At 34.0% G+C, this 144,179-nt stretch overlaps 8 protein-coding genes and 1 pseudogene across 9 annotated transcripts in view; 5 read left to right on the top strand and 4 right to left on the bottom strand.

Annotated features, from left to right (window-relative positions):
* Positions 1-22,259: 22,259 nt before the first annotated feature.
* Positions 22,260-25,448, top strand: LOC127557337 (olfactory receptor 151-like). The gene is made up of 2 exons (XM_051990690.1): positions 22,260-23,168; positions 25,410-25,448. The coding sequence occupies exons 1-2, from the start codon at positions 22,260-22,262 to the stop codon at positions 25,446-25,448; spliced, it is 948 nt and encodes a 315-aa protein (XP_051846650.1).
* Positions 25,449-31,731: 6,283 nt separating this feature from the next.
* Positions 31,732-32,676, bottom strand: LOC127557336 (olfactory receptor 8D1-like). Its single transcript, XM_051990689.1, has one exon. The coding sequence runs from the start codon at positions 32,674-32,676 to the stop codon at positions 31,732-31,734; it is 945 nt and encodes a 314-aa protein (XP_051846649.1).
* Positions 32,677-53,604: 20,928 nt separating this feature from the next.
* On the bottom strand, positions 53,605-54,537 carry LOC127554876 (olfactory receptor 8D1-like). The gene has a single exon (XM_051986793.1). It carries the CDS (start codon positions 54,535-54,537, stop codon positions 53,605-53,607), a length of 933 nt encoding a protein of 310 aa, XP_051842753.1.
* Positions 54,538-69,846: 15,309 nt separating this feature from the next.
* Positions 69,847-70,785, top strand: LOC127554879 (olfactory receptor 8G1-like). Its single transcript, XM_051986798.1, has one exon. The coding sequence runs from the start codon at positions 69,850-69,852 to the stop codon at positions 70,783-70,785; it is 936 nt and encodes a 311-aa protein (XP_051842758.1). The 5' UTR covers positions 69,847-69,849.
* An 8,844-nt stretch (positions 70,786-79,629) lies between these two features.
* Positions 79,630-80,562, top strand: LOC127554875 (olfactory receptor 8G1-like). The gene has a single exon (XM_051986792.1). The coding sequence runs from the start codon at positions 79,630-79,632 to the stop codon at positions 80,560-80,562; it is 933 nt and encodes a 310-aa protein (XP_051842752.1).
* A 15,159-nt stretch (positions 80,563-95,721) lies between these two features.
* LOC127554874 (olfactory receptor 8G1-like) lies at positions 95,722-96,657 on the top strand. Its single transcript, XM_051986791.1, has one exon. It carries the CDS (start codon positions 95,722-95,724, stop codon positions 96,655-96,657), a length of 936 nt encoding a protein of 311 aa, XP_051842751.1.
* An 8,678-nt stretch (positions 96,658-105,335) lies between these two features.
* On the top strand, positions 105,336-106,271 carry LOC127554873 (olfactory receptor 8G1-like). Its single transcript, XM_051986790.1, has one exon. It carries the CDS (start codon positions 105,336-105,338, stop codon positions 106,269-106,271), a length of 936 nt encoding a protein of 311 aa, XP_051842750.1.
* Positions 106,272-138,173: 31,902 nt separating this feature from the next.
* On the bottom strand, positions 138,174-139,371 carry LOC127557335 (putative olfactory receptor 8G2; annotated as a pseudogene).
* Positions 139,372-143,426: 4,055 nt separating this feature from the next.
* LOC127554877 (olfactory receptor 150-like) overlaps positions 143,427-144,179 on the bottom strand; it is a 5,753-nt gene continuing 5,000 nt past the window's right edge. For both annotated transcript variants that reach the window (XM_051986795.1, XM_051986794.1), the window contains exon 2: positions 143,427-144,179. This exon is cut by the window's right edge and continues 171 nt beyond it. In XM_051986795.1, the coding sequence (XP_051842755.1) occupies positions 143,427-144,179 (753 nt within the window).

Raw genomic sequence — 144,179 nt, 5'->3', positions numbered from 1 at the left:
CCATCCCTCTGTCCATTTAGGTATCATATCCTTACCTATAGATGCTCTTAAATTTTTTTTCTCTTTTGCATCTCTGAACCTTCCCAAGATATCTTGGGGTTTACTGGCTAGATTTCTTTAAGTACCAAGCCTTAAACCCAAACCAATCTGATTTTAATCCTAAATAGGACTAAAAGGTCTTGGGCCAATCCTGTTTGGTCACAGGGTCCTGGTTGACTCAGATTGAATATCAAGAGCAGTCATTTTTGCTTTGGTCAGAAACCCTGACCAAAATTCTGAAGGTCTTTCCCTCCCAGATTCATTCAATCATTCATTTTTGCAACCAAAGGTTGGTGACTGCAGAGCTACTTGGAATACTATATCTTCAGAGACCAGCAGATGGCCCTCCAAGCTTGAGTTTTTCAGTTCACTTCCTCAGTATATGCATAAACAACTAGTTTCCATCTTAAGCAACTAACAGGACATTTTGCTGTTTGCTTGCTTGTCTCAACCCAGGTTTCAAGCTAGCTTAAGGGAAATGAAAATTCCTTTAAAAGTTGTGATTTTTTGGCTCATTATTGCTTCAATTTCTTTAAGATTGTAATCTTTCTCAACTTTATATGAACTAAAAATATTATTCACTATATTGTAGTTCATTTTTGATAGTAAAAAGGCTTCAGAATTAGGCAATGATGATAGCAAAAACCTTTTTATTTGAAATTTTATTTGGTTCTTTCTTTTAAAAGGGAAAAAAAGAAAAGCTGAAAGGAAAAACAATGTGATTTAAATAGAAACACTAAGGAGCAAGAGGGTGAAATAACAAGGGAAGAATACTGGAGGAGTCCAATAATCTCCTTGAATTGGGGCAATAACCAACACAACAAATTAAGGTAATGCTATAGTCTCTCCTATAGTGAAACCAAGATTTATACCTTTAAAGTAGAAAGGGCAAAGCAGTGAAAGTATACATCCAGTAACATTGCTACCAAGTATGATGGTTATTAGATTATAGCAGAAAAAGGGAACCCAAGATGACCTGGGCCATGGGCTTTAATCAGCACAAACAATCTGCTTAACACATGCTAATAGCTAGTTTAATTTGGAAGTTACAGTATCTCTGAAAAGGTTTTGGGATCTCAGGTATTTTTTTGGTCAGAGGTCCTGTTGGTTGGTAATCCATTTCCCTTTCCAAGAATCATGATGTTGAGGAAATTTCATTCTTCTAGAATACTATTGTCTACCCAGCTGAACTCTGGAACTCTTGAAGTTGGGCTTCCTAACAAGGCAAATAGAAAAGTTTATGCTGTATAAGAGATCTTCTTTCTCTGACTACCTTGACTCTATTCTGGGATCAAACTGCTTAGAGAATTCAAAATGTCTTCTCCTTTATACAGAACATTGACTTTTAAAAAGAGAATCTTTAAATATTAAGGCCATATGCAAACATATATCTACCATTGCTATGTACTTCTGCAAAAAGCCAATCACCTATTGGTAGGAAGGAAAAAGAGAGAAGTCTCCTTTCTATATCATAGAAGATATAAGAAAAATGTCAGCAAAAGAATCCTGAAGAGTAAAAAGGCAAGCACCCAGTCATCTGAGATCCTCACTTTTATAGACCACAAAAAAGCAGCCAGTGGGACTGCTGCAATGAGCCTGTCATTAAGAGTCAAAGGAGTTTTTATGTTTTCACAACAAAAAGGCAAGAAGGTAATATACATTCCATTATCCATGGAAGTTGACATTCAGACCTCATATTTCATTACCTTCATATACAACTTGTTCAGCCATTCCCCAATTGATGGGCATCTATTCATTTTCCAATTTTTTGCGACCACAAAAAGAGCTGCTAAAAACATTTTTGCACATACAGGCCCTTTTCCTTCGTTTAGGATTTCATTGGGATGTTGACCCATTTATTGGGTCAAAGAATATACACAGTGTATAGCCCTTTGGGCATAATTCCAAATTGCTCTCCAGAATGGTTAGATCATTTCACAACTCCACCAACCATGCATTAGTATTCCAGTTTTATTGCATCCTCTTCAATATTTATCATTGTCTTTTCCTGTCATTTTAGCCAATCTGAGAGGTGTTGAGATGGTACCTCAAGAGTTGTTCTAATTTGCATTTCTCTAATCAGTAGTGGCAGAATATAAAATTCTCAAAGGAAGGGGATAGTTTCTTCAGAAAATATTGTGAGAATTATGTGAACCAAACAAATTCTATCTTCTAAAACTGACTCCATTTTGACACCTAAGTTTCATTTTTCTGTAAATTCTATTTGCTTGCTAATTAGGGCAAGTAAGGGACATCCTATTTCACAACTGGAAAGGTCCACCTGATTGTTCTTCCTCTACCAACTCTTTAAAGTCACTCATTCCTCTCCCAACTCAGAAAAACTCTAATTGTTCTTCTAATCAGAAATCAGGTGACCTAATCTTGTATTCTGTTTTATTTCCTATTAATTATTTTCTTTTAATGCATAAAAATGTTTTCGCCTACATCCAGGGTTCAGTGCCAAACTGAGGAGGCCCAGTGCAGATTCGTTATACAGTTGGCAAGCATTGCTTAATAGATATGCTTAGAAACTCAAACCTTTCTTTTTTTTTCTTTTCTTCTTCTTCTTTTTTTTTTTTTTTTTTAAACCTTAGTTACTTCAGATTTCACGCATCACAGTTTTTGGCAAAGCCAGTCATTTTGAGATCAGACAGACCTTTGCATGAACTTCCAGAAACTTCACAGAGGACTGCTTCTAGGGGGTCAAATTCCTCTTTTCAGCCTCAAACTCTTCTACACTAAAATAAGCTCCCTCATCATTGGGGCAGATATGTTTTGAACTAGGTGTTTTTCAGGTTGGTTTGCCTTCTACTTTAGAACAATGAGTTCTAGTAATAGTAAAATACCAATGTTTTCTCCTTTGGAAAAAAATTAATTTTGGGATGAAACTAGGGGAAAAAATGCACTGTTAAACTGGCAACCACTTTAAAGAATTTCCTATTGATCTGGAACTTCCTGTATAGCAGTACAGAGGGTGAATTAAAAAAATAGAACTCTCATATTATGCTAAAATATGTAAAAATTCAAATGAGTCCCAAATGGCCTGAAGAAGAGTCTTTTAACTGTAGCAAATTAAACGTTTTAAAATTGGTCTTAGTTTTGTTTTATTTCATGAAATGCCTTCCATAGAGTGCTAAGGTAATGAATTAGCCCTCAAGCCAGAGGGATTGGGTTCAAGTTCTGCCTCTGACACATACTAGTACCTAATAATTGCTGTTTAATGAATTGGCTAGATGAGCCTGGACAATTTTTTTAAAAATAATTTTGTCTGTATTTTTGTTTCTTTGTGAAATGTAGGAAAATCTTTTTCTAATATTGCACTTAGTATTACCTAAAGACTTTGCTACTTTGAAAAATTTCTAAGGGGAAAATGAAGCCAACCAGAAAGAGTGCTGAAAGTTTAATTACTGAAAGGCAGCCAAGAAGTTTAGTATGCTGGGAAAGATTAATGAAGTTTTAGACTTGAAGCAATTCTAGCTTTCTGCAATATGATGCTAAATTCTCTGTCCTGTAAGTGGGACTTATTCCGACTTCATATTTGCTGTTTATTTCTTCCTGTAACTGGTTTAAAATCTTCTCTAGGAATTTGCCTGCTTTACTACTTGGTGCATACACATTTAGTATTGCTACTACTTCATTATTTACAGTCCCCTTTATCAAGATGTACTTTCCTTCCTTATCTTTTTAACAAGATTTATTTTTACTTTTGCTTTATCTGAGATCAGAGTTGTTACGCCTGAAGCATAATTCTGTTCCAGCCTTTTTACTTTTACTCTATATGCATGGCTCTGTGTCAAATGTGTTTCTTGTAAACAACATATTGTATGATTCTGTTTCTTAATGCACTCTGCTGTTTGCTTCCATTTTATGGGAGACACATTAACAGTTATGATTACCAGCTCTGTATTTCCTTCCACCCTATTTTCTCCCTTATATATCCTTTTGTTCTCTCTTTCCATCCTGTTCTTTGTGGTGTATTGGTTTTTTGTTACCCCCCCCAATACCTTATTTCCTATCACCCCTACTCCTTCTCTTAGTAGTGCTTTTTAAATCCACTTCTTCCTTTATTTTATCTTCTATCAAACTGTCCCCCCTTCTCTTATCTTTTCCCCTAGTATTCCTGCTCTTCCTTCTTTCCTATCCCTCCTTTCTCTTTTGCTCTTTTTTTCTACTTTTTTACAAGATTAGATAAATATCTATAGCCAACTAAATAATTGCTATTCTCTCTTAAAGCCAAAATTGATGAGTTCAAGCTTCATACAATGCTCATTCCTCTCCCTTTTCCCTTTTTTAATTAATTGTAATAAGTCTTTTGAGTCTCTTGGTGTGAACTAATTGTCCTATTATACCTTCCTTTTCCTCTTTTTTCCAGTATGGATCTTTAACTTTTTCCCACTTCTTAATGTCTTTTCCTTTGATGTCATCACATCAAAGTCCATTTAAGATCTTACCCTCAGTTCATATGATGCTCCTCTCTGTTTGGCTGGGTGTCACATACACTTCTCAAGAGTTACAGATATCAATTTAACTTTAAATATATTTTTCCCCTGTTTACCTTTTTATAGCACTCTTGAATCCTGTGTTTGTAAATTAAATTTTCTGTTTAATTCTGTTTTTTTTTAATAGAAAAGATTGAAAGTCTCTTACTTCACTGAACTCCATCTCCTCCCCTGAAAGATGATAGTCAATTCTTAGTTGTAACTCCAGGTCCTTTACCTTCTGGAATACAGTATCCCTGGCCCTCTGATCCTTTATTGTAGAAGCTGCCAGATTCTGGGTAATCCTGACTGTTGCTGCTTGATATTTAAATTGTTTTTGTCTGGCACCTTGAAGTTTTGTAACAAGGTTCCTTAGGGTTTTCCTTTTTGGATCTCTTTCCAGAGGTAACTGATAGAGTCTTTCAATGAGTATTTCCCTCTCTGTTTCTAGAATATTGGGGCAGTTTTCCTCAATGATCTCTTGTAGAATGATATCCAAGCTCTTTTTTTGGTCATCACCTTCAGACAGGCCAATAACTTTTAAATTGTCTCTTATGGATCTATTTCCCAGGTTGGCCATTTTGCCAATGAGGTATTTCACATTGTCTTCCATTTTTTCATCTTTTTAGTATGTTTGACTGATTCTTGCTGTCTCATAGTCATTATCTTCCATTTGCCCTGTTCTAGTTTTTAATGTGAGATTTTCTTCAATTATCTTTTGTATCTCTTTTTTCATTTGGTTTATTCTACTGTTTAAGTAGTTGTTTTTTTGAGACAATTTTTTTTCTTTCCTTTTCCAAACTGTTGACTCTCTCTTGCATAACTCTCATTTTTTTTCTCATTTTTTCTTCTAAGTCTCTTTGCATTTTGGAGTCTTTTATGAGACTTTGAACTTGAGACCAATTTATCTTACTCTTTGAAATTTCTTCTGTGCATATTCTGTCCTTCTCTGAGTTGGTTCTTTGCTTTGCCCTGTCACCATAGTAGCTTTCAATAGTCAAAGTTCTTTTTTGTTTCTTGCTCATTTTCTTTCCTTTTCTTTTGGTATTTCCTCTTTTTTTTTTTTTTTTTTTTTTTTTGCTTTGAGCACAGTGCCCCCTTGTGTTTGCAGGTTTAGCTTTGCCTACTTTTTCTAGGAAACAATCTGATTTCCCAGAGTTTGTCTTCTGAGCTGGCACTGGAAGCTGCCCCACTGATTTGCTCTTCTACTGAGCCAGAACTGAGGATATTAGGTGCTGATTTGCTGTGGTTAAGACCTTTTCACTGGTTTTCCCAGAATCTATCTGACCTGAGCTGAACACCCTTTTCACCCCAGTGAGATTGACCTTTCTTGAATTTTTTTCTGTCTACCTTGAATTGGAGAGTGGTTTCCATCTGTCAGACTCTGTTCAGAGGCTTGGTTTCATGTGGTTTTCCAAGGTAAACTCCATTCAGGTTCTTAATATAAAGATTTACCCCTGATAGCAACTAATTGTCTCCTGTTTTAATTGTTCACATTTTGGTTTTAAGTCAGCCTCACTTTCAATTTTTTTTTTTTTTGTGCTCTGCCCACAAATACCATTTTCCCATTGATGTCTTTTCCATTCATTTATCCAACTGCCTTACTGGCATCCTTATGTTTTGTAAAATTCACAAAAACAAAGCCTTTGGTATTCCATTAGAGTCAGTCATCACTTTTACCCTCAAGAGTTTTGCTTTATTTGCAGAAAAGTTCTTTTAATCTTTCATCATCAGTGTCATTGTCAAAGTTTTTATTATAAATATTAGTATTGGCATTAAGTTACACTTTGTAGTTGTGGTGAAACAGGCAGCTCATTTCTTAATGGCCCAAATTATAGCAGCCTGGATTTCAAAGTGCACTAATGCATACATAGACTTTAAAACTATTTTCAGCATCCAACTATTGTAGGACAAAGCGCTACCCTATGCTGAAAAGGTGTCATAACTTTCCTTGTTGCCTATAGATTTAGCCAGATTTTTAATGAAAAAATTCACAGGTCCTGATTTCTTAAGAGGTCCATAGAGACTCCATAACATGGATGTGTTTGCATAATATGAATGCCGTTATCTATAATTATATTGAAGTTCATGATATCCAGGGAACATTCAGTATCTTCTGGCTGCTGGAAGTTGACATAGGTATATCCCAGGGAGGACCTGGTAATCATGTCCTTGCAGATCTGGATAGAGAGTACAGATTTCATACATCATGGCTTTGGTGACAGCTGAGTGCAAGTCACCCAGGAAGGTCATAGGGCAACTGTTCACCTCCCCATCCCACAATATTGCAAGACCCCTTAGGAGTAACTCTTTCTGGAATCAAAGTGTGTAGAAAAAACAAAAACAAAAACAAGAGGCCAAAATTTAGTAATCAACAAAGGGCAAGAGAAAGTCTGAATCGAGCATCATAGAAAGGTAAAGACAATGTCCTGGGAATCACAGACACATGTTAAACATGTCAAATCTCTGAACCATCTGATAAGAGTGATCTTGTTGCCCCTAAGGCGACCCTCAGGCTCTTCCCAATTAAATAGCTTTTCAATCTCGAAACTTCCTCCCATTGAAGAAGTCCTGCCAAAAGTTGGGAGATTTCAGATAGGAGGCTCCGGTTTGCTGTAGCTGTAAGTAGCAGGAGTGGGAATCGGATTCGGATTCTATCACGAAAGAGAAGCCACTTGGGAGAGTGTAGAGCCCACAGATGCGGGGGAAAAAATAAAGGGAAGGGGCCAGCAAGTGGTTCAAGTTCATGTTGGGGCTTGAGATGGTGAGCTAGAGCAGCAGGCTGACAGCAGGGGCCACGGCCACCCACATGTGGGCCTGTCAGGAATGGGAAGGAAGAACACATGGGGAACACATACGTGAAGGCCAGACAAGAATCAACTGGAGAGGATCTTCAGCACTGGCTGGGGCTGGGGGGGAGGAGGGGGAGAGAGGAGGGGCAGACACGCAGTCCGCCAGCGCAGGTGGGCAAGAAGATAGCCACTTGGGGGTCTCCTTTCTCCGCGCCAAAGCTCTCAAACTAAGCCTCCAGTGCAGGGTTAGTAGTCTGTACCTTGTTCATTTTCTGCTTTCCCTTAGGGGGAAAAAAATATTTTATTTTATTTTTGGTGGTGGGGAAGGTGGCAGGCCACTGGAATACTGAGCCAAGGGACAGGAATGGAGAGCTAAAAACACTTCTTTCCTCCTTTTCTTCATTCTTCTAGTCTTCTTCCTCTTCTACGTTTTTCTATTCTAGACTTTTAAAAAATGTAGTCCTTTTTATTTTCTGTTCATCATGAAATTAAAACTTTTGAATACATATTTTGGCTTTTTTCTTCTAAACAATTTCTCTTTTTGCCTTGTAGAAGTTGCCACCTGACCTTTATTTATTTGTTGTGCTTTACTCTTATAAAAACCTTCACGTGAGTGTACCAACCCAACAAAAATTGCTTCTAACCTGTCAGGTGATGGGAGTAGAACAAAGCAGGCCAGAGACAGGAGTCAGGAATCAAACAGTTTAATTTCAAAGTGAGGAAACTGGGTTTAAAAGCCAAAATTGCAGCATCCCCCCCAACCTCCTTAAATGGGAGGATTTGACTTGCTGAGACAGGAGTTGGTCTTACATTCCTGAAAAACAAAAAAAGGCAGACACCAACACCCTCATTCTTAGGTCTTAATTAAGTGGTTCCCATGATTGACATTTATTGGCTTGGGTCCTGTAGGGACAATTTTCAAATTGTCTGTTTCAGTTCTTAAGGGTTGTTGAACCTTGTGATTGTTCAGCAGGTGTAAAACAAGCATTAGCATGGAGGAAAAGAATGCAATGTCTTGTTTGGTTCACTTAGCTATTACAAGTTCCAACAAAATTATAAATCCCCCAAAGTACATCTGGTGTTGGTCAAGGCAATGAATTTTGCCAGAGGATGAAGTCATCCAAAGGATGACCACAAAGCACAGCTTGCTTGCTGGGCCTTAAGTCTGGAAAACAGTGTCTCTGGGTATCATGACAACTGAGAATATTGCTCACCATAGGAATCTTACCTGTGCCTATTTTTTGTTTATTAATGATCTTTGCATTCCTCTTAATCATTCCCCTTCATTTTCTTGGAAATCTTTTTTCCTGGGTCTATTCCCCCCTACCCTTCTGACTTCTCAGTGTCAGTGGTACCCCAGGAACTCTGAATCTCTTTCTAAGGCACAGGTGATATTTCTAAATACCAAATCCATGCATATAATACCTATTATAAGGCCCCATCTTCCTTTATAGAATACCTTTCATCTTCCTTGGGAACATTCATCAATGATTCCATCTCCCATCACTAAAACAAATTTATCCCTTTTCCTACTTCAATCCTTCCCTTTGTTTCCTCACCTATTCTTTTTCAGGGTCTATTCTTACTGAGGAATTACAGGATTCATTTTTCCCGTTACTGTTAACCTTTGACTTTTAGGTACATCAGATATTCCCCCTCTTTCATATTCCTCTTCTCCCCTTTTTCCTTTCCTTCACATTCTGTATTTCAGTCTCACCCACATAAAAATGACTCCCTTAAAGGTGGGAGAGTAGTCATGGTTAGATCATGTTCGGGCCTGCTTCTCCATAGTCACATCCATTTGACCTCTATTTACACTCTTATCTTCTTATGTAAATTTAGAAAGAACTCTCTTAATCACCTATTTTTTGTTCTCTTCCTTGGTTGTTTTATTTATTTACTTTTTGTGTATTTTGGTTATCTGGAGTTTGATACCTTCTCTGATACTTATTTAGTCCTGCATTTTCTATATTCTCAATGGAATCAAAACTTTTGATGTACCTATTTTGAAGTTGACAAGCAAATAATTTCTTCAGGTCTAAATTTCTTCCTAGGAATGCTTCAAAATCTTATTTTTCTATTGAATGTTCATCTTTTTTGCATTTAAAGTTAAGCTTAAATTTGCAAGATAAGTAGCACTGGCTACAGCTTTGAAATGTTTTTATCAAGAAAAATGAGATCAGATTTTGACCTGAAAAATTCCTTGCTATAATTTCTGTTCCATTTTAAAGAATTTAAGCCAGTAATTATAGATGTTATCTGACCTTGGACCTTTTCAATTTTTCAGAGAAGCTAGAGTTTTAGTAATTTCCCTTGATGTAACTTTCTTTCATTATATTAATATTACAGCATGTCTGTATTACCACTCAGAGCCAATTCCTTTGAAGCTTCCAGTATCAACATTTCCCAGAAAATCCTATCTTTGTCATCATAGTTTTTTTTTTTTTCCACTGATCATTGCTCTTAATGTCCAAAAAGCAAGTTTTTCTTTATCTTCTTAATAATTAACATCCTGGAGGTGGGAACCACCTCTTTCCTGTGTATAATGATTTCCTGTGTATAATAACAAGACCTTCCATCTGGCAACAGATCAGAATGAGGCTTGAGAAAAGAATCCTAGTTCCTAAGTTTGCTGCCTGAACTGAATCCTCAAATGTGTGGCTTTCAAAGAGAAGCATAAAGAGACACAACAATAAATGGTACATATATAAATGGGAATATTTAGCATAGTGAAAGAGCATGAGTATGCATGTCCTTCAGTTTTACAGTCACATGCCATAAACACATGCCGATAAATTAATACACATTCCCTCTTCTCTGTTGACTTGCTAGGATAATCTGAGCATCCTGGACAATTCCAGTCTTGGGGAGGCAGATAGCTTCATCCCCATCCTACAGTTTTCCCCACTTGTGTTCTGAAATCTTAGGAATGAGTTCTTAGAGAGGGATCTCACTTCATCTGGCCCTTCTTTCCTTTCTAGGGGATGCACTATTAATATCACTGAGCAGGCCCTGGTAGTAGCCACTAGACAGAATCAGGAAATGTTTCAGGTTACTCTCACCAAAGGACAGAATGTTTATCTTGGCAGCTGAAGTCCATCAGTCTCTCACAGTCTAGACTCCTAAGTGCCTAATTGCTTGGAAACCCTGACACTTTTTGGAGACTAAGGTATCCTTCTTTTGTATCACATCTTTTCCTATATCCTTCTTTTGCATCACATCTTTTCCTATTTTCTGTTCCACCAACTATGCACATTCCAGAGGAGACATTGTATATTTTTGAAATCATTCTGGCCTTATTATGTAATTTTAGAGATATTTATTTCTATCAAATTTTTGAATGACATAGGTTTTTAACATGTCAGCTTTCATTTTTTTTTTTTTTTACTTCTGCCTTTAAAGAGTTTATAAGCTAGAAGCAAAGCATTAGCATTTTTAAAACACTTACTATGTGCCAGGTGGTTCAGTGGATAGAGTCCCAGGCCTAGAGTCCAGAAGACCTGAGTTCAAATATGGCCTGAGACACTTACCAGCTGTGTGACCCTGGACAAATCACTTAAGTCTGTTTGACTGAATTTCCTTATCTGTAAAACGAGCTGGAGAAGGAAAGCGCAAACTACTTCAGTATCATTATCAAGAAAGCCATAAAAGGGATTATGAAAACCCAAACACAATTGGGTAACAACATGTGCTAGAAACTCAAAATATAAAAAATGAAGGAGACAAGGAAGTAATTAGGTAGAAAAAAGATATGTACCAGAAAATTGTAGGGAATGCCAAAGAGATTTTACTAACATTAAAGAATCATGAAATACTTGCAGAAGGGGGAATTTAAGTTGAGACTTGAAGGAAAGAAGGAAATATAGGAGGTAAAGGTGAGAAAGGAGAAAATTCCAAGCATGGGGGCAACCAGTGATCAAGACACAATGACAGTAGGAAGGGAAAGACTCTATTTCCCTAATATGTTGTAGCCTAAAACTGCATTATAGAAAGCACTAAGCAAAAGTGGTTGGGAAGTCACACATCTTACTTATTGACTTTTTTCTTTTTTTTTTTTCCTTTTAGTTCCTTTTCTAATTTTCTCCTTCTTTCCCTGCCTTTTTCTCCATCTCAGTTGATAGGTTAATTCAAAATATTTTTCTCTTGCTTTAATCTCTTTTATTTCTTCATTTTCTTTTTATGTGATATTTTCTAACAAGACTCTCTTTATTGCTTTCATTTATTAATGTCTCCTTTGTGTATGCTTTAAACATTTATTCTAAGATTCATGGTGTGTATACTTACCTATTCCTTCTTTACCTTCCTAATATTCCTCAGGAAAATAAAGCTTCTAATGTACTAAGATTTAGTTCTCTCTTCTATCCAATTTCTTTGTTATTGCCTTGTAGATCTTGGCCTTAGCACAGAAAATTTACTCCATGTTAGAAATTTCACTGTCCCAAATCATATAGTCCAATTTTACCCCTTTCAAACCATTAGCATTTTGTTTCTATTTCACATGCACTTTACCACCTGGGTCTATACTCTCCTATAATTTTAGATGCTAGTTGTTCCCAGGAGCTCTGAATTCTATTCTTAGCTTGAATATTATCGTTAGAAGCATGGTAATCTTTCATTTGAAGCAATCTTTCTGTGCACAAACTCTTTGCTGATTAGACCTATTATAAGCTTTGTACCTTCCATTATTGAACATAATTCTCTCATCATAGGAATGGTCTTTTGTGACCTATTTCCCTCACTGCATTGAGATCTCCTCCTTGTTTCAGTTCCTCCCTTTGCCACCTCTGCCATTTCCTGTAGTACTATTTTTTACTGAGCAACTATGATTTATCTTTATTTCCATGTTTTCCCATAAACTTAAATAAAATACATCATAAATTACCTTCTATTCTCCACTTTCTTCTCTCCTTTTATATACTTCCATTCTATAATATAGTGTCACACAATATAATGAATGATTCATCTATAGGGAGATTTAATGAGTTTAGTTCATAAACCTGTCCTTCATTATTACTTCTGAGTTGGATAAGGAAATGGCAAACCACTCCAGTGTCTTTGCAGAAAAAAAAAACAAAGGGTCACAAAGTCAAACACAACTGAAAACTAAACAACAACAATCTTAATCTTTTCAAGATGACTAATATGATTCTTTTGAAGAGATTTCATTTGTTATCCTGCATGAACTAAATGATGTTGGATTATGTTCTCAGTGCTGCTATACTGAAGGTTTGAGATGGCTTGCAATTATGATCATTGTGACAGCTAAAAATAATGTAAAATAGTATCTTTTTCTGTGATTTATTATTGATTTAATTATTAATAATATTATATATGCAGGAACTTTAATATTTATTTAATTATAGAAGGCTTGACTTGAGTGAGATATGAGAAACTGCTCTTGGGGAAAAAGAAATTTTCTTTGTTTATTAAGTGATATTTGATGAATTGGGGTAGAGTTCTAAGCTTAATTGTGATCAACCGAAAAAAAAAAAAAAACCTGGTTGAAATTTTATTAGTAAATAAAGAAATATGTAAGAATTTTCTTAGATTTCCCTGGAGCTTGGCAAGATAATATTAAATATGGAAATTAATTTTGTTGATAGCTGACATATAGTACCAATGGGTGAGGTCAATATTATATCCTCTACTTGTAGCTTTAAAACAAAAAGCAGATTTGCATTTTAAGCACATAAGAATCCTAGAAATAGTTCGGAACCCTTCAGAAATCAGTATATAGAATTTTTATTAGCCCATATACTTGACTCCATCCCAATATGTCTAAGTCAATAACTAGTTTTCTGCAGAGATGTGAATTCTTTTTATCCTTCTGACAATGAATTTCTTTAAGATCAGGAAAAATATTTCAAAATATTTCATTTCAGAACCTTGATTCCTCTTGAGATATTTTTAGATGAGTTCTAAGCTCTCTTCCAAATTCATAGTTCTTAACCAATTTTTGTATTTTGGACAATACTGAAAATGTATTCATGATTGTGGATCTTTTCTCCAAATAATGTTTTTAAATGTTTAAAAAGGAATCACAAAGGTTACAAAAGAGAAAAGTTATATTGAAAAACTTTTAGGAAAACATTTAAAAAAGAAGTCCATGGACTCAAGTTAAGCAGCCCTTTTATGTTGTTAAGTTCATTTCACCAATAGAGCAAAGGGATATATTACTTTTTAATGTCAATTCAAAATAATTGAATACAATTAGAAAAGAAAGCGCGAGATGAAATTGTTAAGAAAGAAGAGAAACTCATTTCCAATGGCATTAATTAATGAGACCATTTGGAAGACATTTTGTGACAGACACCTGGCATTAGGGAACCTTTCCTGGCAGAATGTAGAGTTCTCTTATTGACCTTATTGTAACCTCCTCATAGTTAGGATTGTCCTTTGACTCTTTTTGTTTCCCCAGTACTTAGCACATAGTAGGTACTTAATGTTTAATTGTTTATTGATAGTAGTAGTATTAGTGGTCCTGGTTTCAAAGATTGTAGTGGTAAGTATTTTGCATTCTACAACTAGGCTCACAGTGCCCAATTTTATCAGTGTATATATGGCTGGCAATACATTTAAGTTCTTCCTGGGACACCCAGTTTATGTCTAAAGAAAAGCCCATGGGCCAGCCAGAAACATTGGGATGTGGATATTTAAATTATCCCACCTATAATAAAAGACTGAGGCAGAGATCTGAGCCTCTTATTATTTTACTTATTTATTGAGCATTTTATTAAAGAATTCGTGGTTCCCTCTAATGAAGTGGACCTCAGATTTAATGATCTGAGATACCTCATTCTTCCAGGACCGTATTTTTGTAGGACTAGTGTGGTGATTTTCTCCTTTTTAAATAATAGTTCTCTCTGGGAGCTAGCAGGTTTCTTGGGGAGGTTTTCCCGGAGGCAGCCTTAGTTTCAGTTAAGATCAATAATTACCCCAAAACACAGCCAGGTGATAAAAATTCAGATCTTTTATTGTCTCCAATATAGCCCGGTTAGCTTTTCTTAGAGGCCTCTCTCTCTCCTTGGTTCTAAGAGCTCTTGCAGCTTTGTCTTTTGCTTCTGCCTCTGCCTCCAGCCAGCACCAAGGTAAAAGTTGTAATGAATCTTTCTTGCCTCTGAGAGAGGGCTTGGCTCTCCCAGAGTGCTCTGTGTCTGGCCCAGAGTGCTCCTCTCCAATGTAATTCAGCTGAACTCTCCTTCCTGGGCCTCTGCTTTCTTCTTATATATCAGAGAGAGGGATTATGGGTTTTCTCCCAGAGTGCTCTCTGGCCCTAAGAGTTTCAAAGGAGGTATGAATTCAGATATCTCATATAAACCCTGAAATCTCCCAAATGTGTGAACTCCAATGAGTAAAAGTGTGAACACAAGCATTGTATCAATTACATTGGGTTAACACCAGGATTCCAACAGGCTGGATGTCCAATTATTTTGGAACACTAAGGAACTACAAATTGCATATAGTCCCAGAAAAAATTCAAAGGCATGCTCCTTTTCAATATTTAGGATATGAAGTATATTCTAAGGGGCTTATAGTACAAAAGCTTTCTTTAAGAACAGAGAAGTTGAACACCTTAAATGACATTCAGAAATTAATAGGAGATGTCCAATGGATGCATCCAGTGTTAGGCTTAACTACCTATCAATTACAACCATTATATGACATTTTAAGGGGAGACACTGCTTCAGACTCATCACACCAGCTTACAAAAGAAGCTCAATAGGCTTTGAGAGAGCTTTATCCAATGTGGTTGAAAGAGTCATTCAAAAACCCTTGGGAATATCAGTTTTTGCCACACAAGAGGCACCCACAGCAGTCCTTCATCAAGGACACAGTGTGATAGAGTGGGTGAACCTCCCAGAACAACCAGACCAAAGCCTTACTCCTTACCCAGTGCTTGTGGCTAGAATTTTATTAAAGACCATTAAGTGAGCAATACAATTATCTGGGATAAAACCTGACAAGATATACACCTTTTATACTAATGCACAAATTAATGTATGCTGTGAAACCATCCCGGAATGGCAAATTTTGTTGGCCACAGCTCCAAATTTTTCACACGGGTCTCCCTTAAAGATAATCCAGCTATTACATAATTGGCAATGGATTTTTGAAGAAAGGTTTCTAAGATTCCTCTTAAAGGGCCAATTATTTTTACAGATGCATCCAAACATAACATTTATGCTGTATATTTTCCTTACCTAGCTATAAAAAAAAGTGGTCAGAAATTCCTTTCAGTCCACTCATCAGAATGAATTGTATGCAATTATACTAGCTCTTACTTATTATCCAGGAGATGTAAAAATAATATCTGATTTGGCTTATTCAGTAGGTGTGATACAAAGAATTGCCACAGCCCAAATAAAATTTGTAGCCTCTAATATATATAAGCTCTTTAAGGAACTTCAAGAGCAAGTGAGAAAACATCCATATAAGATTTATATCTTGCATGTTTACTCTCATACAAAACTTCCAGGTCCTATTTTTTATGAAAATTCAAAGGCAAATAGCTTTCTAACCATGTTAGCCAATAACTCCTTTATTTCAGGCAGCCCAAGAATCTCATCCTAAATATCATCAAGCTGCATGAGCTTTACATTTGTAGTTTGGGATAACAAAAGAGGGAACTAGGAGCATAGTAAAAAGCTGTACAGCTTGCCTTCCTTTCCACGCTCCTATGCTCCTCCAAGGAAGCACCCTCATAGTTTGAGACCCAATGAAATTTGGCAAATGGATGTGACTCATTATAAATCTTTTGGTCGCCTGTCTTTTAATCCATGTTGTGGTAAATACCTTTTTAGTATTTACTTTTTCAATACTATCAGCAAAAGAGACAGCCTGAGTGGTCACTGAATTCCTTATACAAGGTTTTGCAATTATGGGTGTGCCACAAGCCATAAAAACAGACAATGGTCCTGCATACACCTCCAAACATTTTATATACTTTTGTGCACAGTATAAGATTTTATACATCACTGGCATACCTTTTAATCCTCAAGGACAGGCAACAGAAGAGAGGAGAAACAGAGACATTAAGATGCTCCTCCGAAAACAAAAGAAAGGGGGAGCCACAGGTAATCCTAGAGAACTTCTAAATCTAGTACTATTAACTTCTTTATTTTTGACAAAGATGCACTGGGTCTGGCAGACAGGTTTTATAACCCACCGGAAGGGCAGTGTCCAGTGCGAGCTGCTCCACTATCTTTAGATAATCGCCAGGTGATGTGGAGAGACCCAGAAAGTGGTGAATGGAAGGGACCAGATAAGTTAACTGGTTGGGGGAGAGGGTTTGTTTGTATCTCTACAGAAAGAGAAGGAATCAGATGGGTGCCAATGAGCCGTATTCACCTTGTCCATCAGAGAGAGAGACAGAAAAAAAGAAGACCCTTGAAATGAAGGAGAAGACTCCAGAAACATCTAATGGTTCCATCTCTGACTGTGCCCACCACTAAAAGAACCTGCCAGTTAACTTTATGTGTATGGCAATTAAATCATGAACATCAAAAATAATTGTCAATGAGACTGATGCAGGACTTCAAAACCTGCAGGAATCATTGGATTCCCTAACACATGAAGTATTGGACAATAGATTGGCTTTGGACTATCTTTTAGCTCCTGAAGGAGATGTATGGGTGATTGTAAATTAATAGTTATTTTCTATATCTACTTTCTGGGACTCATGGAAATCTTTTATAGTATCTTGTTTATATTGTTTGTTGTGTTATTACTTGTTTGTATATTACAACTTGCCTGTGTGAGTCCTTCCATCGTGATAAATTTAAATAAATATATATATCTGCTTCAATTAAAACAAAAAAGAAAGGGAGAGATGTAGAGGGCCATAGACAGTGGGGGAACTCTGGTGAAGTATAAGATCCTTCAACCCTGAAGAAACCTGCTACCAATGTCTGGTTTGGCTCCTCGTCTCCCCTAAGGTCTCTCAGCTTTCCTGAGAAGTCAGGAGGCCATGATAACCTGTTGGGATTGAAGCAAAGTGATACCAAGTGTCAAAGAGTGATACCAGGTGGCAAACTACATAAAATAGCAAGTTGTCCATGTGGTCCCACATGTGCAGTATATACTTAGTGCATATGTATTAGGGTACATAAAGGGGGAAGATCTTGAAATAAATGGACTCCATATTTTAACTATCCTCAGGAGTCTCACTCATTACTCCTCCACTAAGACAGTATGTTTTTTCGCCCTAAAGTGGGGGTTCTAGAAAGCACAGTACATTTTGGCACCCCACTTGGGGTCTCTAGAAAGCAGGACACAACAAATAGGGATCCAAAATGAATTATTTCTCTCAGGGACAAACAAGCTCTTAATGAGTTCAGGCTCTGAGAATAATCTTTAAAACAATGAGAATCATTTAAGAGCAAAACTTTATTGCAAGCAGTAGGGAAAAGGAGAAAGGAGAGATGAAAAGCAAACCCAATAAGCAACTCAAATATACACATTAATGGAGTATAATTCACATAAGTACAGCACTGCATTTGGGAAGCATAGAAATAGGAATATATTCAGCAGGAAAAGGCAAGTGTTCTAGGAGGAGTGTGTTTTCTTTCTGGAGGGGAGAGTGTGCTCCAAATTACTTTTCTGAGAACAAGATTCTTATCCTATGATTTTCTTGACCAGTTGAATATCAGAAGTTGGCCAAGTTCTACATCAGAGGTCAGAGCAAAATGCTAGGGCTATTATTAGGGACAAAAAATAAACTGGTGATATTTGGGGAACACAGCTGTATCAACCTTTGGAAAATGTTATTATAAGTATTTTCCCTGAATATGTTTTATACACTTACAGTCTCCCTTAAAGGGAGATTATCATGGTGGTCTTAAGACCTACAGTTCTGGTCCTATGACAGAGACTCTCCTCATAACAGGGACAAATGAGCAAAAACCATTGTTTGGATCTAATTGTTAGGAAAAAAACAGAAAGCATGGGGATTGGATATACTAAAATTGTTCTGAACTGTTTGGAACCCTTTACCATAACACTCAGAGCCATAATATTTGGGAAACATCTCAATGGTATTTGATTGTGATTCTAATCAATGAGATATCTTAATGATATTTTTCTGGAAGACAAACACTCAATGAGTAAGTATTTGTTTCCAGAGATTCCAACCTTTGGGACATAGAAGTCCTGTAGAATCTTCTGCCTTCTTTATTTCCCTAGGTCCCAAAGAGCAAATAAAAACTCCCTCACTGTAGACTTGATATTTTAGAGTCAGCAGACTTCCTATCCTTTATTCTGGCTGACAACTTCAGTGGTAAGGAGGATACCACTCCTTTATTTCTCTTTCCCTCTGAATGTCTCATGGGTTTTAAAGTAATCCCATAAATAACCTTATCCTTTAAATACCCTTGGCAAGGTATTTCAGTTATGCTATGCCAGGGTAAATAGCAATGTGCTATTTTTCCTTTACAAGAGATTGAAGGTAAAAATCAAGAAATACTAAATGATTTCTCTATTTCTTACACATCTGAGGTCAGTATACAAATTCCACCTATTTTTCATAAGATGTATGAAATGCAAAATGACTCATCGATCTTCAGAGCAGCTATCCTAAAATCACAAATATATGTCTTTTATTTGACAGGTAGTATGATGCAGTGGATTGACAGCTGGTCTTAACAGGGAGGATATACTACCTTTGACATATACTAACTAGGAACTTGGGAAAGACCCTTAATTTCTTATTGCTCTAGACAAAGCTCAAAGTCTACAAATTGAAGAGATATTGCTGAATAGCATTGCCAAAGGGAGTATCTTCATCCTAGAATTCCATAGACTTATTAAATCACAGGTATATTCCTAATCCCCTACTGCTTATATTAATAGTAAGCTGTATTCTGAAAGTTTAAGTAAAATAATGGCACATCTTCTTCCTTTTATGTGTTCTGTGTATCATTGTTGTTCAGTTTTTTTTTCACTTGTCTCCCACTCTTTGTGTTTTGGATTTTTTTTTTTTTGGTACAGATATTGGACTGGTGCACTATTTTTTTTTTCTCTAGCTCATTTTATAGATGAAGAACTGAGGCAGATAAGCTTGTGACTTGCCCAGGGCCACATAGCTAGCAAATGTCTGAGAAGGAATTTGAACCCATGAAAATAAGTCTTCCTGATTTTCCCAGAGCCCAGAGCTCTATCCACTGTACCACTTAGCTACCTCTTTATATCATAGTTTGTTTTTTTTTTCCCTCCTTATTTTAGTTTCTTCCATATGTTGTCTCTATCTCTTACTAGCCATTTGACTTTGGCTATAACATCTTCTCTAAACTTCAGCAGTTTCCTCATCTTTAAATGGGTTGCTATCTATATCTAGAATTTTGAGGTATAATTTTGAGTTAAATGTTGCCTTGAGGGAAAAAAAAAAAAGCCGTTTCTAACTATGAGAAAGTCTTATCTATGATGATGATCAAATGATATATATGATAATAATATATGTGTGTATGTATAATATATATGTAATATACATATACATGTACAAACATATATGAATATTAATATCATTATTATTGCTGTGATTAAGATTATTAATTCAAAATCCAAGTCTTCTTGCGTTACTAGCTTTTCTCCTGTTTACAATTTACCCATGTTAAACTCGCCAGGGTTACCAGAGATGACCTTGTTAGATATGTATCTAAGAATGATATATATATATATATCTAAGAATGAGATAATCCAGGACAATTTCAATGATTTTGTGATGAATAGAACCATTTACACCCAGCGAGAGGATTGTGAGAACTGAGTATACAACATAGCATTTTCACTCTTTTTGTTGTTGTTCGCTTATATTTTATTTTTTCTCATTTTTTCTTTGATTTGATTTTTCTTGTACAGCAAGATAATTGTATAAATATGTATGCACATATTGGATTTAACATATGTTTTTATCATGTTTAACATATATTGGATTACTTGCCATCTAGAGGAGTGGGTGGGAGGGAGAAAAATTGAAACAAAAGATTTTTCAAGGGTTAATGTTAAAAATTATTCATGCATGTGTTTTGAAAATTAAAAAGTTTTAATAAAGAATACCATTAAGAAGAAAAAATAAAGAATTTAGCATCATCTGATCAGAAGAAAGCAGTATTCCAGGTGCTATTCTATGACACTGACACTGATTGTCCTTTCTCAAATATGAGATCAACTTTATATTTGGTGACGCTCAGGTGGGTTTTTTTTTTTAAAAGGGAAACAATAAGAAATTCCACCAGAAATTCAGAATCTTCACATCCTGACATTCAATAAAAATGTTTTTCTTTGACATTACCTCTTGACAGTACCTCTTCTGAGGTACTACAACCATTCCAGGGGTTCACCAGTTTGCTTGCAAGGGATCTCTCACATTAATTGTTAAATAAATATAAGAGCTAATAATTTTGAAATCCAACATTAGTCAATAATTTAAACAGACTTTCCCCCCAAAAGAAACATGTATTATAAAAAATTCAGAGACAAATCTTCTTCAATAATGCCACTTTTCTTATTGCTTTGTATTTGTTTTTAATTGATTTTTCCTTTTGGGATCATATTTAAGTTGTTAATATTTGTAGGAGGATCATAGAGGGAAGGCAAAGTCAATTTGAAATAGGGTCACAGATATAAAGCTAGAATGGGCCTTAGAGGCCATCAAATCTTCCACTATTACTTACAGAAGAGGAAAACAAAGCCTAAGAAAAAAGTCTCTTGCTCAGTGTCACATAGGTAATAAATATTAGGGGTGAGAGTTGTACTTGAATGTTCTAACTTTCAAGAAATTACCTTTTGCTTGTACCAAATTGTGTTTCTTTGTTAGAAGTCACCTATATTCCAAGAATCTACCCACTATATTATAGAGAGCCTGTGATCTATATCCATAGCATTCCCAGGACACATAGATTAACATACTGAAAAAAGAGAAAACCCAGACACAAATAAATTAAAAAGAATTAAGACTGTCAGTAGAAAGGGTACCACACAATATAGCTACTACCAAGGCATTCAAAACAAGTGCTAGGTACTTAAAAGTATTCCTTGGCTAAACTGAAGGCATGTTGGCATAGGAGAAAATTTAGCATCCAGAGAACTTTCCTAACAGCTTATGATAACACCATTGCTTTGAGATTCAGCTACCAGCTTAATCTGGTTAAATCATGGTTTAGGCTCAGTAATACCAAAGAGAACCCCACCAGCCACATTTCCTCACTGCATTTTGGTCAGAGCTAGAAAAAGTGGTCTTGTACTAACATTGTGTATGTGTGGGCTTGTGTGGGTGTGTGTATGTGTGTTTGCATTTACCAGGTCTTCCAGGTTTTGAATAGATAATTTTAAAAGATTCATAATTTCTTTCATGTTCAAACCTTTAAATATTCAGAATTTTATTCTTCCACATTTTGATATGTGATTTGTTGAATTATTGTAGCCAAAGAAATATAGCACCTAGTGACTAACTTTCTGGGGATGAGATTCAGCTAATAAACATACAGATCCATTACTATTATCCCTGTGTGAAGAATTTCTAGTGTGATAGAACATGGGAGGCAGTATGATTGAGAGGAAATAGGGATAGATCATGATCTATCTAAGTTCACCTCTGCCATTGAGTACTTTCTGGCTTTAGGCAAGTCACAGTCTATCTGGGCATTGGTATCTTCAGGTGTCAAATGGAAAGATGGACAGGAGGGCTAGACTCCATGACTGATGTTGATTTCTAATCCCAGGAGCTATGCCAGAGTACACACTATGTTTCATAGCTTTTAAGAATCTAAGGGAATGCACATCTAAAGGTAAGACTTTGGTAATGACAAATATTAATAAAAAAAGATTAAATCATTCTGAAGAAATGACATGTTCCTTTCTGTTCTGTTTAAGAATTACTTGTTAGTATAAAATGACTGTTATTTCTACTATGACTTTTTTTCTTCCCTACAGTTGCCCTTCCCACATCGGCCTAGGAATGGCCTCAGAAAATCAGTCCACAGTGACTGAGTTTTACCTTGAAGGATTAACCAATCAGCCCAGCCTTCAGCTTCCCCTTTTCATTTTGTTCCTGTGGGTGTATGTGTTTACTATGCTGGGAAATCTGGGCATGATCCTCTTGATTGCTGTTAGTTCTCAGCTCAAATCCCCTATGTACTATTTTCTCAGCAACTTGTCCTTCATAGATCTCTGCTACTCCTCTGTTGTTACTCCCAAATTGCTGGTGAATTTTATAGAAGACCAAAACATCATCTCTTATGCTGGGTGCATGACACAGCTGTTCTTTTTTTGCTTTTTTGCTATTGATGAGTGCTACATGCTGACAGCCATGGCTTCTGATCGTTATGTTGCAATCTGTAATCCACTGCTCTATAATGTTGTCATGTCTCCGAAGGTCTGTTCCTCATTGGCAACAGGAGTGTATGCGATGGGGATTGCTGGTGCCCTTGCACACACAACTTGTATGGCAAGACTGTCTTTCTGTGGTCCTAATCTCATTAATCATTACCTCTGTGACATCCTTCCTCTCCTGGAGCTCTCCTGCTCCAGTACTTATATTAATGAACTCTTAGTGGTGTTTCTTCTGGGATTCAATGTATTGGCAACTACTCTGGCCATCTTGATCTCTTATGCTTTTATCCTTTGTAGCATCTTTCGTATCAATTCTGCTAAGGGTAGGTACAAAGCTTTCAGCACCTGTGGCTCTCACCTTGCTGCTGTGGCAATTTTTTATGGCTCCATTATGTTTATGTATTTTAAACCAGCATCCAGCAGTAGCATGACACAGGAAAAGGTAGCATCTGTCTTTTATACCACAGTGATTCCTATGCTGAATCCCCTAATCTACAGTCTAAGGAACAAGGATGTGAAGGAGGCACTGAAGAAAGTCATAGGGAAGAAGGTTTGTTGCACACAAATATAATTTTTAAAAGAAGGCTCTGATAATAGGTTACCTTTTTCTATCCTAAATATTATAATTAAATCTCCTTTTCCATTTGAAAAATGTTTGATCCATAAAAGCATAAATATAGAATATAAGGAATCTTAGAAATCATCTGGCCCAGTCATCTGGGTTTTATAGATGAACAAGCAAGCTTAACAATGTCACAGATCATAGTTTGGTTTTTGTTGTTGTTTTTTGTTTGTTTGTTTGTTTATTATATGAAATCTTTGGTAATCCCAGAAATGTTCCTTGGTCTCACAATGTGGATTTCATCTGTTCCCGATTTTCAGGTAGCTGGAAGGTTTTTCTCTTTCTCTGGCTTCTCACATTTACCCAAAGGACATTAAGGAAGAGAATGGCAGCATGATGATAGTTGGGTGATGTTGTTTGAGTCAGGAACACTTGAGTTCAAATCACTTCTCTCTGAGTCTGTTTTGTTATAGTATAATGAAATTATTGAACTTGATGGCCTTTAAGTTAATTTTTGAATCTAACTATCTAAATCTGTGATAAGAAGAAAGGAGTATATTCTGGGTCCACAAACAGGAATGAATTTAATTGAACTCTTCAACACTAGTCCACCCAAGCAAAAATTTCAAAATGAACCATACTTACCTTTGACACTTTATTTATTCCTCTTTCCAGAATTCTGCTTTTCCTTCTTTATATCCTAACAAACTCTCTAGTCTTCCCTTCCAGAAGTTTTTACATGTTGACAGGAGACTACTGAAATGAGAAAAATAATAAAAGCAAGCAAGCATATAATCTATAATGGTGTCATTTCAAGGAGTGAAGAAATTTGTGGTCAGACCTTAACAATATCTCATATATGGCCATCTGTATAGATAAGCTCTGAAGTACTCCAGCTACTCAGGAATCCAGCTTTATCAGCTAATTCATACCCTTTTTTTCTTCGTTCCCTTGTTAATGGTACTTTTTGCTTTGAGGCTACCTATAATCTACACTGTATGTTTTTATATATATATAAAATGTTATCTCCTTAATTAGAATGTAAAGTTTTTAGATACTTTTTATTTTTATATTTTTATATTTTGATAAAAATGTATTTGAAATGGCCTCAATATTTGCTGGATTTTTTGAGAGGTTTCTATGGCACTATCTGCTTTGAAGCTATCTAGAATTTTCATTGTATATGTTTTGTGTGAATATGTTATCTCTTTAATTAGAATGTAATCTTTTTGAGAGCAAGCCCTTTTATTTTTATCTTTTGATTAAAATGTGTTTGTATAAATATGTATACATATATTGTATTTAACATATACTTTAATATATTTAACATGTATGTGACTACCTGTCATCTAGGGGAGAGGGTGGAGGGAAGGAGGGGAAAAGTTGGAACAGAAGTTTTGCAAGAGTCACTGTTGAAAAATTACTCATGCATATGTTTTGTCAATAAAAAGTTATAATAAAATAAAATAAAATAAAATAAATTGTTTGATTGGCCACAATATTTTTTTTTTTTTGAGGAATGCCTTTTTTGTTTGGCATTTAAGATCTCTCTACAACATGGCTCCAAATTACAAATCCAATTATTTATAAGATGTTTTTGTTCTGTAATTATTCAGTTATATCTGACTCTTTGTGATCCCATTTGGGGTTTTCTTGGCATAATTTTTTGGGATGGTTTGCCATTTCCTCCTCCAGCTCATTTTACAGAAGAGAAACTGAGATACACAGATTTAAGTGATTTGCCCAGAGTCACACAGCTAGCAGTTGTCAGAGGCTAGATTTCAACTTTTGAATATCAGTCTTCAGGTTCCAAGCTCTATCTACTGTATGACCTAGATGTTCCTTATTTATATACCATTCTCTTTAATATAATGTATGCTCTAGTTAATTTGGTCTTCTTACTATTTGTCATATATGAAAATCCATTCCCCAGTTAAAGACTGTACTGCCTCTTCCCAATACATAGCATGTACTTGCACCTAACTTCTTGCCTTTTGAAATTCTTAATTTTCTTCAAGATCCAACTCAAATGCCACTTTGTACATGAAGCCTTTCCAGAGTCTCCTGACTGCTAGATTGTTTCTCCATTCACCCTGTATCTATTGTTTATATTTTGTATTATGCATGTTTTCTCTCTCAGTTAATGGCATCTCTTTCAGGCAAATTTTGTTGTTGTTATTGTTTTTGTCTTTGTATTCCCAGTACTTATTACAGTCCCTGGCACAAAGGAAGTACTTCATAGATATATCTTGATATATTTTGATTGATTGATAACTGAAGTCATGCTTAAAGAACACCTTAGCTGTTCTTAGCCAACTACTGCTGATCCTTTCATTTCTGACTTCAGTGATGATTTCTCTCTTTCCATCTGGTGCTTATACAAAGTTTAGTATAGTAAAAAGAGCACTTGATTTTCATTCAGAGGACCTGAGCATGAATCCTGTTGAGAAAACTAAAAATGGGTAAAATCTTTAAAATGCAAACCAAGGAGACAAGAAAATTCTCAAAAGCTAAATATATCAATTTAAAGAAAGCGAAGTCTGATCCAGTGCCCACCTTTTAATGGGAGTTGGAGATATGAGGAATCAGAATCTTACTGTCTGAAAGGGTCAAATAAAGAACAAAGACAAATTGATGGTCTGGATGTATGTGTTTTCTATTTTGTTTGTTTGAAGAAAGAAAAGGGAGAAAAATAGAAGATCACTACAGAAGAAATAAGAAAGAAGAATTTGATATTTTTTAATAATGGGCATGCCCAGGAATATAAAGATAGGTAGGCAGGGAGGCCAGGGAGAGCAGGAAACTCATAAAGTTCACTCTGATTTAAACATACCTTGCCCACACAGACACAATGAATTTAAGGTGCAAATATATAATAATTAAAAAGGAAATTGGTTTGAGATTGAGGAGAAAGACTGAGATTTAAGAAAGAAAAGCTGAGGAAAGGAAAGTCATACGCCAGTATCCAAGAATATATTCTCTTGCATATACTTCAGATCTCCAGATTTTGCTACCATGCCTTAACAGTGTTCTAGCCTTGAAAAAAAAAATGCCTTCTTCAAAGAGTTTTTCTTTTCCTGGATGATCCCTCTGTTCCTTTGGTCTCTTTTCTAATTGGTAAGCTTTTCCTGCAATCCCCTTTCTAGGATAGTGTCCAGGCTCACCTCAGTTCCTGTTTCCCCAGAATTCTTTCCTAAACCTTTACCTCTCTAGGTTGCTCTTGTGTTTTCTTTCCCCTTAAATAATAAGCTCCTTGAGGGCAAAGACTATTTTTCTTTTTCCTTATATTTTTATCTTTAGGGCTTAACACAGTTCCTGAGATAGAAAAAAGTCCTTAATTTATACTTCATAATTTGATTAGATTGTGAAGGGCTAGTGACAAAAGAAGAGATTGAAGGGAAGGAGGAAAATAATGTCCAGTAACTGGGATCTGAGTTGAGGGAAGAAAGGGAGAGGAAAAAAAGTAGAATCAAATCATTCCAATTATACATTACTACTATTGATCTCATTCCTTTCCCTCCAAGCTCCACCCCAACAATATCTTTTTTTTTTTAATCAAGAAGTGAGTGAATCACAAGCAGAGGGAAAAGCATCATAGGATAGGAGGGACAACCATATCTAAAAATACAACTATAAATGACAGCGTGTTGATGTCATTAATAAAGGGACAGAATGTCTTAGAAAGTAGGACCTAACGATATATTGTTTATAAGAAACATATTAACAATACATATATTCACAAAGTTAAAAAGAGAGACTGAAATAAGATATATTTTATCTCAAGTGAATAATAAAAAGCAAGTGTGGCAATCATGATCTCAGATAAGGAAATAGTAATCATAGTTAAAGAGACAAAGAAATTATACCATGTTTAAATGACCTACTGATATTGAAAAAAAAGTAAAATCAAACTATAGGGAAAAGTAGATAGTGGGGGGAAATAGTGGGAATATTAATGTGCTGCTTTTAGAATTTCAAACTATAGGGGAAAGTAGATAGTGGGGGGAAATAGTGGAAATATTAATGTGCTGCTTTTAGAACTTCAAACTATAGGGAAAAGAAGATACTGTGGGGGGGGGAAATAGTGGGAATATTAATGTGCTGCTTTTAGAACTAGACAAGCTTAACAGAAAGGTAAACAAGAAATTAAGAACCTAAATAGAATTTTAGAAAAGTTAGCTATGATAGAGCTCTGGCAATATTTGAATAGGAATCAGAAAGATTACATATATTTTAAACTTTGCCTGACAATACAGGCTGTGTCAATAGGAAGAATTCAAGTTTTAATGAGAACTGGTATATGGAAGGATTGAGAGAAGAATTAATTTAAGTTGAAGAGAAGTTTGTTGCCTATTGAACAGTAATTCCAGAGTGCAGGAGAAGACCTGGGTAGAATTAGGAAGAGATTTTGATGTGAGATGGTTGAAGAGGTGGAGAGTAGAGAATTTGGTATCAGGGTGTATGGAATGGGGTTTGGATGATGTTCAAAATCAATGGAATGTTATCAGATATGAGAAAGCTCATCACTGAGTGAAGGGCAGCATTCTTCTACCCTCAAAGGACAGGTGCAGTAGGAAAAAGTTGAATTGAGATGCCTAGTTTTCTGCCAAGAAAGAAAGCAGGAGGTCAGGGAAGGCACTGCTACTATTTTCCTCCGAATGAGGGTACAAGATTAGAACTATATCTATCTACTCCCTTAAATATTATTAGACTAGGAGATGTAGTTTTCAGATTTAAGTTAAATCCCTGATTGTTATTTCTTAATAAAGAAAACGAGACTCTGAAGCTTTATACCCAATGCTTGACTCCCTTCCCTCCAATATCAGTTTCACAATTAACACACTTGTTAAATAACAAAGAAACCTATTTATTTAAATCATTATCAAAACAGAAATCACAGAATTATACATATGAGAATACATGCCAGATGATACAAATTGAAGTTCTTTAATTGGGAGTGAGGTAATGTAGTTCAATTCTGAAAGAGTTCCAGATCTCTCCCAAAAGGGAAATTCTCCAAAGTCTCTTAGTACATCCCTGAAGGCAGCATTTGAGTCATGGGTTCTTCCAAATCTCTGTTCATTATAGTTTACATAATGAACATCAAAAACATAGAATTTAATGTCACAATAAGCTTTAATTGATTAGATAATTTCATGATGGCCATAAGGCTTCCTATGTGGCCTAGATCCTAGAGCAAATGTAACTGGATAATTAAAAGACCTCCCCTTTGGAGTTTGAAACAATGGAACAATTTTTCCAATGCTTTCCACTGTATCTAACTGTGAGCATCCAGGAGAATTAAATAATTAGGTAGGAGTAGTTACAAGAGCAGCAAAGGTTATGAAGTGCATTTGATGCCAATCTGAATATTGGATTGGTAACACTTTATGGACTGGACTACAAGATCCCTCAGTAAGGATGTAGCTATTACTAACCAACTATATTTCTTGGGCTAAAAAAAAAGCATCTTTTGGAGATAGGTTAGGCTAATTCTGGAGGTAACCCAGTGGTTCCTTATATTTGATTGCTTATGAATAAGGATAAAGCTATCCATACATTAATACATCTTACTAGTAGTCTCTGGCCATCTTGGTGTGCCTTCCTTATGACCTAAGAGGATCAAAACTCCCACCCTCATGTGGTCATATTTGGCAGATGTTCCAACACTGAATCACACCATTCCCTGATCTCATCTGTTTTCACATCAAGGTAGAGGTCTGTTTCAACAAAGTTCTGTGTCCTTATTGAATATCCTTTCTATGCTATGACTGTTAATTTCCTTTTGTTAACTTTTAAGACCCTCATTTACCCTAACATCTAATCTGAACTAACTGATACCAGTTTGAATAAGGTCCACTTCTACATATCACATTGACAATGTGATATGACTCGATGGTAGAAGTACACTTATCAATGAAATTAACGATCTTTTGATATATTAAAAATCTGTCTTCTCTGTTATCAATTTCTTTTCGATAAAGTCAAAACAAAATTTTCAAAATGAAAGCAAAAGTGATTTTTCATGTAAATGAAGCAAGACATTCATGATATAAACATATATTATATATATGTATATATAATAAAATAAAAACACACACACATATAAAAATATAGCAACAGCAAAACCAATAATAATAGGTAACATTCCTGTAGCATCTACTATTTGGCAGACTCTGTGCTAAATGCTGTGGAAATATTATTTCATTTGCTCCTCACAAGTAGGTGCTATTATTTTTCCCATTTTACAGTTAAGGAAACTGAAGTAAGCAGAGATTGAATAACTTGCCCAAAATAGCACAAATAATGTCTGAAACCAAATTTGAACTCACCTCTTGCCAAATCCAGTACTAGTGCTCTACCCACTGGAGATCTAGTAGTTGAATTAGGTATAAATCTTTGGTCAGAATGTTGAATGACTGAGGAAATATATACACTGACAAGGTCTGCTTTTATCAACATTCCTATGATGAATTACTGGCTATATTAATATGTGTATAAATCAACCATGTGATCAATTCTCTTTCTATGTTGAACATTACACACTGGATTCTTATTCATAGGATATTACAGTATGGACAGAACTTTGAGATAACCTGTTCTTATCTTTCATTTGTAGGTTTTATCTTTTTAATTTGTTTTTTCCTCAATTATATATAAAACACAATTTCAACATTAATTTTTCAAAATTTAGAGTTTCAAATTCTCTCCTCTTGATCTCTATTCTGTCTCTTATTAAGGCAAGTAATTTTATGTCGATTATACATGTGATGTCATGCAAAATATATTTCTGCATTAGTCATGTTACAAAAGATAACAGACCAAAAAACTGTTTTTTTTTTGTATGTTTCAATCTGCATTCAGACTCCATTTTTCCTCTGGAGGTGAATAACATTTTTATCATTAGCCTTTCACAATTGTCCTAGGTCATTGTATTGCTGAGAATAGTTAAGTCATATATAATTGATCATTGTTATAATACTGCTATTACTGTGTCCAACTATATGCAGTTATGGTTCTGCTTGCTTAATTTTGCATTTCATTTAATTATTATTACTATTATTATATTATTATAATTATTATTCATTAAATCTTTCCAGGTATTTCTGAAACCATCCTGCTTGTTATTTCTTATAGCATAATAGTATTTCATCACAATCATCTACAATAATTTCTTTTGTCATTCCTCAGTTGTTGTGTATCCCCTCAATTTCCTTTTTACCCCTAGCAAAAAAGAGCTTCTACAAATTATTTTTTGGTACATAGATACTTTTATTTATAGATTTGAAAAAAAAATTACATATTAGGAAAATGATTTGCCTAAGATTATACAGTTAGCTAGTAGAAGCTAGATTATATTTTAAGAGTTCTTGTCTCTGGATATCCCTAATAATAATTTGTAATGGTCCACAATATCCCTGAAAATAAATTATATATTTAGAGTTATAGGGAAGATGCAGACTGATATACTTATGATAAGAATATATGCTATATGAATATAACAGAAGTATATTAATACAATAACTACAAAAAGTATCAACAAATTTGAGTAAGAGATTCTATTCTATTTAATGTGTGTTGTGTTATTTAAGATAATCTTCAGTTTTGATTTTTTTTTAAAGATCTTTATTATGGTGGGAAGAAGTTTCCATGGATGTAGTTCTAGAGTATGCTTTGTCTCTCTTTTCTCCACTAACATCATGCCCAACTTGTTGATTTCAATATCTAAAGTCAAAGAAAGCAATGATGGATAATTTGAAAAAGTATGGTAGGTATGTTTTAATTCCCTAGATAATAACAACCTTGAAGTTACCTCAGTTCACTAATACTGCCTCCTTCAATTAGAATTTGAATGGGTGGCAGTAAAGCCATGGGGTATTGGAATTTTAAAAAGATAAGTTTTGCTAAAGAAAAGGTGTTATGGAGAGCCAGGTTTGGATAAATGTGGTAGGTAAGAAACTTTTGGAACCTAAGCTAATTTTTGGCCATGGGAACTGATATGGGGGTTGTTATGTGGGAAGGAAAAAAGAGGGGTGGAAACTTAGAGTGTGCATATGTTTTAATTCTGAAGGAAAAATTCCTAAAGCCAGAAATTGCATTTTTTTTAACATCTCTAGTATCTAACAAGATATATTTCTTAAAATTGGTGGTTAATACATACTTGCTGAATTAATGAATGAATGAGATTTAAAGGCTCTGAAGTTATGGCTTTACTTTATTCATAATGTTTTCTAAAACTAACCCTCATTTTATGGGAAATTGATTACTTTTTTAGAGAAAATAGAAAGAAAAATAAAGATCATGGTTGTCTTCAATTTTTTTATGCTTTCTTCTTTTTATTATCTATCTGTGTGTATGTATGTGTGTATGTGTGTGTGTGCTGCAGCAACTGTGGTTAAGTGACTTACCTAGACACAGCTAAAAGTGTTAAGTGATTCAGATCAGATTTGAACTCAGGTCCTCCTGACTCCAGGGAGAGTGCTTTACCCATTGCAACATCTAGCTGCCCTATAGCTATCTTTAATTTTGCTTGGTACTACATAAGCCTGGAAAATATTGTACCTCTCATGATTTTCTTTAGTACATCTTTGACATCCTTATTCCTCAGGCTATAGATTAGGGGATTCAACATGGGGATAACTATGGTGTAAAATACTGAGGCTACCTTCTCCTGAGTCATGTTACTACTTGATGGTGGTTTAAAATACATGAAAATAATGGTGCCATAAAAGATAGCAACAGCTGTCAGGTGGGAACTACAAGTGCTAAAGGCTTTAGATCTCCCTTCAGCAGACTGCATGCGAAGGATGCTAGTGAGGATGAAAGAATAAGAGATGAAGATGGCTGCAGTGGTTGAAAATACATTGAATGTACCAATAATCATCACTAGAAGCTCATTAATGTAGGTGCTAGAACAGGAGAGTTTCAGTAGGGGAATAATGTCACAGAAGTAGTGTTTAATCAAATTAGGACCACAGAAGGACAATCTGGCCATGCAACATGTGTGAACCAGAGTGGTAAAAGAACCCATTGTATATACCCCTGTCACCAAAATGTAACAGACACGTGGAGACATAATGGCATTATAGAGTAAGGGACTACAGATGGCAACATAACGGTCATAGGCCATAGCTGTCAGCATGAAGCACTCAGAAACAATAAAAAAACAGAAGAAAAAAAACTGTGTCATACACTCAATGTAGGATATGATGTTTTTATCCCCTGTGAAATTCACCAAAAGTTTGGGAGTAATGGCCGAAGAGTAGCAGAGATCCACAAAGGACAAGTTGCTGAGAAAATAGTACATTGGCGATTGTAGCTGAGGGCCAACAGCAATCAGTATGATCATGCCCAAGTTTCCCACCACAGTGATAACATAGATGATCAGGAACAAGATAAAGAGAAATAATTGGAGCTCTGGTTGGTCTGTTAATCCCTCTAAGATAAACATGACTACTGTAGATTCATTTAATGAAGCCATTGCTTTGTAGGGAACCAGAGAGGCAACACTGTGGAGAAAAGAAGACACATAGTAGTAAAATGTTATTTCCATTGTTTCATATTCTTGTATTTGTGTTAGTAGAAGAAGGAAATTGGTTATTAGAAAATGCTAGTTAAGTACTTTAAAATATATAGTGTACTTTAATATACATTATTTCATCTGAACTTTACAATAAAACCTGAGTTCCAGTACTTTAGGTATCATTACACTGTAACTTGATAGCAGGAACTATCTTTTGATTTTCTTTATGTCCCTTGCTACAAGGCTTACATATAAATTAATTATTTTCTATATCTTCCTTCTATAGCAATTAGTAGTCCTTTATATATTTCACCTTCTTTTAAATTCTTCATCAAACACTAATATTCTAGAGATGTTGTAAGACAAACATAGATGCTTGTTAATATGAGAAAGAGAAGGAGATGATCTTATTTGTTAATCTCCCCAAAACAAATTTAGCTACTACAAAGTTCACATTACTATTAGGGCCACATAATTGTGGTCATTTCTTTGCAAAATAAAAGTAGAGGAGGTGAAACTATTGGGCATTTAGGTGGTGCAGTGGATAGTGTGCCTGGCCTGTAGTCAAGGAGATTCATCATCCTGAATTCAAATCTGGCTTCAGGCGCTTATTAGTTGTGTGATGCTTGGCAAATCACTTATCTATTTGCCTCAGTTCCTCATCGATAAAATGAGTTGGAGAAAAAATTGGCAAATAAGTTCAGCATTTTTGTAAAAAAAAAAAAAAAAGCCCAAATAGAGTTATGTCTCTAATTATTGAAGAGAAACAAAATTTTCTCAGGATTTTTAATCTAGATTCTCTACTTCATCTACTAAAATTTTTTTTGGAAAATCTCCAACATTAATAGCAACTAAAAGAACAAATGTTGGAGAGGATAGGGGAAAAGAAATACACTAATGTACAGTGCTTGGAATTGTGAACTGATTTAACCATTTTGGAGAATAACTTGTAATTATGCCCAAAGGGAATAAAACTTTGACCCAGCAATACTACTACTAAGTCTATAAACCAAATAGATCAAAGGAAAAAGATAAAGAACAAATTTGTAAAGAAAAATGCATGGCAGCTTTTTTGTGTTGGTTAAGAATTGGAAGTTGAGGAAATGAGGAAATTCAACTGGGGAATAGATGAATAAGCCATAGTATGTGATTTTGATGGAATACTGTAAGAAATGATAAGTAGGATGATTTCAGAAAGACCTGAGAAAGCTTATATGAACTGATGCAAAATGAATTAACAGAACCAGAATAACATTTTAATAGCAATATTATTCTATGATGTAAAGAGAGGTAAACAGAGTCAAGAGAACACATAATAGTATTATTAGTAGCTATAAAAGATTTAGCTACTCTGATCAAGAAAATTTTAAAGAATATATGATGAAAAAGGCTATTTATATCTAGAGAAAGAACTGATGTACTCTGAGTATAGATTGAAGTGAACTTTTTTTCATTTTCTTTTTCTTCTTTTTAAGATTACTATTATAGAATAAGTTTTACATGACTTCACATCTACAACTGATATTATATTTCTGACCTTCTCAGTGGATGCGACAAGAACAGGAAGGGAGGGATAGAATTTGGATTTCACAATTTTAAAAATGTATGTTCTAAATTAAAATATGTAATTGAAAAATATTTCAATAAAACGTTTTATTCAACATACTGATAGTAATACTGTAAAACACTTTTGGTAGTTAATCTCATTTGAATATCATCACAACTTTATGAAGTTGGTACTGTTATCTCCAATTTAAAAATGAGGAAAATGAGACCAAGTTAAGTTACGCCCAGGGTCACACAACCAGTAAAGGTTTGAGACAAGATTTGAACTCATGTATTTTCAATGCAACATCATCACTTTTTCCACTATGTAACCTATTTACTCCATATTCAATCTCAAGTATTAAATAATTTCCACTTGGATTTCTGGCCAAATAGTATCTCTAGCCGAGTCTTTTGCACAATTTTAAAGAATATTTATTCTTATCTGTTGAACATTGCAAATTCAGTGTCTCTAATTCAAGTCATCCTTCCTTAAAAATATGGTCCTCTTAATTTTTTATTTCCATTAAAGTTACTCTGTTCCTTTCATACTTGAGACCTCACACATACCTTTGACTTCCCATTGTTCCCAAACTAGAATCCATCATTTACTCCTATTATACTTTCCCTGCAGTGTTTCTTATATTGAACCTATTACCCTTATCTCTACTGTTACCACACTTGTTCAGGCACTTTCATCTATATTATTGAAGTCTGTATTACTGAGATTATTCTCTGAACTGATATCTCTGTCTTATGGTCATATGTCCCCTCCTAATCCAATATTTCCTACCATCTTGTAGCTAGACTAATAAATTTACTTTCCATCTCTGATTATGATATTTCTCTGCCTTAGGAATCAATAGAGAAGAAACTTTCAGGTGGTGTCTTTCAGTAATTAACTTTATAGTTGATGGTAAATTATTGTCTAGCTTATTATTTAATGTTCCCTCATGACACTTAGTGGTTCATATATATAAACCAGCCTTCTTGATGTTACTCAGATGTATCATTCCATCACTTTTCTCCATGATTTTATCCAGTTTCCTCTCCAATTGTGGAATTAGTCAACCAACCAATCAATATTTATTAAATATTAGTCAGCCTTGTCCAGGCACTGGGGATATAAGAACAAAAATAAAACAATAACTTCTTACAATAAGTTTACATTATTAGATAAGAAGTACATATAAAATACAAAGTTAAATATATTCGTATAAACAAATAAATTAAATACAAAATAGTTTGGGATGCCAATAGTTGAGAGGAATAGAGAAGACTTCATGCCTGAGTTTTATTCTACGATTCAGAAGTAAAAAGAGTGAACATTATAAGGATCAGAGATGGTCAATTCAAAGGCACAGAGAAGAGGTGGACTACTATGTTTGAAGAGCAGAGAGAGGCTATTTCTGGTTGTATGAAAAAGTACAGGAGAAAAAGTGCTCCCATTATCAAATCCAGGTTTTTCTTCTACCTTTACTCAGTAAACTCTCTTCCTTTGAAATTGATGCTATTATTATCTTTCCTCTGATTTAAAATCTGATAGCTCTTGTCTATAGACCACCAGATCACTTTCCTTCCTTCCTTAATGTATTTGATACTTGGCTCACAATTTTTCTCTCCCACTCTCATACTAGTCATTCTAGGAGACTTCAACAATACAAATTGATTCTGCTTCAAATAGCCTAATTATTCAATTCTTCAACCTACATACTTCCCTTGAGCTGCTCCTTCATCCCACCTCAACCACACAAAAAGTAATCATTCCCTTGATCTTGCCATCACTCAGAGATGTTCCATCTCTGTGATCAAGAATTTCTAAATCTCCTTATCTGACTTATTAGCTTTTCACTTCTTCCTCTGCCTTCCCTTAAAAAAATCTTATTTTTGGTCTGCACTGACCTTCAATTTCTTGACCTCTCAAATCTCTCCCATTCCCTCTTCCTTGCACTAGCTACTCTATCTTCTCCCAGCTTTACCTATCATTGAATTACTGTATACTTTTCTATTTGAATTCCTACCAATCTCATCATATCCCTGATTGCACCTAGCTAAACCACAGCTTTAGATCACTTCCACTATTTTTTCACCTTTTCTCCTATGCATGTACTGGTAAATGAAAGAGCAGAATATCAAACATCCCTTCTGACTTGATCCATTACAAATTCATGTTATATGATCTTAATTGGGCCCTCACTCTGTTCAATTCTACTATCTCTTCCTTATTAACTTACTATCCCACTCTCAACATTGGTCCTTCCAAACTTTTTCATCCTTCTTTAAATATTCTATGGCTCTCCTTCTACCTACTCTTTTAGCTGAGAACCTTATCTCATATATTTTAGGAAAAAATTAAGACCATTTATTCAGAATTATCTTTCCCAACTTCCTCATCTCCAAAAAACATAGGTGTTTTCTAGGATTTTCTCTTTCTCCAGTCCATCTGACATGATATAAGGCCACTTTATCATGTCAGATGGACTGAAGAAAGAGAAAATCCTTACTCCTTACCAAGATTCTCTCCTCTATGTATTTGCATCAGCCTATTCCATTCTGTCATCTTTCCATCCCTATTATCATCCTATATCTCTTCTGCCCTTTGCCTCTAAACTACTCAAAAATGTTATTTACAATATTTACAATCCACTTCTTCCCATTCTCTTCTTAACCCATTATAATCTATCTTCTAATCTAGGCAGAGACTCTTTTTTGTCTCATTTGGTATATTCAACCTTTATCATTGTGCCTGACCCATAGAAAGTGCTTAATAAGTGTTGATTGGTTGATTGATTTAAATAGGATAGGTAGGTTTAAAACTAGATTTGGTAAGCATTTTTAAAGTAAAAGTAGATTTTTTTTTAGTCCTACTGGCAATAGAAAGTCACTGAAGTTGATTGTGGAGGGGAAGTACATGGATGTATTTTTGACAAAAGAATATTACTTTTGGTGCAGTGTGTAGAATGGACTAGAGTAATAAGACTTGAGGGAGGAAGAACTAATTAGAAGGTTGTTTCAATGATTTATGTGATGAAAGATGAGAGCCTAAATGTAAATGATAATTCTATGAATGCAGAGCAGTGAATGGATTTGATGGATGTTATAAAGGAAGAGATGACAAGATTTCACAGGTGATTGGCTATATTGAGGGAGCATGAATAGTCTAGGAGAATGCTAAGATTATGAACTTGAGGCACTTTCAGGATAGTGATCCTTCAAAAGGAAAGGGAAGTTTGAAAAAGTAACAGTTTGAGGGCATAATCATGAACTCCATTTTAGACACATTGAATTTAAGATGTCTCCAGAACAACCAGTTTGAACAGTTAATGCTATGAGACTGAAACTTAAAGCAGAAACTGGAGTGAGAAATTTGAAGTCTATGCATAAAGATGATAGTTAAACACATGGGAAATGATGAAGTTAATGGAAGTGAGTATAGAGGGAGAAGAGAAGACTCAGAATCAGATTCTCTGGAAATTTCATAGTTAGGGTGTGCAATATAGATGATACATCACCAAATAAATTTAAGAAAGAGTGATCACCCACGTAGGAACTGAACCAGGAGAAAATGTGTAGTGAAAACTTAGAGAGAAGATAGTGTCCAGGAGGAAAAAATAGTTAGGATTATCAAATTCATCAGGTTAGGTCAAAAAAGATCAGGACTGAGCATCAAAGACCATCAAATTTAGTAAAGAGATCAGTGGTAGCATTGCAGACAACAGTTTCACTGGAATGATAGTTAAAATCTAGATTGCAAAAGACAAAAAAAAATTAGTTTAGAGGAATAGGAGTCAGTGTGTAATAACTTTTTCAAGGAGTTTAGCCATGAAAGGATGGAGAGATATTGTACAGTATCTTAAGTAGACAGTAGAATCTGGTCAAGATTTTTTTAAATGGAGGAGAGAGGCATATTTAAAGATAATAAGGAAAAAAGTTCATTGGAAAGATCGAAGATCTGAGAGATAGGAGAAGTTATTGAGGATACAAGTGACTAGAAATTATGAGAGAGGATGGGATAAAATACAAATGTATTTTGGGGTTCGTTTTGGCAAAGAGAAGGGCCACTCATCTTCTCCCTATTCAAATTCCTAATTTCTTTCAAATCTCAGCTCAAGCACTTTCTGCATAAATTTTTGCAAAATTTCAATATGCTAAACAAAAGTACCTTACATTTATTAATATTTTTTCTTAAATTTGTTTATGTGCATGTTGTTTTCACTTAGCAAAATGCTGCGACTTTGGATTGATTGATTTATGATCTTGGACAAAACAGTTTATATTCTAAAATTCCCAGTTTTATTACTTCAAAATGAAGTAAGCCAAACAATTTCTTCCAGATGTCAAATCCTATGATTCTGTGATTAAACTTCAATGACTTCCCAGAACCTACAGCATCCAAATCCTTCATTATTTACCTATAGCTTTATCTGGTATTTTGCATGTTCATATAACCTATTGTCTGGCCAAACTATTTGTTGTTTCCTCAGCTTTTGTCTCGCAACTTTTAAAAATAATCTATATTTTTTACCCATGCTATGCTGTGCCTGAAATACCTTTCATTCTCAATTGTACATATCTAATTTTTACCATTTTATGCTGCAGCTTCAAAGCTACCTCCTTCTTGAAGACTTCAATTATTCTTCATCAGCAAGGCATTTTTATGTCTCTGAGTTGAGTTATTGGTTACTCTTTTTAAAAACATACTTAAAATATTTTATTGATATATTTTGTCTCTGTAAATCATAATTTCCAAATATAGCTTTTAATCCTTTCCTACTCATTAATCTTTCTCTAATAACTAAAAATATAAAAAGAAAGGAAAATATACAATTCAGTAAAACTAGCAAACACAACTGAATATGAAATATTTCATACCCATGACCTCTTACCTTTAGAAAAATAAAAGGGATATATATTTTTTCATCTCTAGGGCCACCTGGTCATTAAATCACACTTTAACATTATATCTTCTATTATAATTGCTTCTATGTTTCAAATTTTCAGTCATATATTTTAAAGTTTATGAAGGCAAGGATTATATTTTATGAATCTTACCATGATTTCACAGTGTCTGGCCCATTGTTTTATGTCAACAAATATTAATTGAATTCAATTTAAATAAATTATCTAAATTCACACAACATTCTATATGTAAGTCTGAAACTAAATCAAAACCACAGAAGAACTTATTGAAAAGAGAACAACTCTATTTAGAAAGTCACATATTTGAATCTTTGTTACTTTCTATTCTCTTCCCCTCTATCAAATCATTGTCTTTATTTTTTTCTGGTGTAGTTGATCATTTTCTTTTCTCTTAATAGATTAATCCTTAAATTATACTATGGATCAATAAAATATATAAATTATTTCTCAAAGTCAATTCTGCTATCCAAAATCTTAATATAATGCTTTTTACTCAAAATCTGGAAATCTGGTATTAGGAAAAAGAGGGAAGCTCCATCTTGTAATCAATGAAGCTACAGTCAAAGTGGAAAGGATTATGGTCATTTTATAAAACAAGGAACTTTGGCAGTAAATGATTTGCAAAACAAATGAAATTTGCTATGGACTAATGTTGGTCTATGTGCAATCAGTCAAAAAATACTACCATTTCTCAAGGTGCTATTTGTTCTCTTTCCCTTATATTTTATCTTCCTACTTCTAAAACATTTTAAAAATTAAGATCATCTTGCTGCTGTAATCTTTTTTTCTAACCCACTTACTTGCATTCTTCCACAGATACATTTTCACCTAGAATCACATCACATAGAGCCCCTGACAATCCCATATCTGCAATTCTTCATATGTTATCTATACACTGTCTTCAGTAGTGTAATATGGAATATCGATCACTGGACTTGAAAAAAACATAAGGTTTGAACTCTGCCAGCAACACTGACTAATTCACTTGTGATCTATCACTAACTAATTTGTCTTTTCTCCATGTATTTTTTAATCTGTGAAATGAGGATAATAATAATGAATGTGTCTAACTCATGGGGTTGTTTTGAGGATTAAATGAGAATATACAATAGGGAGTACTCTACAAACTTTAAAGACACATTTAATTATCAGTCATTATTATTTTCATCATTACTACAACATTGACTATACAACAAATGATTGAAATGCAGCTAAAATCCACTCAACTTTCATCGTCATGCTAGTACTACCTATGTTTACCTCCTACCTGTTTGGTTACTTATTTAATGTAAGATTTCATGGATTTATAATTGGAATATCTTTTAGAGATTATCTCATCCAAGTACTTCATTTCATAGATGAGTAAAATTAAGTTGGGGGGGGGAAGCATTATTACATTTTCAGACCTAAATATTCCTCCTATCGCCAACATTTTCCAAATAGCATTTTTTTAATCCCTAATAGCATAGGGATTGCTTAATCATTAGAAATAGGTGAAAGAAATGTTTTTTTTTTTCATTTTTAATAGATAGAAATTACGAATAGAAAAGTAAGAAGACTATAAGCAATTGAACTGATGAATAGAAAGTTGAAAAGATTCTATTCTATTCCCCATCCTTGGAGCACATTCCTATGGGAACAGAAGAGACAAGGACTACCTTAGGAACAGTTCTATTAGAAGCTGATTTTGTACTTCAGACTCCAAAATCTGATTTATTTCAAACATTTCCTGAAGATACAGGGGAATTTGGTTACTCACCTTAGCCCTTTCAGAATTAGAGAAGTCACTGTTTTGACATAATTATGAGGCACACCTAGGTGGTAAAGAAGATAGATCCTGATCCTGGAACCTTGAGTCAGGAAGACCTAAGTTAACATGTAGCTGTAGATACTTAATAGGCCCGAGCAGTTGGTAAAGTCACTATCTAGCTCAGTTTCTTCATTTATAAAATAAGGATAATAATAAAACCTATGTCCCAAGGTTTTTGTGAAGACAAAAATGAGATTTGGAAAGCAATTTGAAAGCCTCAAAATGTTATATAAATGTTGGTTATTATTATTTTGTCTCTTGTAATATGAGAATAATATAAGTGGCTATTTCTATAGCAAATTGTCATTGATCAGCATTCTCCAAAAAATCATGCTTAGAAAGTGGAATTACTGCTGCTTTTAAAAGAAAATGTGAATCATTGTGAGAGGAAGAAATCCAAAAAAGGAACATGTCCTTTTCCCCATAGATATAAGGGACAAGAATTGCAACTACACAAAATTTGAGCTTCTTAGACTAAGTGAAATAGAGTCTTTTTTTATTTGTTGTTGTGAGATGTTTTAGTCCCAAGAACATTATTAAAGAAAAAATCCCATTGGATCTCATCACTTCAGATTGGAATCCCAAGGGGAAAAGCACCCAGGATGATGATATTTCCATTGATATCTCAGATAATTTTGTTCAAATTGAATCTCATTTTTCACTGAAAATAGGAGATCCAAATTATACAGAAAAGGAGTGAGAAAGACTCTTTTAGTCCAAGTATGGTCATGACTGGTTAGGGACAGTAGACATTCTGAAGCAAGTCTGGTGCTCTTTGACTTCATCTTCCTTTTCTATCAATCACCCTTCCAATATTATTCTCCATCTTTAAACTAATGGTCTAGGGATCTTTATACTCTTAAAACAATACAAATTATCTGATTTTCCCATTCTTTTCATTCTTTGTTTGGTAACTCAATGTTACTAGTAAAGTTTTGTTATCATAAGACCCTTCAAAAAAATCCTCACAATGACATTTAAAATTAAAAGCTTCTTCCTAGCATAGACTAAGATTGATTGATTGATAGGTCAAATACTTTTCATTAATGCTAATCAAGGTTATCACATGACCCATTAAGCAAGGGAGACAAACTCATACTGTAAAGCCAGGAAAGCATACAATATTACAGTAGAAGGAATCTTAGAGATGGGCTAGTTCAATCTTCTACTAAATGAATAATCAAAGCACCAAGAAAAGACTCATTACATAGAACATATAAATTAGTTTAGCTAAAGTTGTCATTATGATTATATTGGCCCTGCCTTCTCATGAAAAATGATAATTTTTCCAATAATTTAAATCTGAATTTATTTTTATAAATTTTTAAAATTTAGTTTATATAGTTTCTGGGTCTCTTTTATCAGGTATTTTATACTGTATATATTTTATATATGATACTACATGATGCTCAATTTTGATGGACGTGGCCCTCTTCAACAATGAGAGGATTCAAATCAGTTTCAATTACTCTAAAATGAACAGAACCAGCTACACCCAAAGAAAGAATACTGGGAAATGAGTATGGACCACAACATAACATTTTCACTCTTTCTGTTATTTGCTTGCACTTTTGTTTTTTCTTCTCATGTTATTTTTACCTTCTTTCTAAATCTAATCTTTTTTTGTGTGTGTGCAACAAGATAACTGCGTGTATATATGTATATGGGCTGAGACTTGAGTTGATACACTGCAGTCCCAAGCACATGAGGCTAAATAGTAATTGGACCATGCTCTATTAATATATATGTTTGGAGAAAGAATGCCCCCTCCCACTCTTTGTGCAAGTCCTGATATGTTGTATAGGAAATGACATATTTTATATATACATATGTATAATATATATATATATATATATATATATATATATATATATACATATATATTATATAGATATACTATTATCTAGAAGTATCTATTACTATCTTTTTTTCTGGATTTTATTTATGATATATGAGTGCTGATAGTCTATGTACATTTACTTTACATTCTGCTATTTTGCTTACATTATTAATTATTTCAACTAACTTTGTAGTTGACTCTTTGGATTTTTCAGTATACTATTATATTGTTTGCAAAAATAGTTTTGTTATCTCATTCCCTAATATAATTTCTGCTATTTATTTTTCTTCTCTTATTGCTATTACTTTTCTGATTTCTGATTTCTGATACAATATTGAATAATATTAGTGCCAGAGGACATCTTTGATTTGCACCTCAGCTTGTTTGCAAGATTTCTAGCTTATTTCTATTACAAATATTGCTTGAAATTTTAAATAAATTATTATGAATTTAAGCAAAAATCCATTTATAGCTAAACTTTCAAGTGTTTTAATTAAATTGAGTTTTGTATTTTATTAAAAGAGTTCCTGCATCTATTAATAGAATCATATAATTTTAAAACTTTTTACCTGACATATTTATGAAATTGTTTTCTTTATGTTAAATCCTCCCTGAATTTTTTGCAAAAAAATGTTTTACAAAACAAAATACAATATTTATAAGTATTGAAAACCTAAAAATACATGGAGCCAAGTATTGTTATTCATTCAACCATATCTGACTCTTCATGATCCTATGGACCATCGCCCTCCAAGCCCTTGTATTCTTTACAATCTCTGCAAGTTTGTCTAAATGCCTCTTCATTGTTTTTTGTAAAGGACTGAAATTCTTAAAAGGTGTACTTGAATCAGACAACTGACCACTTAAGGCTAATTACCTATTCGACAATGACTCTATTAGCACATGTTTGGAAAAATGGCCCTTCTTACCATTGGTGCTGGCTATATTTGGGGTTAAGATAATCATAGACAAGTATTAGAAGGTGGAGTGACAAAGGCCAGACACTTACTTGGTGGCAGGACAAGGAGGAGAAAGGTGGAGATTCTGGACTCCAGAATCGAGAAGAGATCTCTGGCAAAACTTCTGGCAGTTTGCCTGCTTCTCCCACTAAAGACCAAGGACTTTTACTTATCCTGACTCTGGCTAATTCTGAGGCCTACAGGGAGCTAGCCCGGTCTTAATAATTTTTATCATGCTATACATCAATCCCATCCTCTGCTATCCCCTTCCTTTTTTGCCTTTAATCTTTCCCAATAGTAAGGTCTTTTCCAATTAATGAATTTAGTCTTCTCACCATGTAGCTAAAATATTTAAGATTTAGCTTTTATATTTGTCTTTCCAAGGAGTAGTATGAATTAATTTCTTTGAGTGTTAGTTAATTTGATATTCTTACTGTCCAAGGGACTCTCCAAAGTCTTCTCTAGCACCACAGTTCAAAAACATCAAATTTGTTGCATTCTGTCACAATTATTACAACCACAAAGTATTACTAGAAAAACCATATTTTGACTATGTAGACTTTACTAGCAAGGTGATTTCTTCCAAAATGCAAGAATCTTTTAATTTTATGGCTACAATTTCTGTGTATAGTAATTTCTGAACTCACAAATATAACATCTTAAAATGCTTTCATATTTTCTTTCTCTATTTGCCAGTAATTTATGGCATCAGTTGCCAAGCACATCAGGTTTTTAAAATATTAAATTTCAGGGCAACTTTTACATTCTCCTCTTTCATCTTTGTCAAGAAGCTTTTTTCATTCTTCTTTAATTTCTTTCATCCAGGTAATGTCATCTGCATATCAGGGATTGTTGATATTTCTCCCAGTCACATTGATTCTAGCTTTTGTTCACCTATCCTGGCATTTTGCTTAATATACTCTGCATAACAGTAAAATAAATAAGATGATAACGTTACAGCCTTAGTGTGCTTCTTTCCCATTCTTAAACCAATTATTTGTTCCATGTTTGGTTCTATCTGTTGCTTCTTGATCCTGAGTTCATGTCATGAAAAGGCAAGTAAAATGATCTGGTATTCTCATTTTTTCAAAGAATTGTCAAATTTTCTTGTGAGCTATAAGAGTTAAAAAGCCCCTACAAGCAAGGAATGCAGTTCAAGGCATGTGGGAGGACCTGAGGGAATGAGAGGTATTAAGACTCAGGCAAGTCCTACGTGGAGGTGGGGCTTAGCCCCAAGAGGCGGTCTCTAACTTCAAGTACAGAATAGGGCTAGAAAACTGGAAGCTGGTAGGAGATTAACTATGTGAATACTACAATGAAAAAGGTCCTCATTCAATTTCCAAGGAAGCATTCTATACATACAATATAATACAATTGGCCTTAAAAAAAATCCTACAAGCTATAGAAAAAAGAAAAAAGAAAAAAATTCAGAACAGCCAGATGAGGAAGTGTGAGGAAAAAGAGAAGGACAAAGAATGGATTAATGACATTGCCAGACTGTGATAACCGTGTTAGCACCTGGATACTTTAAAATCAGCCAGAGTCAGGATCAGCAAAAGCCCTTGTTCTTTATTCTTTGTGGATGTGAGAGAGAATGGTGACATGAATGTGGCCAGCAGTCACTCTGGCTTTCTCACTCCACCCTTTTATCCTTCCTCCTCATCTCTCTATACACCAACAGATTGGGGCCACAGAATAGGGGGGCTGGCCATTTTCCAAGAATATGCTAATAGAGTATTGTCCAATAAGTAATTATGCTTAAGTGCTCAGTTGTTCAAGTGCATCTGCTCAGATTTTCAGCTCTTTACATTACCCTATTCACATTTATGGTTAAAATGGCTAATTCTATATTTCCTGCCATCTTATTATTCCCAAATCATGCTTTTCTCTTTCCTTTCCCCTTTATCCCAATCCCCAGTATTAGACTTATGAGCACCTCTTTAGAATCCCTCCCTCCCCCTGGAAGTCCCTCCCTTTTCTTAAACCTTTTCCTTACTGTTTCTGTATTCCAATTGGTAATTAACCTTAAGTGCTTGCTTATCTGAACCTCAGTGCATTTGCTCAGTTTGAGCCCTGACTTCTCAGGAAGGGAAGTGAAAGCACTAAAAAAGGAGATGATCATGCCCTCCCTGACATCTCAGGAAGGGAGATGAAAGGAGATATAAAAGCTAACTGAAGAAAATAATTCACTAAAAACTAAAATTAAACAAATAGAAATTAATGATTCAATGAGACTTTAGAATTAGTCAAACAAAACTAAAAAAAATGAAAAAAATAGAAGAAAATGTAAAATACTTCATGGGAAAAACAATAAACCTGAAAAATAGAACTAGAAGAGACAATGTAAGAATTATTGGACTCCCTGAAAACCATGATGAAAAAAAGAGCTTAAACATCATCTTTCAGGAAATCATCAAGCAAAACTGTCCAGATGTCCTAGAACCAGAGGGTAAAATAGCCATTGAAAGAATTCACCAATCATCTCCTGAAAGAGACCCCCAAAATGAAAACTTCAAAGAGCATTATACCTAAATTTCATAATTATCAGATTCCCAAATACTTTATGCTATCTGCAGTTATTTTGAATGGAATTTCTCTTTGTATCTCTTGCTATTGGATTTTGTTAGTGCTATATAAAAATGCTGAGCATTTATGTGGATTTATTTTGTATCCTGAAATTTTGCTAAAGTTGTAAATTATTTCTAATAGCTTTTTAGTAGAATCTCTGGGGTTCTGATGGTTAAGTATACCATCATATCATCTGTGCAGTGTCATAATTTGATTTCTTCATTACCTATTCTAATTCCTTTAATCTTTTTCTCAGCTATTATGCTGAAGCTAGTGTTTTTAATACAATATTGAATAATAATGGTGATAGTGGGCAACCTTGTTTTACTCCTGATTTTATTGGGTATGGTTCCAGTTTATCCCCATTACATGTGATGCTTACTGACAGTTTTAAAGAGATGCTCCTGACTATTTTAATGAAAAGTCCATTTATTCCTAAACTCGCAAGTGTTTTTATTAGCAATGGATGTTGGATTTTATCAAATGCTTTTTTTGCATCTACTGAGATGATCATATGTTTTTTGTTAATTTGGTTATTGATATAGTCAATTATGCTAATAGTTTTCCTAATATTGAACTAATCCTGCATTCCTGGTATAAATCCTACTTGGTCATGGTATATTATCCTGGGAATGATTTTCTGTAATCTTTTTGCTAATATTTTATTTAAGATTTTAGCATCAATATTCATTAGGGAGATTGGTCTATAATTTTCTTTCTCTGTTTTCAACCTACCTGCTTTAGGCATCAATACCATGTCTGTATTATAAAAGGAAGTTGGTAGAACTCTTTCAATCCCTATTTTTAAAAATTGTTTATATAGCATTGGAATTAATTGTTCTTTCAATGTTTGGCAGAATCCATCTGGTCCTGGAGATTTTTCCTTAGGAAGTTGATTAATAGTTAGTCTATTTCTTTTTCTAAAATGGGACTATTTAACCAATTTACTTCTTCCTTTGTTAATCTGGGCAAGTGAATAAGAAATGCCTTCTTGTTAGTAAGTTCATTTCAAACCATTTCAAGAACGTGACTCTCTCCATGGGAACCTAGCCTTTCTTTAACCCTATGAGACCGGGAACATGCCACATGTGTTTGGCTTCACTTCCACAATCCCAGGAACTAGCCACTCTGTGGGACACAATGGATGTCAGTGAGGGTTGGCCCCCTCCCTGATATCTACATTAATCAAGTCATATCTTGGAAGCCCATCTGGCATTTCTTTCTCCTATATCTAACTTTCTATATATAAACAAGTTGGCTCTGTGCTGACTTTGTTTTTAAGCACTATAAATTCAAGCCAGTTTTAATCGTAGTTGGAACCTCACCCACCTGGAATCTCTCCCTGTTCGGAACTCAAAGGCTGTTCATTCGAGGTTTCCCAGCCTGCTGCAACTTAAGAACTGCAACTTAGAGATGGTGCTCCTTCAGAAGGGTGATGCTTTATATTTTAATCATATTTCTCCTTTTCCTTTGTCTTTTATGTATTATTTACTGTATTGGTTGTTATTGTAGGCAATCTATTCCGTGTATTGCATAATTAAATTTTACTTTCACCTAAACTGAGGCAGAAAGTGTCATTTATAGGAGCGAATCTGAACCTTTCCTAAATAAATTCACATAATAGCAAGCTATGTTTTTGAAGGTATTCTTCCATTTCATTTAAGTTATCAAATTTATTGGCATAAAGTTTGGCAAAGTAACTTTAACAATTTGATTGTCTTCTTTCCTTTTTTAAATCAGATTTACTAAGGGTTTATCTATTTTGTTGGTTTTTTCATAAAATAAGTCTTACTTTTATTTATTAATTCAATAGTTTTTTTTTTTTACTTTCAATTTTATTAATCTCTGTTTTTATTTTTAGAATTTCAAATTTAGTGTTTGACTGGGGGGGGGAGTTTAATTTGTTCCTTTTCTAGTTTTTTTATTTGCAAGCCCAATTCATTAACCTTCTCTTTCTCTATTTATGCAAGTAGGCCTCTAGAGATATAAAATTTCCCCTTATTACTGCCTTGGCTACATCCCACAGTCTCATTATTTTAGTATGACGTCTCATTATTGTCATTTTCTTCAGTGAAATTCTTAATTATGTCTATGACTGGCTGTTTCACCCAATCATTCTTTAAGATGAGATTATTTAGTTTCCAATTATTTTTTGGTCTATTTTCCCTGGCTTTTTATTGAATGTAATTTTCATTGCATCGTGACCTGAAAAGGATGAATTTAATATTTCTTCCTTTTTGCATTTGAATTTGAGGTTTTTATGTCCTAAAGTGTGGTCAGTTTTTGTATAGGTTCCATGAACTGCTGAGAAGAAAGTGCACTCTTTTCGGTCTCCATTTAGTTTTCTCCAAAGATCTATCATACCTAACTTTTCTAGTATTCTATTTACCTCTTTGACTTCTTTCTTATTTATTTGCGGTTTGATTTATCTAATTCTGAGAGTGCAAGGTTGAGATCTCCCACTATTATAGTTTTGCTGTCTATTTCTTCTTGCAGCTCTCTTAATTTCTCTTTTAAGAATTTAGATGCTACACCACTTGGTGCATATATGTTTAATATTGATATTGCAACATTATTCTATTCTACCCTTTAGCAAGATATAGTGCCCTTACTTATTTCTTTTAATTAGATCAATTTTTGCTTTTGCTTGATCTGAGATCAGGATGGCTACCCCTGCTTTTGTGACTTCACCTGAAGCATAGTAGATTCTTCTCCAGTCTTTTACCTTTATTCTGTATGTATTACCCTGCTTCAAGTATGTTTCCTGTAAACAACATATTGTAGGATTCTGGCTTTTAATCCATTCTGCTATTGGCTTCTGCTTTATGGGGGAGTTTATCCCATTCACATTTATGGTTAAAATTACTAACTCTATGTTACTTGCCATCTTGTTAATTCCTGCTTATACTTTTCTCCTTTTCTTTCCCTTCCCTCCTCCCCAATATTAAACTTATGAGCACCACTTGCCTCTCACAGCCCTCTCTTTTTAGCATCCTTCCCCCACACCTTAGAGTTCCTCCCCTTTTCTTTCCCCTTTTCTTCACAATTTCTGTATTCCTTTCTGCTTAGCTTACTCCTTCCTTTTTCACTTTTCCCTTCCCACTTTTCAATGAGCTGGGAGAAGTTTCCATGTAAATCAAATATGTCTAATATTTTTCTCTTAAAGCTAATTCTGATGAGAGTAAGATACACAATATTTTCATCCCCCTCCCGTCATTCCCTCAGATATAACAGGTTTCCTTTGCCTCTTCATGAAATGTAGTACACACACTTTATCTTTTTTCCTGGTACAATTTCCTTTCTACCTCGTTTCTTTTTTATATTATAACTGTAAAACCAAATTACACATGTGTTCTTTATGTATATTTATAACAGAAATATAGTTCCCAAGATTTCTTTTTACCTTTTTTGTTTCTCTTGAATCCTATATTTGAAGATGAAACTTTTTATTTGGTTCTGGTTTTTTCATCAGAAATAAATGAAATTCACCTATTTCATTGAATATCCATCTTCTTCTCTGGAAAATAATGCTCATTTTGGCTGGGTAAGTTATTCTTGGAACATATCAAGTTCCTTAGCCTTTCGGAATATCAGATTTCAGGCCCTTTGATCCTTTAATGTGGATACTGCTAGATGCTGAATAATCCTTATTGTGGCTCCTTTATATTTGAATTATTTTTTCCCTAGCTGCTTGCAGTATTTTTTCCTTAGTCTGGATAGTTCTGGAATTTGGCCCCAATATTTCTTGGAGTTTTGCTTTTGGGGTTTCTTTCAGCTGATAATCAATCATTTCTTTCAATGTCTGTTCTACCCTCTGTTTCTATAGCATCTGGGCAGTTTTCTTTGATGATTTCCTAGAAAATAGTGGTTAGGATTTTTTTTTTTCATCATAATTTTCAGGAAGTCCAATAATTCTCAGGTTATCTCCCATAGATCTATTTTCCAGATCTGTTGTTTTCTCAAGTAGGTATTTAACATTTTTTTCCATTATTTCATTTTTTCCATTTTGCTTGACTGTTTCTTGGTGTCTCCTTGAGTCATTCATTTCCATTTTTTCAATTCTGGTATTTAATGAATTATTTTTTTTCATTTACTTTTTTAAATTTCTTTTTGTAATTGTCCAATTGAGTTTTTAAGTGAGTTGTTTTGTTCTATGGCACTTTTTTCCCCATTTTTCCAATTTTATTTTTAGGAGCTATTTTCTTTTTCCATTTCACTAATTCTGTTTTCCTTGGAATTGTTTGCCATTTTCCAGTTAACTAATTCTGTTTTTCAGAGATTTGATTTCATTATCCACTTTATCTTTAAATGAGTGGGATGACTTCTCCAGACCTTCTTGCCAAACTTCCCTTTCCTTTCCCCATTTTTTCCCCAGCTCTCTTTTATGAGAGTCTTGTGTGTTAGAGACCAGATCATATCCTGCTTTGGGGATTAATCTGGAGACAATCTGTTTTTAGTTTCCTCAGGGTTTGAAGTCTGCTCTCTATCCATATAGAAATTATCTAAAGTTAGAATGTGCTTTAATTTTTTTGCTCATTTTGTCAAAGAATCAAAGAAAGCAAACAAACCAAAAAAAAAAAAAAATCAAATGCAATCTGCTTTTTTGAGCCATGTGGTATTACCAAGTTTTTTCTACAGACTGCAGGAGGTAGCAGTGAGGCAGCAGCAGGACAGCAATGGCTGTGCTGCATCTGTGCTCTGAGATTCTGAGAGCATGCTGAGTCATTCGTGGTGCTGTGTTGTTGTGTCCAGGTCCCGAGAGACCCTAGTTTTTCCATATTATAGTCTTTACCCCCTGTGTTTATAGCTTCTTTCTGATCTACTGGCTTTCTGCCAGGGCAAAGTAGCCACACTGTGATAAAATCTTTTCTCCACAGATTTTTCTGCTAGCTGAGATCACACACTACCCCCCTCAGATCTGTTCAGTGTAAGGTGCCTTCCCTGCTCTCACTGCCTGCCTGCAGTCTGTGCCTGATCTAACTGTCCCTACCCACGAGAAAAAATATATCTTTTCTAATGAATTTCAAGGATATCTTCTATTCATAATGTATTTGTGGGTTTTTTTAGTCAAGCACTAATTCCAAAGACTTGTCATGAAAAAAAAAAGTATTCTGAGGGCAAGAAAGAGCTCAGGTAGATGTGTGTGCCCTCTCTGCCATTTTGGCCGGAAGTCACTTCATTATTTTTTAAAGCTAACCTTGAATCCTTGAAACATACAGCAGTGGCCCACAAGCTCTGGAGAGTCCCATTCTATATCTAGAATATCCTTGCATATGAGTAGAATGACAGATTATGTAAACTGAGAACTATAGGAATAAATTTCATTTAGCTGTCTAAGGCATAATACCTCATTATTTTTTCACTATTATAATGCATCAGAAGAAAAGCTCATATTTCATAATATATGGATCTCTTACATTTATCAATTTCTGTTTTTTAAGGAGTATTTTCTTCAGTATTTCTGTACCCCTTTATGAAGTTAATTCTCTTCACCATTTCTTGACTTGCTCTCACTTTCTCCTCAATTTTTCCTCAACCATTTTTTAAAAAGTTCTTTTAAGAATTTTTATTGAACTAGTGGAAAACCTGCTTTTTTTTTTTCAGGCTTTGCTTGTAGAGATTTTTTCATATAATTATCTTCTGAGTTTATGTGTTGTTTCCCTATCATCCTGATAGCTTTTTATAGTCACATTTTTTTTTTTTTTGGTTTGCTCATTTTTCCATTCTATTTCTTGACTTGGAGTTTTATATTAGACTTGGGTTTTGTTATCTTTAGTGTTTGGGAAGAGTGGTAATCAATCTTCTGATTTTTATTTCCTACTCTTAGTGCTTCCAAGTATGGTCTGGGAAAATTCTAGTTGGTAACATTCACTTCCCAGTCCCAGGTTTGCATTTGGGTCCTTATCCAGGGCTCCTGTTCTTTTGAGATTACAAACCTTCCTCTCTACCCTGAATATGGGTAGTAGTAAAGGAGTTGTCAAATATTATCTAATTGTTCACTCTGTATTAGCACAGAGATCTCCTGTAATTTTATTTTTCCTGAAGATGTGTTCAGGCCCCTTACAATCCCTGGGTGCTAGACCCTCCATACTCCAGCTACAGATGTTGTCACTAACTTCAATATCCTCAACCATGTTACTTTCACTCCAATCTTACCCCAGTATTTACAGGTCTATTTTCTATTTTTTTAAGGCTTCTTTAGCTGGAAAAAAATAACCTGTGATTTTTTTGTGGGTTATCCTATTCAGAATTCATTTAGATGTGCTTTTTCAAAGTTGTTTAGAGAGCTATGTTGGGACTACTTGGCAAAATTTCTCACTTTACTCTGCTATCTTAGTTATACCCTCTCATATTTCCTAGAATATGAGGACACATTTAAGAAATTTGATTGCTTTAATCTCAGAAAGATAAGAATTCAAAAGTACATGATAGCAATCTTCAGTTGTAAAGGGCCATTTATCTATAAGAAGGAATATCAAAAAAAATAGATAAAAGTTGTAAAGTGATGAAGTTAGATTTGATAGCAAAAAATATTTCATATTAATGACATCCACACAGAAGAGAAATGGGTTGGCAAAATATATTGTGGGTTACTCCTCACTGGGTGTATTTAATCAGAGATAAGATAAGTATTTTCTGAATCTTATAAGTGTATTTTTTTCAATTATGAGTTAGATATATAGCTCTGAGGTCTCTTCTGATTTAGACATCATGTGATTCTTAATGATTCTTTTGAAATTTTCTTTCCTAAAGTCTAAATTACATATGGAAACTCTTATATAACCATCTATTTTTTTTTCCTTATTTGCATCTTGACTCCCTGAAAAAATTATCCATTTTTTCTGTCTTATTTTCATTTGGATTTCTCCTTTTCACAAACACTTAGGTACTTTATATATTGTACTGACTTGATAAAAACATATTGTCAATGATGAAGTTGTTGTTGATGATGGTGGTGGTGATGATGATGATAATAGGATTCAAAACTTAATTCTATCTCATTTATTAATTTATTATGTGGCCTTCAACAGGTTATAAAACTTTTGGGACCTCATTATCTTTTTTAAGAAATAAGAATAATAAATTCAATTAAGTATTTTGTAAAGCTAAAATGACATAATGGATGGGAAAGCATGTGAGAAAACTCAAGTATTACCAAAAGAGTTCCTTATTATAGGGAAATACAAACTTAGAGAGCCAGGATTTCCATCCATTTATTCTCTCTAATAGTAAATACTATATTCTCAAAGCTCTCTTCTTCTAATAGCTTTCCTCAATGCTTTCTTTACATCCTTATTCCTCAGACTGTAGATCAAGGGATTCAGCATAGGAATCACAGTTGTATAAAATACTGAAGATACTTTCTCTTGCTCCATAGACTGACTATTAGGTGGTTTGAAGTACATGAATGTGATTGACCCAAAAAAGATTGCCACAGCCATGAGGTGAGAGCTACAAGTGCCAAAAGCTTTGTATCTACCTTCTGTAGAGCGGATGCGAAAGATACTGGCAAATATGAAAACATAAGAAATGAGAACTGCCAAGGTGGGCACTAAAGTATTAAAGCCAGCAATGATATGAAGCAGTAACTCATTGATTTGGGTGCTTGAGCAGGAGAGGTTGAGTAGGGGAAGTACATCACAAAAGTAATGGCTGATGATATGGGATTTACAAAAGGAAAGTTTCATCATGAAGCCAGTATGGGTCATGGCTGAAATAAAACCCAAACTGAAGGCAGCTGCCACCATAAAAGAACAGGCCTGATAGGACATGATCACATTATAAAGCAATGGATTACAAATAGCAACATAGCGATCATAAGCCATCACTGTCAGAAGATATCCTTCTGCAACAACAAAGACCACAAAGAAAAAAAGTTGGGCCATACATTTGAAATAAGGGATAGTATTCTTCTTCCCTAAGAAATTCACCAGCATTTTAGGGGTAATGGCAGAGGAATAACAGAAATCTATAAAGGACAAACTGCTAAGGAAATAGTACATAGGTGTATGAAGTGGAGGACTGACTATAATTAATAAGATCATGCCCACATTCCCCACTACAGTGATGACATAGATACACAGGAATAGGAGGAAGAAAGGAAACTGGAGTTCTGGCTGATTTGTTAAACCCAGAAGTATAAATTCAATCTCAGTGGAGTAATTTCCTGTAGTCATTGTCCTCTGAAGAAACCTGGAGGGAGGGAGAAAAAAGTCACATTATAAAGTATCTCACCTTGCCCACTAGAAAAGAGCAAAGGCAAGACAGGATTCAGGATTTTCTTGTTGTGAGTTTCCCTAGGTCAAGGAGTATCTCTGTACCTCTAAGATACCATGGAAGACCTAAGGGATGTTAAATTGAAAGAAAGATCACAACTATACAAAATGTTGTCTCATATCTCTGATTCACTCAAATTCTATAATTCTTCGTGTGATTCTTCATGAATCACAGGTCTCCTTATTTCTCTCTGATACCTATGAAAAATAAAATGCTTATCAAGTTCAAAGTTCCCAAAATTATAGAATCTCAGGTAGAATTAGCAATTTTATTCTGTTATACTTCTTTCCATCAGGTAATAATTGATTGGAGGAGTAGAAACAATAGGAATTTCACAAGGAAGTGACTATCCTATCATAATGATATGATATAAGAAAAGAAAGTCAGAAATTGTCAGATGAATATCATCTATTTGGAGAGAACAGATTTTTTTTTTTAACAATTTCATATGAAGACTACATAGAATGGCTTAAAAATCTAAGAGGAACCAGCAATTCAGTTATAACATTAAATTCTCTAGATTGAAATTCTAAGGTCACTAAGAAAGAGTTGTGATGAAAGAAGAGAAAAAGGTGAATTGTCTGGAAAGACTGAGGTGATTATACAAGAAATCAATATAGGTTTTTAAAACATATATAAAAGATGGAAAAAAGGGCAAGCTTTAGTCAATATAAAAGTTGGCAATATGGTGCTATAAGAAGAATGTCAGGGAAAGAAGAAAGAAGAAAGAAGCAAATAGTCCCACTTCCTTCTCTTTATTATTGAGAAGGTTGGAATTGGAGACAGGCAGAAAAGAAGTAATTACAGAAAAAAACCTCAGGTAATTTTTAGTATTAGGTGGCAGAATTTCCTTTTCCAGTTGCTAGTCTGGCTCACTACCCAGTATAGTCACTTCAAAAAATGGATTTAAACATAGAGAGGATAGAGGATATTGTTACAAATTGATTACATTCTTCAATATTGAATACAATTTTTAACATATTGACAACACATCTCAAAAGAAGATGAAGCAGACAAATTCCTTGCTCTTCACTGCTATTTTTAAATCTTTTTTTTTTTCTGCCACTGAAACTTAGGTGTCTCTTCTCTTTTGATACTCTATTTTCCTTGACATCACCCAGATCAATAGCCTGTTTTACCATTATTTGGTGACTCAAAGATAACTTTGCCTTTTCAAGTAATTAATTACCTGATCTTCATTTCTATCCCAACCTTTACATTCATACTTTGGAGTTTCACCATATATGTTGGTATCTCTTCCAACACTATGGCCTTCTACTTCACACTTCTCTGTTCTTATGATTGTATCTTCACTCCTCTTTAATCACATCTATGATGATACATTTGATTTCACTTTTACCTATCACCTTCTGTGATCCTAACCTTTGAAATTATCTTGAATCTTAATCTTTTATCTTTTCATCTCTCTCTTGCCTCAATGAATATTGTTTTCATTTTTTATTTAGCATCACTTCACCACTTTCTGCTTTTCCTATTCATTGTTCCTGCTCTGGTTTTCTTTTCCTCTGTTCACAATATTCTCCACACAGTTACTAGTTCAACTTTATTCTGTACTTTATCTCAGATTAATCATCACTATTTCTTATAACCACTCATTTCTTTAGAAATATGGAACCCCTAAACTTACTTGTTCATGTTTATTTGTTTGCTGCTGAATGTCATTAGAGGATAACAATTCTCCTACAAATTTATGTAATCTAATTTTTGGGGAAGCCCTCACTGCTTCATTCTAGTCCTCTCACTGTTCCCTGTAGCAATAATCATAAGGCCACCTGGCCTTGGGAGTGATGTAGTTATAAATGATATATTTCTTCCCCTACGTTATCTTGCTCCAGCTCACTCTATCTGACCAGGATGCAAAGGCCACAAATATTATTGAAACTAATGAGCAACAATAATGAGGTACTTAAAGTTGACACGGGCCCAGAAAAAAATTGGGTGTCTTGTACTTACCCTAGTGAAGTTTCAGGCCTAAAAACACACTTCCAGAAAATTCCCCTGTGAACTCTGCCCAGAGAATTGTGGGTATTGCACTTATACACAAAGTCAGAAACAGACTATTCTTTAATTCCACCTCTAAGCCATAAAATTAGCATATCAATGACACGAAGCACCTGGTTTCTCTGGCTTTTCCCTATAATTTTATTTGCCTGTTCCTGGTTTTTTGCTAAATTTTTTTGGAACTTAATCTGCTGTTAGTAGTGGCAATACATTTTTTCCCTTTTACTAGGAGACAAACTGAGTTTACAAATTCTTTAACCATACCTGCAACACCAACCTGGAATCCCTAATATTGTTGGGTTAATCTCACTTCAACAAACCGAAAACTTTAGCATGTTACTTACTGAATCTGTTGTGAGGTCCCTTTTTTTTCTAATTTTATACTTCAAATACTCTTAGTATCATTTGTCATTCTCTTATCATTTTGAGAAAGAGGTGGTCCATAACCCTGATAAGGTTAAGTGCTCTAATTACATTCTTGTTCCTTTACTCTCCCATCTGGAAGTTTTTCCTTTTATTTTCTGTCTCAGTATTTCTTTATATCTCTATCTCTATCTCTCTATCTCTATCTGTTTCTGTCTCCATTTTTGTCTTTATATCTCTGTCTGTCTGTCTGTCTATTTGGCTTTCCTTCAAGGTTTCATTCAAATGCCATCTCTTCTATAAGATATCTTTATTCCCTCAGTTGTTTGTATTTCTGTATTTCTTCTATTATAGTGACTTTATATTTTTTTTATTCTTTTGACTTACTGAGTGAATACTGCTATGTTTTTTCCCCCAAGGATTATTAATTTCTTGAAAAAGAAGTTCTCAATTTTCATTGCATTAATCTCAGTACTTAGCATTGTCTTTCCTAGAGCAGTCACATGAAAGAAAATTGTTGAATTAAATTGAACTGGAGAGGTTAGCATCTAAAAGAGGTTAGCATAATAATGAATAAGAACCTCACAAAAATTGACAGTATGATAAGGCGTACAGTAGGAGCTTATGGCATAGGTCTCTTATTTTGTTATATGTCTAAAGTACTCAATGTCATTAAAAAAGGACTATGGGAATATTTGGCATCAGTGTCCTGAAGGATTATGAAATAGTTTGCAACTTAAAGGCAGAACATATAAAGGATTCTCTAGTTTGCTTTTACAAATTGTTATGATCAATTATCCATTAATGATTTACTTTTTCTCTAAATATCTCAATGTATCTTATAGGGCTTCTAAGCTCCTGTAGTTCAGCTTAAATATTTCCAGTATTATTACCTATATTAATCAATATTTCAATTTTTGAATATTCATGTATGTCTATTTTGAATTTTCTTCCTTTGGAAGATTTTGTTTCCCACAGATTATAAAAATATTTTCCTTTGATCAGCCAAACAGAAAGTTTGTGCACAGTACTGTGAGATTGAAAATTTATTTTTAATTCTATTTTTATTAAGACTTAATCAAGTTCACTCAAGTAACTTCAAATGATTTGGATTACCATTCTACTCTTAGGACTTGTAACTCCATCCTTTCATTGTAATTTATATTCCCTCTCTTATAACCTTGCTCATCACTCACTTTTCAGAGAAACTTGATTAACACAAAGGTCAATCTCATCAATTTAAAACTTTTGGACATCAGGTCAATTTAATCAATTAAAAACTTGTTATTGCAGCTCCCTTGCCTGAATCCCTTGATCTGAGGACTACTCCCATCATGTATATAAAAGGAGGAGCTAAGCTGATACTTACCCAGTTACATTATTGAAACATCTACCCAATCAGAAGAATATTTACTTACATTTCTCAAGGTTTTGCTCTGTCAATCACTTGTTAATTATTATAAAAGATTCTCTCATTTCTAACTCAGGGCTGCTTTGGTCTCTAAGAGTACATTGATCCCCTTTATTAACAATTTCTAGCCTTGCTAATAAATAGACTATGCTTGGAACTTTGTCTCTCAGAATTCCTATCACAACAGTATCTATACATTTTTGAGGCAATCTCTACCTTGTAGCTATCATAGCAGTTAATAAAGAAATAGGCCTTGGCCAAGTAGCTAAATAGAAAACTGATGAATTATTTCTTCAACAGGCCCTCTCACATTTACTACAAGGAAAAAGAAATAAAACAAAGAACTTTCTAATGTAGAGTAAAGGAAAGAAACAGACCTGACATCTAGGCTAGATGAGATGATCATTAGACAGTCATAAGGATCATTCGTCTTGTGATATGATAACTATTGAATTGGCAGAAAGTAAATTCAAACATGGATTGAACATCGACTCTATGTAAATCACGATCTTAGATACCATGTGGAGCCTGTGATCTGAAGGGAGTCAAAAGGTCAACCATCTTAAAATATCTTCCCCATTGTCTTGCTATAAATCCTGAAATTCTAGTTATTGAAATGTCTCTTGTATACTTGGTATGGTTTAAGACATTAAGTTACTTGGGATTGTATGCTGGGAACAATTCATAAGCCAATATCAGCAAAGTTTGTTTATCTGATTTAACTTTCATTTAAAATAAAAGAAGATCTTGAAGTCAAAAATCATAAGACAAATGTGATCTTAGGGTGAAATCCATAGATTAAAAGATAGGATACTTGGTTTTCAATTCAGGGCCTACCACTAAGAAACTGTGCAGCTTGGGGTAGGCCACATGTATTCTTTGAGATTCATTTTCATTATTATAAAATAAGTGTTTTAGTTCAAATTATTTGTAAGTTCCTTTACAATGATAATTTTCTAGAATTATAATTCTTGTATATAATGCAAGAGTAGACGTAAGAGTAAAGTAGAAGAACAAAGTCAACATTTGAATTATATAGTTAAAAATTAAGATTTTTTTTTAATCTTAGATTTTTCTGTCAAAGCAGAATAAAACTGAGTTGACCCTAGACATCAGAAGGCAACATAGGGTGAAAAGACACAAAAAGGCAAGAACTGTTATCTTTGGATATGAATACCAAAAAGAAACTTAATGTTCTTAATGATGATCTTTCTTTTCTTTGAAAAAAGTTTTATACTTAAAATACCAAGATAAAAAGAGAGACACAGAGAGAGAGACAGAGAGAGGGAGAGAGAGACAAGAGGGAGAGGAGAGAGAGGGGGGGGGAACAGAAAGAGAGAGAAGAAAGGAAGGAGAAGAGACAGGGAGGGAAACAGGGAGGAGAGAGGAAGGGAGATGGAGAGAGATAGAGAAAGACAGAGACAGAAAAGATGGACAGAGAGGAATAACAAGAGTGAACATAATATGTATAATATGTTGGGTTGCATTTTTTCTTTAATGTATTGGCAAAACAATTTCTGGGCAACTGGGTAGCACACTGGATAGGCCTATAACCTGAAGTTTAGAAGGTGAGTCTTCTTGAGTTCAAATGTGACTCACACTCTTCCAAGCTGGGTGACCCTGAACGAGTCATGCAGTCTTGTTTGTCCCTGTTCCTCATCTTTAAAAGGCTCAAGAAAAAATCATCTTGCTCTGTCCTAAGAAGGAACTGGCATCACTGAAAATTGATCAAAATCAACAAATTCTAAAGTCTAAGACAGAAGTCTTTATGAAAATGATAGTAAAAGAGGAATTCAGAAACTTACCCTGATCCCTCTAATTGGATGATGGATATAGTCTTTGCCTATACTTCACACATGAGAGAGGTCTGTTTTATTACTTTCTAGCTTTCCAAATACTTAGGTGAGAACTATTTGCTGTAGTTATCAAATAAATTAAAATCCATGTGGATCTAGTCTTATGAGCTCTTAGGGTCAGAAATAGAATCAGGTAATTTATTTTAATTGACTTTAATGACGCCAGGAAAGGAGGGTAAGATGACATAAGTATTTTCATTTTCTAATCTAAGAGCTCAGGGACCTGATTAGAAAAATAGGAATGCATCAATGCCTCTAGGATCTCTTGACCTCTGGGAATAGTATTTTATGGAAAAAATAATGGAGGGATCTTTTTAAGCATTTAATTCAGGAGTTAACATGATATTGTAGAAAGGCACAGTTTTAAATTCTGAGGGCATGGATTTGAATCCCTGAGTTTCCACTGAATTTGCTACATAGTTAAGTCACTTCCAATTCTTTGAGGTCCTAGAGTTATTTTAACTCTAAAAATGAAAAACTCATAAAAATGATATATGATATCATCTCAAAAGTTTTTTCCAAATCTACTTTTAATTTTTCATTGTTTTGTTTGAAAACATTTTGCATGCCATCCTTTCTAGATTAATCAGCGTTTTCTACATATGTCTCTTGTGTGATCAGTGTCTAAAAATCTTCCTGGCTTTATGAATAGGATGTAATTTTGGGGATTGGGAGTAGCTTCATTCCTTTCTTTTTAAATTTCCAAATCTGATAATAAATGCCATTGTAAGGTTCTGGCTAGCTTTCTGGAGGCCCTCTGGAATGGGTCTTGGTTTCAGTGGAGGAAATGCAGGAGAGACACCAAGAGGCTGATGAAGATGGAATGTCTCTCTCTCAGTCCTTGTTGGCTTTCATATATTCTATTATAAGTATATTATCATAGGTGTCAATCTTGTAGAATAGGTGTCAACTTGTAGAACTATACTAAGTACTAAGTACATGTAAACTAGAGAATCATTATGTTAATTCCACTGAGTTAATATCTTATTGTAAGATTAAATCAATCATACTGAGTTCCTGCCCTTTACATCCCATAACAGTTTTTATATTCTTTACCTTTAGATTTAAATGGTAATACTCCCTTCCAGCTCTAGAGGCATATTTCTTTAGGAAAATTCAAAATTCAAAAACAAGAGTCAAGAGAAACTAGAAAGGCAAATTACTTGGAGCTTTTTGCAGGGATTGTAAGATCATTCATTTACTGCTAACAATATAATGGGGGGAAAGTAACAAGTGTCCCTTCAGAATTTTTTCCCCCCAAGAGTTTTGATGGAGTTAAATAAAAATGTAAGAATTGGGATGGATTGGTTCTATTCTGAGAATTTGAAGAGTTGATAAAGAAGGGAATATACTAGTGCAGAAAAAGAAGATAGAGCAGACTTTACTCTTTCTTTAAACTGAAGAAAGTTACACAGTAATGAAGGAAGGGAGAAAGGGAATGGGCAAATGAGAGAAGGGAAGTTTTATAAACTTCGCTCTTCTCTGACTAGTGAAAGGAGAGCTGAATATAATATAAAAATACAAATATTTTTGTGTAGAAACACATTAAGCTCAAAAGGAGAAAAATGGAGTATAACAAACTGAGGGAGAAAAATACTATAGCGATAAAAGTCATAAGCAAAATAAAATTCCTGCTCCTTAAGGGAAAAGGGAAAGAAAAAAAAAAGCATAGAGCTGGAATCTCAGGGGAGTGCATACCAATTTAAAAATGAATAAATTATAGTATGTGAATGTATTGTAATGTTAATACAGTGAAATTATGAGAGATGATTCCAGAGAATTCTGGGAAGATTTTAGTGATGTGGAATGAAGTAGAGACATTTATGGGAGGACAACTTCATGAAAAAGGAAAAACCAATATTGAAAAATGTATGGAATTTCATCAAAGCAATGACAAAATATGCTTCTGAAGTATCTTGCCTTCCTTTTGAAAAGTGAAGTTACAGAGAGGTAAACAGTCTTTGATACAGACCAAAATTCTGTAGTAAAATAATTATATTCATGGCTTGCCCACCTTTAAAATATTATCTTAATGGAGAGTTATTTCTCACTGGTTCTTGGAACAAGTACTCTAGAGAACTAAATGCTAAAATGCTTGAAAGTCTATCATTAAAAGATTATCTGTTAATTGAGATAACTATTGATATGGTTAATACATAATAAGAGGTGATTGAAATGATAACATTTAAAAAAGATAATCTATAATAGGGAAGGCTTGCATGTAGGTCATATACTGTACAATTTTACTGTACTTTTATAGTAGTCATTTTTTTCATAAGTAAACTTGAATGTAAGCTCCATGAGGGCAAGGATAATGCCTGTCTCAAACTTCATCTTTCTTCAGAAAAGACCAAAATTTCCCATTGCATTGAGAGTCATCTCCAATTGTCCTGATCTATGTCTTGTCATTAAGATCCATATAGCACTGGAGGAAAAAAATGAAGCTGATGACTTTACACAGTTCCCCTTCATGTCAGTCCGATTCACTTGCATATTATGGCATCATCTCTCTGATGTCATGGTCTTTTTCTAAAATGAGGGACAAACAATAATATCTGTGAATAAGACTAGGAACTGCTCCAATCGGGACAGGGACACAATTGGAACTAGACAATTGAGCAATACAATTCTTTCTTTCTATTTTCCCTCCACCCCTCTCTCCTTTCTTTTTTTCCTTCTCCTTTTCTTTTCTCCTTTCTTCCCTCCCATCATTCCTCCTTTTCTTTCTAGCTTTTTTCTTTCTTTCCTCCTTCATTAACTAGGTCTTGTTAATTAACCAAATTAGATCCTAGGCCTTGTTTGGGTCCTGGTTGACTCAGAGTGAATGTAAAGTGTAATTGTTTTGTTTTGATCAGAAACTGAAAGTTGTCCCCTCCTAGACTGATTTCTTTTGGCCAGGTAAAAAAGGCTATTTTTTTCCTTCTGTCTTATCTAACCTTAATCTAAACTGATTGAGCATTGCCTCAGTCAAAATGAGACCTAATACAAACCTTATCTTAAAAAGACCAAAATCTATTGCATCCAGGGCCATTCCTGGTCATACTGGACCCACCACTGGACCCCACTATTTCTAGAGAAGAATGTGAAACTTTTGACTTTTGCAAAGTCCTCTCTCACTTCACTTTTATTTTATTATAGTATTAATATTTCTTTTGTTTGCAAGAACTTCTTTACATCTCCCCAAAGGTCAATAATTTAATAAAACAAGATTGTTCTTTTGTAGCTATTTGTCTCTTTGACTTCAAACCTCCTATTTTCTGCTGTACCCCTCCTTTCAGGGTAGAGGAATGGTGTACTCCACTTTGTGAACATTGTCACCTCTGGTCATATTCTTCACATCCCATTGACTGTGAATTCCATTGGGTCATCATTCAAACATCATTCCACACTTCCTACTTTTCAATCTCTCATTCCCATTCCCCTCAACCATCCCACACCAAGATCTCACCCTAACTCCACCCAGTACTTTTACTGTGCCCTCTGGAATGCCTGTTCCATAAGCAACAAACTCCCCTTCATCTTAAATCTGTTTTTTTAGCACTCCTTCCATCAGGTAACTCTTACTGAAATTTGGCTTTCCCATGAAGACATAGCCTCCTTGGCTACCCTTTTCCAGTACTCCTTGTACTTTCACTCATCCTTCTCAGCAAAATCATCAAAGCAGGGAAGTTGGTTCCCATTTCTCCCCATTACCACTTCTGGATTCTCCCCCTTTCTCACTCACTCAGCAATCACTTTTCCTTTGAGGATCATACTATCTATATCAAGCACCCAATCAAAATCCTGGTAGCTATTGTTGATTAGACTTTCAGGTCACTCTTTCTTCCACAATGAGTTCAATATTTGACTTAGACTTTTTCTCTTGTCTTCAACTCTTATTGTCATACTAACCTTGCAGCTTACTCCTCAAAACACACTTTTTATTGCTGTGACACTGGCTTCAATATGTTGTTTACAAGAAATACACTTGAAAAGAGACACACACAGAGTGTGTAAGAAACCAGAGCAGAATGTATTATGTTTTAGCTAAAGTAGGAGTAAAAATTCTGATCTCAGACAAAGCAAAAGCAAATATAGAACTAAGTAAAAGAGATAAGGATGGGAACTGCATCTTGCTAAAAAGTACCATAGCAATATCAAAATTAAACAGATGCATCAAGTAGTATAGCATCCAAATCATTTTTTAAAAATTTATTTATAAATTTTCCCCATTACATTCAAAACAATTTTTTAAAACATTTGTTTTTAAAATTTTTGAGTTCTAGGTTCTCTCTCTATTCCCATCTACAATTAAGAAACCACATGTGAAGTTATACAAAACATTTCCATAAAAGTCAAGTTGCAAAAGAAAACATAGATCTCCCACCCTAATGAAAATAAAAACCTTCAAGAAAAATTAAGTTAAAAATAGAGATAGAGAAATAGAGAAATGGCTTTGATCTGTATTGAGACACATTAGTTCCTTCTCTGGATATGGATAGGATTTTTCATCATAGGTTCTTCAGAGTAGTTGTGGATAATAGTACTAACAAAAATAATGGAGTTATATACAGCTGCTAATTCCAGAACATTGCTATTACTTTTTGTACAGTATATCACACTTTGTTCATGGAAGACTTTCCAGATTTTTTTTTTCCTGAGAGCATTCTGCTCATCATTTCACAGAGAACAATAATATTTCATCAGTGAAACTTGCTTTCAATTTTTTTATTATTGCTAATTGTATTTCCCCCATTTATTCTCCTTTTCCTTTTACCCTGTCCCTCCTCAAAAGTATTTAGCTAGTGACCACTCCCTTTCCTACTATGCCTTCCTTTTTATCACTTTCTGCTCCTTCTCATATCACATCTCCATGTCCTCTCCTCCTATTTTCCTGCAGGGTAAGATAAGTATATGTATGTTATTTCCTAATTGCATCAATTCTGAATATACATTTTTTTTTTTTTTTTTGCTGAGACAATTGGGGTTAAGTGACTTGCCCAGGGTCACATAGCTAGGAAGTGTTAAATATTTGAGATCATATTTGAACTCAGGTCCTCTTGACTTCAGGGCTGGTGCTTTATCTACTGTGCCACCTACCTGCTATCCACCCAAATTCCTAAAGGAGAAATTAAATGATTTACTGGAAAAATAGACATCAAAACACACTAGTCGGGGATCTCAGGTGTTCCTTCCAGAATTTAATAAATCACAGCAAAAAATAAACAAGAAAGAAACTAAGGAGTTAAGTAGAATATTTTTTAAAAAGTTATATGTGATTTTTGGAGAAAACTGAAAGGGAACAGAAAGGAATATATCTTTTTCTCAACAGCACATGGCACCTACATAAAAAGGGGTGCCTTAAAATTAATTATAGAAAGTCAGAATTATTAAATGTATTCTTTTAGTATCATGATACAATAACTACATTGAACAAAGGACAGTGGAAAGTCAGATTATTAATTGTAAATCAAATGATCTAATTCTAAAGAATAAGTGGTTAAAGAACCAATAATAGAATCATTTGGTAATTTCATTAAAGAGAATGACAACAATGAGACAACATACCAAAATTTATGGGATGCAGCCAAAGCAGTACTTATGAGAAACTTTATTTCTCTAAATTCTAATACCAACAAAATAGAAAAATAACAGACCAATGAATTGCCCATGCAAAAATTAAAAAAAAAATAGAAAAAGAACACATTAAAATGTGAGCACCAAACTGGGAATCCTGAAAATCAAATATGAAGTTAATAATATTGAAAGTAAAAAAAAAAAAACCTAATTTTGAGCTAATGAAACTAAGAACTGATTTTATGAAAAAAAAAAAGCCCAATAAAATAGATAAACCATGGATTAAGCTATTTTTTTTTAAAGAAAAGAACAAAATTACCAGTATAAAAAATAATAAAGGTGAAATCACCATCAAAAGAGAAGAAATTGAAGCATTCATTAGGAAATATTTTGCCCAATTGAATGCCGATAAATCTGACAATCTGAGTAAAATTAATGAATATTTACAAAAATTTAAATTCCCCAGATTAACAGATCAGGAAACATAATGATTAAATAACCTCATTTTAGAAAAAAAGAAATTAAACAAGCCATTGATAAACTGCCTAAGAAAAAAATCCCTATGGTCAAAAGGGTTCAGAAGTGAATTCTCCCTAACATTTAAAAAAGCAATTAATTCCAATACTATATAAACTATTTGGAAAAATAGGTGAAGGAATCCTACAAAGCTCCTTTTATGACATGAACATCGTGCTGATACCTAAACCAGAAAGAGGTAAAACAGAAAAAAGAAAATTATGCCCTATTTTCCCTAAAGAATATCAATGCAAAAATTTTGAGCACAATACTAGCAAGGTGATTACATCAATATATCACAAGGATTATACATTGTCATCAGGTGGGATTTATGTACAAGCGTAGACATAGGCGTAGGTGTAGGTGTAAGCAAATAATAATTTATAATAATATATAATAATTTATAAGTTTTTTTTTACCACTAACCCTCCCTACCCCCTTACTAAATTTTATCGCTTCTATCAAACCCCCAAACCGGATGATAGACCTTTAGTATGGTAATTAAATACCACAGAGAAATAGGTACTAAAACATATGTAAACAGTAATTAAGCTTAACTCAAGCCCACAAACTACCATTCACTACTATAAACTGTATTATCATAAACTATTATAGCGTATTATAGGATATTATAGGATACCTCAGAATTGATTCAATATTAGGAAAACTATCAACATAATGGACTATAAATGTTTTTGTGATGGGATATTACTATTCTATGAGAAATGATGAGCAGGATGCTCTCAGGAAAAAACAAAAAGCTGGAAAGTTCTTCATGAACTCAAGCAAAGTGAAATGTACCACATACAAAATAATTGCAATTTTCTAGGATAATTTGGTATAAATGGCTTTAATATTCTCGTTAGTACAATTATCCACCACTACTCTGAAGAATTTATGAAGAAAAATCTTATCCATACTCAGAAAAGAAACTGGTTGTTTCTGAATACAGAATGAAACATTCTCTCTCTCTCTCTCTCTCTCTCTCTCTCTCTCTCTCTCTCTCTCTCTCTTTTTCTTTTTAAATTAATTTTTCTTGAGTGATTTTATTTTTATTAGAGTGAGAGATCTATGTTTTCTTTCACAACTTGACTTTTTTATGGAAATGTTTTGCATAATTTCACATGTGGTTTCTTAATTATAGGTGGCAATAAGGGAGAGAACCTAGAACTCAAAAATTTTAAAAACAAATGTAAAAAATTTGTTTTAAATGTAACTGAAGTTACATTTTTTTTAATTTTTTAAAAGATATAATTGACCATATCAATAACAAAACCAAGAGAAATCATGTGATTATCTCAATAGATTCTGAAAAAACTTTTAACAAAATACAGCACCAGCTATTTTTTATTAAAAACACTAGAGAGTCTGAAGAAAGGGAACGTTCTTTAAAAGATAAGCAGTATCTATCTAAAATATTATCTATAATAGGGATAAACTACAAGTCTTTCCAGTAAGATCAGGGATGAAGCAAGGATGCTATGAGAAAAAAAATAAATAAAAGGAATTAAAACATATATACATATATATAAAATGAAGAATATCATTCTTTGTAGATAATATGATCTTGACAATCCTTGAGAACCCTTGAGAATCAACTAAAAAATTACTTAAAATAATTTAAAACTTTAGTAAAGTTGCAGAGTATATAATAAACCCAAACAAATCTCAGCATTTCTATATATTACTGACAAAGCCCAGCAGTAAGAGATAGAAAGAGAAATTCCATTTAAAATAATAGTAAACAATATAAAATAATTGGGAATCTGCTTGCCAAGAATAATCTAGTAACTATATGAATACAATTACAAAAAAACTTTTCAACATAAATACATCCAAATCCAAATCTAAACCATTGGGAAAATATCATTTGCTCATAAATCGGCCAAGTTAGTATAATAAAAATGTCAATTCTGCCTATATTGATTTACTTATTCTGTGCCATATTGAATAAAACTACCAAAAATCATTTGATAGAGCTAGAAAAAAAAATAACAAGATTCATCTAGGAAAAAAAAGTCGAAAAGGGAGGAAGATTTGGACTTCAAAATCTTATAAAAAATGAATACTAAACATTGTTTTGGCATATAATTGGGAAAAATGAAATACTAGCAAAAGGAAAAAATAAATTATTAGTTAGTGAATGATAATCTATGGATTTACTAACTCTATAGGTAACCTAGACTTGAGACTATGTTAGTCTGGTTTAGCTGTTAGAGCTAAAGAAAGTAGTTTAATCCTATAATCAAACTAAAAATAGAACAGAGTAATCAATGATGATTTATTTCCTTTTCAGTTTCTTCAGAATTTATCCTAGAGTTTTAGAATTCACTCTGACCCCTCATCTCTAAACCATAAACCAGGATAAATCAAAGATTTATTAACTTAATAAAACCTATTAAGCCTTCTACTTAGGGAACAAGTACCAATGACTTCTTCCCAGAAGAGCTAAAATCCCAGGTGAAATAAGAACCTTCCCGAGTCTCTGTCAGTATTTCTAAATATTTCTCAAGATTTTATGTTCTCAAGAGATAACATTCATTTAATATATATCTGCATCTCTGATGTCATTAATGGGTGATATTTTTTCCCTTACATTTAGAGTAAACCTTCTAGAAAAAGTCATAGTCAGAAACTGTAATATGGGATGTTTAGAATAGGAGTTTGATACACTAGGGATCATGCTAAGGATTGCTAGCACTGACTTCATTATTTCCCCTTTAGGACATTGTTAATGAAGATCCTAATTGTTAGAAGGTTGGATAATGAGTGTCTAACCAATCTGTCCTTTTTCCAAACTCAGTGTCATGGGATTTTAGGGTGCTGGGAAACATAGCCTCTTCATCCTATATTGTCTTCAGTAGCTCCTGACATGGATTGTTGAAGAGTAACTGTGCAATGGAAGAAAGTGCAGAGACAATGATTATCAAAGTGTAACTATTCTTTACCTCTTCCAAGAATCTTTTTTTTGAATAGAGGACCACAGTTCTATTGACATTCTTACTTTGTGACCCCAAGAAATCACTGAACATCTGTTTGCAAAATGTTTTTTTAATTACTTAAAACAATATAAGAATCATGAAACTTTACCAAATTAGCCTCATTTGAAAGTCAATAATAACTCAGTTGATTTTAGAAACATGAGCAAGTTCTGGAAGGGAACCAGAACAGGACAGAGACTGTAAGGAAGTATTGGCATTTATTCTTTTCCCTGTATCCTCATCCCTTAATGTTACTAGATATTGCCCCAAGAAAAGTCATCACTGGTCCAATTAAATAAAACCAGGCAAAGCTTATTCTGTTAGTTGTTTTAATTTCCCATATTCCTGGGAGTCTACCAACATTACTGGGCATCCAGAAGCACCAGAAACAAGCCTGAAAGATCATGGAATCAATGTCCTCTTCTGTATGCAACTCCTCTGGGTAAGAGAACTCACAAGAACTTTCTCTAATGTGATGCTTTGTTCAGTCACTAAAGATCTCAAAGAATGGACACAGGAAATAATTCTGTAGTGACTGAGTTTATCCTCGAAGGATTAACAGATTGGCCAGTGCTTCAGATTCCCCTCTTACTATTATTCTTGGGCATCTATGTGATTACCATGGTGGGAAATCTGGGCATGATAACATTGATTGGAGTCACGTCTCACCTCCACACTCCCATGTACTATTTACTCAGCAGCTTATCTTTCATTGATCTCTGTCATTCTACTGTGATCATCCCCAAAATGTTGGTAAATTTTGTGTCAGAGAAGAACATCATCTCCTACAATGAGTGTATGACTCAGCTCTATTTCTTCCTCATTTTTGTAATTGCAGAGTGTCACATGTTAGCAGCTATGGCATATGACCGTTATGTGGCCATTTGCAGACCCCTGTTATATAATGTCATTATGTCCCCTCAGCTGTGCATTTGGCTAGTAGGTGGTGTATTCTTCATGGGCTTGGTTGGTGCCACAGCTCACACAGGATGCATGCTTAGACTGTTCTTCTGTAAGGACAATGTCATCAACCATTACTTCTGTGATCTCAATCCCCTCCTAGAGCTGTCTTGCTCCAGCACCTATATTAATGAAGTGGTGGTTGTTTGCCTCAGTGCATTTAACATCCTCACCCCAACTCTGACCATTCTTAGCTCTTACATCTTCATTATTACTAGTATTCTTCGCATCCGTTCCACTGAAGGGAGATCCAAGGCTTTCAGCACCTGCAGCTCCCACATGGCAGCTGTCGGTTTCTTCTTTGGTTCTGGTGCATTCATGTACCTACAGCCCTCTTCAGTCAGTTCCATGGAACAAGGGAAAGTGTCCTCTGTGTTTTACTCAATCCTTGTCCCTATGTTGAACCCCCTGATCTACAGCCTGAGAAACAAGGATGTTAAAGTTGCCATGAAGAAATTCATGGAGAAGAGAATGTTATTGTGAAGAAAAAATATTAGTTGGATATTGTTTTAAATATTGTGTTACATTTGTGAGATCAAGCGTCTTTCTGTGTAAGATATTGGACTCCCTTGATATGCACATTTCTCTTAATTCTTTTTTAAATCATCTTTTCCTACTATTGGGTTTTTCCCTTCATTTTTTTTTATTATAATGATTATGTTGGAGGAATTGTAATAATCAGATAAAATAATATCTTATAGTTTTTATATACTACTGAATATGTTAGAATTAAGAATGACATAAATGCCAGATCACATATAAGATTTCCACTTCTCAAGAGCTTCATCTGCAAATAATTTGCCTTAATCTTTAGAATGGGATCCTGATACATTTGTACTATCTCTGCTTCCTCCTTAACTTCATCTGTCTTCAATTAGGTAATCCCAATTAATCTGAATTTTTTTTTGATATGTTGGTCCTCTTATCAGATGCTTTAATATTGGCTTATGTCCCAGGCCACCTTTTTCCTATCACCTTGATCAACCACTTTAATTAATTTAGGCAAATTTCTCATGCTTATTGAATATTGAGTCCCTTCAACCTATTTGATTTCCTTGTTCTCTCTCATATAGACTAGCTTGCCTCTGATTTTTATTATTGTTCAGTCATTTTTCAGTTGTGTTTGATGCTTTGTGACCCCACTTGGGGTTTCTTGGTAAAGATACTAGACTGGTTTGCTGTTTTCTCCTGTAGAACATTTTATACATAAGAAATGTTGACCTGTGGCAAATAGGGTGAAGTAATTTGACTAAGGTCATAAAGCTAGTAAGTGCCCAAGGCCAGATTGGAATTCAGGAAGATGAGTCTTGGACTCCAAACCCAGCACTCCATCCACTGCACCACTTAGTTGGCTCTGATAACTTTGGTAAATTCTTCAGTTTCTCAATAACTCCATGTTTCCTAAGAGTCCATACAAGATATTGAATTCAAGAATACAAATGATATTTGAGATGTCATGGTTTGTCAAACTATATACTTAGAGAATAGTAGGGATATTGAAAATTAAATAATTCTCGCACATTGTATGTGAGGAGGTCACCAGATTTTTGTTCTTATAAAGATATTTTTCCAAGTCAGCTTTAGGCTGAGAGTCTCTGTACAAACTATATCTTTGCTTTCCACATTTTGGAAAAAAATAATAGATTGTCAGGGATTTGCTCCCAGCCCATGTTTTATAGCTTTAGCTATATCTGTAGCTGCTTAAATCTTTTTTTTCATAGATTATACATTTAATGTAAATATCAGTTGCCATTTGAAGCCATCAATAATAAGCCCTTCCCTACTCCTTCCCCCAAATAATCATTTAATAGTTAAATTTCAATAGTTCTCTCATGAATCAAAAGTCCAAAATCATCATAAAATGTTTTCATAGCTAGAGCATAAAATTGACATGTTAGCATCAACTTTTGTAACACAATGGGTAGATTCAGTACCAGTCCAGTGTAACACCCCATTGAAGATATCTTAACTTCTTCACTGTCTTAACAGTAACATTCCTTCTGAATTGTGCCCTCAAAGGTCAAATGTAATTTGATTGCTTATATTATTTCACATATTCCATCATCATGCATTTGTCATCATAACCAAACTTCCAAAGGCAAACTGAAATAATACTGCAGAATATAATAAAAGTCACATATATGGAGAGTATGCCTTTGGGTAGTAATCTAAAGCTTTTATTATATTTGATTACAAATTAGTTCATTGAGAATCACATATAGCTGTATTTTCTCTACAGGTATTAATATAATTTTAGCATCATGAGATCTGCAACAAAGGCTATCAGGTTTTTCCATTTTTATAGTGTATTCTTTTTAGTTGGCTAGTGCCATTAACCATTTTCAGCATGCAGCAACCCAACTAAGTTAGTGGTTGTCCATTTACACTTGAAATTTTATATACAATGTAAATTCTAAACTTCTAAATGATAGTCCATTTCAAAACTAAAAATTGTAGTTTGTTTATGAACTACCAAGCTTCATTACTATTAAGTCCTTTACTAATGATTGCCAGCAAGGTTTTTGTGACCATCATTTTAGGGACAGAAAACTTCTATGTTATCCAAAATAGCATCAATATGTAACATTAAGAATTTGGCTCAGCTGTAGATGAGAGGCGTCTGAGATCTAGTACCATCCAATTTCTTGATTCTATCCATTTTAAGCTTACAAAGATAGAACATCCAATTGATAGTTTTTCTTTAAATGTGAATGAAAATCTTAACCACAAAGACAAACTAAGTTGCAGTTGATAGGATTTTCAGTCGTGGCTTCTATCACTAACTACTTTAGGTGAACAAAGTGAATTTCACTACAGCTTCCATCTGTTCTCTGCAAAAGGATAGGCCAAAAGTTCTGATTCTAAATACAACTTCTGCCTTTCAGTCATGCACATTAAAACTGGACAGCTCTCTGAAGAATCTAAATCAGAGAAGCAGCCATGTTACCTTCAGCCCTTCCCATATTGAAAAGCTCAAACTTTATTAACTTAATCCATGATGGGCTGAGGCAAAGAACTTTTGATTTTTCTGGTGCTGGACTTCTGTCTCCCAACTTTGTCCATAGAGTCATATCTTTTCCCCTGCAAAGTATTTAGCCCCCTTCCCACTAAAAGCCAAATACATCTTCAACCAGGCCACCAGCAAAAGAAAAAAACTGCTAAAATCTTTGAGCTAGAAAAATGTCACCTCAGAATACTCAGAAAATACAAAAAAAAAAACTCTCAAAGGATGAATTTTTATTCACTTTTCAACCAAAGGTTAGAGAGGTGTCCCTTTTGAAAAACAAAAAAGAGACTCAACAGATGGGATGAATCTGTTAACAAGAATGAAGAACAAGAAAACAGAGAGAATGAGAGTCTTCATTATTGATATGGGAAACCAAGGTGGTCCATCTAACGTTGGAGGCATGATCAGGATCATGATCAGGGCACAAAATCTACTAGAACATAAGGATAATGATAAGCACTGAAAGATCCAATTGCATACAGCATTATAAAAATAAAGAAAACTGAGTCCTCTTCCAGGTTTTCCTTATAGAAGAAGAGTAAATGAGGATAAATGAGGTGAGAAACAAGACGACTAATAAAAGGATATGAAAGTGATACACCAGCAATGTTCTGATCAGAAATTTTTTTTAAAAAACGATTTGACAAGCCTTACCCATTTTAGGGCACAGAAAACAGAATGGAGAGGATACTGAAGATGAGGCAGAATGAAAATTAATTGAAGGAAATAGAGATTGTTTTCCTTCACTTTAAAGAACAAAGTAGGATGTGAGGGGGGAAAATCCCCAATAATTGAAATTATCCAAATGTATCCCAAATGTAATTGAATAGCTTCAAAGGTAGTGGTAAATTTCCCATTATAGGATGTCTTCAAGAAGAGATGTGGCAACAAATTTCAGAGTTCTTGTGAAGGGTTTTCTCATTTAACTATCAGTGGAATTATATTACCTCTGAATTTCTATTTCATGCTAGGATTTTGACTTTTATGAGAACTTATATGGTCATGACCAGAAGCTAATGATTCACTGATAAGATAGGAATTGTGGAGTATTCACCTAATAGAAAATTTTTTATTTTTTTGATAGGCCATAGGTAGAAAAATACAAAAAAAAATGATTTATAGATATACAAAGTGGCAAACCAAACACGAATCTCATCTCCCAAGATTTAACTTGCTTCAGAAATGGGAAACCTATCTAAAGAATGAATTTATTAAAAGTATATATTGCTAAAATGTTTAGCATCCTGGTTGTTGCTTGGAGGTTAGATATTTTTATGCATCCTTACATCAGTATATAATGATAACTTTAGAGAAGATACATAACTAAAGAAGAGAACGGGCCTTTACAACTTTTAATAGGCAATTAGCTTCCCAACTCACTGTCTATGGATGATTTAGATTATAAATATATTGAATATTAAGGCAAGGTAAGGCTTCTGAAGGAATTCCATCATTTGATAATACCAAAGAGAAATAAGTCTGATGGAAATCTTTTTATAGGTAAGCAAAAGCAGCAAAGGGACAGTATATGTATGTTTCTGTGGAATGTGGATAAGTGTGTTTGTGTGTGTATGTGTGTGTGAAATAGAGAGACATTCAGACAGAGATAGAGACAGAAAAAGGGGGTGGGGGGGAAGAGAGACAGAAATATTAGGTAAATCATAATTTCTTCCATTATATTCCTTGAGCACTTGATAGAATCTTAAAGAAGCACAGAAGAAACATCCTATGACAAAAAGGTTATTCTCTCAGTAAGAATAGTCTATTCATAGTATAATAGTTGTGCCTTCAGTATAAGTAGCTACAGATAAACATCTTTGATCTTAACCAATTGTATCACACATCCATTAAGTTAGCAGAAATATTATTAGCCTTTTTTGACTGGTGTGAATCATATTTTAGTGTCATGTAATAACATGCAGCATCATACTTCTATTATACTTCTATATATAGGCAATAAAAGAGGATACTCAATATTGGATAATTACTAATCAAAGAAAGAAAGTGAGTAGTCAGGAGTAGTCAAAAGTTTAAGATAAATGCAGATTTGGAAGTATCTCTATTGCAAATGCTATGTAGCTGTATAAGTTGTTAACATATATAAATGAGACTTGCCAACTGAGATCCATCTGGGATTGAGAAACATTTATTGGTTTATGAGAGCATATGTGAAACCTGAAAGATAACCTTCCAAGGCATGCTGTCCATAGAGACCTAATGACCTCCAATTATGAAACCATATGTCTTTCTAATTGTCTAAAGGATAGGAATAAAGGTCAACCTCGCAGTAAAAAAAAAAAAACACATTTTTCACATAGACAAATTTAAGATTTGCAAAACACTCATAATAAAAAAATATGAGATTTTTTTTTACATATGGTAAACCTGAGGCCAAGGGAAGTTAAGTGGCTTATTAATGGTCAAAAAGATAGTAAATTCCTGAGAAAGGGTTTATTCAAACCTATGACACTCAATTCCAAGTCCAGTGCTTATATATTGTATAACATTGCCACCTAAAAACCAAGAATATGTAAATTTGGGAGGTGGCCAAAAAATCTCAGACCCAAGTTTCTAATAGTCAGTCAGCTATATCCCTGTTAAGATAGAAGTACTGTTCTTTCCATGGAATTTGTTTTTATGTAGTGTTCTTGACCATCTATCTAGCTTGTGCCATTATATCAAAGACTATAGAAGGAGACTACTAAGAAGAGAAAAGAATCCTAAGTCTGATTTGGGAAAGCTTATTAAGAGATAGATTCCCATAAGATCCCACATCCTGACTGAAAGGCTCAATGGTTCCAATGATGGAATCCAGTCAGGGTTTGCTAGTTTATCATACCATATCAAGGAAAAAAGATTCATCCTCATCATAGAAAGAAGTCCCAAGAGTATGGTAATGCTTTTTCTCTTAATATACTTGAAAAAGAGTTTACAGAAGGACAGGAAGCAAAAATGATTAGCAAGAATTGGTTCTGGGTGCTTAGGATATCAGAACTCCCACATTTTAACTTAAAGTTGGAATGTACGACTCTGGAAGATTCTTCCATGGTAATCATTCACAACTGAGGGGACAATTCTATAAATTGATTTGTACGACTGATAGCCTTTTTACTCAGTTCATGGACAATAAATCTCTCTGGCTAGAAAGTGTGCCATTTAGAGGCAATCTGACATTTAGAGGAGTGCACTTTTAATTAGTTTTTTGTTGGTGAATTTATTATTATGATAGATTAAGTGTGGAAATACAGAAGAAGGAAACAAGCACCTTTAAAGCACTTACTATGTGCCAGGTACTATATCAAGTACTTTACAAATATTACCTTCTTTTGATATAAATGACTGTGGAAGATGAGAGTTATTATATTTTACAGAGAAAAATTATGAGAAAAATGTTGTTGATAGAGATGACATGATTTGCTCAAGGACACATGGCAAGTAAATGTCTGAGGCTTTATCTGACCTCAGATCTCCCTGACTCTAAGCACAACATGCTATCCAGTAGACCAAATACTTGCCTGTCTGCCATTTATCTGGGATGAAAGAATAGATGTGGTAACATAAAAATCATTTCATTTCATATTGAAAATTCTGAGCCCCAGAAAACTCACCTGTGCTAGCACATATAGATAGTAAATAGCAGAACTCGAATTTGAACTCAGCTCTTGTGATGCTAAGTTCAATTCTTCCCTCCCCCTCCCACCAAATTCAGCATTCTCACTGCATCACAATGCCTGAATTATGGTCTGGAAGGAAGCTAATCCTGGATTCTGGAAGATAGTGCCAAGGAGCACAAGCTCTTTCTTGTCTTGCGAAGCCTGAAAATTCTGGAGTATATGCACAGAAATTAGCTACATGCTTTTTATCTGAAGAGAAGACTACTATATTTAAAAGCTCATTTGCTTTTATTAACTTGAGCAAATCACCTAATTTCTTAGATTCTAATATTCATCTTCTGTGATGTGAGATCAGGCTTGTTGACATTTATTTAGTTATTTTTCAAAATTTATTTTAATGTATTTAGGCTTGTTGACTTTTAAGGTATTTTCTAGTTCTATATCTTTATGTAGGAGGTTGGTTACAAAATGATATATATATTTTTTGCCGATAGCATTTCTCAGAGAAAATATACTAAGCCACAGAGGGATAGTAGTTTGTGTAGATAGGAATATCCATAGATGGCTGAAGTATTGCAGTATTATCTGGGCAAAATACTTTTATAAATGTAATATGCTAAATGATCGTTTCATAAACAAATCAAGTTATAGATATATAACTTAGCAATGATATTTATAATCATGATTTATATATGATACAAATAATATAAAGTCACATAATTATATAAGCAAATACATATGTGTTTACATTATATTTATACATACATATATAATGGTGAATTTGACAATAACTGATATTTATATTATTAAAGCTTGTGTGGCATTATTCTCTCTATTTTACTGATACAAGAATTGATCTCAGAGAGATTATTATTTTTTGATAATCTTACATATTAACTTGGTCAGTTATTTCTGTCATATATGTCTCTTTTTTATCCCATTTGAAATATATTAGAGTAATTTTTCATTCCTTTTCCAGGTCACTTTACAAATGAGGAAATAGGCAAACCAGGTTGAGTGATTTGCCCACTCACACAGCTAGTATCTAAGGCCCAATTGGAAGTCACAAAGAGGAGTTTTTCATGACTCTTGACCCAGTACTCTATCTACTGCACCATTTAGCTGCCCTTTGCATAAGTATATCTTATAAGAAAGTCTCATATTCAGATCATTCATTACTCCAAGACTCATAGTCCTTCCACAATAGTATGACATTTTTTAAAAGTAACTGAATCTAAAAACTACATTCCAATTTTCTCCAGAGTTTCTTTTTTTCTATAAGAAAAGGAAAGAAAAAGATTTGCATTCTCTCCCAAAATCATGGTAGCTTTATAAGTTCACCGATTGGTATATATTTAAGAAGATTCATGTGAAATATTTATTCTGTAGCACTGAGACCATGTATCATGTTTTTCCTCTGGAACATAAGGCAGAGACATAATCAAAATAAACCTATTAGCAAGAGGAAAAAAAAGTTAAAAAAAAAGAAAAAAAGCTGACATCAGAAGTATTGTATCCCTAGTGAGATAGATAAGAGACTTCAGGAACCTCTATTTGTCCTTCTAATCAAATCCCAGGATTCTTCAGTCCTAAGAGAAAACACTCATACCAAATAAGCCAGCAACTCTGGTTATATTGATGAGTGCTACTTGCTCCCTTACATCTAAAGTGAAATCCTACTGCAAAACCCACAAACAAAAATTTGAATCTCTTTTAGAATTTTGAGCGTGCGGTATGTGAGATCCATAATATTAATTAGTCTGAGAATAAAAATAGTACATGGATAATTTTCCCAAACTGTCACCATTACCCTAAGCAATGCCATTTACTTTTTAAAACACTGAGAAAGATAACTCTAAGTTCCAAGACTGCCAGGTGAGTAATATTCTCCTTCTAAATTTAGTCATAGGAGCTAAGGTTTTGTGAAACACAATCTGAAAAATCTGTTTGGTCATCAAGAGATCTCAACATGAATTTGTGAAGAAATAAACTGCTATGAGGAAAAGTGCAAAAATACTGGTTGTCAAAGTGGTTCCAGTCCCTGGCTTTCAGTAGTTCTTCATTAAAGAGAAAGCCACAATTTCATTGGATTTTTCACATTTTGACCTCAGGTAAAAAAATGAATATCTCAAAAGCATTTTCTTATCTCTGAAATAGGTACAGGCCATCTGAGTTTTTATTAGAACTTCAGATCCATAATCAAGTCATGGACATCAAGGATAGGTTATTGGCTAAAAAAGAAACACTGGTATTCATTTCTTCTTGTGTCTGATTTTTCATTATATTTCTTATTGCTATCCTTGCCCTGTCATAATACTCACTGGAGGAAAATCATATGAAGATAATTTTAATAGTTGGATATATATATACATATATCTCATAACCCCATCAGGCCACCAGAGACACTGGGTGTCCAGAGGCAACAGGAAAATGTTGAATAGTGGTCAAATAGCCCTGGCTTCACTCTCCCAGTATTTTCTTTGTTTTTGGTGGCAATCAAGGTTAAATGACTTGCTCATAGCTAATCAATATATAAGATTGGATTTAAACTTAACTTCTTCTGACATTAGACCCTAGTCAATGCTCTGTCCACTGCAGCACCTAACTGCCCCCTAGTCTCTCATTGTTTATGAACCTCTGAAAAATCATGAGGAACTCCTCTGATGTGCTGCTTTTCTCCCATTCTCACAGTGTACCCCTTTTCAAATGGACAGAGGCAATAATTCTGCAGTGACAGATTTCATCCTTGAAGGACTAACACACAGGCCAGAGTTCCAGATTCCCCTTTTACTACTATTTTTAAGCGTCTATGTGGTCACCGTTGTGGGGAATCTGGGCATGATAACATTGATTGGAGTCACTTCTCACCTCCACACTCCCATGTATTATTTACTCAGTAGTTTGTCTTTCATTGATCTTTGTCATTCTACCATAATAACTCCCAAAATGTTGGTAAATTTTGTGTCAGAGAAGAACATCATCTCCTACAATGAGTGTATGACTCAGCTCTATTTTTTCCTCACTTTTATAATTGCTGAGGGTCACATGTTAGCAGCTATGGCATATGACCGCTATGTTGCCATTTGCAGACCCCTGTTATATAATGTCATTATGTCCCCTCAGCTGTGCATTTGGCTGGTAGGTGGTGTATTCTTCATGGGCTTGGTTGGTGCCACAGCTCACACAGGATGCATGCTTAGACTGTTCTTCTGTAAGGATGTCATCAACCATTACTTCTGTGATATCAATCCCCTCCTAGAGCTGTCTTGCTCCAGTACCTATATTAATGAAGTGGTGGTTCTTGGCTTCAGTGCATTTAATATCCTCATTCCAACTCTGATCATTCTTAGCTCTTACATCTTCATTAGTGCTAGCATTCTCCGCATCCGTTCCACTGAAGGGAGATCCAAGGCTTTCAGCACCTGCAGCTCCCACATGGCAGCTGTTTCTATCTTCTCTGGCTCAGCTACCTTCATGTATCTGCAGCCCTCTTCAGTCAGTTCCATGGAACAAGGGAAAGTGTCCTCTGTGTTTTACTCAATCCTTGTCCCCATGTTGAATCCCTTGATCTACAGCCTGAGGAACAAGGATGTGAAAACTGCTATGAAGAAATTCATGGAGAAGAGAATATTTTGGTGAAGAAAAGAAATGCCAGGGTAATTAGTTTATAATTTGTTGAAGCTGTATTACTTTTGAAAAAATCATTTTTTTCAGATGTATATTTTCTACTCACAACTTCTTTTCTGAAATATCTTCATGATTTTCTATTTTTTTCAAATATATTGCAGTGCTTCTTTTGGAGCATTCAAATAATCAAATATACCAATAAATAATATCAAAATATCATGTATTTGTTTTGATGAGCCACTGATGATTTAAGAACTGCATAGTGGTGTAACTATAATTATACTCTAAAGATTTCACTTCTGAAGGCACTCATCTCTTTGTAATTTTTGTTCACTCTTGCAACAAGCAGCTCATGTATCTTAACTGCTCTGCTTTTTGTCTAGCTTTGCCTTACATTTTTTATATTATTCCATTCAATCTTGACCCATTTCCTTCTACTCTGCACTTGGCCCACCCAACCAATTAATTGACTGAATATGTACCTTAAATTCCTTTTTTCATATACTGTTAATATGATAATTTCATTTTCTTGGTAAGTTTCTTGTCATTAAGAATTGTAGAGTACTCAAATTCTGTAGATGTTTTTGTGCCCTTTAATAAACTGTGTATCCATTAGTTACCAATACCGCTAGCTTCCATTAGCCTTGCCAAATCCTCAAGGTTTATAGAAACTTAGAACTGATCAGCAGAATTTTGTGTTCTAAAGACCATTCAGAGTGAAGAGCCAAAGAACCAATTATTTGCTTAAGAGTTATAATGATCAAACTGTAAACTTAGTAGCAGGCAATAGGGTCATTGGAGGGAATGAGTTTACATGTACATATGTAAGATACTGTTTTGATACCAAAAAGTATAAAAGGACACTCTCCATACACAATTCTCATAAGGACTCTCTCAGGTCAGCTTTAATCTGGGACTCTGAATACACTAATTCTAATAGGAATAACAACAAGGTAGAGAGAATATTAGGAATCTCCTTACAGTTATGTACAATTTATCTAGAGCCCATTATGGATCCCAGAACTTCAAGAGCTGCATCACTTAGTATAGCAAATCTGAGAAGAAAAGAGTTAGGTTTTTTTTTTTTTTTTCTTGGCTGCCACAAAGAGAAAAATATAGCTGCTGGACCTGTTGGTTGATTCTGAATAGCAAAGCATCAACTAAGATATCTTGGTAAAAAAATTAAGGGCTTTGGAAAAGTGTCTTCTCTTCACCCTTCGAGGAAAAAATATGGAAAAAATATGGAAAACCTGACATAACAAGGAAAATCAGAGTTGTGATGAATGAGTTTTATAATATGGGTTTAAAATATGATTCTAAGAAACAAAGCAGAAACTTTTCATTCCTTTCTTGGTGTCTTTTGTGCCACTGCAGCATTTAATTATATGTTTATAATGTATTTATATGTTAGGGAATAATTTTAGGTAGTGATTCAACATGATATAAGGAGATAAATCAGGTAGCCTGTGCTTAAATTTATTTCAACACTTGCTCTAAGGCATCACTCTTAAGAGTATACCTGAAAATCCAAACATTATTGCTGCACTGGAATATCATGCAAAATCTTACTTCCACCATTACCCCTGATGACCTAGTTAAAAGCTCCAAAAAATGCAGGAGTAGCAATACATAACTTATAGATGAGTTTCTCAGGAAGATAACACTATTGATATGATGCCTTTGATATGAATATATATTCTTCCTTTCTCTGAACTCAATGAAATGATTTATATCCACTCATATCTTTAAAATATCTTTTCTCAATGAATGTGAATTAGTATTTAAAATGAACACTCATTTTTGCTGCTTCTCAAGTACAGATATTCATTGTGATAGGAAATTAAGAAATGATATCTTGGAAAGGAACAAATGGAGGAGAAAGAAACAAAAAAGGTTATTGCTTTATCATTAGTAGGAATTTAAGGCAGAGAAGCTAAAGATTTTTTGGTAATGTGATTCCTAATAGGATATGGTTACAGGCATTCTGGGACAATGGCATTAAATAAATTCATTGTTAAATTATGTAAATGATCGTGCCAACTGAAACCCATATTTTTCCTGGGAGACAGTATTGATGGAATTATTTTTGAGGGATTATATGAGGAATAGGATTTCCCATACATATATCTTGTACCTGGAGATTTAATTATCTTCAATGACATGACTATACACATTAATAACTGCCTAAAGTAGGGATCTCCAAAATTTTTTATCTTGAATTTGATCATTAAAAGTAAGAAATTTTTGAATCTGTACCCTCAATATAGTTCTAATTATTTATAAATTAAATAACTGATCTTCTTTGTTAATATATTATTTAAATTACCAACAAGACATCTTGTCAATAAGCAATGACAATGTGATATGTGCTGGGAATACAAAAAAAGGTAAACAGTCTCTGCTCTCAAGAAGCTCATTATTTAAGTGGGGAAAGACAACTTATAAATAGTTATGTACAAACAAGATAAATACAGAATAAATTGGAAGTAATCTCTACAGGGAAGGCAATTGCACTAAAACATATCAGGAAAGACTTCTTCTACAAGATGGACTATATCGCAATCTTGATGGAAAACCCAGGAAGCAGGAGCTGGAGATGGAGAGAATTACAGACATGCAAAAATTTAGTAAATACTCATAGAGTCATGATGCAGAACATGATGTAAAAGAAGCGACAAGGAGGTATCACTAATTCACAAAATCCATGGAAACAAAGTATGAGAAGGTATAAGAATCATAGAAAGGCCAAGGTGTAGATTATGAAGGGCTTTCGTTGTAAATATATGATTTTTATTTGCTCATAGAGGTAATAGGAAGTCACTCGGATTCATTGCATGGAAGAAAGTGACATAGACCCAAACTTTTAAAAGATCATTATGAAAACTGAGTGGAATATGTTCTGGATTGGGAGAAACCTGAGGCAAGGAGACCAGTGTAAAGGTAATTTTGATAATTTAGTCATGAGATAATGAGGGCCAACACCAAGATGGTTTGAATAAAGAAGGAAGTATTTATGAAAGATATTATGAAGGTAACATTGATAGGACATGGCAAAAGATTATCTATAAGGAATTGGACTGATAGTGATAAATTGAGGATGACACCTAGGTTGTAAGCAGAGGTGATTGGGAAGATGGTGCTACCCTCAATGATAATCGGAAAGTTAGGAAGAAGGAAGGGTATAGGGGGAAATTAGTTCTGCTTTGGACATGGTGCATTTAAGATATTTATGGGAAATCCATTTGGAAATGTCCAATAGAAAGCTGGAAATGTAAGACTGGACCTAGGAGAGATGTTTGGACTGAATAGAGTGAGATTCATCATCAAAGAGATGAAATTGAATCCATGGAAAATGATGAGTTCACTAAATAAAAAACAACAAATCAAAAAAGAAAGATAATAAAATAAAGTCTTTTAACTTTAAACACATAAAATTGAAGTTAAAAAGAATGAGATAAGGAGATATCTAGATGGCATAATTGATAGAGCACCAGCCCTTGAATCAGGAGGAATCAATCTGACCTTAGACATTTAATATTGTGTGACCTTCAGGCAGTCATTTAACCTCAATTGCCTTGCAAAAAAACAAAACAAACAAAAAAAACAAAACAATAAGAGAATAAGATAAATATGAAATAAACATTTAAGAATATTGCATTTTCCAATCCATTCAATTGCTAAATGTCCAAAGGATATGAATAGGCAATTTTTAGATGAAGAAATTAAAGCCATTCTAGTCATATGAAAAAATACTCTAAATCACTATTGATCAGAGGAATGCATATTAAGACAACTGTTAAGTACCATTCCTTACATCTGTGTTTGTCTAAAATGACAGGAAACGATAACACTGAATGTTGGAGAGGATATGGGAAAACTAATCCATTGTTGTTGGAGTTGTGAACTTATCCAATCATTCTGTAGAGCAATATGGAACTATGCTCAAAAGGCTAAAAAACTGTGCATGCCTTCTAATACAGCAGTGTTTCTACTCTCTAAAGAAGTCATAAAAAAGAGAAAAGGATCCACATGTGCATAAATTATTGTAGCAGCCCTTTTTGCAGTGACAAGGATATGGAAACTGAGTGGAAGCTCATCAGTTGGAGAATGGATGAATAAGTTACACTATTTGAATGTTATGGAATATTATTGTTCAATAAGAAAAGGTAAGCAGGATAATTTTAGAGAGGTCTGGAGAACCTTACATCAACTGATATTGAGTTAACTTAGTAGAACCAGAAGAACATTGTACACAACAATAGCAAGATTATGTGATGACTAATTCTGATGCACATAGCTCTTTTCAACTGCAAGATGATTCAGGCCAATTTCAATGGCCTTGTTACTGAAAGAGAAAGTTATCTGTGCCCAGAGATGGGACTGTGTAGGAATTGATGTGGATCACAACATAGTATTTTCATTTTGTGGTTGTTTCCTTGCATTTTGTTTTCTTATTTTTTCATTTTTTGTCTGACTTTTCTCTTGCAGCATGAAAATTGTAGAAATATGTATGGAAGAACTGCACATGTTTTACATATATGAATTACATTCTGTTCAGAAAAGGGAATAGGGGTGAGGGAGGGAAAAAATTGGAATGCAAGGCATTGCAAAAGTGAATGTTGAAAATTATGCATATATTTTGAAAATAAAAAGGTTTAAAAAGGAATATTGCATTTTCATTCAAACCAGTTATCTTTAAATAAAATATTAAAATTATACTAAACTAACATTTTGATAAGAATAACAAGATTAAAGATGTATTATTATCTTTGGGATTCCTAAACACCTTGTGATAAAGTGATTTAAAGGCAAGGTTCCAAATTCAATCAGTTTAAAATTAGGTTTCATTGGTTGTTCATACTTGTGGAAAAAACCCAACAACCTCAGAAAGACAAATTTTCAAATGGAAGAAGTTCATGAATCATAAAACTCACTTTAAATTGCATTCACTAGTCAAAGTTTTTTTAATTGAGTTTTGACTGGTAACTTTCTTTTTCCTGATGACAGTCATTGTATTTGAACATTAATAAGTTGGTATTGCTTAAAATGTGTTGTATTTAAAATGTGGTGCATGCATATTTGTGTGTGTGAGTTTGTGCATGTGTGTTTATGTGTGTGTGTATCCTTTGACTGTAAAGGTCAGTTGCATGGAACTAACTTCAATGCTCCACGTTAGTAGAGGTACCAAGTTAGTAGTAACTGAAGAAAAAGAGAGATTTTTGCTTTTTTGCTTCCAGCTTCAAGAGAGAAATTATGACATTCCAGACTCTTCAGGTCCCTGAAGGGAAAGAAAAACTGGGAGGAAACTGACATTTGGAGGAGCTGGAAGCCTCTATTATGTACTTATCCCCAGCTTGAGACTTAAACTAGAGACTGGATAATTTTTCGTTAGATAAGATCCGAGATAGTCTCTCTTGGTTGAAATGAGGCATCTCACTTTAGTGTTATGAAAACCAAAAGAGTCAAAAGGGAATCCCTTGCCTTCAAGGAGTTCATGATTTAATGGAGGATGCAAAAATCAAACAAATATGTACAAATAAGATATAGACAAAATAAATGGGAAATAATTAAGAAAAGCAAGTCAGTCAAATTAAGAGGGTCTGGGAAAGGTTTACTGTAGAAAGTGGGATTTTAGTTCAGAAAACAGAGAATCCAGGAAATAGAAATGAGAATATAGAACATTCCCAGCAAAGGGGACAGCTAGAAAAAATGCCCAGAGCCAAGAAATAGAGTGTCTTGTTTATAGAATATTATGGAGGCTAGTGTCATTGGATCCAAGAGTATGAAGTGGAAAGTAAGACAAAGAAGATTGGAAAAGTAAGTAGGGAGAAGGATTAGATTTTGAATAATCTTACACACCAAGGATTTTATATTTGTTCTCGGAGATGATATGTAATTACTTGAATCTTTTTTAAATTATTAATTAATTTATTTAATATTTTCCTCAGTTACATTTAAAGCAATTTTTATATTTGTTTTAAAATTTGTTCAGCTTCAGATTATTTCCCTTACTCCCATCTTCCAGAACCACATGTGGGGTTATGTAAACCACATGTAAAATTATGTAATACATTTCCATAAAAGTCATGTTGTAAAAGAAAACAGAGATCTCCCACCCTAAAAAATATTCAAGAAAAATAAAGAGAAGTGGAAGGAATGAGAGAAGGGGAGAGAGAGACAGAGAGAGAGAGAGAGAGAGAGAGAGAGAGAGAGAGAGAGAGAGAGAGAGAGCTTCAAACTGTATTTAGACATAATCAGTTCCTTCTCTAGGTATGGTTAGGATTTTTCATCATAAGTGTTTCAGTGTAGTCATGGATCATTGTACTGCTGAGAATAGCAAGGTCATTTACATGATCATTTCACAATGTTACTATTACTTTATATATAGTACATGTTACTTTGCTCCAGTTCATAGAAGACTTTTCAGGGTTTGTTTGTTTTTTTTTTTTTTTCCTGAGAGCTTCCTGCTCATCATATCCCATAGAACAATAATAGAAAACATACCTTAATCATACCCTAATAATACCCTAATCATAATCACATACCATAATTTATTCAATCATTCACCAAATCATGGGCATCCCCACAATTTCCAGGTTTTTTTTTTTTTTTTACTAAGAGCTTTTGTAAATATTTTTGCACATATAAATCTTTTTCCTTTTTTAAAAATCTATTTTGTGATTCATGTCTAGTAGTGTTATTTTTAGGTCAAAGTAGATGCATGAATTTGTAGCCTTTTTGGCATATATCATCAATTGGGACACAGCTCTTATTTTTTAATAGTTTGAGTCAGTTCACTCTGCTTGATAAATGAGTCTTTATCAGAGAAATTTGCATCAAAATTATTTTTACAATCGCTATTGTTAACTGTATTTCTCCCCATTTATTTTATTCTCTCTTTCCTTTCATCCTGTCCCTCCTCAAAAGTCTTTTGTTATAAAGAATTATACTGTAAGCAAATTAGGAGAACAAAGGATAATCTTAGATCTGTGGAGAATGAAGGGCTTTATGATCAAAGAAGAAGTAATTGTATGCATGAAACACAGTATGAAAGGCAAAATGGATTATTTTGAATATATTAAATTTAAAAGGTTTTGTACAAACAAAAGTAATGCAAATACAATTAGAAGGGAAAAAGAAAAACGGGAAAAATCTTTACATCCAAGTATTTTGACTAAGGCCTCAATTCTAAAATATATAGATAATTGACTCTATAACAATACAAGCTATTTTCCAACTGATAAATGGTCAAAGGATATGAACAGACAATTTTCAGACAAAGAAATTAAGTCATTTCTAGTCTTAGGAAAAAATGCTAAATTGCTATTGATTAGAGATGCAAATGAAGATATCTCTGAGGTGCCATTACACACCTCTCAGATTGGCTAAGATGACAGGAAAAGATATGGATGAAAGTTGGAGGGGATGTGGGAAAACTGGGATACTGGGAATAAGTGAGATAAGAGAATTCAGCAGCCCCTATTTGTCCTTCTAATCCAATCTCAGAGTTCTCCAATCCTAAGAGAAAACACTCATACCAAATAAGCCAGCAACTTGGGTTATATTGATCAGTGCTTGCTCCCTTACATCTGAAGTGAAACCCTTCCCCAAAACTCACAAACAGAAATTTGGGTCTCTATTTCAGAATTTTGAGAGAAGTTTGGTATGTGAGATACATACTATTAATTAGACTGAGAATAAAAATAGTGCAAGAGGGATAGTTTTCAGACTGTCACCATTGCCCTAAGAGATGCCATTTACCTTCTAGAACAATGAGAAAGATAACCCTAAATTCCAAGACTGCCAAGTGAGTAATATTTTCCTTTTAAACTAAGAGTCACGAGAGCTAATGTTTTATGAAACACAATCTGAAAAACCTGCTTAGTCATGAAGAGAGCTCAATATGAGGTTGGTGAAGAAATAGTCTACTATGAAGGAAAGTTTAAAATTAGCCCCTGTTTTTCAGTAGTCCTTCATCAAAGAGAGGACCACAGTTTCAATGGATTTTTCATGTTTTGATGTCAAGTTAAAAATGAACATCTCAACATATTTTCTTATCTCTGTTTATCCTTGTTTCTGGTGATCTGAGTTTTTATTAGGAGTCCAGATTCAGATATTAAGGATGAGTCATTGGCTGTAAAGAAACACCCATAGTCATTTCTTTTTCTGACTGATTCTTCATTATATCTCTCTTTTTTTGAAGCAATTAGAGTTAAGTGACTTGCTGAGGGTCCCACACACAGATAGGAAGCATTAAGTGTCTGAGGCCAGATTTGCACTTAGGTTCTACTGACTCAGGGCTGGTGCTCTATGCACTGCACATCCAGCTTCCCTTATTATATTTCATATTGCTAACATTGCATCAATCATAGCACTGACTAGAGGTTTGCCATGTACAATGATTTCCTGGTTCTGCTCATTTCAATTGGCATTTCATAACATTCATATATCATAATTTATTCATCCATTCTGCAATTGATGTAAACTCAGTTTCCATCTTCTTGCCACTACAAAAAGGTCTGCCAAAAACATTTTTGCACATGTAGGTCTCTTTCCTTCCTTTAAGATCTCTTTGGGATATAAGCCCAGCAATAACACTGCTAGGTCATGCACAGTTTGATAGCTTTTTGAACATAGTTCCAGATTGTTCTCCAGAATAGTTGGATCCATTCACAGTTCCACCAACAATGTATCACTGTCCCAATTTTCCCACATCCCCTCCAAAATCCATTATCTTTTTCTGTCATCTTAGCCAATCTGAGAGTTGTGTAGTAGTATCTCAGAATTGTCTTAATTTACATTTTTCTAACCAATAGTGATTTGGAATACCTTTCCATATGAGTAGAAATAGTTTCAATTTCTTCTTCTGAAAATTGTCTGTTTATATCCTTTGACTATTTATCAGTTAGAGAATGACTTGATTTCTTATAAATCTGAGTCAATTCTTTATATATTTTAGAAATGAGGCCTTTATCAGAACCTTTGAATGTAAAAATGTTTTACCAGTTTATTGCTTCACTTCTAATCTTGTCTGCATTAGTTTTGTTTGTACAAAAACTTTTAAACTTTATATAAGCAAAATGATCAATAGATCAATAATGATCACTCATTCATGAACTCTTAAGCAAATATTTATTTGTTTCTTCACCCTGAAAGGTCTTTAAAATACAAAATTTTACAGATCAATTATAAATTTCTGTAACCCTTGGGGATTTGGCAAGGCTAGTGGAAGTTGCCAGTATTATTGACTGATACTTACACTGCTTACTGCAGGGCACAAAGACTTCCACAGAATTTGAGTACTTTACAATCCTTAGATAAGAAACTTACCAAGAAAATGAAATTAATCTGGGACTCTGTGTACACTAATTGTTCTACTGGGAATAACAATAAGGTAGAACGACTTTAGGGATCTCCTTATAAGTATGTACAATTTATGTAGAGACCATTATGGATTAGTATATAAAATCTGAGAAGACAAGAGTTGTTTTTTCCTCCTGGTTGCCACAAAGGGAGGATGAAGTTTCTGAACCTGGTGGTTGATTCTGAATACCCGAGTATCAACTGAGCTATTTTGGAAAGTGTTAAGAGATTTGAGAGGATGTCTGCTCTTCTTCCTTCAACCAAAATTTTTGAACTCCAAATTCTTTCCCTTATTCCTACTCAGTTCCCATTAAGTTTCACATGTGAAGTTATTTTTCCCTTTTTTTAATGAAATTTTTATTATAAAAACATATACATAGATAATTTTCAACATTCACTCTTGCAAAACCTTGTGTTCTAAAATTTTCCCTTGCACTTCCCTTTCTTTCTGATTTGTCTCTCTCAGCTACTGTCTCTCTTTGTCCCTCTGTCTTTCTCAGTTTGTCTCTCTGTCATTGTTTCTTTCTGTCAATCTCTCTTCCTCTCTTTCTAAAGGAATTAAAACAGGCAATGAGGAAATAAAACTATAACTTTTTACAGATGATATGATGTTATACTTAGAGAATCCTAGAAAATAATCCAAAAACCTACTTGAAACAATTTACAGCCTTAGCAAAGTCATAAAATATAAAATAAATCCACAGAAATCATCAGTGTTTCTATATATTACTGACAACCCCATCAGCAAGAGATAGAAAGAGAAATTCCATTTAAAATAACTGCATACAAAATTACATATTTGGGAGTCTACCTTCAAAGGTAAACCCAAGAAGTATATAAACACAATTACAAAATGCTTTTCACACAAATAAAGTCAGATCTAAACAATTGGAAAAATACCAATTGTTCATGGTGTTAGGTTAAGATTTATTAATTTGCTCCTACAGAGTGGCTTGCTCCCATAAGACCTAAGATATCAGGTTACATGAAAATGTTTAATAATAGTGAATATAATAACAATTATAAAAAATGAAAACAAAAACAGTACAGTTCTTAACAACAAAACCACTTAATACATCCTATGATTGATATAATTACTACAATACAAAGAAATATCTAGATTAGAAGAGGGGAGAAGAAAAAATATAACACTGACTCAGGGAAACACCAACTTCACAGACCTCTGGCTAGGGAATCCAGGATTAAAGTCCTGCAAGTCTCGACAGGGAGGGTCTCAGGCAGAGCATCCTCTCCATGTGTGAGATTCCAATTTGGGTATTGATCTATCATTCACAAAGGTGAATAAATTCCAGCAATACTGGCTTTACTTCCTTGAGCAAATCCAGAAGTGGGGCCAGTCCTGTCAGAGTCTGTCAGAAGTGAAGCTTTATTCCTAGAGTGGCTAGTTCTAGAATATAGATAAGGCATCCTTGGTAGATTTGGCTGGAATCCACCCAGGACGGTGTTCTTTTCACTAATTTGTTCCTAGGATTATTCAGCAGCTGCAAAACAGGGGTGAATAATAGTTCACTGTACTGTTATTACCCCATGTATGTGGAGGGAAACTGAGGGCCGAGGCCTATAGAATCTTATCCTTATACCTATATCTTTCACATAAGTAGACCCAGTTAATATAATAAAAATGACAACTTTGCCTAAATTGGTCTACTTGTTCAATGCCTTAAAAATCAAACTACCAAAACACAAGGTCAAAAATCTCAAGAGAATTAATGAAAAAAATTGAAAGGATGATGGCATTACCAAACATAAAACTATGTTATAAAACAACAGTAATCACAATGTTTGGTACAAGCTAAGAAATAGAGTGGGGGAATCAATGGAATAGATTAGATACACATGACACAATATCAAGGTCTATAGTAATCTAGTATTTGATAATCCCCCAAACTCCAGCTTCTGGAATAAGAACTCAATATTTGACAAAAATTTCTGGGAAAACTACAAAATAATGTCAAACTCAGTATAGATCCATAACTCACACCCCATATCAAAATAAGATCAAAATGAGTACATGATTTGGGCATAAAGGAGATACCATAAACAAATTAGGACAGCAAAATCAGATCTTTGGAGAAGGAAGGAATTTATGACCAAAGAACTAGAGAATGTTATGAAAGGCAAAGTGGACAACTTTCATTACATTAAATTAATCCAGTTTTGCCCAAGTAAAACCAACAAAAAGAAAATTAAAAGGGAAGTACAAAGCTGGCAAAATTAAAGCTCTGTCAGTCATATGAAAAAAAAATGCTCTAAATCACTCTTCATTAGAAAAATGCAAATTAAAACTACTTTGAGATACCACCTCACACTTCTTATATTGGCTAAGAAGAAAGGAAAAGATAATGATAAATGTTGGACTGGATGTGGGAAAACTGAGATGCTAACATTGTTTGTGGTATCATGAACTGATCCAACCATGCTGGAGAGTCATATGGAACTTTGCCCAAAGGGCTATCAAACTTCATACACTTTGATGCAGCAATATCTCTGCTAGATCTGTATCCCAAAGTGAGCATAAAAAGGGAAAAGGACCCACATGTGCAAAAATGTATGTCAGTGCTTTTTGTAGTGGCAGAGTTAGAAACTGAGTGTTTGCAAATCATTTGGGAAATAAGTTGTGCTACATGAATGTTATAGAGTATTACTGTTCTCTAAGAAATGATCAGTAGGATGATTTCAGAAAGGCCTGGAGACAATTACATGAATTGATGCTGAGTGAAGTGAGTAGAAATGAAAACATTGTACATAGCAACAAGATTATATGATCAATTCTGAAGGGTGTGGGTCTTTTCAACAATGAGGTGATTCAGGCTCATTCCAATACACTTGTGATGAAGGGAGCCATCTGTACCCAGAAAGATCACTGTGGGGACTGAGTGTAGGTCACAGCATAGTGTTTTCATACTTTTTGTTGTTTTGTTTTTGTTTTTTTCCCTAATGATTTTTTCCTTTTTGATTTGATTTTTCTTGTGCAGCTTGATAAATGTGGAAATATGTATGGAAGAATTGGAGATGTTTAACATATATTGGATTATTTGTTGTCTAAGCAGTGGGGAATGGGAGGGAGAAAATTTGGAACACAAAATTTTGCAAGGGTGAATTTTGAAAAGTATATTTGCATGTATTTTGAAAATAAGAAAGCTATTATTTAAAAAAAATAAAGAGGCTTCATGATTTTTGGCCTAGTACTTTATATATTGTACCAGTTAGCTGTCCTTTGCTCAGATCATTCATACCCCAAGTCCTCATAGTCCTTCCAGAATAGCATACATTTTTTTTAAGTAACTGAGTTTAAAAATAATATTCCCATTTTCTCCAGAGTTTCTCTTTTTTATTAGAAAAAGAAAGAAAAATGTTGCCTTCTCTCCCAAAATCATGGTAGCTTTAAAATTTCACCACATAGTGTTAGAGTTCAAATGTTGGAGTTTGTTCTTCTCAGGGCACAGCCGGTTTAGAGGCTTAGAGCCCTTCGGATGTTTCCAAATCCAAAGGTTCTGTCCTTCAGCCTCTGCCTCTGCTTTCTTCTGCCTCCAACAGAGATGGAAGATCTCTCTTATCTCCTTCTGGGGAGCCCAGCACCAACTTGCCGCGGAGAGAGGGCTTCTGGTGTAGCTCCACTGAAATCCCAAAAGTGTTCTCTGCAGCAGAGTCGTTTCTCTCGAGTCTAGCGCGATCAGCCAGCCAAGAGGAAAAAATGTGTATTCTGGAATGGCTGTCTCGCCTTATATGTGAACCTTCTGAGAGAATGGGATTATGGGTTTTCTCCCATAGTGCTCTCTGGCCCAAAGAGCTTTAAGGTGTGGACTTTGAGTAAAGGTGGGAACACAAGCCTTGTCTTGATTAGTTCTACTTAGTACCTTGTTTCAGGTTCTGGCCAAAACAACTTCTTGTAAGATTAGATCAACTCTAATTACTTAGCAGTTAGTAAGGATTCCAACAACATAGTATATATCTAAGAAGGAACATGTAAAATACTTATCCTAGACTACTGATAATTATATATCATGCTTTCCCTCTGCAAAATAAGGCAGACACTTAGTCAAAATAATCCTCTTAACAAGAGGAAAAGAAGGGTGAAAACTGACATCAGAATTATTGTATCCCTAGTGAGATAAATAAGAGACTTCAATAGTCTCTATTTGTACTTCTAATCAACTCCCAGGGTTCTCCAGTCCTAAGAGAAACCACTCATACCAAATAAGCCAACAGTTCGGATTATATTGATGAGTGCTGTTTGTCCCCTTACATCTGAAGTGAAACTCTCTCTGAAACCCACAAACAGAAAATTGGATCTCTAATTCAGAATTTTGAAAAAAATCAGTGGGGGAGATCCATATTATAAATTAGGTTAAGAATAAAAATGGGCCATGAGAGACAGTTTTCCAAACTGTCACCATTACTCTAACCAACACCATTTACCTTCTAGACACTGAGAAAGACAACCCTAAGTTCCAAGACTACCAGGTGAGTAATATTCTCCTTCTAAGACTACAGTCACAGGAGCTAAGATTTTGTGAAACATAATTTGAAAAGCCTCTCTTGGATATCAAGATATCTCAACCTGAGGTTGGTGAAGAAATAGTCTACTATGAAGGAAAATGAGGACTGGTTGTCAAGGAGGTTCCATCCTTGTCTTTTAGTAGTCCTTTATTAAAGAGAAGACCACAGTTTCATTGGATCTTTCACATTTTGATGTCAGATTAAAAATGAACATCTCAAAAATATTTTCTTGTCCCTGAAATAGGTACAGAAATCATTGTTTCTGGTCATCTGAGTTGTTTTTAGGATTTCAGATTCAAATGGCCACAAAGAAACATTGCTAATCATTTCTTTTTGTGACTGACACTTCATTATATCTCTGTCTCTCTTTTTTTGGAGGCAATTGGGCTTAATTGACTTGCTCAGGGTCACATAGTTAGGAAGGATTAAGTGTTTAAGGCTAGATTTGAACTGGGTCCTCCTGACTCCAGGGCTGGTGCTATCTACTGCACTATCCAGCTATCCCTATTATATCTCTTATGACTAATATTTCCCCAACCAAAGCACTGACTGAAGGAAAATTGGATAAAGGTAATTTTAATAGTCGGATGTACAAGACTCATAACTGCATAAAGCCACTGGAGACATTGGGTGTCCAGAATAAACAGGATGATGGCCACCAACTGAATGGTGGCCGAAGAGCCTTGGCTTCACTCACCTAGTAATTTTTTTTTTCTTTTGGAGACAGCATTAAAGGACTTATGTTCCAAAGGGAAAGTAGCATATAGAATATCCATGCTCTAGAATAAGTATTTCATGTGCTGTGTGCTTTCTTTAATATATACCATTTGGGGAATTTTTGAAGTTACTATGTTGCTGTGAGAGAAGGTAAACCTTTTTCTTTCCTTTTTTCTTATAGAAAAGAGAAATTCTAGAGAAAATGTAAATGCTATTTTTAGAGTCAGTTACTTTAAAAATGAAACAGGTGTCACACAGAGCCAGTGGCTCAAATCTCTTCTAATTTATACTGCTAATGTGATAATTTCATTCTCTTGTAAGTTTCTTCTCATTAAAATTGTAAAATACTCAAACTGTGGGAGTGTCTTTGTGCCCTAAAGCAAATTTACCTGCCAGGAAAAGTCTAAGGCAGAATTTGAATCAGGTCCTCCTGACTCCAGAATCAGTGCTCTGTCCATTGCAACACCTAACTGCCCCCCAGTCTCCCATTGTTTATGATTCTCTGAAAAAACATGAAGATCTCCTCTAATGTGCTGCTTTTTTCCCATTCCAACAGAGTGTACTTTTCAAATGGACAGAGGAAATAACTCTGCAGTGACAGATTTCATCCTTGAAGGACTAACACACAGGCCAGAGTTCCAGATTCCCCTTTTATTACTATTTTTGAGCATCTATGTGGTCACTGTTGTGGGGAACTTGGGCATGATAACATTAATTGGAATCACTTCTCACCTCCACACTCCCATGTATTATTTACTCAGCAGTTTATCTTTCATTGATTTCTGTCATTCTACTGTAATTACTCCCAAAATGTTGGTAAATTTTGTGTCAGAGAAGAACACTATCTCCTACAATGAGTGTATGACTCAGCTCTATTTCTTTATCATTTTTATAATTGCTGAGTGTCATATGTTAGCAGCTATGGCATATGATCGTTATGTTGCCATATGTAGTCCCCTGCTATATAATGTCATTATGTCCCCTCAGCTGTGCATTTGGCTGGGAGGTGGTGCATTCTTTTTCGCTTTAGTTGGTGCTACAGTTCACACAGGATGCATGCTTAGACTGTTCTTCTGTAAGGACAATGTCGTCAACCATTACTTCTGTGATCTCAATGCCCTCCTGAAGCTTTCTTGCTCTAATACCTATATTAATGAAATGTTAGTTGTTTGCTTCAGTGCATTTAATCTCCTCACCCCAACTCTGGCCATTCTTAGCTCTTACATCTTCATTATTGCTAGCATTCTCCGCATCCGTTCCACTGAAGGGAGATCCAAGGCTTTCAGCACCTGCAGCTCCCACATGGCAGCTGTTTCTCTCTTCTTTGGCTCAGCTGCCTTCATGTATCTGCAGCCTTCTTCAGTCAGCTCCATGGAACAAGGGAAAATGTCCTCTGTGTTTTACACAATCCTTGTCCCCCTGTTGAACCCCCTGATCTACAGCCTGAGGAACAAGGATGTGAAAGTTGCCATGAAGAAATTCATGGAGAGGAGAATGTTCTGGTGAAGAAAAGAAGTGCAAGGGTAATGAATTTATACTTTGTTCTTGAAGCTGCATTCCTTTTAGAAAAATCACTTTTTCCCCAGATGTCAAGATACATTGCTATATACTATATGAGATAAGGAGATAACTCACAACGTCTTTTCTGAAATTTCTCCATGATTCGCTGTTTTCAAATATATTACAGTACTTCTCTTGGAGCATTCATAATAATCAAATATACTAATAAATAACATCCGAATATCATGTTTTTATTTTGATGGGTCACTGCTATTTTAAGAATTGCAAAGTAGTGTAGTTACTATTATACTCTAAAAATTTCACTTTCAAAGGCTCTCATGTCTTTGTAATATTTTTCCACTGTTGCAACAAGCAACTTATATGTACCTTAACTGCTCAGTTTTTCCTGTAGCTTTGCCTTTCATTTGTTATATTATTCCATTCAATCTTGACCCATTTCCTTTTACTTTGTATTTGTTTTATCTAACCAATTAATTGATCAGATTTATGGATTAATTTCTTTCCTTCTTATATTGTTTATGTGATAATTTCCTTTTCTTGGTATGTTCCTTATCATTAAGGATTGTAGAGCACTTAAATTCTGTGGATGTCTTTGTGTCCTTCAACAAGCTGTGTAATCATCAGCCACTAATACTACTAGCTTCTACTAGCCTTGTCAAATCTTCAAGGTTTATAGAAACTTAGAATTGGTGAGTAACATTTTGTGTTCTAAAAACCTTTCAGGGTGAAGAAATAAATACTCAATTATTTGCTTAAGAGTTTTAATAATCAAACTGTAAGATTAGTAGCAGGCAATAGGTTCATTAGAGGCAATGAGTTTAATTAGCAGATGTAAGATAATTGTTTTTTTGTGTGTTATCGTGTGTGTGTGTGTGTGTGTGTGTGTGTATGTGTTTTTACCAAAAGTATAAGAAGGCATTCTCAGTTCACAATTCTCATAAAGACACTCTCAGATCAGCTTTAATCTGGGACTCTGCATGCACCAATTATTCTAATAGGAGTAGCATCTAGATAGAGAGACTTCAGAGATCCTTTTACAGATTTGTACAGTTTATGTAGAGCCCATTATGGATCCCTAAACTTTAGAAGCTGGATCACTTAATGTACAAAATCTGAGAAGAAAAGAGTTAGGGGTTTTTTTATGTTCTGGTTGCCAGCAAGAAAGGATGAAGCTGTTGAACCTGTGCAATGGCCAAGTGTTTGATTCTCAATAGCTAAGTATCAACTGAGCTATCTTGTAAAATCATAAAGGCTTTGGGATTCTATTCACCCTTCTACTAAAGAAGATGGAAGTGTTGCCTGGCATAAGAAGGAGAATCAGGGTTGTAGTGGATGAGTATTATACTATGCATGTAAAATGGAATTCTTAGACATAGGAAAGAGAAGTTTCTTTCTTTTTTGGTGTCTTTTGGTATTCTGGGACAATAACATTAAATAAATTCATTGTTAAATTATGGAAATGATTTGCCAACTAAATCTACATTGGTCCAGAGAGACAGTGTGGATGGAATTATTTTTGAGGGACTATATGAGAAATTGGAAGAATTCTTATACATGTATCCTGTAGCTGGAGATTTAATTATCTTCACTGACATGAATATACATGTTAGTGACTGCCTAGAACAGGGGTCTCCTCCACATTTTTTGATCTTGCATTTGTAAGAATTTGTAAGAAAATTTTTGAGCCTGCATCCTAAATATAACTCTATTCATTTATAAATTAAATAACTGATCTCCCTTGCTAACATTATTCAAATTACTGACAAGTCAGTCAATAAGCATTTATTAAGAACCCATTGTATTAGGGACTGTGATATGTGCTGGAAAAACAAAGAAAGGCAAAAAACAATATCTGCTGTCAAGGAGCTCACTATTTAGTGGGCAAAGACAATCTCTAAACTGCTATGTATTATGTTATTTAGGTCAACTACCTTCAGCTATCTGCTGCCTTCTTCAGTCAGCTCTGTAGAACAAGGGAAATTGTTAAAAAGAAAATGCCAATGTAATGAATTTATACTTTGTCTGGAAGTTGTATTCCTTTTGGCAAAATCTTTTCTTTTCAGATGCCAAGATACAGTAATGTACACTTTCTATTCAGAATCTTTTTAATGAAATCTCTTCATGACTCTATATATTTTCAAATGTATTATAGTCATTCTCTTGGAGCAATCATAGGAATTAAATATAATAACAAATAATATCAAAATACAAGTCTTTGTTTTGATAAGCCACTGCAATTTTAAGAATTGCAAAGTGATATAGCTACCATTGAAGATGTCACTTCTCAAGACCCACATCTCTGCATTTTTTGTTCACAGTTGCAACGGAAAGTTTGTGTACTTTAACTGCTATGCTTTTTCTCTAGCTTTGCCTTCTTTTTTGTTATATTATTTCATTAAATCTTGAACCATTTCCTTTTACTCTGTATTTGGTCTACTCCATCACTTAATTGACTGGGCTTGTAGTTTAAATCCCTTCTTTCTTATGCTTCTTTATAATGTGATAGTTTCATTCTCTTGATAAGTTTCTTGTCATTAAAGATTGTAAATTATTCAAATTCTTTGGATGTCTTTGTGTTCTGTATTAAGCTGTGTAATGAATGTTTGTGCTCTGCAGTAATCTGTGTAACCATCAGCTATCAATACTGCTAGCTTTTATTAACCTTGCCAAATCCTCAAAGTTTATAGAAATTTATGACTGATTTGTAAAATTTTGTTTCCTAAAGATGTTTCAAGGTGAAGAAATAAATAATCAAATATTTGTTGAAGAGTTTTTTTTTTTTTTAAGTAGGAATGGGTGTTGTATTTTATCAAAAGCGTTTTCTGCATTAATTGAAATTATCATAGGTTATTTATTGGTTATTTATTGATATGGTTGATTATGATAATAGTTTTCCTGACATTGAACGAATCCTCCATTCCTCATATAAATCCCATTTCATCATAGTGTATTATGCTGCTGATAAGTTATTATAATCTCTTTGCTAATATTTTATTAAAATTTTTGCATCAATATCCATTAGAGAGATTTGTCTGTAATTTTCTTTGTCTGTTTTGGCTCTTCCTGATTTGGGTATCAGTATCATATTTGTGTCATAGAAGGAATTTGATAGGACTCCTTCTTTGCCTATTTTTCCAAATATTTTCCATTGCATTCAAATTAATTTTTCTTTAACTGTTTGATAGAATTAATTTGTCAATTCATCTGGCCCTGGAGATTTTTTCTTAGGGAGTTTATTAATGCTTGTTCAATTTCATTTTCTAAAATAGGACTAGTTAAATAATTTATTTCTACTTTTGTTAATCTAGGCAATTTATGTTTTTATAAATATTCATCTATTTTGGTTAGAATATTGGATTTGCTGTCATACATTTGGGCAAAATATGTCCTAATTATTTCATTAATTTCTTTTTCCTTAATGGTAAGTTCACTTTTGATGTTCATGATTCCTTTCTTTTTTTCCTAATCAAACTAACCAAAGATTTATATAATTTTTTGGTTCCCCCCCCACCCAAAACCAATTCTTAGTTTTATTTATTAGTTCATCAATTTTCTTAGTTTCAATTTTATCAATCTCTACTTTGAGTTTCACATTTTCTAATTTGGTATTTAATTGAAAATTTTACTTTATTCTTTTTCTAGCTTTTTTAGTTGCATACCTAATTCATTAATCTCTCCTGCTCTATTTTGTTAAGCCACTATCTAGAGATATAAAATACCCTTTAAGAATTGCTTTAGTTGTATCACATAGGTTTTGGTATGTTGCCTCGTTATTGTCATTTTCTTAGATTGTTTCTGTGATTTGTTGTTTGATCCACTCATTTTTTTTTTACAATTAGATTAATTTCCAATTGATCTTTAGTGTATTTTTCCTTGATTTTTCATTGCTTTTTTTGTATTGTTATCTGGAAAGGAAGCACTTATTATTTCTTCCTTACTGCATTTGATTGTGAGATTTTTATGCCATAATACTCAATCAATTTTTGTGTAGGTGCCATGTACTGCTGAGAAAAAGGTATACTACTTTTTGTCCTTATTCACCTTTCTCCCGAGGTCTATTATATTTAGGTTTTCTAGGACTCTATTAACTTCCTTAGTTTATTTATTATTTATTTTGTGATTAAATTTGTTTGATTCTGAGAAGATAAGGTTAAGATCTCCCACTAATATAGTTTTGCATCTATTTCTTCCTATGACTGACTCAAAATCTTCTCTAGGAATTTGGCTTCTCTACCACTTGGTGCATATAAATTTAGAATCATTGCAACTTCATTGTTTTCCATACCCTTTATCAAAATGTACTTTCCTTCCTTATCACTTTTGAGATTAAATATAAAAATATCATTTATTAGTATTTTATTCTTTGGTATCACATCAGTGTCCCTTCACAACCACATTCTCTGATCATGTGATGCTTCCCTCTCTCTGCCCCAGTAACAGAATACAGTTCTTAAGAGTTACAGATATAGTTTTTTCATCCAGGGATCTGAACAGCTTAACCTTTAAATAATATATTTTCCCCATTTACTTTTCTATGCTTCTCTTAAGTTTTGTGTTCATATTCTTGTGCAACATAATAAATATATAAATATGTATAGAATAATTGTACATGTTTGACATATATTGGAGTACTTGCTGTCTAGGGAAGGGGGTGGGATAAGGGCGGGAAATATTTGAAACACAAGATTTTTCAAGAGTGAATGTTGAATCCATTCCTAATAAAAACACTTGAGAGGATAGGAATAAATGGACTTTTCCTTAAAATAGTCAGGAGCATATATTTAAAACTGTCAGTAAGCATCATATGCAATGGGGAAAAACTGGAACCTCTCCCAGTAAGATCAGGGGTGAAACAAGGTTGCCCACCATCACCATTAATATTTAATACTGTATTAGAAACACTAGCCTCGGCAATAAGAGTCAATAAAAAGATTAAAGGAATTAGAATAAGTAATGAGGAAACCAAACTATTACTCTTTGGAGACGATATGATGGTATACTTAGAGAACCCCAGAGATTCTACTAAAAAGCTATTAAAAATAATTCATAATTTTAGCAAAGTTGCAGGATACAAAATAAATCCACATAAATCCTCAGCTTTTTTATACATCACCAAAAAAATCCAACAGCAAGAGATACAAAGAGAAATTCCATTCAAAATAACTGTTGACAGCATAAAATATTTGGGAATCTATCTACCAAAGGAAAGTCAGGAATTATATGAGCAAAATTACAAAAAAACTTTCCACACAAATAAAGTCACATTTAAATAATTGGAAAAATATTAAGTGCTCTTGGATAGGCCAAGTGAATATAATAATGATAACAATACTCCCTAAACTAATTTTTTTATTTAGTGCTATACCAATCAGACTTCCAAGAAAATATTTTAAGGATCTAGAAAAAATAACAGCAAAATTCACATGGAAGAACAAAAAGTTAAGAATCTCAAGGGAATTAATGAAAAAAAAAATCAAATGAAGGTGGCCTAGCTGTACCTGACCTAAAACTATATTATAAAGCAGCAGTCACCAAAACCATTTGTTATTGGCTAAGAAATACATTAGTTGATCAGTGGAATAGGTTAGGTTCACAAGACGAAATAGTCAACTATAGCAATCTAGTGTTTGACAAACCCAAAGATCTCAACTTTTGGGATAGGAATTCATTATTTGACAAAAACTGCTGGGAAAACTGGAAATTAGTATGGCAGAAATTAGGCATGGACCTACACTTAACACTGAATACCAAGATAAGATCAAAATGGGTCCATGATTTAGACATAAAGAACGGGATTATAAATAAATTAGAGGAACATAGGATAGTTTACCTCTCAGACTTGTGAAGGAGAAAGAAATTTGTAACCAAAGATGAACTAGAGATTATTATTGATCACAAAATAGAAAATTTTGATTATATCAAATTAAAAAGCCTTTGTACAAAAAAAAAAAAAAAACTAATGCAAACAAGATTAGAAGGGAAGCAACAAACTGAGAAAACATTTTCACAGTTAAAGGTTCTGATAAAGGCCCCATTTCCAAAATATATAGAGAATTGACTCTAATTTATAAGAAATCAAGCCATTCTCCAATTGGTAAATAGTCAAAGGATATGAACAGACAATTTTCAGATGATGAAATTGAAATCATTTCCACTCATATGAAAGAGTGTTCCAAATCACTATTGATCAGAGAAATGCAAATTGAGACAACTTTTAGATACCACTACACACCTGTCAGATTAGCTAAGATGACAGGAAAAAATAATGATGAATGTTGGAGAGGATGCAGGAAAACTAGGACACTGATGCATTGTTGGTGGAGTTGTGAACAAATCCAACCATTCTGGAGAGCAATCTGGAATTATGCCCAAAAAGTTATCAAACTGTGCATACCCTTTGATCCAGCAGTGTTTCTATTGGGCTTATATCCCAAAGAAATACTAAAGAAGGGAAAGGGACCTGTATGTGCCAAAATGTTTGTGGCAGTCCTGTTTGTAGTGGCTAGAAACTGAAAACTGGGTGGATGCCCATCAATTAGAGAATGGTTGGGTAAATTGTGGTATATGAATGTTATGGAATATTATTGTTCTGTAAGAAATGACCAGCAGGATGAATACAGAGAGGCTTGGAAAAACTTACATGAACTGATGTTAAGCGAAATGAGAACCAGGAGATCATTATATACTTCAACAACTATACTGTATGAGAATGTATTCTGATTGGAAGTGGATTTCTTTGACAAAAAGAAGATCGAATTCAGTTTCAATTGATCAATGTTGGACAGAAGCAGCTACATCCAAAGAAAGAACACTGGGAAATGAATGTAAACTGTTTGCATTTTTGTTTTTCTTTCTGGGTTATTTTTGCCTTTTGAATCCAACTCTTCCTGTGCAACAAGAGAACTGTTTGGTTCTGCATACATATATTATATCTAGGATATACTGTAACATAGTCAACATGTATAGGACTGCCTACCATCTAGGGGAGGGGGTGGAAAGAGGGAGGGGAAAAATCAGAACAGAAATGAGTGCAAGGGATAATGTTGTTAAAAAAAAAATTACCCAGACATGGGTTCTGTCAATAAAAAGTTATAATTATTAAAAAATATAAAAAATAAAAATAAATAAAAATTTAAAAAAGAGTGAATGTTGAAAAGGATCTTTGTATGTATGTTGAAAATAAAAAAAACTATTATTTAAGAACAAACAAAAACAAAGAGAACTCGATGACTCAGCCCAATACCCTATCCACTTCACCTTTTAGCTGTCCCTTGCATAAGTATGTGTTATAAAAAAGAATCATATTTAAATCACTCATTACTCCAAGACTCATAGTGCTTCCAAAAAAATGACACCTGTTTTTTTTTTTTTAACTTACTGAATCTAAAAAAAAAATTCTCTTATCTTAAGAGTTTTCTTTTCTGTAAGAAGAGAAAAGAAAAAGCTTTGCCTTCTCTTCCAAAATCATGGTAACTTTAAAATTCCACAAAATAGTATATATCTAAGAAATAGCATTGAAATACTTTTTCTACACTATTAATACATGCTATTTCCTGTTTCCCTCAGAAACATAAGGTAGAGATTTAATATAATAAATGCAATGTAAAAATCAAAATAAACCTATTTATAGGAGGAAAAGAAGGGTGAAAAATAAAACACCTGACATTAGAATTATTTTATCCCTAGTGAGATAGAAGTGAGGCTTTAGTAGTACCTATTTGTATTTCTAATCAAATCCCAGGGTTCTCCAGTCTTAAGAGAAAACCGTCGTCATACCAAATAAGCCAGCAGCTCCAGTTATATTGATAAGTGCTGCTTGCCCCCTTACATCTGAAGAGAAACTCTATCCCAAAACCTGCAAACAGGAACTTGGATCTCTATTTCAGAATTTTGAAAGAAGTTCAATGTGTGAGAGTCATACTATTAATTAGGCTGAGAACAAAAATAGGGACGGTTTTCCAAACTGTCGACATGAACCTAATCAATACCATTCACCATCTAGAACAATGAGAAAGATAACCTTAAGTTCCAAGACTGCCAGGTGAGTAATAGTCTCCTTCTAAGCCTAAAGTCATAGGAGTTAAGATTTTGTGAAACACATCTTGAAAAGCCTTCCTGGTCATTAGGAGATATCAACATGTTTGGTCAAGAAATAGTTCACTATGAAGGAAAGTGCAGAATTAGTAATTGTCAAAGTTGTTCCAACCCCCCTTTTTTTAGTAGTATTTTATTAAAAGAGGGCTACAGTTTCATTGCATTTTCAAGTTTTGATCTCAGATTAAAAATGAACATCTCAAAAATATTTTCTTATCTCTGAAATGGGATAGAATCATTGTTTCTTGTCATATGAGATTTTATTAAGACTTCAGATATAGATATCAAGGATAAGTCACTGGCCACAAAGAAACACTGGTAGTGCTTTTTTTGTGACTGATTCTTCACTATCTTTTTTTCTTGGTTGCAATTCGGGTCACACATCTAGGAATTTTTAAGTATTTGAGGTGGGGTTTGAATCAGGTTTTCCTGATTCCAGAATCAGTGCTCTATCCATTGTAATACCTAATTGCCTCACAGTATCCCATTGTTTATGAACCTCTGACAAATTATGAGTATCTCCTCTGATATACTGCTTTTTTCCCATTCCAACAGAATACCCTTTTTAAATGGACAGAGGCAATAATTCTGCAGTGACAAATTTCATCCTTGAAGGACTAACACACAGGCCAGAGCTCCAGATTCCCCTTTTACTACTATTTTTGAGCATCTATGTGGTCACCTTTGTGGGAAACCTGGGCATGATAACATTGATTGGAGTCACTTCTCACCTTCACACACCCATGTATTATTTACTTAGCAGTTTGTCTTTCATTGATTTCTGTCACTCTACAGTAATTACTCCCAAAATGTTGATGAATTTTGTGTCAGAGAAGAACATCATCTCCTACAATGACTGTATGACACAGCTCTATTTCTTCCTCATTTTTGTAATTGCAGAGTGTCATATGTTAGCAGCTATGGCATATGACCGTTACGTGGCCATTTGCAGACCCCTGTTATATAATGTCATTATGACTCACGAGGTGTGCATTTGGCTGGTAGGTGGTGTATTCTTCATGGGCTTGGTTGGTGCCACAGCTCATACAGGATGCATGCTTAGACTGTTCTTCTGTAAGGACAATGTCATCAACCATTACTTCTGTGATCTCAATCCCCTCCTAGAGCTGTCTTGCTCCAGTACCTATATTAATGAAGTGGTGGTTGTTTGCTTCAGTGCATTTAACATCCTCACCCCAACTTTAACCATTCTTAGCTCTTATATCTTCATTATTGCTAGCATTCTCCGCATCCGTTCCACTGAAGGGAGATCCAAGGCTTTCAGCACCTGCAGCTCCCACATGGCAGCTGTTTCTATCTTCTTTGGCTCAGCTGCCTTCATGTATCTGCAGCCTTCTTCAGTCAGCTCCATGGAACAAGGGAAAATGTCCTCTGTCTTTTACACAATTCTTGTCCCTATGTTGAACCCCTTGATCTACAGCCTGAGAAACAAAGATGTGAAAGTTGCCATGAAGAAATTCATGGAAAGGACAATGTTCTGGTGACAAAAAGAAGTTCAAGGGCAATGAATTTATACTTTGTTCTTGAAGTTGTATTCCCTCTGGAAAAATCTGACACTGATATATATTTTCTACTCAGAACATCTTTTCTGAAATCTCTCCATATTCTTTCTTTTCTTTTCTTGTTATAGTGCTTTTCTTGAAGCATTCATAATAATGCAATATACTAATAAATAATATCAAAATACTGTGTTTTTGTTTTGATGAACAATGCCATTTTAAGAACCACAAAGTGGTGTAGTTACCATTATATTCTAAAGATTTTACTTCTCAAGATTCTTATCCTGTTGTAAATTTTGTTCACTGTTGAATCAATCACCTTATGTACCTTAAGTGCTCTGCTTTTTGTTTAACTTTACTTTCCAATTGCTGTATTCTTTCATTCAAACTTGACCCATTTCCTTTTACTGTGTATGTGATCTACCCAACCAACTAATTGGCTGGATCTGTGGCTAAAATTCTTTTTCTTTTATACTGTTAACGTGATTAATTCCACTCTCTTGGTAAAGTTTCTCATCATTAAGGATTGCAGTGCGCTCAAATTCTGTGATGTTTTCGTGTCCTATAAGTTATGTAACTATCAGTTACCATTAACCTTGCCAAAACCTCAAGGTTTGTAGAAACTTAGAACTTATCTGTAAAGATATAATTTTTTTTCTTACCAAAAAGTATAAGAAGGAATTGTCAGTACATAATTCTCATGACACTCTTAGGTCAGCTTTTATCTGGGTCTCTGAGTACACCCATTGTTCTAACAGGAATATCAACCAGATAGAGAGACTATTAAGAATCTCCTTATAGGTATATGTAATTAATCTAGAGCTCATTATGGATCCCCAAATTTCAATATACTTAGTATAGAAAATCTGAGAAGAAAAGATTTTTCCTCATTACCACAAAGAGAGAATGTAACTGCTGAACCTGATTGTTGACTCTGAATAGCCAACCATCAATTCAGCTATCTTAGAAAATGTTAAAGGGTTTGTGAGGATGCCTTCTCTTCATCCTTGAACTAAATATATGGAAATGTTTCATGATAGAAAGAGGAAAATCAGAGTTGTGGTGAATGAGTATTATAATAAGGTTATAAAATGTTATTCTGAGGAAAAGGGCAGAGACTTTTCATTCTTTTTCTTTGTGTCTTTTGTGCCATTGCAGCATTTAGTTATATGTTTAAAATATATTTATATTTTAGGAAATAATTCTAGGTAAATATTTAATATGATACAAGGAGATAAATCAGATAGCCTGAGCTGAAATTTGTTTTGACACTTACTCTAAAACTATCTCATCACCCTTAATGTAAAGTTGAAAATCCAGATATAATTGCTCCATGAATATCATGGAATATCTTCTTTCTTCCACTATTATCCCTGATGACCTGGTTAACAACTCAGAAAAAAAATGCAGAAGTAGCAGTACATAACTAAAAGATGAGTTTTTCAGCAAATTAAAACTATTCATATGATGTTCATAATACTTTAAATACTCTTGTATATTCTTCCTGACACTGGACTTAATGTAATGATTCAAATATTTCTTAAAAGACAAAAGAAACAGATACTGCCTTTTCTTTTTTTATTTTGAAAATACATTGTTTTATGAAATATGTTGGGAGAGAAAAATTAGAGCAAAAGGGAAAAACCACAGGGGAGGTTAAAAAACACAGAAAAAAAGAAGTGAATATACCATATGTCGATTTACAATAAATTCCCATATTTATTTTTCCGGATGCAGATGGCATTTTCTGTCCAAAGTCTATTGAGATTATTTTGGATAACTGAACCCCTGAGAAGAACAAAATCTTTCATAGTTGATCATCGCACAGTCTTCTTGTTATTGTTTACAATCTATTCCTGGTTCTGCTTGTTTTTCTCAGCATCAGTTTATGTAAATCTTTCCAGGCCTTTCTAAAATCAGCTTTTTCATTATTTTCATGAACAATAATATTCCATTACCTTCATATATCATAACTTATTCAGCCATTCTTCAATTAATGGGCATCCACAACAAGAGTTGCTACAAACATTTTTGCATATGTGGGTACTTCTCCATTCTTTATGATTTCCTTGGGATATAGACTCAGTAGGAGAACTTCTGGGTCAAAGAATATGCCCAGTTGGATAGCCCTTTGGGCACAGTTCCAAATTGCTCTCCAGAATTGTTGGCTAATTTCACATTACCAACAATGCATTAGTGTCCCACTATTCCCACATCCTCCAATAATTATCATTATGTTTTCCTGTCATTTTAGCAAATCTGAGAGGTGTGAGTGATATCTCAGAGTTGTTTTAATTTAAATTTCTCTAATCAACAGTGATTTAGAACATTTGAGTTCTTCTTTGTTTGTAAATTCCTCCTTCTCTAAAGATCTACTAGGAAAATGATCCCTTGCTCTCCTAATTTGTTTATAGTATCTTTATGCCCAAATCATGTACCCATTTTGAAGATATTTTGTTTTGGGATGTGAAATATAGCTCTATTCTGAGTTTCTGACATAATTTTCCAGTTTTCCCAACAATTTTTGTCAAAAATGAGTTCTTATTCCAGAAGCTGGAGTTTGGGGTTTTTTATCAAATACAGGAATACTGTAAGCCTTGATTATTGAGTCATGTGTATCTAATCTATTCCACTGATCCACCATTCTATTTCTTAGCCAGTACTAAATGGCTTTGTTGACTGCTGCATATAATATAGTTTTAGGTTTGGTACTAGGTAGGTTTGTATTTTTTCCATTAATATCCTTGATATTCTTGACCTTCTATATGAACAGACAATTCTTAGATGAAGCAATTGAAACTATTTATAGACATAGGAAAATATGCTCCAAATCATTATTAATCAGATAAATGCAAATTAAGACAACTCTGAGATACCACTACACACCTGTCAGATTGGCTAGAATGACAGGGAAAGATAATGTGGAATGTTGGAGGGGATGTGGGAAAACAGGGACACTGATATATTGCTGGTGGAATTGTGAACACATCCAGCCATTCTGAAGAGCAATTTGGAAGTATGCTCAAAAAGTTATCAAACTGTGCATACCCTTTGATCCAGCAGTGTTTCTACTGGGCTTATACCCCAAAGAGATACTAAAGAAGGGAAAGGGGCCTGTATGTACCAAAATGTTTGTGGCAGCCCTGTTTGTAGTGGCTAGAAGCTGGAAAATGAAAGGATGCCCATCAATTGGAGAATGGTTGAGCAAATTGTAGTATATGAATGTTATGGAATATTATTGTTCTGTGAGGAATGACCAGTGGGATGAATACAAAGAGGACTGACGAGACTCACATGAACTGATGCTAAGTGAAATGAGCAGAACCAGGAGATCATTATATACATCAACAACGATACTGTTTGAGGATGTATTCTGATGGAAGTGGATCCCTTTGTTAAAGAGAGCTAATTCAGTTTCAATTGATCAAAGATAGACAGAAGCAGCTACACCCAAAGAAAGAACACTGGGAAATGGATATAAACTGCTTGCATTTTTGTTTTTCTTCCCGGGTTATTTATACCTTCTGAATTCAATTCTCCCTGTGCAACAAGAAAACTGTTTGGTTCTGCACACATATATGGTATCTAGGATATACTGTAACCTATTCAACATGTAAGGGACTGCTTGCCATCTGTGGGAGGGGGTGGAGGGAGGGAGGGGAAAAATCGGAACAGAAGTGAATGCAAGGGATAATGCTATAAAAAATTACCCTGGCATGGGTTCTATCAATAAAAAGTTATTTTATAAAAGAGAGAGAGAGAGAGAGAGAGAGAGAGAGAGAGAAAGAGAGAGAGAGAGAGAGAGAGAGAGAGAAAGCCAAAAAAAAAAAAAAAAAGATATTCTTGACCTTCTGTTCTTTCAGATGAATTTTGTTATTATTTTTTTCTAGTTCTACAAAATAATGTTTGTCCATTTGATTGGTATGGCACTGAACAAGTAGACCAATTTAGGCAGAATTATTATTTTTATTATATTAGCTTAATTTATCCATGAACAACTGATATTTTTCCAGTTGTTAGATCTGACTTTATTTGTGTGTGAAATGTTTTGTAATTGTCTTCATATAATTCCTGAGTTTGTCTTGGCAGATAAACACCTAAATATTTTATTTTGTCTACAGTTGTTTTAAATGGACTTTTTCTTTCCGTCTCTTGTTGATGGAGTTGTCAGTAATATATAGAAATGCTGATGATTTCTGTGGGTTTCTTTTATATCCAATGACTTTGCTAAAACTATAAATTATTTCAAGTACATTGTTGGATGATTTTCTAGGTTTCTCTGCATATATCATCACATCATCTGCTAAAGTCAACATTTTTAACAATGTTGAATAATAGTGGTGATAATGGGCATTCTTGTTTCAACTTGATCTAATTGGGAATGCATCCAATATCTCTCCATTACAAATATTGCCTGCTGTTGGATAGATACTGCTTATTATTTTAGGGAAAACTCCCTTTATCCCTATCTGATGTTTTGAATTGGATATTTTATAAATATAAAATAAAATACATACAGTATTTTGTCAAAAAGCTTTTTTTGCATCCATTGAAATTATATTTTCTGTTGATTTTGTTATTGACATAATCAATTATGGTAATAGTTTTCCTGATATTGAACCAGTCCTACATTCCTCGTATAAATCCTACTTGGTCATATATATTATCCTGGTGATAAATTGCTGTAATCTCTTTGCTAATATTTTATTAAAATTTTTGCATCAATATTCATTAGGGAGATTTGTCTGTACTTTGTCTATTTTGGCTCATCCTGGTTTAGGTATCAGTACCATATTTGTGTCATAGAAGGAATTTGGATGAACTCCTTCTTACCATTTTTCCAAAGAGTTTATGTTTTATTTTAATTTTTCTTTAACTGTTTGGTAGAGTGTTTTGTTCATAGAGCATCAAGGAAGCTATTATAATTGGATTCAAGAGTATGAAGTGGAAAGTAAGAAAAAGAAGATTGGAAAGTTGGGGGAGAAGGACTATATTTTGAAGAACCTTGAATACCAAGATTTTTTTATTTGTCTTGGAAATGATAGGGAGCTACTTGAACCTTTTAAAAGTATTAATTTATTCAATATTTCCCCCCTTTTCCAGTTGATTTGAAACAATTTTTTTTTATATTTGTTTTTAAAAATTTTGAGCTCCAGATTCTTTCTCTTATTCCCATTCCCTGCTCCCATTAAGAACCCACATGTGAAGTTAGGTAAAACATTTCCATAAGTCATGTTGTGAAAGAAAACATAAATCTCCCACCCTAAAAAAAAAAAAGTGAAGAAAAATAAAGGGGGAGGAAGGAAAGAGAGAGGGGGGAAGGGAAGGAGAGAGGGAAAGAGGGAGGGAGAGAGGAAGGGAGAGAGGGAGGAAGAGAGAGAGAGAGAAGGAAAGAGAGAGGGAGGGAGGGAAATAAGAAAAGGAGGAAGGGAGAGAGAGAGAGAGAGAGAGAGAGAGAGAGAGAGAGAGAGAGAGAGAGAGAATGCTTCAAACTGTATTCAGAAACAATCACTTCCTTCTCTGGATAGGATTTTTCATCATAAGTCCTTCAGAATAGTCCTGAATCATTATACTGCTGAGAAAGTCTTTAATAGCTGATCATCCTTGGTTATTGCTGTTACTTTTATGCAGTACATTTCACTTTGCTTGAGTTTATAGAGGGCTTTCCAGAGTTTTTTTCTGAGAGCATCCTGCTCATCATATCCCACAGAACAATAACATTCCATCATAATCACATACCACAATTTATCTAATTATTCCCCACTTGATGGGCATTCCCTCAATTTCCAGTTTTTTTTTGCCCTGAGAAAAGGGCTGCTATAAATAATTTTGTAACTATAATTACTTTTCTTTTTTTTAAATCTCTTCTGGAATTCATGACTAATAGTAGCATTGTTTGGTTAAAGGATATTCATGAATTTATAGCCTTTGGACATAGATCATATCTTTTGATCATTCATCAAGTGAAGCACAGATGTTATCCTTTTTTTAAATGTTTGACTCAGTTCCCTCTGTGTTTGAAAAATGAGGCCTTATCAGAGAAACTTGAATCAACATTATTTTTACAATTACTATGGCTAACTGTATTTCCCCCTATTTATTCTATTTTCTCTCTCCTTTCACCCTGTCCATTCTCAAAAGTGTTTTATTATTTTTATGACCCTTTCCCCTTCCTGTATTCCATTCCCCTCCTACTTTCTTGCAGGGTAAGATATATATTTTATACCCATATTAAGTATGTATGTTATTTCCTTTTCGAGCCAATTTTGATGACAATAAAGTTCATTCACCCTCTCCTCTCTCTCCTTCCTCCACTGTAGAAGCTTTTTCTTGCCTCTTTTTATAACAGATAAGTTATTACACCATTCCACTTTTCTCTCTCTTTTTTCTGTATATTGCTCTCTCACCCTGTAATTTTTTTTTTGGTATTATCCCTTCATATTCAACTCACATTTGTATTCTTTGTCTACATATTTTTCTTCTAACTTCCATAATAATGAGAAAGTTCTTCTTAGTTATAAGTATCATCCTTCCATTTAGGAATATAAACAAATAAACCTTAAGTCTGTTATGATTTCCCTTTCCCGATTACTTCCTTATGCTTCTCCTCAGTCCTGTAGTTGAAAATCATTTTTTTTTTTCTATTTAGCTCTGGTGTCTTTATAACAAATACTTGAGATTCCTCTAGTTCATTGCATTTCTAACTTTTCCTCTGAAGCTTTATACTCACTTATGCTGGATCGGTGATTCTTGGTTGTAATCCTAGTTCAATTGCTCTCCAGAATATCATATTCCAAGCCCTCCAATTCTTTAATATAGAAGCTGCTACCTCTTGTGTTATCCTGATTCTGAATACACTGTACTGGAATTGTTTCTTTTCTGGAGATATGCAATATTTTCTCCTTGACCTAGGAGTTCCAGAATTTGACTATAATATTCCTGGGAGTTTTCATTTTGGGATCTCTTTCAGAAGGTGATTGGTAGATTCTTTTAATTTCTATTTTATCCTCTGGTTCTAGAAGATTAGGCTAATTTTTCTTGATAAGTATTTGAAAGATGATGTTCAAATTGTTTTTTTTTATCATGACTTTCAAGTGAACCAATAATTTAAAAATTATCTCTCCTGAATCTATTTTCCAGTTCAGTTTCCAGTGAGATATTTTACCTATTTTCCTAATTTTTCATTCTTTTGGTTTTGTTTTATTGTATCGATTTCTCACAGTTGTTAGTTTCCATTTGCTTAATTCTAATTTTTAAGGAATTATTTTTTCACATGAGCTTTTGTATCTCTTTCCTATTTGGCTATTTTTTTTTTTTTGGTTTTTAAGGCATTCTTCTCCTTATAAGTTTTTTGTATTTTATCTTGCACCATTCTCAATTTTTCCCCTAAATCTTCCTCTCTTTTACTTGATTTTCAAAATCCCTTTTGAGCTCTTCCATAGCCTAAGACCAATTCTTATTTTTCTTAGAGGCTTAAGATATAGGAGTTTTAATGTTGTAAAAAATTACCCTGGCATGGATTCTGTCAATACAAAGTTATTGTTAAATAAAATAAAATTAAAAAAAAAAGATATAGGAGTTTTGACTTTCTTATCTTCTTAGTATGAATTTTGATCTTCCTTGTCACCATGATAACTTTAAATGGATAGAATCTTTTTTCTGTTGTCTGCTCATTTTTCTAGCCCGTTACTTGATCTTTATTTTTTTTTAAAGTAGAGCTCTTTTTCCAGGATGGAGTGTGCATTGTCCCATACTTTGATAGTTTTTTGCAGCTGTTTTCAGAGATCCTTCTAGGGACCTGACAACAAGCCTTCTTTTCTGCCCTGAAACTGTGAGGAGAGTCCCCACTCCATAAGTAGCTGTAAGAGGTGAAAGATAGGGAAGTTGAGGTTGATACCTATATTGGAAACCTGGTAGACTGTAATGATGATGATGCCTTCTAAGAGAAAGGGAAAGTTTAGCAGGAAAAATAATGAATTCACTTTTGGACAGGTTGAGTTTAACATAAATATTTGGCATCTAGAAATATGAGACCAATGGAGAGGTTAGGGCAGGATAGTTATATTTGAAAATCATCAGAATAAAGATGATAATTAAATCTATGGGAGCTAATGAAATTACCAACAGGAATAATATAAAGGGAGAAAATATAGTGCCCAGGACAGAACGAAGGATGCCTATGATTAGTAGACATGGCCTGGATGAGGATTTAGCAATGAGACTGAGGAGTGGTCTTATAGGTAAATGAGGCAAACCATCAGAGAATGGTAGCCTGAAAACGGAAAAAGAAAAGGCTATTAAGGAAGGAAGAGAAATCAACAATGTCAGAGGCTTCAGAAGGTCCAGGAAAATGAGGTTTGAGAAAAAACTATTGGATCTGATAATTAGGTTATAATAAACTTTCTCTTTTGGGGAAGGAGGCAATGTATACTTAGGTCAAGGTTCAACATCAAAGATAGTGGATAGTGCAAATGATATTGATAATTTTGTATTTTTTGACTCTTGATAGATCTGATAAGTACTTTATTGTTTTAACCTCATGTTAATAGAGGTCTCTCTTAGTAGTTGGAAAAATGTCAGCTTTCCTACTTTTTTGTTCATTTGTGTTCTCATTAATAGCGTTATCTTTCATCAGCAGTTTTTTATAGGAATTCTTTATAATTTACTTGTCCATTTTTGAGAGTTAGTTTTAGTTAAAACTAATATAATTAATTACAGTAGAAGATAGATTGAAACACATACACTCCACCAAGGGCTGAATCTGTTCCCTGACCACTTCCATGGCTTAATATGGAAGGGCTTATTTCCATTTAAATCCACTTAAATGGGTAGATATAAAATATGATGAAAATGAGTGAGTGAGGTTAGTTTCAATTGTCAATTAGTCCATAATGTGGAATTCCCATTTTTCCTAAGAATGACCTATATACTTGACATATTGAATAAAATATAAATAATTGAATAAAAGTACCAGTGTCAAACCACCTGTTACATATGTAAAATATAATTTCTTCCTCACCTTTAGATAAGAATAAATGCAATATGTTTTTCTCTACATACGAGTGGATCATCTTGCACCAAATATCCAAATTTCTTGCTAAGACTATCAATTTTACATTTGCAATGTCTCTCAAATACTCCCTTTTCTTTCTTCTAATACTGTCATTATCCTGGTACAAACTGTTATCACCCTGGTCTACCTGCCATAAGTCTCTCTTTTTTCTTATTTTTAAGTATCTTTTTTATTGTAGTAAGTTTATTTTTTAAATACACATTGTTTTATAAATCATGTTGGGAGATAAAAATCACAGCAAATGAGAACCTACAGTTACCATGTCATACTTCACCTCAATAAACTACCTATCGCTTCCGGAATTAAATATAAAATTCTGTTTGGTGTTCAAAGCCCACCATAACATAATGTCTTTTGTATCAATCCCCCTTCCATCATTCCAATCTTTTTATCCTCACCCAATCTTACCTAGTACATTCTCTTGGATCCTGCCAAGACAGTAATTAGCACATTAGCTTCCTTGTTGCTAAAAGAATAATACACTCTATCTCTTGATTACAGGCTTTTTCTCTGTGTGTTCCACATGTTTGGAATGCTCTCTTCTAATACCTATCTACTTGTAATTTTACCTTCCTCCAGTTCCAAAAAAAAAGACCTCCTTTTATAAGTAGTCTTTTCCCAAACTTTTTTTTTTTTTTGGTTTTGCTGAGGCTACTAGGGATAAGTGACTTCTTCAGGGTCACACAACTAAGAAGTGTTAAGCATTTGAGGCCATATTTGAATTCAGGTCCTCTTGATTTCAGGTCTGGTGCTCTATCCACTGTGCCATCTAGCTGCCCCTTCCAAATCTTTTTTAATTCTGATGCCTTCCCTTTCAAAAGTTATTTCCAATTAATTGTTTATATAACTTTTTTGTGTGCTTATTATTTTCCCATCAGACTCTATGCTGCTTAATGGCAAGGGTCTTTTGCCACTTTTGTATCTCAAAAGTTTAACATGGTATCTGGCATATCGGGCACATCTGGTCCTCAATAAATGTTTATTGACTACCTGACCAAAATGGCAGTAGTGCCTGAGTCAAGATGCAATCCCAGGTCTCTTGACTATTAGTATAGGATTCAATCTACTATAGCACATTGCTTCTTAAAATAATATAACATCAGATCATTTGGTTAGCATAAGAATCCTCATATCATGCATTTTTGGATCAGTCATGGATGAATACTTAACAGATATTGCTGTCCAGAATTTTCAATATACTATATTCTCAATGTAGTGCTCCTGTCTTCTTTCCTGGTTGTATAAGCATCTACTTATTAAAAGCAAGAGAGTAATATGACTGACTTATTCTGTGTCACAAGAAATTGTATTGCCTATAATTTACCTGTAAAATGGGATGTGCCACAGTAAATGGTCATTGCTAATTCTATAAATGGGGCTGATATGGAAGAAATCGCTTATCAGGAATTACTGGTTACATTTTACCTTGATGATAGTCTTATTTACTTCTGTGAATTGTTCCAACTCTTTGGGACAACAATTTAGATTCATATTAAGAAAGTGACCAAAATGTCCACACTGTTAGGATCAGAGATCCAAAGATATGTAATGTGTCACTTTATTTGTTTGATGGTGGCTTAGTACATTTTCTTTCTTTTTTTTTTTTTGTTATTATGAATAGCTTTTTGAACGTGAGGAGCTTTGTTATAAAAAGATGATGTAAAAACAAAATATATCAATAAAATTTAAAAAGATAAAAAGCATGGAAAACATGAGCTTCTACCAGGATCCATTACTGATGATTCTACCTTCTACCTACACCACATTTGCTTCCCACATAGGGTGAAGTATACTTTCTAATGCAACCAATTGTCATGAGAAATCCTCCAATTGGTAGGGTTTAGCTCTTGAATCTCTGCCATTGTTGGTTTTAGACAGTCTAGTCAGGAAACCAATAAATAATGTCTAATAATGATTATAGTTATCTCTCGTGCTCCAGGAATCTCAGTGAAGATGCTTATAGGATCACAAAAGTTAGAGTAATATTAAAGTCCAAATTTCAAATAACTGAGGTAATAAACTCTAGGACGCAGGCCATATGTAGAGGTTAGGTTTCTCTGGAACACTTAAAAGCTAGGTACCATATGCAATATTAAAACTGGTACTACCAATATGTTATCTAAAAGCAGAATTTAAAGGAGTATTGTAGAGGGCCGGAACTTTGGAAAGGTATATTTGAATCAAGGACAGAAGAGTGCTTATAGTTAAGCACCTACTCAGTGTGATTGATGTGATAATGTTTCTCTAGCTAACGATGTAATCACTCTAGTTGGCATATACTTATTGTGATATGGTGATGTAATGGGTGCACATGCTCAGCTGCTGTAGTAATGTAATTTTACTGAGCTATTTAAGGGCTGAGAGGACTGAGAACTGAGAATCTCAGTCACAGACACAGAGAAGACTCCAGACTCCATCTTTGGCCATTCTTGTGGTGGCTCTCCTGCCTTCATCACTTCTCCACCTAAAGACCAAGGCCTGTCTGGAGATCCTCCAGAAAGCTACTCTGGACATTACAGAGTTTTGACTCAATTGTCTCCCAAATCTTCAGATTTTCACTGTAGGTATATCTTGTCTGTGACCCTGACTTACACTAAGGAATCAACATGGTCTTAGTTTTTGTCCTTAGAATTCTGTCATGAATTAGTCATGTAACTAAAGACTAAAGACATGGCAAAAGAAATGGAATAGTGAAATGAAGAAAGTTTCTATTTGGTTTCAAAGCTCCCCAAAATTTTTTGTTGAAAGAAGGGTCATGAATTTCTAGTTCTAGTTCTAGTTCAAACTTTACCAACTTTATTACCTTTAGTAAGTTACCACTCTCAGCCTGAGTTTACTCATTGATAGCTTTATCTATTCTTGTGTCAATTCTTGTAAAATACATCTGTAGCTTGAATAACCCAGGACTCCAGAGAATAGGAAAGACTGATACAAAGGAAGGTCTCAGCACTATGTAGATTTATTTTCCTCACACATATTATCTTATACTTTTCCCCAAGATCAGAGACTTTAGTGGATGTAACTAATCTGGCCATAGATTTGAGGGACTTTCCAACACACTTAGCTAAGGGAGATCTGAAGATACTTGACACTTAAGTTATTGATTAAGAATTGATACTTAAAAGTATCAATTCCTTTCCCATTAAAGCTGAATAGCATTCACCTGAATGAAACAGGGAATGTGAGAAATAACAGAAAAAGTACCTCTCCTATCTATAGTCAATAATCAAGCATTCCTCAATACTAATAGAGACTTGAATTCCTTGGGCTTCAATTATATTTGTGGCCTTTATTATAAGTGCAAAACATGTTATTTTACACATGTAAGTTGTTCATTTAAATTTACCCCATTCAAAAATATTTTAACTGAAATTGTCTTTAAGTGGGTTTTCTAGATCTAGGTAAGGATACACTAGAGGCAGTTGTCATTAATAATGTACACACCTAAGTACAGTTTGCATTCAATGTATAACCTTCATTTTCTGCCATAGATATTTTTAAAATAAATTAGTTAACATAAATAACCTAGGGTTTTTCTAATGTAAACTCATAGGAACTTTTCGCACCTATTTCTTCAATCAAGTTCCTCTAAGGACCAGAGAAAGTATAACTTTTAAATTAATCACTGAGGTATCCTTTCCACCAGAGGTTCAAAAAAATTTTGCCTTGTGGGATTAATTTTAATGTTAGTTTTGTAAATGAATTATTGGTCCCTGTACACAGGGACACAGGCTAATAGACTTTAAAAGACTGGGAATTTTAATGACTTCTGCTGCAGTAGTAAAGTTGATATAGATTCTAAATATTAGAATTTTTAAGACAAAGAAGCAATTATAGAAAAAATCAAGAGCTTATCTAATTTAGTCCTTTGAGGCTAAATTGAATCCTATCATTTGGAATGTTTCCTAGTCAATTACACATGTGCACTGATCCAGTGTCTAAGAATATTTAGAGGTGTGATCAAAGTTATCAGGCTTATTTCTACTTTATCTTGCTGCTTAATATATAGGGGAGAAAAACAGCAACTGACAACACAGTAAAGAAATTGGTACTACTGTTCATTAGTATTGATGGAAAAGTAACAAAATGACAAATGTATTCTCACATACACATATAAAAACACTCAAAATCAATAAGTGAACAAGTAATGATTAATAATTTGTCATCTAGCAGGTACTAGAATATAAAGAAAAAAGAATAACTCCTTACGTCAATGAGTTTGCATTGTCTCATGACATAAAATAAGTACCTTTTGTAAGAAGGCACATGCATTTTTATGTTTGGATCTAAGAATAAATAAAGACTTCCCTATTCATAGATACCTTTGAGATCCAAAAGCTCAGCCTTATAAATTCAACTTAAGAAGCTAACAGGGAGGGAAATTTTAATTCCTAATTATTTATTTATCATTCTCACCTTCCTCCCTTATTGGGAATGCTTTTTTTCAGAATATTGAATTTTTTCATGTTTCAAAACCTATCTCAATTTTTACTCTGTCAATAAAATCTTCTCTAACTATTGAAACCTTACCAAATATTATTTTTAACCCTCAATGTAGCACTAATTTGTGCCAAATTCATTTTTATCATAGTTTTTAGTCTTTTCTCTTTAAATCAGTTGTGATCTCATTCAGATCAGAGAACACTCTTTTATCTTTGTATCTACCTCCTTTTTTGTTTTCTACCTATGTTCTTAAAAAATGTGTTGAATTATTCATTGATGATCATGATAAGGTAAATGGGTTGGTAGGTAGCAAGGTTGAATATACTTGAGGGGTTATTTTGTTTCACGCTGAGAATTCATAGGGACAAAATTTTCTATAATCATTCTCATTTCTCAGGATAATTTCATTTCTTCCCTCTTCATATGAAATTAGATAATTCTAGTCTTAGTCTAGTCTAACCTTTAGGCAGGAAAAAGAAAAAAATTCTTACTTCAGATCTTTCCTTAGATCATTGAACAGATTGCTTTAAGATGTGTTTTAACTGTCCCTTTGAATTCTCAGCTATCCTTTGTCTTTTCTTTAATTTTTAAAATGAGCCTTTTAAATATCTGCTTGACACTGTGGGCTATAGAAAATGGTATTTTTTTTTCATTTTACTATACTGTTTTTCTGCTTTTCTCAGTAGGAAAAAAATCTCAAAAAAACTACATTGCTTTAAAGTAAACATTTCATGAATAGTTCTATTTCTGGGATGGTATTTGATCAGTTTTCATTGATTTTGGTATCTTAAATATTTGATATTTATAATTATAGCTTCCTGCTAAATATTTTCATCTCTCTGAGTTCTTCTATTGTTTTACTTGTTAAATCAATCCTTTTTCTCTCCTTTACAGGGTCATCATCTATATTCCATTCCCCACCTGTAGGTGACCTACAAGACTCTGACGTAGGCCCTTTGATTTTTTTCCCAATTTAGCTCCTTATTCTCTATTTCAGTGATCACATTGACTTATCTCTACATGTTTAAATTCCAGATATAGCTGTTCTTAGTTTCTCATTAATTGTTTTTCCACATCCCTCACTGCCTTTAGGTCATCAACAAGTGAAAATTTTGGAGATATCTCAAAATTAATGTGATTTAAAAGTCCATTTTCTACCCCCCCCCCCAAAAAAAAAAAAAACCTGTCTTGTTAAGGACCATGCATAGGTGAAGGGGCAGGTTAATTCTCTGAGAGCCTCCACAGCTGTGAATCATAACATTTCAAGGAGTTGAAAACAGCCTTAACTGACACAGGTGTTGCTTGTGGACTGGAATGAAAAAAAAAAAATTGAAGGCAGAGGAAAGAGGAGAGAGGCTACTACGCAACTTCCTCTTAGGATGGAAGTCAGAGAACAGCAACTGCCTTTTAGTCTCCTTGTATCATCATCAACCATCATCAATCATCATCAGCTGCTCTCATGAAGAGATCCATTCTACAGGTCTGACTTAGACCTCCAATAGCCACTGGCAGGTGGTTCCCGTATCACAATACCCTCTCTTCAGCTTCATTTGTCTTTATGAGGGCATCCAAATCTTTCTAGTGATCTAGTTTGATGATTTTGGACTGCTCCTTAAATCTTCTCTTTCCCTCACCTCCTAAAAGGAATTACCAAATTATTTCATTTATATATTTTATTGATATTTTCTGTTTTTCCTATCACCACAATATTCTGTGTATCCCTCTTCCTCTTCCTTTCTTAGAATATCAAATGATGAACAGTTTTTTTAAATAAGGAATAAAAAATAAGCAAAACCAATGAATACATTTTTAAAAATCTGAAAATCTACTTAATATGTAATATGTGTAGTCCTTCCACTTCCATGAAGGAATAGCTTGAGAGTATTTTCTCATATTTCTTCATTTGAATCCTTTGAAACATTAAAATTTTATTATTCTTATTTTTCTTTTTTTTGGTGCCATTGTTTTCTTGGTTCTGTTTATTTCACTTTGCTTCAGTTTACATAGATCTGTCTATCATTCTCTAGATTCATCATACTTGTTTCTTAAAGAACAGTAATATTCCATTACATTCATATACTAAATATGTTTAGACATGTAGGGAATAGAGATAAGGTGAAGAACTTACAGGAATGTATGCATTCTTTTTCTGTATTTTATTATTTCTGTGTTTCCCCTATGACCTGTATAACATGTGCAGGCTCATATCTACTTGAGCCTTAGCCAGCTAGAAATGTATTTACTTAACCTGAGCTGATGATATTTATTGGTATTTGACATTTATTGATATTTAGTCTATTAGCTGGGCCACTGTCTGCTTGATTAAGCCTGAAGGCCTGATTTTCTGTTTCCCAGAAATCAGGAGATTTCAGGGAAACAGAAACCTTCCATTCCAATCTCCCCAAATAGCAACAACCAATTAGATGCCTCCCTCTCCCCTTCTCAATGCTCTCTTACTTGTGATGTAATTTCTTGTATAAAAGCTATGTATCTTTACTACTTCTTTAACCTCCTACCGCAGCTTTCTCTTTCTTATCTCGCGATGGGACAACTCGTCCTCTGGAGGTTTTCAATAAACAACTTTTCTGCCTTCTACTGAGTGATCTCTGAGTAGTCATTTTGGGTAAGGGTTTTCTACATCCCTCACAGACAGCTGCACTAACAATATATTAGTCTGCCTATCTTTCCAAATCTCATCCAACATTTACTGTTGCCCTTTATTATAATTTTTGGCAATTAGAAAGGTATGAGGTGAAATATCAGGGTTATTTTTTATTTGTATCTTTTGTATTATAAGTTATTCTGGAGAAATTTTCATGTGGTTGTGAATATTATGCATTTCTTCTTTTTAAAATTATTTATTCAAAATTTTTTTGATAAACTGGAAAGCAGACTACCAGTATCTTACATCATTTACCAAGTTAAGGTCAAAATGCATATATGATCTAGGCATAAATTGCAGCAAAAAAACTTCTACCACAAAGGGTAATGTTAAATGGCTCCATTTTTACAGAAAATTTATAGAAGAACTCAAAAAAGAATTTAAAAATAACATGAGATACATTGAGGAAAAAATTTAAAAAAACAAAATAAAAACCACTCAAGAAAAGCAGATCTGTGGATAGATTAAAAAGAAAAAATGTAAGAATAATTGGATTAACTGAAAGTTGTGATTTTAAAAAAAAAAAAGATCCTTGATACAATAATGAAAGAAACAATCCAAACAATTTGTCTTGGAGTAATAGAACATGAGGGGAAAATAGAAATAGAAACAAAAATTATCAATCTCCACCTTGAAGAGATCCTTTGTGGGAAACACATGGAAATATTATTGCCAAATTTGGAAACTCCCAGATAAAAGAAAAAATTTTGTAAGAATCCAGAAAAAAATTTAAATTCACTGGAGTTACAATTAGAATTGTACAGTACTTACAAGCAGCCACAATAAAAGACCATAGATCCTAGAATCACATCTACCAGAAATCAAAAGAACTAGCTCTATAGACAAAAATATTATATCCAGTAAAATTATCCATAATATTGAATGAGAAAAAAAAGTGTATATTCAATGAACTTACAGATTTTCAGGACTTCCTACCAACCAAATCAGAGCTCAATAGAAAATTTAACATATAAAAGTCAATATCAAAGATCAATTTGAAAGAACTTAGCATGATTAAATTGCTTATGTTTTTTACATGGAAATATATACCATATATTTAAGACTGACATCAGCAATAGGGTAGCTTAAAAGAAAGATCCGGGCAAAGTTAAGATAAAAATAGTAATTAGTTATAAAAATGAGATGCAGAGTAAGAATAGCCTCAGAGGCTTTAGAGGGGGAGCAGGTCTTGTAGTCCTGAAAATGTACTCACATTGGGAATGGGTTAAATAGCAACACTACATATATAGCATGAAAGGTATGGGGGTAATGGAAAGAGGGAGAAGAAAGAGTGGGGAAGAAGATAAGGAAGGAATCCTTGAATGATGAGAGATTAAGTAATAGCAAGGCAAAGCAAGTTAAAGATCAGAATTAAAGCAAAGAGTTAGCAGGTATAGGAAAGATATGTATGTGTGTGGGGGAGGAAGGTAGTGTGTGTGTGTGTGTGTGTGTGTGTGTGTATCTGTATATATCAATATATGTATATATAAATATTTCCTTACATTGACAGAAGTATCCAGAATAAGGTTTCAGGGTGATATAGTCTTGCACTGTCTTGAAATAACCACTATGTTTAGTTTAGGGAAACACATTTTAGAAAAATTACCAACAAATTATATTAAATACTGAGGATTATGTTCAAAGACAATGAAGGGATTCAACATTACATCATATAAAGTTTGGCTTATGACTCCTGACATAATTAGCCAAACAAAATAAAGTTTAGGAGGATATGAGCAGTTTCATGGAATAAAAAAATTTCATAAATTGAAAGTGGGTTGATTTTTTAATGACAATGTCCCTTTCAAAAATTTATTACTAATATGCCAGATTATGGAACAAATATTACAAATAAAAGAAAAATGAAAAACTTTGCAATTTGAAACAATTTTTGTTTATCATAAATACAGGGTAAATATTAATTTAAGAAAAATGGAAATAAATTGTTATATATTCTGTAACATAGAAAAGACATTTTAAAATTTAGTGGAAATGCAGAATGTACTTTATGTTAACTATAATTTTAATTTTTTGCATCTTATAGGGCAATTTAAAAATAAAATATACTATAATTGATAGCATTTTCTTAAAAAGGATGAAGAGATCTCAAAAGCTGTTTAGTCCAATCTATATTTAGTGGATGATTTCCCTACAATAGCCATAAAATGTGTTATCCATCTTTCCCTTAAAGATATTAAATGAAGATGAATTCACTAGCTTCTAAGATTGCTTATTCCACCTCTGGATTATTAGAAATTGAAAAAAAATTACTATTTAGTTGAAATCTTCCTTTTTACAGTTTGTACTCATTGTTCTTCTGGTCTATATACCCAAGAAAAACATTTAAGTATAAAAAAATTAATAAATAAACCAATCATTAAATTAAAGAATAAATGAAATAAAAAAAATGAAATAATGAAAGCAACAACAATATATTTAAAAAGCAATAGTTCTTCAAAAACAGCCAATTGTGTACTTATGCTTTCTCTTGTCCAGGACAGACACCCCCATATAGTTCAGCTGATTTTTACAAAACAAGATCTTTATCTTGGTAACTCTCTTCTGTATTATTTTCAGCTTATTAATTCATTTTTTTAAATGTAGCTTCCAGCACTAAACCCAATACCATAGATATAGCTTAATCAGAAAAACCATAATTAACATTATGCAAATATGACTCTAATTTAAGGTGCCAACATTTGTGGAGATACTTCATGTCATGTAACTTCAGGACACTTAACTAGCATTTGAAGGCTTGTGTATGCTCTTAGTCTTTAGTCATACCGGGGGACATTAGGATATTATAATATCACAAAGAGATAGAAAAAGACCACAAGGAGAAGCATAGCTTTTAGATATTAATTTTCTACAGGAGGAAAACATTTCCTTTCCATTCTCCTTCCTCACCTCCCCTTTTCCCTGTTTTATAATGATTGAATAGGAATATGGAATGCCATGTGGAATGTTTAGGATCTGGCATGATAATAGCATGTTCTGACCTTGGAGCATATTGAGTTTATGGCTTACCCTCTCTTTATTCCAACTTACATGAATTTTCTCAAATGAAAGAATTTGTAGTTAAAATTCTGATGTCAGTATAATGAATGTTACTTGTCCTGTGCTAGATGACATATCTTACTATAATATAATGATGCATTTACTTTTTTTAAATGTCATACCACATAGTTAACATATTTAGGTTTCAATTTGCTAAAACCCTCAGATTGTCTTCACAATATTTATTTTTGAACTTTAGTGCAGAATTTTGTATTCTTCCTTATTCAATTAAATCCCATTAGACTTGACCCAATATTGCATTTTATTGGAATATTTTTGGAACTTAAATCTATCATCTAATATGTTATTTATTATTCCTGTTTTGTAACATCTGCAGAGTTGGAAAACTAGTCATCTATGCTTTATATAATTCATTGATTAGAACAGAAATCAAACATTGCAGAAACCATCAGATCTCCCCTACATAGCTTTATTCAAATTAGATTTTACTGATTAATGATTATTTGACTTAAGTAACTCCACCATTTGTGACACCAACTAAATGAATTTTCCCCTTTTCTATCTTAGAATCTATTCATCTTTTCCACATTGAAAGAATGGGAGACATTGCCAACTATTTCACTGACATTTAGAAAAGTTATCTCTAATATTCCTCTGATCTAGAAGGGTAATAATTATTTTCAAAAAGGAAATTACAATAATTTAGCCTACTTTGTCCTTCTACTGTTTTTATAAAAAGGAAAACTTTTAATTTTTCAATTCAACATTTAGGAAAGAACGTTAATACAAGAACTTGAGTAGGAGATATTATATGGGTTACCCTGAACTAATCAGAGATGTATGTACTAAATGTTTGTTCTCTTCTGGCTTTTCTTGGCTTTTCACTTCAATGGTAAACAGTTATTCAACTACTTTTTTATTAAAAAAAAAGTTTGAGAGACAACTATAAAAAAGACATCATCTTAATCTCACCTGAGAAGCTCTCTATTCTAGCAAAAGAGTAACTGGTGCCATCTAGAGAATTCTGAGGGACACTGATTTTTTTCCCTACCACTTTGTCCTTTCAAAAACTATAACTCTATCTCTGTCTTTCCATATCTCTCTCTCTCTCTCTCTCTCTCTCTCTCTCTCTCTCTCTCTCTCTCTCTCTCTCTCTCTCTCTCTCTTTCTCTCTCTTAATAATAATGGGTAATCTTATCCCACCAACTCATTCTCAATTAAGTCATGATGGCTCTTTGTGAATATCATACTTGGAAATGGGCAACATGAGTTAATGCCCATACTTACATAACAATATCAATATAAGGCCAAGCTCTGTGTAGCAGATCTGGGGCAATTTGGGTTGACTTTTCCTTAATAGACTCCTTTGGGACTGTTAGTTCTTTAGAAATGTGTATATAAAAACCAGTGAGTTAGTCCTGTGAATATAAATTAAGTCACTGTGAGATTATTTCTTTTCATCATTCTCAGAGTTGGGGTAGGTTAATGATAAAGAGGAGGCAGAAGTGTGGAGATAGAAAAGATGTTCTAATTTAGAGATGCTCCTGATTATTAATCTTATCCATCACACAGAATGGTAGGCTCATATGCTTGTTTATTCTCCATCCCTTTGTATCTACTTCTCATGGCATTGGACATTAAGCAATTCTTCTGACTATATAATAATATTTGGCATACAAGTTCTGTCTAACTTTATGCTATAATAGCATAGCTATAGCTGTAATGTGTTAATGTGTACTCAACAATGTCAAACTTACTCAGAAAAAAAAGTTGAAGGAAAAAAATGACATTTTCTTAAAGGTGATATTTCATCTTTAAGAAGCTTGTGGGTAGGAAATATCTGATTTGAAAGTAGATAGGGATATAGAGTAAAGGAGTAGAATCAGGATTAGAAAGCTTAAATATCAATATTGAAAAATAACATTTTGCTTCTAAGTATAAAAATACTTCAATATGGTTGTATCTGTTCCTATCATCCCTACATTTCAGTTTATCATGATCAAGTAATGAATCAGGAAATATTAATTCATACAAGACTGTGCTTATGAATGAACTAAGACAATTGGAATTATGTAATCTGATGCAGAACTAATTTACTACTAACTTGGGGAGAGAATACTAACAAACTGCCATGAAATAGCATAATAATATTAGCAAAGGATTACACAGTTATGTTTTACTTTGAAAATTAGGAAGTATAAATAGTTTAAATGTTTTTTTTTTTTTGATCTCACAGAATTGGTGCTTAATTTTTTCTCTAGTGTTCAGCATCAGTCTTCTTTCACTTTCTGGGCAATGAAATGCTCTACATATACTACCCTCCTGACAAGATCCTGTCTATATCTGTCTCCTCATCATGCCTTGGGTGGAAAAGTTGCTATCAGAGTTTTGTTTTTGTTATTTAAACTTTATTTATTAGAATTTCATCTGGTCCATTTCCTAGACAGTTGTGCAGGAGATTTTGTAGGGATTAATTGCTTGATTTAAACACGTTTCCTCTTTGTATTAAGGTCACTGAGGCTCAATATGCTCAGCTCTTCACTCACCACTAATGTATAATTTATTCTTTTTACTTTCATAAAGTCTTATGTAAGCCCTTCTCCTCAGACTTTTATCATCTTTCATTTGGACAATTACAATAATCCTTTTTTGCGGGGAGAGGAGTGTTAGCAAGAATAGCCCACATTTGGATGGATTTTATTTTAATGTATTTATAATGCACAGAAACTTTGTGAGGTCAGTACTTCAGGGACTAATGGGTAGATGAGGACCCTGAAACTCAAGATGGTGAAGGCTTTTACATAAGGAGACACAGCAGGTAAGTGAAAGAAGCAAGATGGTAACCTCCATTGTCTGGTCTTCTCTCTGCTATTTCCATTCTCTCTCTACGACCACACCTTCATTTTTTAGTTGTTTCAAAGCATTAGGAAATAGGGAACATTAGTTAAACCTGACATGTATTAAAGAGGCAATAGAGAAGGATGGAAAAATCACTGGCTTGGGAATCAGAGGATTCAAATATACTCTTTGAGGCTTACTCTCAGGGTCTTTTCTTCATAGTTGTATAACTATTATTTTCACATTTTTTTTTACTTTTTTTTTTTACATTTTTTACATTTACATACATTTTTACATTTTCATTTCCTTTTTTTATTTTTTTGTTTATATTTTATTTTATTTTATTTTATAATAACTTTATATTGACAGAATCCATGCCAGGATAATTTTTTTTTTTTACAACATTATCCCTTGCACTCGTTTCTGTTCCGATTTTTCCCCTCCCTCCCTCCACTCCCTCCCCTAGATGGCAAGCAGTCCTATATATGTTAGATATGTTGCAGTATATCCTAGATACAGTATATGTTTGCAGAACTGAACAGTTCTCGTGTTGCACAGGGAGAATTGGATTCAGAAGGTAAAAAGAACCCAGGAAGAAAAACAAAAATGCAAATAGTTCACATTCATTTCCCAGTGTTCTTTCTTTGGGTGTAGCTGCTTCTGTCAATCATTTATCAATTGAAACTCAGTTAGGTCTCTTTGTCAAAGAAATCCACTTCCATCAGAATGCATCCTTGTACAATATCATTGTCGAAATGTATAATGATCTCCTGGTTCTGCTCATTTCACTTAGCATCAGTTCATGTAAGTCTCTCCAAGCCTCTCTGTATTCATCCTGCTGGTCATTTCTTACAGAACAATAATATTCCATAACATTCATATACCACAATTTACCCAGCCATTCTCCAATTGATGAGCATCCATTCATTTTCCAGTTTCTAGCCACTACAAACAGGGCTGCCACAAACATGTTGGCACATACAGATTCCTTTCCCTTCTTTAGTATCTCTTTGGGATATAAGCCCAATAGTAACACTGCTGGATCAAAGGGTATGCACAGTTTGATAACTTTTGGGGCCTAATTCCAGATTGCTCTCCAGAATGGTTGGATTCGTTCACAACTCCACCAACAATTTATCAGTGTCCCAGTTTTCCCGCATCCCCTCCAACAGTCATCATTATTTTTTCCTGTCATCTTAGCCAATCTGACAGGTGTGTAGTGGTATCTCAGAGTTGTCTTAATTTGCATTTCTCTGATCAATAATGACTTGGAACACTTTCATATGAGTGGTAATAGTTTCAATTTCATCATCTGAAAATTGTCTGTTCATATCCTTTGGCCATTTATCAATTGGAGAATGGCTTGATTTCTTATAAATTTGAGTCAGTTCTCTATATATTTTGGAAATGAGGCCTTTATCAGAACCTTTAACTGTAAAGATGTTTTCCCAGTTTGTTGCTTCCCTTCTAATCTTGTTTGCATTCGTTTTGTTTGTACAAAGGCTTTTTATTTTAATATAATCAAAATTTTCTATTTTGTGATCAGTAATGGTCTCTAGTTCATCTTTGGTCACAAATTTCTTTCTCCTCCACAAGTCTGAGAGATAAACTATCCTATGTTCCTCTAATTTATTTATAATCTCGTTCTTTATGCCTAGGTCATGGACCCATTTTGATCTTATCTTGGTATATGGTGTTAAGTGTGGGTCCATGCCTAATTTCTGCCATACTAATTTCCAGTTATCCCAGCAGTTTTTATCAAATAATGAATTCTTATCCCAAAAGTTAGGATCTTTGGGTTTGTCAAACACTAGATTGCTATAGTTGACTATTATATCTTGTGAACCTATCCTTTTCCACTGATCAACTAATCTATTTCTTAGCCAATACCAAATGGTTTTGGTGACTACTGCTTTATGATATAATTTTAGATCAGGTACAACTAGGCTACCTTCATTTGATATTTTTTTTCATTAATTCCCTTGAGATTCTCGACTTTTTATTGTTCCATATGAATTTTGTTGTTATTTTTTCTAGATCATTAAAATATTTTCTTGGCAGTCTGATTGGTATAGTGCTAAATAAATAGATTAGTTTAGGGAGTGTTGTCATCTTTATTATATTCGCTCATCCTATCCAAGAGCACTTAATATTTTTCCAATTATTTAAGTCTGATTTTATTTGTGTGGAAAGTTTTTTGTAATTTTGCTCATATAATTCCTGACTTTCCTTTGGTAGATAGATTCCCAAATATTTTATGCTGTCGACAGTTATTTTGAATGGAATTTCTCTTTGTATCTCTTGCTGTTGGATTTTGTTGGTGATGTATAAAAATGTTGAGGATTTATGGGGATTTACTTTGTATCCTGCTACTTTGCTAAAGTTATGAATTATTTCTAAAAGCTTTTTAGTAGAATCTCTGGGGTTCTCTAGGTATACCATCATATCATCTGCAAAGAGTGACAGTTTGGTTTCCTCATTGCCTATTCTAATTCCTTTAATCTCTTTCTCGACTCTTATTATAGAGGCTAGTGTTTCTAATACAATATTGAATAATAATAGTGATAGTGGGCAACCTTGCTTCACTCCAGATCTTACTGGGAAAGGTTCCAGTTTTTCCCCATTGCATATGATGCTTACTGATGGTTTTAAATATATGCTCCTGACTATTTTAAGGAAAAGTCCATTTTTTCCTATGCTGTCAAGTGTTTTTATTAGGAATGGATGTTGGATTTTTTCAAATGCTTTTTCTGCATCTATTGAGATGATCATATGTTTTTTGTTTATTTGGTTATTGATATAGTCAATTATGCTAATAGTTTTCCTAATATTGAACCAGCCCTGCATTCCTGGTATAAATCCTACTTGGTCATAGTATATTATCCTGGGGATGATTTTCTGTAATCTTTTTGCTAATATTTTAGTTAAGATTTTAGCATCAATATTCATTAGGGAGATTGGTCTATAATTTTCTTTCTCTGTTTTCAGCCTACCTGGTTTAGGTATCAGTACCATGTCTGTGTCATAAAAGGAATTTGGTAGGACTCCTTCAATCCCTATTTTTTCAAATAGTTTATTTAGTATTGGAGTTAATTGTTCTTTAAATGTTTGGTAGAATTCACATGTAAATCCATCTGGTCCTGGGGATTTTTTCTTAGGGAGTTGATTGATAGTTTGTTCTATTTCTTTTTCTGAGATGGGACTGTTTAGGATATTTACTTCTTCCTCTGTTAGTTTGGGCAAGCTATATTTTTGGAGGTATTCTTCTATTTCATTTAAGTTGTCGAATTTATTGGCATAAAGTTGGGCAAAGTAACTCCTAATTATTGCTCTAATTTCCTCTTCGTTAGTGGCGAGTTCTCCCTTTTCATTTTTAAGACTAACAATTTGATTTTCCTCTTTCCTTTTTTTAATCAGATTTACTAAGGGTTTGTCTATTTTGTTGGTTTTTTCATAGAACCAACTCTTAGTTTTATTAATTAATTCAATAGTTTTTTTACTTTCAATTTTATTGATCTCTCCTTTTATTTTTAGAATTTCAAGTTTAGTGTTTGACTGGGGGTTTTTAATTTGTTCCTTTTCTAGCATTTTTAGTTGCAAGCCCAATTCATTGACCTTCTCTTTCTCTATTTTATACAAATAGGCCTCTAGAGATATGAAATTTCCTCTTATTGCTGCTTTGGCTGCATCCTAAACATTTTGGTATGATGTCTCATTATTATCATTTTCTTGGGTGAAGTTATTAACTATGTCTATGATTTGCTGTTTCACCTAATCATTCTTTAATATGAGATTATTTAGTTTCCAATTATTTTTTGATCTACTTTCCCCTGGCTTTTTGTTGAATGTAATTTTCATTGCATCGTGGTTTGAAAAGGATGCATTTATTATTTCTGCCTTACTGCATTTGAGTTTGAGGTTTTTATGTCCTAATATATGGTCAATTTTTGTATAGGTTCCATGAACTGCTGAAAAGAAAGTGTATTCCTTTCTGTCTCTGTTACATTTTCTCCAGAGATCTATCATATCTAACTTTTCTAGTATTCTATTTACCTCTTTGACTTCTTTCTTATTTATTTTGTGGTTTGATTTATCTAATTCTGAGAGTGCAAGGTTGAGATCTCCCACTATTACAGTTTTGTTGTCTATTTCTTCTTGCAGCTCTCTTAATTTCTCTTTTAAGAATTTAGATGCTACACCACTTGGTGCATATATGTTTAATATAGATAGTGCTTCATTATCCATACTACTCTTTAGCAAGATATAGTGCCCTTCCTTATCTCTTTTAATTAAATCAATTTTTGCTTTAGCTTGATCTGAGATCAGGATGGCTACCCCGGCTTTTTTTACTTCACCTGAAGCATAGTAGATTTTGCTCCAACTTTTCACCTTTAACCTACATGTATCTCCCTGCTTCAGTTGTGTTTCCTGTAAACAACATATTGTAGGATTCTGGCTTTTAATCCATTCTGCTAACTGCTTCCTCTTTATGGGGGAGTTTACCCTGTTCACATTTATGGTTAAAATGACCAATTCTGTATTACTTGCCATCTTGTTAATCCCTGTTTATGCTTTTTTCCCTTCTTTCCCCCTTACTCCCCTTCCCAATATTAAGTTTTTGAGCACCACTTGCTTCTCACAGCCCTCACTTTTTAGTATCTCTCCCCCCACCTTAGAGTTCCTCCCCCTATCTTACCCCTTTCCCTCCCAGTTTCCATATTCCCTTCCACTTAGCTTTTCCCTTCCCTTTTCACTTTTCCCTTCTCACTTTTCAATGAGGTGGGAGAAGTTTCACCATAGATTGAATATATCTAAAATTTTTCTCTTAAAGCCAATTCTGAAGGCAGTAAGATACCCACTATATTCATCCCCCTCCATTCTTTCTCTCAGATATAATAGGTTTCCTTTGCCTCTTTTTCTGGTACAATGTCTTTTCCACATCTAGTTTCTAGAACAAGGTATACATGCATTCTTTATACATCTTTATAGCTGAAATATAGTTCCCAAGATTAATCTTTACCTTTTTAGATTTCTCTTGAGTTCTATATTTGTAGATCAAACTTTTTGTTAAGTTCTGGCTTTTTCATAAAAAAATAGGTGAAATTTGCTTACTTCATTGAATGTCCATCTTCTTCCCTGGAAAAAGATGCTCATTCTAGCTGGGTAAGTTATTTTTGGTTGCATACCAAGTTCCTTAGCCTTTCAGAATATCATATTCCAGGCCCTTCGATCCTTTAATGTGGATGCTACCAGATCCTGGGTGATGCTTATTGTGGCTCCTCGATACTTGAATTGGGTTTTTCTAGCTGCTTGCAGTATTTTTTCCTTCATCTGAGGATTCTGGCGTTTGGCCACTATATTTCTTGGTGTTTTGATTTTTGGATCCCTTTCATTAGGTGATCGATGAATTCTTTCAATGTCTATTTTACCCTCTGTTTCTATGACTTCTGGGTAGTTCTCTTTGATAATTTCCTGGAAAATAGTGTCCAGGCTCTTTTTTTCATCATGCTTTTCTGGGAGTCCAATGATTCTCAGATTGTCTCTCCTGGATCTGTTTTCCAGGTCTGTTGTTTTCCCAAGAAGGTATTTCACATTCTTTTCCATTGTTTGATTTCTTTGGATTTGCTTGACTGATTCTTCTTGTCTTCTCGAGTCATTCAATTCTATTTGTTCAATTCTGATTTTCAATAAAGTATTTTCTTCACTCACTTTTTTAATATCTTTTTCTAATTGTCCAATTGAGTTCTTTTGTTCTATGGAATTTTTTTTCCATTTCGCCAATTTTGTTTTTTAGAGAGCTATTTTCTGTTTCCAGTTTGCTAAACCTATTTTTCAAGGATTTTATTTCTTTATCTACTCTGTCTTTAAATGAGTGGGATGACTTCTCCAGACTCTTTTGCCAAGCCTCCCTCTCCTTTTCCCATTTTTCTTCTAGCTCCCTTGTGTGAGCCTTTTTAATTTCTTCTATGAGGTTCATCTGTGCTGAGGAACAGATGATCTCTTCCTTTGGGGATTCACCTGGCGACAGTCTGTTTTTAGTCTCCTCGGGATTTAGAGTCTGCTCTCTATCTGTATAGAAGCTGTCAAGGGTTAAAGTACTCTTCAATTTTTTGCTCATTTTGTCAAAGAATCAAAGACAAACTAGCAAAGAAAAAAAGAAAAAACCCCTAAATGGAGTCTGCTTTTTTAGGGGGAGGGGCTGGGTGGTGTTACCGAGCTTCCTCTACAGACTGCGGGGGCAGCAGTGAGGCACCAGCCAGACTATGGTGCGCCTGCGCTCTGAGACTCCAAGAGCGTGCTGAGACACTGTGGGGGAGGGGTGGCCAGGTCCCGAGAGACTCCAGCTGTTTGGGATTGTATTCTTCACCCCCTGTGTTTTTAGCTTCTCTGCTGAGCTGCTGGTTTGCTGCCAGGGCAAAGTATCGAATCCTGTAGCAAAGCTCTCCCCGCAGAGACTGCTGCGATCAAACCCCACCCCCTCTCCAGTCTGCTCCCATGCTCTCACTGCCGCTGCCCTCAGCCTGCGCCCGATCTAAAACCGTCCCCGTCCTTGAGCAAAAACAGACCTTTCTTGGCTAGTTTCAAGAATGTCTTCTCTTGGTAACTATTTGTGGGTTTTTTTTTTCAGTCAAGCATTAATTCAGAGGCTTGTAACAAAATGGATAGTGAGAGAAAATGCAGAGCTTTCACAGCCATGTGCTTCCTCTCCGCCATCTTGGCCGGAAGTCCCTACAATAATCTTTAAATTAGACTTTCACCTCAAGTTTTTACTCATTTCAGTCCATTGTCTGCTCAACTGTCAAAATGATTTTTCTAAAAATGATTACATGCCTTTAATTAATAAAATCCATGAACTTCCTATTATCTTTAGGATCATATATAAAGTCTTCCATTTGAAATTTAAAGTTCTTCCCAATCTGGATCTTTCAGTCTTTCTAGTCTACTTATATTTTATTCCCTTTATTCACTCTATGAGCCAATTATCCTATTCTATTTGTTATTTCAAACAAAGTATACTTCACTTCCCATCTCCATGCTTTTGTACTATTATTTTCCTGAAATACTTATAATTCTCCAGTTCCTTTTTGTTTCCTTATTTTCCTTCAAGACAATTTACATGGCTTTTGTTTGCATTTCTTATCAGTCCTTCTAGCTGCTAGTTCTGAGATTGGCTTACACTTAAATTATATAATGTTATACTTGTGTCACTATTTCTACATTGTCTCTCACAGTATATCATCAGTTCCTTGAAGGCAAAGACTGTTTTTGCTTTTCTTCACATCTCTAAGGCTAAATGCAGTACTTGATACATACTAAGTGCTTAAGAAATGCTTGTAGACTGACTAAATGAAACCTATTTCCTTGTAAAGGAATAGACATTTGACAGTTCAGCTTATGTTCTTCATCAGCACTAGTGACTTATATGTGGGAGCCACATTCAGGAGTCTGAAGGGTTTTGGGTGGGGGGGTTGAGTTCTGCTTACTTATATAAAGATTTGTACAGTAGTGAGCCATATATGTTTCACTTTCATTCCTTAATATTTTTAAAACTCTCATTTTCTCTGTTACAAATTTGAGTGCATAATTGTTAGTATGGGATCTAGATTTGGGGAAATGTTTTCATTCTTTTACACTTCAATTTTATAAAAGCTCTTTTTTTTTTAACTTTGATGAGATAGAAGTTTACTTTCTAGACTTTGGCTGTCTAATGGATAATACTGTTGTGACCAAGCATACTCACAAGGCATATCAGAATGTAATGCTTCACTACTAGAGCTCTGACAAAGATGTTAACACAGCCATGATTAAAGGAATGTATCAGAAGATTTTTTAAGACATTCTTCCAGGAAATGGGTTCTATCAATAGATTAATTATAAAAAAAATATATAGATTTAGGGCTAAAACAAAGCATTGAAGTTCAACTCCTTAAGTATACAGATAAAAAAGATAAGGCCTAAGAAAGTTCAAGATATTTTCCTATGACACAGATAGTATGTGGCAAATGATTTCTCACAAACTTCTATGACACATTAAAGCAGGAGTGATTAATCTTCTTTGTGTTATAGACCTTTTGGGCAATCTGTTGAAGCCTGGGAACATATGTGATAGAGAAATGATAACGTTTTTAAATGCACAAAATAAAATAAATATGAAAAAATACCATTGATTTAGGGCTTGAAAAGACAATTAAGGTTCCCGTAATTCAACTTTCCCATTATACAGATGTAAACTGTGGCCCATATTCGTTAAATGATTTGCTCAATGCCACATAGAAAATCAGTGTCAGAGGCAGGTTGTGAATCCAGGTCCTAAAACTCCAGGTCAGTATTATTTCCACTGTTTCATTTAGTATTCATTAGTTTGGTAGGGAGTATAAGACTTTATGTGACATTATATATTTTTTTAAAATACCAAAACTTATCATTTGCTCTATCTTTAATCCAATTTTCTTTCCACTGGATGGCCTAGAGGTGCTAGACTGGATCCTACCATGCCACATATTTTGTTGTTTTTGTTCAGTCCCTTCAGTTATGTCTCTTTCTGACTCCAATTGGGTTTTTCTTGGTAAAGATACTAAAGTGATTTGCCACTTCTTTCTGCAGATTATTTTATATATCAGAAAAATGAGGCAAACAGAGTTAAGTAACTTGCCCAGGATCACACAGTGTGAATCTGAATATCTTTGGCAAGATTTTAATTCAGAAAGATGATTCTTCCTGACTCCAGATCTGGTCATTTCTACTATATTTCTAGCTGTCCATTATTTATTTATTGGAAACAAAACACAAACTTCAAAACCTTTTCATAAACTTAAAATATGTTTAATTTAATAGATGAGGGAAATTTTAATATTGGAGAGGATGTGGAGAAAAATAGGGACACAAATGTACTGTTGGAGAATTTGTGAATTGGTTCAACCATTGTGAAGAATAATTTGGAATTAGACCCAAAGGACTATAAAATTGTGCATACCCTTTGACCCAGAGATAGTTGTACTGGGCCTATATCCCAAGGGGATCAAAGAAAGAGGAAAGGAGTTATCTACACAAAATATTTATAACATCTATTTGTGCAATGACAAAGAACCGGAAATTGAAGGAATGCCAATCAATTAAGAAATAGCTGAAAAAAAATCATAGTTTACTGATTGTGACAGAATGCTAATGTGCTATAAGAAATGATAAGCAGGATGTCAGAAAACCAGCAATATTGTAATAATGATCTAATGTTAAAGACACAGCAACTCTTATCAAGATAATGATCTAAGACACTTATAAAAGATCCATGATAAGAAATTGCTATCCACCTCCAGAGAGAGAATTGGTGAAATTTGATAGCAGAATCAAGTAAACTTTTTCAACTGATTTTTATATGTGTGTGTGTGGGGGGGTACAATATGGCTAATATAGAAAAATATTTTTCATAAATAATCTGTATGATATTCCTTGTCTTCTCAAGAGGTGTGGGAATGGCAGGAAGTTACAAAAGAATTTGTAATTCCAAATTTTATACAATGACTTTATTTTTTTTTCCTGAGGCAATTGGGGTTAAGTGACTTGCTCAGGCTCACACAGCTAGGAAATATTTAGTGTTTGAGATCAGATTTGAATTCAGGTTCTCCTGACTTCAGGGCTGGTGCTCTATCCACTGCCCCATCTAGTTGCCCCCAATGACTGAATTTTTATATAATGTAATAGGAGATATTTAGTGAATAAAAATTTATTTTAAAAACAAATGATTCTAGTCCACTGAATGAGATGATTTTGGATTTTGAGAGATGCTTTGCTGTTTTTAAAGAGCCCCTCTATACCAATACTTTACAAGAGATAGGATAGCTTAGTTGTGTTAGCATTAAGTAGTGCCAGAGGACCATGTGGCTGGAATCTGGAGTCTGGTGTCTTCTGTTGTGTCTGTGGCTGAGAGCTGTGATAGAGAGAACATTCCCAGTCTTTCAAGCCCTTAAATATTTCAGTACGATTACATCACTACACCACACTCAGTACACACAACCTTTACATCACCATAGAGAACCATTATCTCACATTAAATATCACACTAAGTATGTGCTTAGCTAGAGAATCATTATCTCATCAATCATATTGAGTCTTACGTATACATTTTCAGAGTTCTGACTCTCTACAGAGATATTCTATTTTTTTCTGAGTTTTGTTAGCAGAGAACGATTATATTTTAGAGAAGAGAACATTGCAAATATGGGCACAAAGATGTTATAAAACACAGAGGACACTTTTCCCTGGTTCATGGAACTTACTGAAGATGGTTGTAGGTACATGAATGCTGCAGAACCATAGAAGATTGAAACAGCAATTATATGAGAACTGCAGGTACTGAAGGCTTTAAACCTTCCTTCATTTGATTGGATATGAAGGATGTTGGCAATGATGAAGAAGAAGTAAGAGCTGAGGATATATAGAATTGGAAAGATGATGTTAATTACATTAAAGCATAAAATGACCACTTCACAGGCATAGGGCCTATAGCAAGAAAGCTCTAAGAGAGGATTGAGATCACAGAAGTAATTGTTTTTGTAGAATTATGATCTGAGTATTCAACTTATTTGAACAGTAGCAGCAACCAAGCCTATTATATTGACTCCACCCCTAGCCATGAGTAGACCTGATAGGATATAATGACATTAAATAATAAAGGCCTATAAATAGCAACATAATGGTCATATGCCATAACTATCAACAAATGACACTCAGAAACAATAAAAATTATAAAGAAATAGAGTTGAGTCATACATTCATTGTAGGAATGTTCTTCTCTGACATAAAGTTAACAAGCATTTGGGAGTAATGACAGTGGAGTGACAAAGATCAATGAAAAACAAACAACTGAGTAAATAGTACATGGAAGTGTGAAGATGGGAACTAAATCCAATCAGTGTGATCATGCCCAAATTTCCCACAACAGTGGCCACATAGATGCATAGAAATAAAAGAAAGAAGAGGAGTTTGAGTTTTGGTTGGTCAGTTAATCCTGCAAGGATAAAGTCAGTCCTTGCTGAATAATTTCTTATAGCCATTTTTGGGGTGATATTTCTGGGAATGGGAGAAAAAAATTAAGGAGCATGTTCATGATTTACCCACAGACACAATTCTCAAAACTGATGAAACTCACTAATTAGGACTTTCATTTTTCTTTTCAGTCTCTTCTCCTGGACAACTATTGCCTCTTACTCTCTCATAGTTCTATGGGCCATTCAAATTTAAGAATTTCCTCATGAGCAAAAGAATGAAAACTGGCATTGAAACTGGACTTCTTAAACTTTTTACTCACAAACACTTTTCATCTGAGAAATTTTTATGTGATGCCTGGTTTATGGGTATATAAAATAGGTGTAAAATCAAACATTTACGGTTAATCATAATTTCACAACTACCTACATATCAGTTATAGGACCCCCATATAGAGTCCATATTGTCTATTGATTGTTGTAGGTACATGAATGCTGCAGAACCACAGAAGATAGAAACAGCAATTATATGAGAACTACAGATACTGAAGGCTTTAAACCCTTTTTCATTAGATTGGTTATGAAGGATGTTGGCAATGAAGAAGTAAAAAAAAATTGGAGTTCAGAGAATATATCAATCAGAGAGAGGAGCTTTAGGGGAAAAGAAATCCAGTAATTTTTTTTTAAAAATAATCTATATTGTTTTTTCTTAAAGAACTTAACTTCCTCTTCTTTTTTTCCCTTCTACACTCCTAGAGATCATCACTTAGAACAAAAAGCATTTTTAGAGATAGAGAGGAAAAAATCAGGAGCAGTTCTTTATATGCACTCATTTTTTTTTCATCTATATTTATACTGGATCACAGAAGAAAAGAGTGGATGATTACCCAAAAATTTAAAAAAGATTTTGTGCAACCAAATCTAATATAGCCAAATAATGAGTGAAAAAAAATCTTTATATCAAATTTATTAGTGTCTTGTTTTCAATATATATTTTAATCCATATACACATACATGCAAGGAAAAATATATACTGTATATATATATATATATGTATATTTCAAGTATATATAAATGCACATATACATATACATATATACATAAACATATATCAAACATAAGAATAATATTCACTGGTTACCTGTCAGTAAAAGAAACACAGAATTTCTAAAGATATGAAAAATGTTTCAAATCATTATTAATTAGAGAAATGTAAAATAAAGCAGTGCTGAACTTCTACTTCATATCTAATATATTTGTAAAGATGACAGAAAAGCAAAATTACAAATGTTGGAAGGGCTTTGTGAAAATAGACACTTCAGCACTCTGTTGGCAGACCAGTGCATGCATGCAACCATCCAGGAATGCAATTTGAATTTTACATCAAACATAAAATAGTCTATGCTATTTAACTCAACTTTGCCATTGCTAGACCTAGACCAATACAGATTCATAGTCATATGATGGATTGGAGATTAATGTCTCCTCATTCCCTAATTACTTGATGAGCACTTGATTATCTTACACAATTATAACCAGTCCTGCCTTTATCAGTCCAGACCCATTTATTGCTTCATCATTTTGATCAGGCAAGATTGAACTATTAAGTGGAAAGGAAAGTTCATATGATAGTGCAGGGCAGTAGAAATATCAGTGATAGTGGAACCACATGCAAAAACTCATAAACAAAATGGTGCTAACATTGACAATATTTGTGAGGAGAAAAAAATCCTATCCCTACTTTTACTTTATTCATTAGGTCACAATTTATTTCAAGGCCTACAGTGAAAGTCTCAAAATAGGTTGTTTTATTTTACTTTATCTGAAATAGCAAATTTTGCAATATAGAACCATGGAAGATTTGAGACAGGAGAGTCATGAAGTTGATACAAAAGGGTTAAGTAACAGTGCTAAAAAAAAATACTGGGAATCAGTTGTCTGAGGAAATCAGTAATGTGAAGTTCATAGCTTAATTACTCTATTGGCCTGAAAAAAATTTACTTTCATTGCCATTGTATTGACAGAGAAGAGATGTCTTTTTTGACTATACTCTAGGTTTTTCAAAACAGTTGAGCTCATTTTTGGCAATCCTAGAAAGTTATCTGCTAGTTTCAGGAATTCTTTGTTTTTAAATATTAGTATGGCCAGAATTTAAAATAAATCCCCTTAAGTTCTTGTGTCTGAGGCTTTAAAAATAACATTTCTGCTATTATTTTGTTGAAAAGTCTAATAACTTCTAAAAACTTAAAATGGAGACACAAACAATAAGATGACGTTTGTGTGATAGAAAGAATCCTTGTTCTACACATATTTTCTACAATAGGGAGCCACCTCTAATGGTCACACTTTATAAGTCACAATATGATGGAGCTGGATTACATATGCATAAGGATAGATGCTCTCACAATATTTTTTTCTCAAATAGAAGTGACAATTGTGATGTCAAAGAACTCTTTCCTGTGGTGAGAAATACCCTTAAAAGAGCTTTTCATGAGTGAAATCATATGTGTGATAATAGTGCATATAACATCAATATAACCAAATGCAAATTTTGCATTCTAATCATTCCTATAAAATTAAAGCTTAATGTACCAGAAGCTGCCAGCCATCCTGGGGTTGGGGATTTCCTTATTTTGCATAAACTTCTAGGACTCTCTTTTAAACAGAGAATCTCTAATTTGAACCGAATCTGCAAGTTGTTCTGAGATTTGCATAGAACAAAGTTGACCTTTGTCTAGTATTTCAATGAGCTTTGTGTTTTCAGACAGAACTTGAGGACCCCAACACAGTTGGAAGAGTTACTATTCCATAAAACAACAAATATATCAGTTATTTCTTTAGCTAAAAGTGTTGTCTCCCTAATTAAATTTTCCCTGAGCATATTATCTAGATCACTGGTGCCAAAATCAAACAGCTGTAGAGCCACTAATTCATACACAGAGAACCCTGTGGACTGTGTATTGACAATATCAAACAAATGCAATTGTTTTATCCCCATTTAACAAGTGAGAAAATTGAGGCAAATAGCAATTAAGTGACAAAGCTGTTTATGTGTGAGGCCACATTTGAACTCATATCTTCCTGATCCAAGGGCTAGAACTCTATTCAGTGAACCAGCTGGCTGCCACAATTTATCAAATATCTTTCTAAGGGCAAAGTAATTTTTTCCTTTGTTTTGTTTTTTGTTTGTTTGTTTGTTTAAAGTTATGAATAAATAGGGGGGTAGAGAGGGACTTGGATTTCATTGATATAAGGAACTCCCAGGTGAAGAAATTCCCTTTCTTAATGCAGATCGACACCTTCTAGTTAACTTAATGTGTTAAGAAGAGCACTGACTAGTTAAGTGACTTATCCAGAGTCACACAGCTAGTATGAATCAGAAGAAAAACTTGAATCCAGGTATTCCTGTTTTCTAGAACAACCATTAGGCCAAAGAAAGACAGAAGAACCTGGTCAGCATTGTGGTATAAGAGAATGAACAGAAGTTTAACATCTTCAACTGTAAAATGAGAAGTTTGGATTAGGAGACAGGTGATGGCATATCAGATATTTCACTGATCCTTGAGTCAGGAATAAGAATTCAAATCCAGTCCAATGCTTACAAGTTCTGTCATCTTCAGAAAGTCACACCCTCTGTATACTTAGTTGCCTCATTTGTAAAAATGGATAATAACAGTACTTTTGCTCCTACCAAGGTTGTTATACAAACATAAAAGAGATAATATTTGTAAAATTATTTTAAAGCTTAAAGTGCTATCCTTCCCTGCCCACATCTATTCTACTCTAAAAAATGCAGGAAAGCAACTGACTTCAATATCAAATGAAAGAATTAATGGGTGGCCTCATTGTTATTTTACTGTTTGATCTTAAAGTGCCAAGTAGTTCATCTCTTTAATATATTACATTTTGTTATTCATTATTTATACAACTTCCAATTGTGAGTCACTCAAAAAATTCTGCTTATAGAAGGGCAATGATGTCATAGAGATAGAGGAAGAAGGATTATGAAGAGGGACATATGAGTAGATCTTGTCTCCCTGATAAGGCAATATGATTAATCCCTTTAAAAGAAAAAATAGCATCAAAAAAGTCTTTGATTCCATCACCAATGACCTTTCCACTGTTTATGAAAAAACCCTTTTGTCTAGAAGTTTCTTCAGTGCAACTTTGACATCTTTGTTTCTGAGACTGTAGATCAGAGGGTTCAACATGGGGATCACTATGGTATAAAACACAGAGGATACTTTTCCCTGATCCATGGAGTTGGTAGAAGGTTGCAGATACATGAAGGCAGTTGAGCCAAAGAATAGAGAAACAGCCATGATATGGGAGCTGCAAGTGCTGAAAGCTTTAGAACGGCCTGCAGTGGATTGGATGCGAAGGATGCTGAACAGGATGAAAATATAAGAGCTGAGAATAGTCAGAGTTGGGACAAAAAGATTAAATGAACTAAAAGCTAGAAGCACTACTTCATTGATGTAGGTGCTGGAGCAGGAAAGCTTGAAGAGGGGAAGAAGATCACAAAAGAAATTATTGACAATGTTATCTTTGCAAAAGTAAATTCTAAGCATACATCCTGTATGAACTGTGGCTCCAACCACAGCCATTGTCCCCACTCCACCCACTAGCCAGGAGCACAACTGATAGGACATGATGACATTATATAAAAGAGGGCTACAGATGGCAACATAGCGATCATATGCCATTACTGCCAACATATGGCATTCAGAAATTATAAATATGAGGAAAAAATAGAGCTGAGTCATACACTCAGGGTAAGAGATGATGTTTTTCTCTGACACAAAGTTCACAAGCATTTTGGGGGTGATGACAGTGGAATGACAGAGATCAATGAAAGATAGACAACTGAGGAAATA

Source organism: Antechinus flavipes, chromosome 3 (assembly GCF_016432865.1).
Source record: "Antechinus flavipes isolate AdamAnt ecotype Samford, QLD, Australia chromosome 3, AdamAnt_v2, whole genome shotgun sequence".
NCBI lineage: Eukaryota > Metazoa > Chordata > Mammalia > Dasyuromorphia > Dasyuridae > Antechinus > Antechinus flavipes.
This window is presented reverse-complemented; position numbering and strand designations above follow the sequence as displayed.

Excerpts from the sequence above, each read along its gene's own strand:
- LOC127557337 (XM_051990690.1), top strand. The coding sequence starts at position 22,260 with ATGGCCTCAGAAAATCAGTCCACAGTGACTGAGTTTTACCTTGAAGGA. Across the intron at positions 23,169-25,409 it reads TGAAGGAGGCACTGAAGAAA|TCCCTGGCACAAAGGAAGTA; the intron begins GTCATAGGGAAG and ends TACTTATTACAG.
- LOC127557336 (XM_051990689.1), bottom strand. The coding sequence starts at position 32,676 with ATGGCTTCATTAAATGAATCTACAGTAGTCATGTTTATCTTAGAGGGA.
- LOC127554876 (XM_051986793.1), bottom strand. The coding sequence starts at position 54,537 with ATGACTACAGGAAATTACTCCACTGAGATTGAATTTATACTTCTGGGT.
- LOC127554879 (XM_051986798.1), top strand. The coding sequence starts at position 69,850 with ATGGACACAGGAAATAATTCTGTAGTGACTGAGTTTATCCTCGAAGGA.
- LOC127554875 (XM_051986792.1), top strand. The coding sequence starts at position 79,630 with ATGGACAGAGGCAATAATTCTGCAGTGACAGATTTCATCCTTGAAGGA.
- LOC127554874 (XM_051986791.1), top strand. The coding sequence starts at position 95,722 with ATGGACAGAGGAAATAACTCTGCAGTGACAGATTTCATCCTTGAAGGA.
- LOC127554873 (XM_051986790.1), top strand. The coding sequence starts at position 105,336 with ATGGACAGAGGCAATAATTCTGCAGTGACAAATTTCATCCTTGAAGGA.